This window comes from Rhinolophus sinicus, chromosome 12 (genome assembly GCF_057876585.1).
Source record: "Rhinolophus sinicus isolate RSI-liver-muscle chromosome 12, RSI-T2T, whole genome shotgun sequence".
Classification (NCBI taxonomy): Eukaryota; Metazoa; Chordata; class Mammalia; order Chiroptera; family Rhinolophidae; genus Rhinolophus; species Rhinolophus sinicus.
The window spans coordinates 1,411,766-1,555,944 of NC_142512.1; the positions used below are offsets into that span (position 1 = coordinate 1,411,766).

At 40.1% G+C, this 144,179-nt stretch overlaps 2 protein-coding genes across 2 annotated transcripts; both read left to right on the forward strand.

Annotated features, from left to right (window-relative positions):
- Positions 1-13,322: 13,322 nt before the first annotated feature.
- On the forward strand, positions 13,323-49,841 carry LOC148756416 (POTE ankyrin domain family member B-like). The gene is made up of 14 exons (XM_088788962.1): positions 13,323-13,617; positions 17,094-17,208; positions 17,371-17,544; positions 22,653-22,759; positions 24,047-24,184; positions 26,495-26,562; positions 28,897-28,947; positions 31,562-31,595; positions 34,130-34,202; positions 41,460-41,532; positions 44,554-44,624; positions 45,782-45,919; positions 47,370-48,302; positions 49,653-49,841. The coding sequence occupies exons 1-14, from the start codon at positions 13,367-13,369 to the stop codon at positions 49,839-49,841; spliced, it is 2,415 nt and encodes an 804-aa protein (XP_088645088.1). The 5' UTR covers positions 13,323-13,366.
- Positions 49,842-61,879: 12,038 nt separating this feature from the next.
- On the forward strand, positions 61,880-98,201 carry LOC141569853 (uncharacterized). The gene is made up of 8 exons (XM_088801853.1): positions 61,880-62,078; positions 64,731-64,904; positions 70,001-70,203; positions 71,407-71,632; positions 84,939-85,153; positions 86,369-86,597; positions 96,596-96,641; positions 97,977-98,201. Exons 1-8 carry the CDS (start codon positions 61,881-61,883, stop codon positions 98,093-98,095), a joined length of 1,410 nt encoding a protein of 469 aa, XP_088657979.1. The 5' UTR covers position 61,880; the 3' UTR covers positions 98,096-98,201.
- Positions 98,202-144,179: the final 45,978 nt, after the last annotated feature.

The window sequence follows — 144,179 nt, forward strand, 5'->3', positions numbered from 1 at the left end:
CTGACCACAGCATCTGCCACTGGAAGCTTCCCTTCTAAGGCCCCTCAATAGACACCACACATACCTGGGTGTGCACTGATGTAAAACGGACACTGGGTTTTAGCTGAACTTTTAGCCCACAAGTTGCTCTATTATGGGAATTTGTTTTCTCATTATGCACTTTTCTATAGTATTTAACAATATGGTCTCAAACTGTGCACATCAAAACTAAAATGCTGTATATACTTCTTTGCATCTCTATTATTGATATTTAGTTAAATTTCTTTAAAATTGTCAGTAAAGTGCTTTATAAGGGGAATTATGAGTGACGGGTCCTTGAGATTTTGTTCCTGGTGCTCACAAAGTCGGCCTGGGCAGTGGCCCCCAGGTAAGGTCCCACCCGCGAGGGAACCCAGCACAGCCCTGGGTGACAGGAGGGCTGAGCTCCACCTGGATGAGCCGGGCGGGTGAGCCCCTCTCCCAGGTCCCCCAGCCTCCTCCAGGCCCGCCCGTGGCCACTGGCCTCGCAGTCCTTCTCACCTCTTCTTCCTGTCTCTGTCATTCAATGTCTCTGGATGGAGCGAGAGAAGCCTCTGCACTTCTGATACGTCGCCCCTGTAGGCAGCTTTGTGGATTTCTTGGAGGTCTCTGCCTCGGATGCGGCACCTGGACTCCAAGGAGATGCCATCTCCAGTCTCAGGCTGCCGGCCAACATCACCGCTCTGTGGTCTCTTTCTGAAAACCGAGCGGGACCTGACCTTCGGAGGCCCGAAGCCAAAAAGCTTCTTCATGGCCAAGCCTAAGGGCTTCAGAACCTCCTCGGCACTTCTCACGCTTTTTTTCTCCCGAGCCCAACCAACACCAGACTCTAGAGCAACCAACTCCCTGTCGCCACAATATCCCAGCAGCAAGGTAGGCAGTTTGGAATCTCTCAGCCCAGAATGGCTGTAACCAAGCAACGGTGCACGGGTCAGAGGCTGACGTCATTGTGCATGCGCACAGAAGCCCGGTGGCCAAGGTCAGGGGCACCCAGAGCTCACGTGCAAGGCCCAGGCGTCGCAAGTTTCAGAGATTGCTCGTGGGCAGCGCTGAGTTCCATTCAGTCCTTGGTGGGCGTTGGCCCAGTCTTTTGCTGGGTCGTATGAGCAAAACGTAATAGGAAAATTCATTTCCTGAATTAAGAAAGCAGACATGTAACAGGCAGAGAACTTGGGGGAAGCAAAAAAAAGACAAAAAAAAAACTTTACCCTAAATCTGAAATCTATTAATTTCGATGTATAAAATAGAAAAGTATTTAAAAGCTTGATTCCCAGAGATAACTCTTTTGCATTTTGAAATGTTTTATTTTCAACCTCAGTATCTATCACCTTAGATCAAATAAGCTAGTTAAAAAATTGGAGTATACTTCGTACTTATCCGCTTTTTGAATAAGGCCTGTGAAACTAGAAATCTCTCTTTTCAGTATATATGTTAAGAGAGAAAGGATATTTGCTCCTTTTGCTTCAGGATTTCACTAGTTTCTTCAGTCTTGAATGGCCTGAAAAGATCCACCTTTCCAATCCTTTAGTGGGTACTATAGTCATTTGTCAATTTATGACAACTGGACCAGTATTATAGCCGATCTTTGATTTTCAATCACTTTTTTAAAAACCCACCTTAAATTTGTCACTTAAATCCTTCTATTGTCTTTCCAAAGGCGAGTTTGCATTAGGTTAATGTGTACAATGATTTTGCCAATATTTGAGTATTTAATCATCTTTTTGTCCTTATAAAACTGAGTGGGAAATATAAAAATGAATTTACCAATACCCAGAAGCATAGATCATACAGACATAATACAATTATTAAACTTAGACATGATTAGACATTCTAAGAAACATCCTTACGTCAAGTGAAACAAATTAAAGAAAATATGTAAATCATTAGAAATAAGTCATGGAAGATTATAGCTAAAAATTGAGGATAAACCAGTAATAGCTTTGACAACTTTCTTAGGATGAAAGCCTTACATTATAACACGTTAAGGCTACTATTAAGTTTTTGTGCTTTTAAGTTGCATATACATTTGAACCTAAAATGCTATGAACTAGTAATCACTTCTCCTTAATCACTACGTAAGTTTGACAGCTAGTGGAAAAATATCTACTATTTTTCTAATCTACCATTTCAGAAGGAAAGAGTCCAATTTTAGCTGTTGCATTTTTCTGAGTTTTCAGAAATAGATTCCAGCAGAGAAAGACTGTTTCTGATGCTCGGGAGAATATTTTGGCCCTTTGTCACAAGCACTGAGTGCAAGTTTTCGGTAGTGCTTCTATACATCATGTACCTCCTAAGTAGTGTACATAGCTGTTTCCAAGTGCAGACATTTTTCCATCTTTGAAATTTAGCAAGTTACGATTCTACATGACAAAATATTTCACTCTAGATGAAGAGTATTTTTCAGATTTTATACGTTATGCTTGAATGGAGTATTATTTTCCTTGTACTTCCAATGTGCATTATTATGCAAAAGCTCAACTTACATTTTCTTTCAATCTGGGGCTTTGCTGTGCATTCTTTTAGAGGTGTATTTTGATGAACTAAAGTTTGTAAAGTTTTGAAATCCCGTTTTTCTCCTCTTTCTCCTCCTTCTCCATCTTCTCCTCCTCTTCCCCTTCGTTCTCCATTTTTGGTTAGAGCTCTCTGTGTCTTCTCTAAGAAAATTTTGCCTTTTCCAAGATTACAAAAAAATTCATCCCTGTGCTGTTCTCTAAATAGATACCGTGTTTCCCTGAAAATAAGACCTAGCTGGACAATCAGTTGTAATGCGTCATTAGGAGCAAAAATTAATATAAGACCCAGTCTTATGTTACTGTAATGTAAGACAGGGTCTTATATAACATAATGTAATATACTATAATACCCAGTCTTATATCAATTTTTGCTCCAAAACATGCAATAGAGCTGGTTGTCCGGCTATGTCTAATTTTGGGTGAAACACGGTAGTTTTGTTTTTCCATTTGATCCATAAACTTGTGTTTGTCAGGAAGTATGCAAAGAGATTCATTTTCTTTCCATAATAGTTGTCTGGTTTTTCCAGCATCATTAGTAAAATGACTATCCTTTCCCTAATTAATTTGGATTAACTTGGCACCTCTGTCAAAGAATCAGTTGACAATTTATGTGTGGCTTTTTTCTGATCATTGATCTTATTATCTGTACTAAAGCCAATACCACACTGCCTTGATTATTAAAGCTGTACAGTAATTCTTGAAATTAGGTGGTGTAAGTTGTCCAACATTTTTCTTCTTTTTCAAATTGTTTTTGCTATTCTAGTTTCTTTAGATTTAAATATTCATTTTAGAATCACCTGTCAATTTATCCAAAAAAAGAGAGTGACAGAGAGAGAGAGAGAAAGACTTCTGGGATCATGACTAACTTATGGTGAATCTACAGATCAATTTGGAAAATAGATATTTTAGCAATATGGATTCTTCCATCTGTGAACAGAGTCTATGTGTGTATTGATTTATGTCCTTAATTGGTCTCAAGAACATCTTATAGATTTAGGCATATTTACGTCCAAGTATTGTTTATTTCATGGTGTTTTGAATAATACTAATTTTAGATTCGTTTTCCATGTTATTCTAGTACATAAAACACAATTGATTTTGGTAAACTTACCTTATATAGTGTAACTTGATTACGTTCATTTATTAGTTCTTGCAGATTTTAGTAATATATCTATACACCTAGGGGAAGTGCACATAAAAGCCATTTTATTTCTTCTGATATAATCTTTATTTCTTACTTGTCGTATTATATTGGTTTAAAACATCCAGAAAAACGCGGGAAAACATACTAAGTGCAGGATCACTGCCTTGTTCCCAACTCTGTGGGAAACATCAAGTATAATAATTACCTGGAGGCATTTCATAGCGGTTTCTATCAGGTTGTGAAAGATCCTCTCTACTCTGAGTAAGCCGAGATGCTCTATCGTGAATAGATACTGAATTGTGTCATACAATGTTCATCCATCTTTTAAGATTATCATGCCATTTCTTACTTTAGTATAAGTCTCTTTATGTTGAATGACTTCTTAACATGACACCAACGTTGCATTCCTAGGCTGACTCACATTTGATCATGTCTTATGATTATTTTCAATATTGCTCTGTTCTGTGACTATTTTGTCAATATTTGTTCCAGTGATCATGGGAGATATGGGTCTGCACTTCCATTTACTTGTAACATCTTTCTCAAGTTTTCATATCAGGGTTCTGTTGCCTTCAGGAAATGAGCTGGTCAATAATCCTCCTATTTTCTGAAATTTATGACGTATAACTAATATCATTTCTTCATTTTTCCCTTCAATATTTGCAGAATTCACCAGTGAAGTCATGGGGCCTTCGGTTTTTCTGGGAAGGCTTTGTATTTCGAATTCATTTTCTTTAACAAATGTAAGACCATTCAGATGTCGTGTTTCTTACTGGGTCACTTTAGCTATGTCTCATCTTACAAGGAATTTACCCATATTCATAAGTGGCCATTAATTATTTCCGTAGCATCATTTTAAAGCTCCCAGTGATGTCTCCTGTGCAATTCTTGATATTGATCATGTGTATCACATCCTTTTATGTCTTGCTCAAGGGATTACTGATGACATCATATTTTTCCAAGAACCAAATTTTGGCTTTCTGAATTTTCTTTATGCTTTCTCCATTCACTAATTCATTGATTTCTTCTCTTTATTGCTTTTTGTTTTCTACTTGGACTTTAATTTTCTTTCCATTTTCAAGCTTTTTAATGTGGTAGTTCAAGCCATGGATTTAAACATTTATTCTTTTCTCTGAAAGCCTTTAATGTTATACATTTTGTTTTTTGTTTTTTTCTTGTTTTTTTTTTTAATTTTATTTTATTAAATTTATTGGGGTGACAATTGTTAGTAAAATTACATAGATTACAGGTGTACAATTCTGTATTACATCATCTATAAATCCCATTGTGTGTTCATCACCCAGAGTCAGTTCTCCTTCCATCACCATATATTCGATCCCCCTTACCCTCATCTCCCACCCCCCACCCCCCGCCTCTCTTACCCTCTGGCAACCACTAAACTATTGTCTGTGTCTATGAGTTTCTGTTTCTCATTTGTTTGTCTTGTTCATTTGTTGTTTTTGGTTTATATACCACATATCAGTGAAATCACATGGTTCTCTGCTTTTTCTGTCTGACTTATTTCGCTCAGCATTATACTCTCAAGGTCCATCCATGTTGTCACAAATGTTCCTATATCATCTTTTCTTACCGCCGAATAGTATTCCATTGCGCACATATACCACAACTTCTTTATCCATTCATCTATCGGAGGGCATTTTGGTTGTTTCCATGTCTTGGCCACTGTAAACAAAGCTGCAATGAACATTGGAACACACGTGTCTTTATGTATAAATGTTTTCAGATTTTGGGGGTAGAAACCCAGGAGAGGGATTGCTGGGTCATATGGTAATTCTATTCGTAATTTTCTGTGAAACCTCCACACCACCTCCCATAACGGCTGCACCAGTCTGCATTCCCACCAACAGTATATGAGGGTTCCTTTTTCTCCACAGCCTCTCCAACACTTGTTACTATTTGTCTTGTTGATGATAGCCATTCTGACTGGGGTGAGGTGATATCTCATTGTGGTTTTTATTTGCATTTCTCTGATGATCAGTGATGTTGAGCATTTTTTCATATGTCTCTTTGCCATTGTATGTCCTCTTTGGAGAAATGTCTCTTCAGTTCCTCTGCCCATTTTTCAACTGGGTTGTTTGTTTTTTTGTTGTTGAGTTTCATGAGTTCCTTGTATATTTTGGATATTAGCCCCTTATCGGAGGCACTGTTTGCAAAAATCTTCTCCCATTCAGTTGGTCGACTCTTTATTTTGTTGATGGTTTCTTCTGCTGTGCAGAAGCTTTTAAGTTTCATATAGTCCCATTCATTTATTTTAGCTTTTACTTCCACTGCCTTTGGAGTCAAATACATACAATGCTCTTTGAACCCAAGGTCCATAAGTTTAGTACCTATGTTTTCTTCCATGCAGTTTATTTTATTAGGTCTTATGCTTAAGTCTTTGATCCATTTTGAATTAATTTTGGTACATGGTGACAGATAGCAGTCCAGTTTCATTCTTTTGCATGAGGCTTTCCAACTCTGCCAGCACCATTTATTGAAGAGGCCACATTTTATCCATTGTATGTTTTTTGCTTCTTTGTCAAAAATTATCTCTCCATATTTATGTGGTTTTATTTCTGGGTTCTCAATTCTATTCCATTGGTCTATGTGTCTGTTTTTCTGCCAATACCATGCTGTTTTGATTATTGTAGCCCTGTAGCACAAGCCAAAGTCAGGAAGTGTGACACCTCCATTATAGTTCTTTTTCCTTAAGATTGCTTTGGCTGTTCGGGGTCTTTTGTGGTTCCAAACAAATCTGATGATTTTTTGTTCTATTTCTTTAAAATATGCCATTGGGATTTTGATGGGGATTGCATTGAATCTGTTTATTGCTTTGGGTAATATGGCCATTTTAACTATGTTGATTCTTCCAATCCATGAGCATGGAATGTCTTTCCATTTCTTTGTGTATTCTTCAATTTCTTTCAAAAATGTCTTATAGTTTTCAGCATATAGGTCTTTCACATCCTTGGTTAAGTTTATTCCTAGGTATTTTATTCTTTTTGCTGCAATTGCAAAAGGAATTGTTTTTTGTATTTCTTTTTCTGAGATTTCATTGTTAGTATATAGGAAGGCAATGGACTTTTGTGCGTTGATTTTATAGCCGGCAACTTGACTGTATTCGTTGATTGTTTCTAATAGCTTTTTGGTGGAGTCTTTAGGGTTTTCTATATATAGCATCATGTCATCTGCAAAGAGTGATAATTTAACTTCTTCATTCCCAATTTGGATGCCTTTTATTTCTTGCTCTTGCCTGATTGCTCTGGCAAGGACTTCCAACACTATGTTGAAAAGCAGAGTGATAGGGGACATCCCTGTCGTGTTCCTGAACGTAGAGCAAAGGGCTTCAGTTTTTCTCCATTAATTATGAGATTAGCCGAGGGCTTGTCATATATGGCCTTTATTATGTTAAGTTATTTTCCTTCTATACTCATTTTATTAAGTGTTTTAATCATCATAAATGGATGTTGTATCTTGTCAAATGCTTTTCTGCATCAATTTATATGATCATATGATTTTTGTCCTTTATTTTGTTAATGTGATGTATCACATTGATGGATTTGCATGTGTTGAACCATCCTTGTGCCCCGGGGATGAACCCCACTTGGTCGTGATGAATAATCTTTTTAATACATTGTTGTATTCGATTTGCTAGAATTTTATTTAGGATTTTTGCATCGGTATTCATCAGAGATATTGGTCTGTAGTTTTCTTTTTTTGTGCTGTCCTTACCAGGTTTTGGTATCAGGGTAATGTTGGCCTCATAGAATGAGTTAGGGAGTATTGTCTCTTCTTCAATTTTTTGGAAGAGTTTGTGCAAGATTGGTATTAGATCCTCTTTGAAGGTTTGGTAGAATTCACTAGTGAAGCCATCTGGTCCCAGACTTTTGCTTTTGGGAAGGTTTTGGATGACTGATTCCATTTCGTTACTGGTGATCGGTCTGTTTAGATTTTCCAGTTCTTCATGATTCACCCTTGGAAGGCTGTATGTTTCTAAGAACTTGTCCATTTATTCTAGGTTGTTGAATTTGGTGGCATATAGTCCTTCATAGTATTCTTGGATGATCCTTTGTATTTCTGTGGTGTCCGTGATAACTTCCCCTTTTACGTTTCTGATTTTGTTAATCAGGGCTACAATAATCAAAACAGCATGGTATTGGCAGAAAAACAGACACATAGAGCAATAGAATAGAATTGAGAACCCAGAAATAAAACCACATAAATATGGACAGATAATTTTTGACAAAGAAGCTAAAAATATACAATGGAGCAAAGACAGCCTCTTCAATAAATGGTGCTGGGAGAATTGGATAGCCACGTGCAAAAGAATGAAACTGGACTGCTATCTGTCACCTTGTACCAAAGTTAATTCAAAATGGATCAAAGACTTAAGCATAAGACCTGACACAATAAACTGCATAGAAGAAAACATAGGTACTAAACTTATGGACCTTGGGTTCAAAGAGCATTTTATGAACTTGACTCCAAAGGCAATGGAAGTAAAAGCTAAAAGAAACGAATGGGACTATGTGAAACTTAAAAGCTTCTGCACAGCAAAAGAAACCATTGACAAAATAAAGAGGCCACCAACGGAATGGGAGAAGATTTTTGCAAACAGTGCCTCCGATAAGGGGCTAGTATCCAGAATATACAAGGAACTCATGCAACTCAACAACAACAAAAAAAAAAACAACCCAATTGAAAAATGGGCAGAGGACTTGAAGAGACATTTCTCCAAAGAGGACATACAAATGGCAAATAGACATATGAAAAAATGCTCAACATCACTAATCATCAGAGAAATGCAAATCAAAACCACAATGAGATATCACCTCACCCCAGTCAGAATGGCTATCATCAATAAGACAAATAGTAACAAGTGTTGGAGAGGCTGTGGAGAAAAAGGAACCCTCATACACTGTTGGTGGGAATGCAGACTGGTGCAGCCGTTATGGGAGGTGGTGTGGAGGTTCCTCAAAAAATTACGAATAGAATTACCATATGACCCAGCAATCCCTCTCCTGGGTATCTTCCCCAAAAATCTGAAAACATTTAGAGATAAAGACACGTATGGTCCAATGTTCATTGCAGCTTTGTTTACGGTGGCCAAGACATGGAAACAACCGAAATGTCCTTCGATAGATGAATGGGTAAAGAAGTTGTGGTATATATACACAATGGAATACTATTCTGCAGTAAGAAAAGATGATATAGGAACATTTGTGACAACATGGATGGATCTTGAGAGTATAATGCTGAGCGAAACAAGTCAGACAGAAAAAGCAGAGAACCATGTGATTTCACTGATATGTGGTATATAAACCAAAAACAACAAATGAACAAGACAAACAAATGAGAAACAGAAACTCATAGACACAGACAATAGTTTAGTGGTTGCCAGAGGGTAAGAGAGGCGGGGGGTGGGGGGTGGGAGATGAGGGTAAGGGGGATCGAATATATGGTGATGGAAGGAGAACTGACTCTGGGTGATGAACACACAATGGGATTTATAGATGATGTGATACAGAATTGCACACCTGTAATCTATGTAATTTTACTAACAATTGTCACCCCAATAAATTTAATAAAATAAAATTAAAAAAAAAAAAAACAAGAAAAAAACAAAAACAAAATGTATAACATTAAAGGCTTTCAGAGAAAAGAATAAATGTTTAAATCCATGGCTTGAACTACCACATTAAAAAGCTTGAAAATGGAAAGAAAATTAAAGTCCAAGTAGAAAACAAAAAGCAATAAAGAGAAGAAATCAATGAATTAGTGAATGGAGAAAGCATAAAGAAAATTCAGAAAGCAAAAATTTGGTTCTTGGAAAAATATGATGTCATCAGTAATCCCTTGAGCAAGACATAAAAGGATGTGATACACATGATCAATATCAAGAATTGCACAGGAGACATCACTGGGAGCTTTAAAATGATGCTAAGGAAATAATTAATGGCCACTTACGAATATGGGTAAATTCCTTGTAAGATAAGACATAGCTAAAGTGACCCAGTAAGAAACACGACATCTGAATGGTCTTACATTTGTTAAAGAAAATGAATTCGAAATACAAAGCCTTCCCAGAAAAACCGAAGGCCCCATGACTTCACTGGTGAATTCTGCAAATATTGAAGGGAAAAATGAAGAAATGATATTAGTTATACGTCATAAATTTCAGAAAATAGGAGGATTATTGACCAGCTCATTTCCTGAAGGCAACAGAACCCTGATATGAAAACTTGAGAAAATGTTACAAGTAAATGGAAGTGCAGACCCATATCTCCCATAATCACTGGAACAAATATTGACAAAATAGTCACAGAACAGAGCAATATTGAAAATAATCATAAGACATGATCAAATGTGAGTCAGCCTAGGAATGCAACATTGGTGTCATGTTAAGAAGTCATTCAACATAAAGAGACTTATATTAAAGTAAGAAATGGCATGATAATCTTAAAAGATGGATGAACATTGTATGACACAATTCAGTATCTATTCACGATAGAGCATCTCGGCTTACTCAGAGTAGAGAGGATCTTTCACAACCTGATAGAAACCGCTATGAAATGCCTCCAGGTAATTATTATACTTGATGTTTCCCACAGAGTTGGGAACAAGGCAGTGACCCTGCACTTAGTATGTTTTCCCACGTTTTTCTGGATGTTTTAAACCAATATAATACGACAAGTAAGAAATAAAGATTATATCAGAAGAAATAAAATGGCTTTTACGTGCACTTCCCCTAGGTGTATAGATATATTACTAAAATCTGCAAGAACTAATAAATGAACGTAATCAAGTTACACTATATAAGGTAAGTTTACCAAAATCAATTGTGTTTTATGTACTAGAATAACATGGAAAACGAATCTAAAATTAGTATTATTCAAAACACCATAAAATAAACAATACTTTTACGTAAATATGCCTAAATCTATAAGATGTTCTTGAGACCAATTAAGGACATAAATCAATACACACATAGACTCTGTTCACAGATGGAAGAATCCATATTGCTAAAATATCTATTTTCCAAATTGATCTGTAGATTCACCATAAGTTAGTCATGATCCCAGAAGTCTTTCTCTCTCTCTCTCTGTCACTCTCTTTTTTTGGATAAATTGACAGGTGATTCTAAAATGAATATTTAAATCTAAAGAAACTAGAATAGCAAAAACAATTTGAAAAAGAAGAAAAATGTTGGACAACTTACACCACCTAATTTCAAGAATTACTGTACAGCTTTAATAATCAAGGCAGTGTGGTATTGGCTTTAGTACAGATAATAAGATCAATGATCAGAAAAAAGCCACACATAAATTGTCAACTGATTCTTTGACAGAGGTGCCAAGTTAATCCAAATTAATTAGGGAAAGGATAGTCATTTTACTAATGATGCTGGAAAAACCAGACAACTATTATGGAAAGAAAATGAATCTCTTTGCATACTTCCTGACAAACACAAGTTTATGGATCAAATGGAAAAACAAAACTACCGTGTTTCACCCAAAATTAGACCTAGCCGGACAACCAGCTCTATTGCATGTTTTGGAGCAAAAATTGATATAAGACTGGGTATTATAGTATATTACATTATGTTATATAAGACCCTGTCTTACATTACAGTAACATAAGACTGGGTCTTATATTAATTTTTGCTCCTAATGACGCATTACAACTGATTGTCCAGCTAGGTCTTATTTTCAGGGAAACACGGTATCTATTTAGAGAACAGCACAGGGATGAATTTTTTTGTAATCTTGGAAAAGGCAAAATTTTCTTAGAGAAGACACAGAGAGCTCTAACCAAAAATGGAGAACGAAGGGGAAGAGGAGGAGAGATGGAGAAGGAGGAGAAAGAGGAGAAAAACGGGATTTCAAAACTTTACAAACTTTAGTTCATCAAAATACACCTCTAAAAGAATGCACAGCAAAGCCCCAGATTGAAAGAAAATGTAAGTTGAGCTTTTGCATAATAATGCACATTGGAAGTACAAGGAAAATAATACTCCATTCAAGCATAACGTATAAAATCTGAAAAATACTCTTCATCTAGAGTGAAATATTTTGTCATGTAGAATCGTAACTTGCTAAATTTCAAAGATGGAAAAATGTCTGCACTTGGAAACAGCTATGTACACTACTTAGGAGGCACATGATGTATAGAAGCACTACCGAAAACTTGCACTCAGTGCTTGTGACAAAGGGCCAAAATATTCTCCCGAGCATCAGAAACAGTCTTTCTCTGCTGGAATCTATTTCTGAAAACTCAGAAAAATGCAACAGCTAAAATTGGACTCTTTCCTTCTGAAATGGTAGATTAGAAAAATAGTAGATATTTTTCCACTAGCTGTCAAACTTACGTAGTGATTAAGGAGAAGTGATTACTAGTTCATAGCATTTTAGGTTCAAATGTATATGCAACTTAAAAGCACAAAAACTTAATAGTAGCCTTAACGTGTTATAATGTAAGGCTTTCATCCTAAGAAAGTTGTCAAAGCTATTACTGGTTTATCCTCAATTTTTAGCTATAATCTTCCATGACTTATTTCTAATGATTTACATATTTTCTTTAATTTGTTTCACTTGACGTAAGGATGTTTCTTAGAATGTCTAATCATGTCTAAGTTTAATAATTGTATTATGTCTGTATGATCTATGCTTCTGGGTATTGGTAAATTCATTTTTATATTTCCCACTCAGTTTTATAAGGACAAAAAGATGATTAAATACTCAAATATTGGCAAAATCATTGTACACATTAACCTAATGCAAACTCGCCTTTGGAAAGACAATAGAAGGATTTAAGTGACAAATTTAAGGTGGGTTTTTAAAAAAGTGATTGAAAATCAAAGATCGGCTATAATACTGGTCCAGTTGTCATAAATTGACAAATGACTATAGTACCCACTAAAGGATTGGAAAGGTGGATCTTTTCAGGCCATTCAAGACTGAAGAAACTGGTGAAATCCTGAAGCAAAAGGAGCAAATATCCTTTCTCTCTTAACATATATACTGAAAAGAGAGATTTCTAGTTTCACAGGCCTTATTCAAAAAGCGGATAAGTACGAAGTATACTCCAATTTTTTAACTAGCTTATTTGATCTAAGGTGATAGATACTGAGGTTGAAAATAAAACATTTCAAAATGCAAAAGAGTTATCTCTGGGAATCAAGCTTTTAAATACTTTTCTATTTTATACATCGAAATTAATAGATTTCAGATTTAGGGTAAAGTTTTTTTTTTGTCTTTTTTTTGCTTCCCCCAAGTTCTCTGCCTGTTACATGTCTGCTTTCTTAATTCAGGAAATGAATTTTCCTATTACGTTTTGCTCATACGACCCAGCAAAAGACTGGGCCAACGCCCACCAAGGACTGAATGGAACTCAGCGCTGCCCACGAGCAATCTCTGAAACTTGCGACGCCTGGGCCTTGCACGTGAGCTCTGGGTGCCCCTGACCTTGGCCACCGGGCTTCTGTGCGCATGCACAATGACGTCAGCCTCTGACCCGTGCACCGTTGCTTGGTTACAGCCATTCTGGGCTGAGAGATTCCAAACTGCCTACCTTGCTGCTGGGATATTGTGGCGACAGGGAGTTGGTTGCTCTAGAGTCTGGTGTTGGTTGGGCTCGGGAGAAAAAAAGCGTGAGAAGTGCCGAGGAGGTTCTGAAGCCCTTAGGCTTGGCCATGAAGAAGCTTTTTGGCTTCGGGCCTCCGAAGGTCAGGTCCCGCTCGGTTTTCAGAAAGAGACCACAGAGCGGTGATGTTGGCCGGCAGCCTGAGACTGGAGATGGCATCTCCTTGGAGTCCAGGTGCCGCATCCGAGGCAGAGACCTCCAAGAAATCCACAAAGCTGCCTACAGGGGCGACGTATCAGAAGTGCAGAGGCTTCTCTCGCTCCATCCAGAGACATTGAATGACAGAGACAGGAAGAAGAGGTGAGAAGGACTGCGAGGCCAGTGGCCACGGGCGGGCCTGGAGGAGGCTGGGGGGACCTGGGAGAGGGGCTCACCCGCCCGGCTCATCCAGGTGGAGCTCAGCCCTCCTGTCACCCAGGGCTGTGCTGGGTTCCCTCGCGGGTGGGACCTTACCTGGGGGCCAGTGCCCAGGCCGACTTTGTGAGCACCAGGAACAAAATCTCAAGGACCCGTCACTCATAATTCCCCTTATAAAGCACTTTACTGACAATTTTAAAGAAATTTAACTAAATATCAATAATAGAGATGCAAAGAAGTATATACAGCATTTTAGTTTTGATGTGCACAGTTTGAGACCATATTGTTAAATACTATAGAAAAGTGCATAATGAGAAAACAAATTCCCATAATAGAGCAACTTGTGGGCTAAAAGTTCAGCTAAAACCCAGTGTCCGTTTTACATCAGTGCACACCCAGGTATGTGTGGTGTCTATTGAGGGGCCTTAGAAGGGAAGCTTCCAGTGGCAGATGCTGTGGTCAGTCTAGGAACACTTGTTTTCTCACCGTGTGTGCTCTGCCTCTAGTTATGTTTTACATAAGCCGACTAAACTCGCAGGGTTTTAAAAGTTTTGGGCTGCACATGTAGTCTCTTTGATTGGAGTGATAAAATTAAGGATCATTTTGTATAGTAGACAAAGATTTGCCCTTCTAGGTGTCAACAGGTGCTCTATTGCCACAATTTCCTTACTAAGAGCTGAAAAGAGAGATAAGTGATTGGAATATAGCAGAAAATGCCCAAACACCCTAATATATGTTGGATGCTAGAGCTGGATAGTGGTGACATTTCACGTTAGTAGAAAAGATGAATTCCTCGTGAATGATGGAGAAATACCTGTTAATTATTTTGGGGAAATTCGTTAGATTTTCATATCACAAAAATAAGTTCCAGATGTACTATAGATTAAAAATTATAAATATACGAAATGAGGAAAGTACCAGAAGAAAACAGAAATGCCTATTTATAGACTTTTTATGTTGGCAAAGACTTCAAAAGCAAGAGTTCAGAAGGTTGGTTGAGCAATATAAGAAATCAAAAGTCTCTGTATATCAGAAAATAACAAAATAAAAGAAAATGTACTTCCAAATTATGTACGGCATACGTATATCAGAGAAAAAGTGTATCTTTGTTTTATAGCGAAGTCTCTGAAAACAACAAAAAAAAAGCACTCGAATTTTGAATTGGACCAAGTTCTTTCTGTGTATCTTTCAGTGACCAATATTTAGTGTCCCAGGTAAAATAAAGGAATTAAAGTTGAAAGAAAAATGAAAAACCTTTTCCATCCTCAAAGGGTGAGAAAACGAAGAGCCATGGTATTTGTACTGCTGCTTCAAATTTAAGTTGCTTCTGACTTTTCAAACAGGCAGTTTGGTGATAAGTACCACATTTAAAAATGTATATTCCCTTTACCCATCAATTCCAAGTACTAAAATATCTTTATGAAATAATTAGATAAATCACATACAATTTGTTTTTCTCAGCACTGCTTACAATATCAATGTATTGTGAAGAACTCACATCAACGGATTTCGTAAATAAATTGCAGTGCATCCCTAGGATGGAATTACCTGAGACAGTTGAAGGTGGTATGGAAAATACGTACATGTGTACGTGCAAAGATGTACTTTGGTAGATCGGAAAAGGAGAAAAGCATTCCTTTGATTATACACACACACAGACTGTGATGTTATTTTAGCCAAAAATATGTGCAAACTTGATATCTGAGTATTTGTACTGTGACATTTTCCTTTTTAAAAAATCTGATGTCTACACTGAACATATACAGAAATTCTAGTAACAGTTTATTATTAATAAAGTAATCCCAGGTAATATTTCATTATTCCCAGAAATAATCTTGTAAACAACTAAAATAGATTAAAACAATTTCTGTTTTCTACATTTTATTTTTATTTTTTAACGATTGGTATTTTCTGGCAACTTTTAGCCTCTTCAGAAGTAAAGGCAGTCTTTTTATCTGTGCCTGTAGAAGTTCATATATGTATATTTCTAAATACAATTACTTTTTTTTTTATTATATAGAGCTTCATTACCTATAATATTAAATAATTTTTGATTAATCATTTTGGTTCTGTCTTTATGGAAATCAACAATAGCACATATAAGTGATCATTACTATTGCAGAAGTACCGCTTTACTATAAAAATTGTGTTTAAAAATATTGAACTCTCCAGCTCTAGTTATCCATTCTTCCAATCCATTCATTCATCAAATATACCCTGAATAACTGTTACGCAGCAGACACAGTCTACTCAGGACTCTCAGAATCTGTCTCTCAGGCCCTTTTCATCCTTAAAAACTTTATCTTGCCTAGAAGGAGCAAAATAAAAAATTGTAAATGGAAGTATTAGTACCTAATCTCAATTGAAGCTTTTCCTCCCTCATTTCAAACAAAAGGATTTCTACAGTTAGGACATTGTGAACAGTGACTAAACTTGCTGTTTAGCTAGTGTACAATAGTATTAAATATGAATATTGATCATTGGAAATCATCCGGTTTTCATATAATCTATGAATCTAAACAGTCAATGAAATGAGCCATCCCTAGTCACTTGAATCCTGAGTCTCCTTTGGCTTCAAGTTTCTTGAAAATCAAAACAAGAATTACTTTGTGATTTTAGTCCTCTTTCCCCATGAGGTTCTTAAGAATGAACATTTACTTAGATGCCAACTTATGACGAGAACTGCGGAAGGTCTGGTGTGTTTCCATTATTTCACTTCACGTCGGGCACCACGGGAGGTAGGATGCCCGTTCTCGTAAGTACCAGTAAGAAATTATTTAAATGCTGCCAACTATACTTTCAAGGCGTTCTGAACTATACATTACCTTCCAGGGTGAGAGGTGTTAAAATATGAAAAAAGAAGCATCTTAGAACCAGTGCAGTGCAGTGTTCTTTCTTACTCCTTAAAATATGGCTGCAAAGTGGGTAGAATGATATCATTTTACTTCATTGAAATGTTGTCTTGTAAAGTAGTAGTGATGGTAATAGTTCTGATAATATTACCAAACAGTTATTGAGCTGTGTGTTTTGTGCTAGGAAGCTAAGTAAACACTTTGCATAGATTCCCATTTAAGCCAACAACAGTGTCCTGTGATGTTAACTACTGTTTTTATGCCCCTTTTGTTGATGAGGAAATGGAGGCACACAAAGGCTAAGGGACAGCTAATAAGTGGTAGTTCAATTAGGAGCAAACCCGAGTTGAGCTGATTCCCCACGTCATGCTCTCTGTAGTCACACAGGCTGCTCTTTCATTAGTGTGGCGAGTAACAAGAGCTCGTGAATATTGTCCTTTGTGCAGAAGAAAACTCCATGTTGGGTTTGAAGGCATTGGAGTAGTGCGTCATGTTTACAATTGCGTGCAGAACTGCATGTTTGAGACAGTGCCCTGTAATGTCCTAAATGTCCTCTCACCCTTACAGGACTGCTCTCCATTTGGCCTGCGCCTTTGGCCATCCGGAAGTGGTGACTCTTCTAGCAGAGAAAAAATGCCAGATGAATTTCGGTGACAACAAAAACAGGACGGCTCTAATGAAGGTATGTGGTAGCCTGCTCTGTCAACAGGAGATGGATTTGATTTCAGTATTTAGAATAAGAATGAATGTATCTTAGTTAACTATAACTAATGGTGGAAACTTGTGGAATGCTTACTTTGAATTCCCCAAATTTACCGTTTATTTAATGACGTAATCCTGACAGGCCGTGGAGTGCCAGGAAGAGCAGTGTGCAACAATCCTACTAAAACATGGAGCGGACCCAAATATGAAGGACTTCCGTAGCAACACGGCTCTCCACTACGCGGCCATGGGGCACAACACTGCGATAGCTGAACAGCTGCTGCAATACCAGGCAGATATGGAAGCAACCAATGAGGTATAGATCCACAGACTGTATTTACACAATACTTGTAATACATGTGTTTCAGCCACAAGCATTTTATTTCTAGTCGATATATACTGCATGCTGTACATCGGGCCCTGTCGCCATAGAATCAAGTCCAAAGCCAAGTCAGGCAGGGGAAATGGGGTGCCCACAGAAAGGGCCCAGCTCTGTCCTGTAACAGTCCTGTTACTGCATAGGAGTGGGTGCCAGGCTCAGAGCCCACCAAGGACTGAAGGCCTGGGGGGAAGGGAAGTATGTGGGGGTGGCTGCTGCAGGGCAGGGCCTAGGAGATGGGTGCTCCTGGGGGTGGGTGGGTGGAGGAGTGGAACCTGGGTCCCGCTGGGGAGCTGGGGGTGTGCAGGTGGGGAGGGGAAGCAGCAGGACACAGGCCCTGAGCAGCCCAGGCCTCGGGGGTTCTGAAGATTGGGGCAAGAGGGCCAGTCACGTCTGGACATCCAGCAAGGGCATGCGCCTGTGCTCGTAGCCACTCTGCCAGCCACGGCCCCCTTGGGGTCTCCACCTCGGAGTGGGGCTCCTGCTCAGCCTCGTGGAGACGCTGGGCGGGTTGTAGGTGTACAGAGGGAGCAGGTGATGGGGACGCGTTCACCCCTTTTTGTTCCTGGACATACATCACGTCTGGCCACTGCCACCCGGCAGGAACGCCCTTGGTTGACACAGGAAGAGTCAATTTTACATCTTTGGAAGCTCAAGCGTTCCCTGAATGCAAACAGTTGGAACTTAATTTTCTGAAATTTCACTTTACATGATGATACCTCTAAAGTAGCAGTAGAGGGTGCAGCTCTCCTTTCTGCACTTACGACAAATTAGTTGTGAAAACACAACTGGTTACAGGCAACACTTCCTTTTTTAAGTGTTTTTTTCACGTTCGAGTTGTTTTCCAATTAAGGCAAAACAATGCAGGAAAGCAAAATTTGTCTTTGAAATCGGCATTACCTTAAAACTCCAACAAGCAAAGGCATTTTACAATGTCATAGAAATCTTCCTGCTGTTGACAAGTTGCTATTTATAAACAAGTGATTTATATAAAGCTATTTAGCTCTCATTGGCCAAAGCCTAAGAGGGAAAAAGGAAATAACTGTCCGAAATATGCAGGGCAATTTGGAAATTTGACTTTTGAGCGGAAATAACAAGAAGAGGTTTTTCAAAAACTCATGGACATAGACAACTGTACAATATTTACCGGAGGGTAAAGGGGGGAGGGGTCGGAAGAAGAGAGAAAAGGGGGTCAAATATATGGTGATGGAAGGAGAACTGACTCTGATAGTGAACACACAATACAATACACAGATGATGTATTATAGAAATGACACTTGCAACCAACATAATTTTACTAACCAATGTCACCCCAATTAATTTAATTAATAAAATGAGGTTGTTGTTTTTTATTTTAGTTTCCCTTCAGTTTATATGCTCAGTCAAGGTCCTCTTAAGTGTTGGGGGATAACAATCCTTACTTTGGGAGAGAGAGTCAGTGAGTTGTAAACTTCCCTGAGACCACAACAAGGAAGGCTCCGAATCCACCAGATTGCAGTGAACAGGTGGCAATTAAGTGGGAAACGAGGGAAGGACAGATAATTAAGTGACGTATCATCCTGTTCTGGCAGGAAGAGCCTCCTCGGTAAGAGTCTAAACTCTGCTGTGAAGTCTAGACGTCCCATGAGAAGTAAGGAGTTTAGCAATAAGGAAATCAAGTTGCATTTTGAGTTTATTAATCCCGTTGCCACTCCTACCCAGGAAATTAAGTGTGGTTTTCATAAGTGACATGCCTCTTCCACTTTTATTTGGCCTAATCCTCAATGTCAGAGGAAATTGGCGACATAGGCGAGAGAAGAGACCGAAGTGATCGTCTACTGGACGAGTTCTCGGCTAGACTTGTGCTGGCGAACCACACCCACCCTAGGAACTTTCAAAACATTTACAGCCACTTACAAGCTAGGCTCTTCCCTGAAGGTTTTGACTGAGTAAAGCTAATAAGGCCTGGACATGTGTCATTTAGAAAGACTTCCCTGAGATTCTGATACAACTCTTGGTTAAGAACTACTAGTGCAGCATATCAAATCGCAGATCTCAAATACTTAAGAAACCTCTGGAAGAGGTGGCGTATGAGAGGTGATTTTCCTTCGGCTCTCTCCTTCCCAACACTCTTCGCCTGACTTTTGAACTGTCTGTACCTCTGGGCTCGAGAAGTGGAAGGAAATATCAATGGCGGTATCTACTGGCTTAAAGAAGAACACCTTTTCCCTTTCAGCCATCAGTCATTCACTGGTGCTCAGGGACTCTTGAGAAATTTGCTGATGGGTGGTCCCCTGATGCGTTGAATCGGGCCCTTTAAGAATTTTGCATGTTTGTTTGTGCTCAGGTTGTGAGATCAACAAATGCTTACTGCAAGCAGGGTTTTCCTGCAGTAATAGGAAATAGTGAACCTACTTTTTTGCCTGTTGTTCTGTAAATCTCCAGTTTTCTTTGTTTTTTAATTAAATTTGTTGGGATGACAATGGTTATTGTATTTAAATAGGTTTCAAGTGTACATTTTTATAATGCGTCATCTATATGTCATATTATGTGTTCACCACCCAGAGTCAGTTCTCCTGCCTTCACCATGTGTTTGACACAACCCCCCCCCCCGAACCCTCCTCTACTATCCACTGTCCCACCTCACCCTCTGGTAACCACGAAACTGTTGTCTGTGTCTATGAGTTTTTGGTTCTTTGTCTTGTTCATCTGTTGCTTTCAGTTTCATATCTCACATATGAGTGAAATCATATGGTCCCGACTTTTTTTTGTCTCATTTATGTCACATAGAATAATAATCTCATGATCTATCTGATCTGTGTTGCCCCAAATGGCAGCATTTCATTTTTTCATGGTAGAGTAATATTCCATTGTGTATACATACTACATCTTCTTTATCCAATCATCTGTTGAAGGACAGTTCGGTTGTTTCCATTCCTTGGCCACCGTAAATGATGCTGCAATGATCCAAAGTGTGTGATAAACTCTCTCAGTATGTCTGTGACATTCATACAACCGTGGCATAATCAAGATGGTAGGTTTAAAGATCAAATCCCATGAAGTTAGTACTAATACAGATGGGAAGTGTTACTAATGTAGTGTCAGGAGTCCTATAGTGTAATTATCCATTGGATTAACAATCTATAAAAAGTAAATAAAAATAGATAGTGCTTTGAATAAGAGTTGGAAAAATTCTTGAAGTGGGTATAATGAGTCTCAGTGACACTTGTATTGCATGTTGGGGCCCAATTTTTTAATGAAGCATATGATACTAAAAACCGGAAAGATTTTACGTGCAAATATTCGCATTAGACACAAGCATTTGGAAACAGCAAATATGAAATGCCAAATGGGCTATAGACTAATTGTGGCTCCTAGATGTTTACTTTCCCTCCGTATGTTGAGTCAACATGGAAAGTTTTGGAGACTCATGAAGAAATAAGGATGTCAAGCTTCTCTTAAAGAATCCAGCCTGGTCCCCTTGACTCCCGACTACAGTTGAGTGTCCTGTGGCGAGGCTGCGCCTCTTTATGAGACATGTGTTCTCTAGTGTGCGACTGTCCCCACCGGGGTTCTTCACTTATTTGGGTCACCTTCTTTGCCTCCGGAAGCACTGGAGTGTGCGATTCGTCTTTTACAGAATATTTTGATAAACATTTCAAGATTTTCAAGACATTCTATATTGGTTTATTATATGTATTTTATATTAATCTCCTTAGAATGATAGTGAGTTTTTCAAGCTGGAATTCCTAAGTTGTTTTTCTTTAAAAAAATAAAAATAAATTAAAAAGACCGTCTTTTTCATTATACGTCCTATAAATAATCATACCCATTGAAATGTCTTTAAGTCTTATGGGTATAATTGTAGATGTTATGCATATTCCAGACAGCATTCCACCTTCCTCCTCAACATAGTTCCTTAAACATGCAAGTGGTTTAGTCGCTTTCGTTATGCTAAAAATAATCCATGTAGATCAGTATTAAAACGTTAACTGAGAAGCCATGATATTTTATTTCTGATTTATATTTTGTGTGAGTTATACAATAATTTTAAATAGAAATTAAACTAGAACCAAAATAAAAACAGATTTTTTGAAAAAGGAGGTAGGCATTGGGGTCCCAAGATTATCATTGTAACTGAAATGCAATTTCATATTGAGTTTATCAACAGCTAAGATAAAAGCTTATTGTCTCATAATTGGAGAAAACCCATGGACCATTTAGTGATAAGCAATCAAAGATCATTTGAAGCCTAACTCTTTTTAATTTAGAATCCATTTCCTTAGTGACCCTTTTGGAGCAGGAGAGCCTGAAGTTGACATTTGGGATACTGAGAACACTGATAGAAGAGAAGCAAGCAAGTTTGTATAAGCTGCAGAAAACCTTCTCCTCTGTTGGAAAACTCTCCAAATTGTATCCCTAATATTCTATGATGTTTCAGACGTTAACGTTTGCCACAGAAAAGTATTGTCAGATCGGGATTAAGCAGCCTGAAACACTTCTTTAGTAATGGGCATATAGAGCACAGTTTTATAATACTTCTCAAACACAGGTGATCTTTCTGGAATCTTCCTACTGGGGCACAGTAAATGATTTCTGGTAAAGTACATATTCTTTGGAATACAATGTAACAAACACTACCCCAGAAATAGTTATTTAGGTTATCAATTCAATAAAACGACTTAAAGCATTTGTGTCTATGTTTTCGAGCTTGGAGATACAGGGGTGAAGAATAGCCCCTGCCCTCAGAAAGCTCCGGGTTCAGATGGGGAACGATAAAATAACTGCAGTCTAGTGTGATAGAGACTGTGATAGGAGCACAGATTCTTGGAACCAGGACTGTCAGTGTTTGAAGGGAGCTCTGGAGAGTGAGGTGAAGTTCATCTGTTGGAGAGGAAGGAGGAGGGTATTTTAAAGGGAAGAGCCGCAGATGACAGCACAGAGGGCTACTTTGTATTTACTTTCTCTAGTGTATGTTCAAGTTTAGAGGATCTTTTATGAGTTTTCAAATTCAATTTAGAACTATGTAGTTCTTTAAACTATAAATTGTTTTCTCTGTTTTACAGTTTGATTTTACACCACTTTTAGTTGCTGTGCATAAGAACAGCCAGAAAATGGTGGAATTTTTACTCGAGAGACATGCAAACATACATGCAGTTGATAAGTGGAAAAGGTACATTTGTTTGTTCTTTTTTAAAAAAAAACTTAGTATTGTTTTAGAGTGGTAACAGTCACTCAAGTCACAAAGATTAAATTAATAAGAAGACAATTATTCTATAATTACAAAGCTATAAATATCAGCACGTCATCATTTAGGAAGAAAAGTAATTATTCTGACTGGTGAACAGAAGAAGCATATCCTGCAGGATTCATATTCGTTTATGATATTGACTGATGTCATTTGTCATTGTAGTTTTTGGTCACATGGTATTATATTAGCTAAAGGGTTTTCACAGTAATGTTACTAGTTTTCTATAGTATGGACTCTAACTTAGTTTCTGATGCAATATTAGATTTAGTCTCTCTGACATTTTTTTTTAACCTCTACTGTGTATTCAGTTTTCATTAAAAGATACACATTAAATGTAAATAGGAGTTGATTTGTTGTTCGGATGTCTCTGCTTTACATTGTTTTCTTCAAGGAATAGTGATGTTGTAGGGTTTTCCCTAGGCAACTGTGAATTACTACTACCAGACAGTCCTCAGTTTTTATCCTTCTTCATTTCTAGTCTATTTTGATGTTGTTTGTTTTCTATTTTTAATTGGTATTTAACCGAATAAACTTTTTCTTTAATGAAGACAAGCCACGGATGGGTGATAAGAAAAGAGATGGGCTTTCAGTTCATTCAGGACTGGGTTCAATGCTCAGCTTTCCTACGTGTCACGTGTGTGACCATAGGAACGTTACTGTCATCACCACACATGTTTCCCGATGTGGAAACGAGGGAAATAATATCTCCTTCAAGGATGGTCGTGGGTCATGACCTGGCATGTGATTCAGTGCCCGGCACATGCTATGAGCACCATTAACTGAACGATGACAAAATTACTAGAATTATTACTAATATTATTGTTTTGAGCCTGCCAAGTAGCTTTAACTTACGTGACTTCTGGCTGACTTTGGATGCACCATATATAAGACTAGGAAGAAACAGGAATTCTTGATTGAAATCTTCACCTACTTCAGATAAGTGACCTCAGCAGAGTTACTTGTCTATTAAAGAACTTTAAATTAGCAACTTCTAGGTGGTACCTAAGTGGGGCAAGAGGCTTTTTTGTTTGTGTGTTCTTTTGTTCCTTGATTGTAGCCTTGGACATAATTTAAAAGATGAACACTTAAGCGTGTAAATGGTCGATTCTATACAGACAAGCAATATATTGAACTCGGTAAAGACTATCACTGGTGCTGTTTACATAACTTAAAGTTCCTAAGGGTGAAGTGATCTCTCTGTTATTTCAGAACGGCCCTCATACTTGCTGTAAAGTATGCATCCTCAAATACAGTCGTGCTTCTGCTTCAGGCAGGTGTTGATGTCTTTGCTCGAGATTGCATTGGATGGACTGCAGAAGACCATGGGATTATTAGAGGTTTTGAGGCGTAAGTGTTTACATTGAAATGCTAGTTATCACCAAACTGAGCTTCAAAACACTTTAACTGTTACTTCTTAGGTAACAGGTGAGACTTCATAACTGGGCTCAGGCAGTGGGGGAATGGCAGTGAGTTAGTAGACATCCTCAGCCAGAAACCAAACAACCGGTCAGACGTGTAAGACGTAGCAAAGGGACAGATTCCTTATCACACAACTTTGAAGACCTTTATCTTTAGGGATCCCAACGTTCTCCATTTCATCCCAAGCATAACCCCTGTGTGTCAGGTACCAATAATGTTTCTTCTCTGACTTTTCCAACTAGTTATTTGGGGGTGTAAGATGTACAGTGTAGCAGGAAATTCTCTACTTTATGGAGGCTATCGGCTGTGCTCCCCCCTTGAATTTTTCAAGAAGCCAAAGTGTTCCCTAAGGCCAAGGGGGACCATCCTCTTTCACAAGTCAGATGGAGAGGGAAGGAAGGTCATTCTGGTCATTCATTGGCTTCCATTGATTGTGTTGCTGCACGGTTGCTATAGAAACGGGTCCTGTGGTCATGACTACCTGTGCTCCCAGGTGCCCTTGCTGATCCCGAGTCCTCGGTGTTCATGGTTTCCCACACTTGGAATTCCAAGTGATGATATTTTTTACTCGACACACATGGGCTTGCTTACATTCTCAGCCCCTATTCCAGAGCACCAGCACCCTGTCGCGGGAGCTTGGACTTCTAGCTTTAGCCACACACACCCTTCCCCAACACTGAAAACCTATGCGGGGCCCACATCTCAGCCCAGACCTCGTGATGACTTACCCTCTTGAGTGTCTTGTTGTGTCCTCTGCTAGCACATGTTAGTTGGAACGTTCTGAGCTGTCAGAGAGGTGCCAGTAACGCTGCAGGAAAAGATCAGACTTTCCTTTCTCCTTTGTTACCAGATCTGTACCCCAAGGCCACTTGCTGTCCCATGGAGTATCTTTCCTTAGGTCCTGGAAGGTCCCATAACGCCTTTCCCAGAGTACTAGGCACTAACTTGCCTGTGATTCCTTAGTTAAGATGAGGCTCAGTGATCTGTTTTCCAAAATAATGAAAATCTCTCAAGTGACTTGACTCTGCCTCAGGTTTCAGAATATTTAAAGTTGTGCCTGACATGGAAGCCAGTACACAGAAAGCTCTGGATCTAAAGGAGGTTACTTGGTGTTAGAATAGCTGCACCCCTTCCATGCCTCATGAGTGTGCATGTGTTATATCTTCCAAGTCAACTGCGGATGCCTAGGAAGGTTGGAAAGTTCTGATAGTTCAGAGTTTCAGGAGGTAAACATGAGACAGAAGTAGTCCAAGCCAGATCTAGGCTTCTATAAGTTTTCTGCCACTGGTGTGATTAGCTACGATAATAGGGGGCAATTATGTTATCTGACTTATTGAGGGAAAATATTTCTAAATGCATTTAATTACAAATTATATAATAGCTGAGATGTACTGAATTACAAACCACAAAGAAAGAGTAGCTAATAACCAAAATTGAAAACATTTTCTGTAAACTGCAACATTTGAATATTAGCTAGAACGTATGAAAAGCACACATTAGGTTTATTTGGAATTGCAAAATAATGTCAAATCTAAAGCTCAAAAAAACTTATTCCATTGGCTTACCATTTTGCTGTATTATCTGTTTGATCCTCTGACAACCTGTACAATAAGGCAGTGAGATGCTTGGTTTGTAGAGAGAACTCTGAGCCAAACAGCAGTGACGTCTCCGAAAATGGATCTTGTGGACTATGGAACTAGGATTTCTGAGTTCACGACACTTGCCCCTGCTAACTCTAACTAACTGACTGAGCTATACTGCCCTCAACATGACTGGTTCACCTTGCTTTTTTGTCTTCTTTAATCACATGCTTAAGAAAAATTTTGTACAACTTACCATGTTTTTTGTTTTTTTTAACTTAAATTTGTAGGGGTCACAATGATTAGCAAAATTACATAGGTTTCAAATGTACAATTCTTTAATGTATTTTCTATACATCACATTGTGTTTTGACCGCCCAGAGTCAGTTCTCCTTCTGTCACCATGTATTTGACCCCCTTTACCCTTTTCTACTATCCTCTCTTCCCCTGACTCTCACAACCACTGAACTGTTGTCTATGTCTATGAGTTTTTGTTTATTTGTTTGCCTTTAGAACTTACAAAAGTGAAGCGTATGGGATAATTCAAGTTTTTATATTAACTCAGACATTACCTGAAAAACTCTGAGAAATCCATGTTTTGATAAATGTTTTCGTGTCAGTATAAAGACAGTAATATTATCACCTCTTTTATACATAGCAACGCCAAACTAATTTCTGATTTTAAAAGAGAAACATGCAAAAAGTCTTCTGACAAGAACAGTCGAGGTAAGACTCCTAATGGTGAAGTATTCTTTGTGGTCCTACCAGACATACAGTAAGACTAAGAAAGTTTTGCTATTGAAAGAGCTGTTAAAAAATGTGTATATTGCATGTATATTGTTTCTTTCTTAGTTAATGTTTTTCTTAATAGTCTAGCATTCAGAATTATTATAAAAGTTAATTGTAGGTAATTTAAAATCTGAGAGAGTATTGTGTGAAAAGAAACTCATTGATCTAGTCATGACCTCTACAATTCCATATGATATTTGTGTCAATAAGAAAAACGATTTTTAAGTTACTATGTTGTATGTTTCTTGTATCATGACCTTGCAACAAGTTGGACTTGTTGTAAACATGAAAATTTGTTTAAATTTTCCAGCAAATGGATTACATGTAGTGAATGAATTCTTGTCACTACATAGTGGTTTGTCTCACCGTAATGTAACTCACACTGGGAGCTCCACAATACCTTCCTAGTCCCATAAACAAATGGCAAACAATAAGAACTGGAAACTTAGCCAGTGTGAAGGAAGGGCAGTGAGACTGTTTTTGAAAGGTATCTCCTATTACAAGTCAGTAAAGCTGTGCCTTGTTGAGAAGCATGGTTATTTTCCATGTGGATATGCCACCAAGGTCTCACTATTATCACCTTTTTTCCTCATAAGTGAAACAGAGTGAGACGTGTTGACCTCATTAGAAGAAGATGTTTTCTTCCGTTAGTTGGATAGTTGCCATGACAGTGTAATTTCTCTAGAACAAGATGCTCCGTAGCCATTAGTCAAAAGATAATCATAATAAATGTTCCCATAGCCTAACTTAGGACTCTAACAATTATAATAAAAGTACAGAAAAGTTTCACAATGACAAAAACGCTATTTACTCACTGGATGTGGCACCTTGTGCATTGTGCAATCTGAAATGTCCGAGGACCCCTTTAACTTAGTGGACCTCTATCAAAGCGCTTGTGTCGGTGGTTTTGCAAGTTATAGGAAACACACAGATGAAACGGAATTTGTCCTTATTGTGCCCCTAATACTTTAGAGCTGTCCCTGGTTTATTTCTTAGTTACTTAATACAGAATTTTCAAGGGCAATGTTTTCATTCACTTATTTATTTGCCTCTGCAGCCGTTTGAGCAGACGAGGAACAAGATGAGGTGGCATTCGGACACTCTGGTTGTGGTATAAAGCGGGGACCAGCAAGCTTATTCTGTAAAGGGCCTGATTTGAGGCCATGTGGTCTCCGTCATACCTACTCAAATCTGCCATTATGGTGTGAAAGCAGTCGTGGGCCACGTGAATGGGCAAGACTGTGCTACAGTAAAGCTTTACTTACAGAAGCTGATGGCAGGTTGGAGTTTGCTGGCCCCTCGCATAGAGGATAGATTGAAGAAAAGCGCCTAAAAATAACTGGCAGACAAAGGAAGCTTTTACTTCCTTGGACTAGTATCAGTCCACTGTGATGTTTTCACCCATCCATTATGAATGGGGAAAAAAAAGTCAGGAAGGTTAATTTATTCAATTTAATATGTTGGTCTTTGCTGGGTTATGTCTTTCTCATTTGTTTTGCTGAAAAGAAATCCTGTTCATTTAGGAAGTAACAATAACAGGCGGTGGTGTTTCATTTTTATCCCCAGCAAAAGCCATCTGCTCAGAGCCCCTGTTTGACTAGGGCAGTGGCTGTGGCAAAAGAAAGTAGAGCCTGGAGAGTGTTATGGTTAATACGGATTAGTGATGATTGCATGTAAAAAGTTAGTGGGGAGTGAGAAACTCAGATCATTCCTAGGTTTCCAGATTGTGCACTAGCATTTCAATGGGACATGAGAAGAGTGACTAGGACATTATCAGATGGAGAGAGAAGAGCAGCAGGTCAACAGGGAAGACACTTTTTTCTCTGAACGTTGAGTTTCCTGGTATAACCATGGGTAACTCATCCTACATGTTGGATATCACTTTTTGTTTCATTTTTCACTTATTCTGTTAACCACAGCCTTTTCATACGAGAGCTGTGTTTTTAGTTTTATAAGAAATAAAGAAGCTTAGAAACCAAAGGAACTCTATAATCAGTGCACATTATTATACTACAAGTGATAGTTATATGTTTTTCTGTAATTATCCCAGTGACTTGACCGATTCATAACTATTATAAAAATAGTTTTCTGCCTAGTTGCAGAAAATTGACAATGAGATCTCTCCATTTTCTCTCTAGGAACTGACTCAAGATGTTGCCATTAGGATGTTCTATTTTCTATTCTGATTAAAATAGGACGGTTGCTTGTTTTACAGTATTTTCTGACATCATTTCGTTTATCCCCTTTACGCCTTTATTCAAATATGTCTAGCTCTACAGGAATCTGCAAAAGAAGAATCAAGGAAAACAAATTTATCGACAGGTAATCTGCAAAATCTCCTTCTGACCTTAATCATGTAGAAAACATCCACCCAAAGAATGAAAAATTCATATAATGCAATTTATTAGAGGTTCTTAACACCACAGTTAGGTTTGGTTATTCACTAGAGCACTTTACAGGCCTCATCCTGTAGTAGTGCTCACACCTGTGATTTATTACAGTGAAAGCAAAATCAGCAGAGAGAAAATGTGTATGTGACAGAGTCTGGAGGGAACCAGGTGCAAGTTTCCAAGACTCATGTCCTGTGGAGTTAGCAGGATGTGCTTAATTCCTCCACTGTGAAATTCTGGCACCACCCGTGAAACGCTGTCTAGTGGTACCACAGTCTCATGAGACTCAGTGCCTAATGCTTTCATGGCACGCCAGTCACATAGGCAGCGTCCCCCTAGCAAGTACCAACATTCCTGATTCCCAGAAGGAAAGCGAGTGTTCAGCACGCACCACCTTGTTTGTACAAGCAGTTCAGGCACCGTGAGCCACACTTAGTTAGGGAATGGCGGGAACCCTCCCCATAGGCAGGTTTCCAGACACCAGCCAAGGGCCAGCCGTTCAAGTAGGACTTTCAAAGGATAGCAGTCAGGCCTGCTGTGTGAAATCTTTTCTGCACAACAGTTATAGGCCTGACTTAATTTTGGGTGTTGCTTAAAATATTAAAAGCAAGTAATATGGTGACGCGCCTTGGTAATGGTTTCAGTTGTATCATCCATTAAAAATTGCAATGCTGGTTACTTTTTTGCCTTTTGGTGAGTATTTCACAGGTCTTTGTACATACATTACTCTGGCAATAACCATGGCAATTATAATCTTTTTGTGTGATTAATGTTTCAGTATAGATTTTCAATAAAATCAGCATAATGCTTTCTGATCTAAAATTAGAATAAAAGTTGTCCTTTAAGTGTAGGGATGATTCCATTTTGATTCACTTGGCACTACATCTATACACCATGATACAGCGAGATGTTCATTCACATTGATCAGTTACTTTCTTGTGTAAGTATTCCAAAAATGATTTGCTTTGTTTATGGAGTTTCATATGCTTCATTCAGTTGGGTGAATAATCATATTCTGATACTGGATCTTTATGTTCATTTTCAAGGTGACTATGTTTTGAAAATAGCATTAATGTGTTCATATCTGCTAATAGCAGGTTCAGTAGAAAACTTTTTCTTTTTCTTTAATTAGTAAGCCTTCGTTATTAGAGCAGGTTTAGGTTCAGGGCAAAATTGAGTGGAGAGTACAGAAAGTCCCCTCAAAGCCCGTGTCCCTGTACACACAGAGCCTCCCTCACTGTTGACACCCTGCACCCGAGTGGTACTTTTACGATGATCGATGAACTGCACTGACTCAACATTACCACTCACAGCCCACACTTTACATTAGAGTTCACTCTTGCTGTTGTACAATCTGTGGGGTTTGACAAACGTATAAGGACGTCTCCATCCTTCCAGTATCACACAGAATAGATTCACTCCTAGATACCCTCTGTGGCGTTTCCTCAGCCCTCTCCTCTCCCCAACCTCTGGAAACCTCTTGTCTTTTTACTGCCTCTCTAGTTTTGCTTTTTTCTGAATATCGTATAGTTGGAATCATACAGTGGCCAACTTTTCGAATGTTTAAAAAATTAAAACTCCAGGGTCATTGAATGTAGTTATTCAAGATAGCTTCTCTGTCTTTCGGGGGGTTTCTGTTTGGTTGCTCTTATTCACTGGCTGAGAATCTGGTGACATATGACTTACAAGCTAAAAAAACACGCTATCTATACACATTTGCCACTATGGGGAGGGTTGAGAAAAATGGCATCACACGCTGCTTGCTGCACAGCAATAACTCTTTGGACCTTCCTGCTCTATAAGGTAGGACAAGATAGACTCTCTAGCAATGGAGGGAACAATCTCAGGGGTTACACTTGATAAAACTGGAATCACAACGTCTTTCATACTTACCCTGCAATTGGAGAGATGGCGAGAAAGTGTCTGTTTCCTGTGTTTGCCGCTGCAAAGTAGACTGCCTCTTGACTAAGCTGCTAATGACGGGGTGTTTCATCCTAAACTGACCACCCTTGACTGAAGAGCGGCACAAGCGGTACTGTGTACGAGCAAAACAAGTCTTCTAAGTGCTCTTCATGACAGAAGTCCAGAAAAATCATGCTATTTAAATTTGCCCTTGTTAGTTTATGACAATAATTTTACTACTGATACCGTTTTCGTTCACTCTGATGGGCTTGGTTAGGATTACAATCATTGCAAGTAGCACTTGACTTGTAGCTATCCCATTTTTGCACATCCCGTTCATTTTTCTTTCATTTGATATAAATATATACTTCCATGCACACACATATGTATCTGTATATGTGTGTATATGTGTACGTATATATAAATACACACATACACACACACACACACACACACATATAGGAGAAGAAGTAGAAGTTCTTCATGTATTAATTTCCTACCAATCGTATCATTAATATTCACTTTACTATAGTCTTCAGGGGTTGTCCCAAAGAAATATTTTCCATAACTTCAGTCCGATAGTTTTAAAGTTCTGTGTTTTTCTATTGTGAATTTACAATGTATTTGAATTTTTTCTTTAATAGTGGATGAGTGTTCTGAAGGAGACCCTTCAAGCAGGTAGGTTTTTATGGATTTTTCAAACTCACATGTTAACTGAGAGTGCAGAGAGAAGCGAGTAACCTTTACTGAGTGTTCTGCTCTGGGCGAGACCCTATACTATGTGCCTAACGTTGGTTGTCTCAGGTCCTCGGCACAGTAGCTGTGCACAGTAGCTGTGCACAGTAGCTGTGCTGTTCGGCCTAGTTTTTATTCATTAGACGAGTGTGGTTCCGGGACGTGTATTAATTGACTCCTGGTTCCATAGTTACCAAGTGGCTGACCTGTGATGTGACCTTCAGTCTGCTTGGCTTCCAAGTCCGTTCTCTTGTCCCTCAGCCTGTACTGAGAAGTGCCTGGGCTGGCGTGGATTCAAGGTTCAGGTGCAAGTCAGGTGGACTCAGAGAGTCCCGTTTAGTGATGTGTTAACGCTGATTTAGAATTTTCCTACCAAGCCCAGTTAGCCCAAGCTCTTGTCTTAATGTACTTGACAATTTCAGCAGTCACGAGAGCCTTCTTTTTACCATCAGTGTTTAGGCCAGGTCTCAGTTAGCTGTGGCCACAGAACCACAGGCTGTACATAAGCAAGACCTAATCAGGCAAGTGTTTTCAGGTATAATGCGATGTACCTTCTTGGGACGAATCTTTGTTCTGTAAGTGAAGAACATCTACGTATAGACCATGTTGTGTTAATTCAGCACAAATTGAGAGGGTATTTCTAATTGATTTCTCTACTTACAGAATCCCCAGCCTTTGTTTCCCTTCTGGCTGATACCTTTCCCTTGTTCTAGGAAGTTTTTTTTTTCTTTTTTTCCTAAAGTCTTTCTTCCTTCTTCCATGAGTCTTCTTCATTTTATACTTTTTCTCTGCTGTTCTCAGGGGTTTTTGTTGTTGTTGATCTGTTGTTTTATTCCACTTCTGCTAGCTAAGTATTCTCCATTTTTCTAGACGGAATCAAAAGTACATAGAATTCCAGGGTTTTAACGAATGTTAGCAATTAATTATTCAAAACACCCAGCAGTTCTTCATTCTGCCATGAATGTTTTGGTCAAGTGGTTATTCACATGGAAAGTTTGAAACTCCAAGCGATTCTGTGACTTATTTGAGTACAGTGAGTGATGAAATGAGATTCAGTGTAGGTTTCTAAGCCCAGTACACGTCCTTCTTTATCATCCTTTAGGTGAGTGTTTTAATAATGGAAAGGTCTAGTGAATGCAGTGGAAGAGGATAAGACTGGAATTAGCAAGGGAATCCAAGTTTTAAAAGGACCAATACTGGTTGGGATAGGAATAAGGCTTTTAGAATAGAGATCAGATAAGGGAAAAGAGATGAGAATAGTAGGCTATGACAATTTAAAGAGATATTACAAGAAGGAAGGACAAAGGATGTTGGTAGTTTTCTGAAAAAGCAGATTAATAGAAGGTTTTCAAGGGCATTCTGTACAGGTTGCTGCTTTTCTGTTTCTTGAATTGGAGGAACCAGCCTAATTTAAGAATTTATGAAAACATATTAAAGTATCTGAGCCCCTGGAAACATTCTCTTTATAGCAAATAAGAATGTGGTATCATGCACCTGAACCCCAACTTAGGGAGGTGGGCTTATGTCCCCTCGAGTCCTGAGGCACTGGAGATTGCCGAACTACATAGATCTATGGCCCAAGGCAGGTGTCTCGTCACCTCCACCTCTTTTCCCAACGCGCTGATGTCCTTCCCATATATATGGAGTGTTGGGCAGAGGGAGGACTGATTGTGAAAACAGTAATGGACTTGGGTAGGTGGTAACATGCCTGTGTTGGGCGTGGATGACTGAGGCTCCATTTAGCTTATTTTCCAGGAACAGGGAAATAGAGAACTCCTACTGTGGGTCATTTGAGCCCATTCTTGTTTCAGGAGTCTATGCCTTCGTAGGCTAAAATTTTCAAGGTTGGAGATTGCCAGGACGCTGTGAGGACAAGTGATCTGGGAGTGGGAAGGCTAAAAACATACATATTTGTTCTTGAACTTTTGTACGTGTAACTTGCAAACATTATAAACACTTCGGGGAACTCACCGTAGTGTTTTTGAGTGAAAAGAAGGAATGGGGTAAGTTTAGTAACTGCTTTCTATGTTAAAGAACCAAGATTGCTATTTTAGACTGACACAGATTAGTCCTTGAACCAGGGACAGACAATGGAGAAGGGACAGTGTATCTTTCTACCTTGATTTAGGTCATCGGTTTTGTCCCAGTTCAGGTTCCAGTAATATCAGCTATTAATTGGGTTTTCAATTCAGCCTCAGGACTTGTGGTGAAAGCAAAGTAATCTCAGGCATTGACAATAAATTGGCTGTCATTCTTTGTTATGGAAACTTAGAGTGTATCTTCATTAAATATTGCATGAGTTGGGAGTGGTGGAGGCAGAAATAGATAACTAATAGCTTGTCTAAAACAGAGTCCATATTTTAATTAAATCAAGCAAGAAACTTCATTTAATATGGAAATAGCTGACCTTTTACTTTTTTTGTTGTTTTTGTAAAGAAATGAACTCACTTATTTTTTTGTGTATCTTCACCCTAAAGTCTTACCTGCAAACCTGGCACTAATGATTCAACGTCTATATCAACTGATGGACTCTTCAGTGTTGATACCGAGGTAAAATGCTCCTTTGTGGAATTAACTTTTTTGCTCTGAATTTAGTTTTGTGTAGCACTTACTTGTAAAATTTAGTAGTGGTCCACCTATCATTGTTTTATGTTTGTAATGGAAAATTGGTCAGCGTGAACCATTTTATAACATGTGAGCATTTGAGGCTTTTTTTTTTTTTAACTTTAGGAAGTATTGAACATGGGAGCTGTAAAAAAGAAGGGGCTGGGAAATATATAGTGATAGGACAATTATATTGGGAGGTATCCCACAGTGATGGAGATATGCAATTTGGTTAAGGATTAGGATTCTTAATATATCTTTTACATTATTCCAACATGACTTTCATAATACTCGTGCCTAAATGAAATCTTTGATGGATTCAATTACATATTGTCATAGTCATGTAATCTTCCTGGTACCTTTCAGTTTTAAAACTATATAGCATATAACATACACTTCTTTTTTTGTTACACTTTGTATTTTGGTATCATATAGTTGTTAGGAGCCAGTGTTTCTCTATTTTGTTTTCTTGTGCTTTTTAGTTATATTCAGTTGAAATTGAATAATATTTTGTATAAGTTTCAGGTATACTGGGTTCATAATTTAGGCTAAAATAATAGTAGAAATTGTGACAATTTAGAATTCAAGTTCTCTTTCTTAAACCCCATATTGTAAAGGGATTCCACTATGTTCTAAATCATTGCATTATGACTATATTTAAATGTCTTCATCTAATTGAGGAGTACATGTTTTGCATAAAATAATAACCAATTTTAGAAGCAGACATTCTTAAGAACCATATAGTAATATACCAAATTTCAGAAATTTTTTTGTTTTTTAAATGTAAAGTTTTTCATTTATGTTAGAGTTGACATTGAAGATTATGTCAGCTTCAGGTGTACAGCATAGTGGTTAGGCATTCATATAATGTATAAACTGGTACCCCGATTAGTCTGGTATCCCTGACAGCATACTTAGTTGTTACAATCTTATTTACTATATTCCTTGTACTGTAACTGACATGTTCATAACTATTTTATAACTGTCAATTTGTACTCCTTAATCCTTTTACCTTTTCAAGCGTTCCCCCAACAATCCTCGAACTGGGCAACGATCAGTTAGTTCTCTGCACTTATGAGTTTGTTTCTCTTTTCTATGTCAACTTTTTTTTTTTAGATATCACAAATAAGTGAAATAATGTGATATTTGTCTTTCTCTGTCTGACTTATTTCACTTTGAATGATACCCTCTAGGTCCACGCACGTTGTCACAGCTTGTAAGATTTTATTCTTTGTTACAGCCAAGTAGTATGTTGTTGTATCTATGTACCACTTCTTCTTTATCCAAGACGATGGATACTTCGGTTGCTTCTTTATCTGGACTATTGAAAATAATGTGCCAAGGACCATACCGATGCACAGATGTTTTCAAATCAGTGTTTTGGATTTCTGTGGAGAAAAACCCAGAAGTGGGGCTGCTGTGCCACGTGGTAGTTCTATTTTCAAATTTTTGAGGAACTTCCATATTGTTTTCCATTGCGGCTGGCCGAGTTTGCAGTCTCACCAACAGTGCGCGGGGCTTCCCTTCACATCCTCACCAACAGTTGTTGTTTGTTGATTTATTGATGATGGCGATTCTGTCAGTTGTGAGGTGATAACTCTTTGTGTTTTTAATTTGCATTGCTCTAATGATTAGTGGCACTGAGCATGTTTTTGTATGTCTCTTGGCTGTCTGTGTGACCTTTTTGGAGAAAAGTCTATTCAGGTACTTTTCTGATTTTTTAATTGCATTGTTTGTCTATTAAAGGTGTTGCGTTTTATGAGTTCCTTACATGTTTTGGATGTCAACCCTTTATCAAATATATCGTTGGCAAATCTCTTCTCCATTCATCTGGTCGTGTTTTCATTTTGTGATGGTTTCCCTTGCTGTGCAAAAAAAATTTAAGTTTGATGTCATATTTATGGGTCTTGTAGTTCTATCCATTCAGCCACCTTATGTCTTGACTGGAACATTTAACCTATTTACATTTAAATAATTATTTATAGGCATGTGATTATTGCCATTTTATTATTCATATTTCTTCTCCTCCTCTTCGTCCTCATCCTCCTCCTTCTCCTCCTCTTTCTGTTCTTCTTCTTCTTCTTCTTCTTCTTCTTCTTCTTCTTCTTCTTCTTCTTCTTCTTCTTCTTCTTCTTCTTCTTCTTCTTCCCCTTCCCCTTCCCTTTCTCGTCTCCTTCTCCTTCTCCTTCTACTTCTTCATCCCTCCTCCTCCTCCTCCTCCTCCTCCTCCTCCTCCTCCTCCTCCTCCTTTTCCTCCTCCTCCTTCTTCGTGTCACATTTCTTGTAATACTGGTTTGTTAGTGTTGAACTCCATCATCTTTTTCTCTGGAAAGTCTTTACCTCTCCATTGATTCTAAATGAGAGCCTAGCTGGATACAGTACTCTTAGTCGAAGATCATTGCTTTTCATCACTTTCAATATTTGCCAATCCCTTCTGGCCTGCAAATTTTCTGTTGAGAGATCAGCTGACAGTCTTATGGGAGCTCCATTGTACATGACTAACTACTTTTCTCTTGATGGTTTTAATATCTTCTCTGTGTCCTTACCCTTTGGCATTTTAATTATAATATGTTTTCGTGTGGGCCTGTTTGGGTTCATTTTGTTTGGAACTCTTTGTGTTTCCTGCGCTTGTGTGTCTATTTCCTTCTCCAGGTCAGGAAAGTTTTCCATCATTGTGTAATCCAAAAGGTTTTCAATTCCTCTCTCTCTCTCTCTCTCTCTCTCTCTCTCTCTCTCTCTCTCTCTCTCTCTCTTCTCCTTTTGATAGTCTTACGAATGTTGTTATACTTGATATTGTCCCAGAGGTCCCTTAAAGTGTTCTCTGTCTTTATTTATCTTTTACTTATATTCATTTTTTTTTTCTGTTCTGATTGGGTGTTTTCTGCTACCTTGTCTACCGAATCACTATTTGAACCTCTGCTTCACCAAATGTGGTGCTGATTCCATCTATAAATTATTCATTTCAGATACTGTATTCTTCATTGCAGACAGTTTTTAATGATTTCTATGTCCTTTCTATGTTTCCTGTCTCTTTGTTGAAATTGTACTGAGTTTATCTATTCTTCTAATTTCATCGAGCATCCTTATAACTAGTATTTTGAACTCTGTTTCTGGTAGATTGCTTGTCTCCATTTGGTTTACTTCTTCTTCTAGTTTTATCCCATTCTTTCATTAGAGAAATGTTTCTTTCTCTCTTCTTTTTTCACTGCCTCTCTGTGTTTGTTTCTATGTATTATGTAGATCTGCTAATTCGCCTCCTCTTGGCAGCATTGGCTCATATAACAGGTGTTGTGTGGGGACCAGTGGTACAGTCTGGTCACCTTAGCCAGGTGCTCCAGAAGCTTGTGTGGGTGGTGTGTGACCCCTGTTGTACTTGAGCCTTGATTGCTCTTGGCACATCAGTGTGTGGAATCGACCCTCAGGACGACTGGCTGTGACTACAGTACATGAGCTGATGTATGTGGGCTGACCTCGCAGAGTGAGATCGGCTATAGCAGGGCTCTGGTGTCTGCTCAGTCCATTGCTTGGGCGTGTCATTTATGGAGCTAATTGGGTGTTGTTCTGGTGTTGCTGAAGCTGATCACCAGGTGTGTTGGATTTGGGGCCTCTTGGGAGGGGCTGTGGGGCAGGCCCAGGTCAGCTGCTGCTAGTGCCCAACCCAGAGCCACCTAATAGAAGCAACAAAGTGACCTAGTCTTGGTAGCTGCCTTTGTGGGTTTGGAGGCACCGAGAAGAACCTACGCTGTGACGCAAGACAGGATGATGGATAGGATACCAGAAAGAATCGGAGGTCCTCAATATCATAACGTGCAGCCTGAGTGACTGTCTTAAAACAGAATTGTGACGATGCAACACCTCTGCTTACTGAGTGACTCCCCACTACGTGAGGGTAAAATTCATAGGCTAGCATGACACGTGCCTTCTTTGATTTGGTTCTGAAACTGCAGTGGTAGCTCCATCCCACTCTCAGTGTCCCAGGCTTACCCCATTCCTTTGCGCCCTCACTGGCAATATGTTCTTTCATCCTCAGGCTTTTGCTCGCGCTGCCCTTCTGGAATCCCCGTCACGCCTTCCCTCAGCACCTTGCATAACTGTCAAGATGCAGCCCTATCTTTGCCGCTTCTGCTGAGCTTCTCTGGTGCAACTGACTGTTGTCTCTTGTGCCCTTACGATACTTGACTCATGTGGGCTGTTGAAGTGGAGAGCGGTACTTTTCTGCTCTTATTGTTTCATGTGTTATATTATCTCTACTCGTACTAGCGTGTAGGACAGAATGTCTCATTTATATTTCCAGCTTCCCCTGGGGCTGTGCCTATGATTTGATGGCTACAGTAGAGTTTTTTGTCTTATCGACGGATGGACTGAGTGAGTGAGTGAACGAGTAAACGAATATGGTGTTTTCTGAAGTTGGGTTGTTTTTTCTTTTTCCTTCATTTTTTTCTAATAGAAAGAAGCAACCAAACCAGCAACTGGAAAAGGAGAAAATGGTGTGGATCTTATTGAAAGTGCTCCACAAGAGCAAACAAGCAATGGTAATTTGACTTGTGCTGATGGAGCACAGCAGAGTAATATGAGTGGTAATTTAGTGACTGTCTATGAATTCTTTCTAGCGTAAGTGCTGCTATAAACAAATCTAACCTGTGTAGGTCCAAATGTGATATTTATTTCTTTTAAGCATTTTTTTTCTATCTTTTTTTCAAAAGTGTCCCCACTACTAACAACTGCTTCTTCTTGCAAATGCTTCAACCCCCTGAAATTCTTTCCTGCTATTACTTTTATGGAAATATTCATGACTGAATGTGTATTCAAAATGCATAGTAATATATGTTCACATTAATGTACCTGTGACTACATTTTATAGTTAGAAAGTCATCATTAGGATTAGGACAAGAGGAAGATGAAGAATCACCTTGGCATTCTGAGGTACTATCTTTCACTATTCTTATTATTATCGTTATTATTTGAAATATCACCATTCTGTGATGTGAAAACGAAAAAGGTATGCTTTGACTTTACTTTCTCACCGCTACATTTCCCCATACACACCAATTTGTATGGTTTCGCCTGTAATTATTAAACTGGCTATGTGTAATATAATGAGACAGCGTAGTACAATTCTGCTAACTTGCAAGTTTCTCTTCAGGCAGTCAGTGTAGTATAGTATAAAACACAAAGGTTTCCAAGTCATAAGGAATCAGTTTGGGTTCTGAAGTTAAGTTTCCCTAAAAGCTAAAGAATTATTCCAGCTCGAACTATGCCCAAATGCATGATCTTGTGGGTTTTGTGGATGTGTAAATGTCCTAATGAATTTCAGAAAGAAAGAATTTGGATCGCAGGGTTTGTTTATAACTTGGAACTTGAAAAGATAATGCCTGGGACATCAAAGTATTATTAATTAGTATTGTCAAAGAGATCTGCAAGGAACTTTTGCTGGGAAGGAAGAGCATGGTGAATACTAATAATACGTTGGATTATACTAACAACAATTCGGCTGAGCGCTGCTTTAATACTAACAACTGTCTTGTTCACTTAAAGTATCATGCATTGAGTAACTTGATGGCAACCGTCCTTGTAGTAATAGAAGTACAATGTAATGATGAGCTAATGTGAGGTGACAGCTGTGGAAAGATATAAGAAAAGTGTGATCTTCTGATATAGGCAACTGCTGCCTACTGGTTCAGACACTGTGTTTGACGATAAGAACAGACTAGAATTCTGGATGGGTCACTTACTAGCTATGGGATCTTGGGGAAACTTCTTTTGAACCTGTCGGATGTCAGTGACCTCATTCGTCATAATGGTACTAATGACTACCTTTCAGGTATGTGGAATGCACAAATGTGGTAACGAATGTGAAAACACTTTTAAAACTGTAAAGGGAGCTATAGAATGTAAAACACAATGATCACAGTGGGATGTACTGACTTACTAGATATCGGGGACACTTTTTGTAAACATGTAGGACAATCAAATGGCGGTAGTGTCAAGAGCAGAGTGGAAAAGTTAGAAGGGGCATGTGGATTTCTAATCTGGGGGATGTTAAGTTTCAGGAGACTGTGATTGGCGGTACCCTGTAGATGTGTAGTGTTTCGGTTCTTGAGGCTTTGTTGGTGCGAGCTCAACGTTTTCACCTTGAGTTAATTTCTAGTTGGACACCAGCTGTGTGCTGGGCAGTTAGACACTGAATGGAGAAGTTCAGGGGTTCAGCTGTAGTTGTAGGTGCAGAAAAACAAGTGAACAACAGTCCATCATAAGGCACTATAAGTGCTTCATTTAAAGAGGATGGAGAATGCTGGGTTAGAGAATATTGTCGTGGGGGGGCATGGTTGTAGTTGGAATGGGAGTGGGAGTGGATTTTCGGGGGTCAGGAAAGATCTTTCTGAGTGTGACAAAAACTGCCAAGTGAAGCATGAGAAGGAGCCAGTCGTGTGAAGATCTAGAAGCAAAACCTGCTGGACAGAGATAACAATGGATCACATCTGTTCATATTTTATTCTAATGTCTTGGAATGGCCAGGAAGCAGGAAGTGGGGTAACCATCATCAAACCATTTTTGTATTTGTTGTTTTGTGTGGGAAAGAAATAAAATGTGCATAGTAAGTGTCTGGTACATTTTAGATGGTTATAATAAATAAATGTTCTTATTTTTCCCCGATTAGAAATTATTATACTTTTTTGAAAAGTTGCATAACTATATATAACATTTTCCCTATTATTTATTGAAACATAATCTAATCAAAAGTTTTTCTTATCACTTTGCCACTTTGTTCAATCATTTTTTCTATCAAAATTTTTGTCAAACAAGAGTTCGGTTTTTCCAAGCTCTTCTTGATTTAGATGAAGTAGGTTCTAAAATGTTCTGTTTAGACTCAACTGGACATACACCAAGGTTTCTTACCATTTCAAGCAAGTATCTTGTTTTAACACTAAAAATCAAATCTGTCATTAGAAATATTTAGCAGTTATATCAAGTACACTTATCAAAGTATTAGGTCACTACAAACGTAATTGCAGTTTAAAAGCTTACAAAAATTGCAAAACTGCAATTACATTTGCACGAACCTAATGTTTGCTTAAATACATATTTTTCAAAAAGTCCTTTTCTTGGTGGTGATAACACTAATATTTTTATCCTGAATTATTAACTAGAAATTGTATGAAGTGTCCATTAGTTACTAATCGTCCTGTTTCCTAACCCTTTCAGACGAGAATTGAAGTGGAAAATCCTGGTCCTCACGAAGGTGTAGGAATGGACGATGTGCAACCCTTCAGACCAGGTGCACTTTGCAATACCAGTTTAATTTTGGGAAGGAGTATGCAAGGACATTTGGCATGCTCGCAGTCTTCTATTCAGAATTCCTTTCTTTTGTTACAATTTAATGGAAGGATTTCACATAAGCAACATGATGTCACTGTTGGTATTGATGTTTGAAAAAAAAGACATCGACAGGAATAAGAAAACAAGATTTTAAAAATGTGACTTTAATTCAGATGTTTCTCCTCTTGGTTCGATATCCTAAATGTCCCAGTTTGGAACCCCTGTACTTAATAGGGGTTCTCAGAGGTTAATTATCACACTGGAAGATATTTCCAGGGTTTGAAAATGGTTCTTTGAATTTTGACCTTTACCCAGAGTAAGCCTCAGTTGCTACCATGTCAATTGTGTTTTAAATTTACTTCCTCTTAGTGTTGTAACACTGATGGTCTTAAGACAACCAGATGTTCTGCTGAGCAGACACCGGGTGTGTGTGTACGCGCGCTTATGGTGTCTTTGATTATTAAAAATGGGAGAAGTAATTAATCGTAATGAATATTTGGTAGACACAATCTTTGAAAACAGGAATTCTGAAGCTTTTGTGCCTTGGGATGCTTTTATGCTATTAAAAATTATTGAGAATTCCAAAGAATATTTTTAAGTCGGTAGTCTCCGTAGATAGTTACAGTATTAGAAATAAAAACTGAACAATGTAAAATACGAGCTCACACAGGCATGCATTCCATGAACCATTAGAGCTAAGACCCAGTCACCATCAGACCTATGATGTTACCATCAGAGCTGTGATATCACGGCCGTGGAGAACTCTACTGCACACTTAGAAGAGAATGAGAGTGACAATGGCAAATGACATTTAGTCTTTCTGTGAAAATAGTTGTGACCTTTTCGGGCCCCACGACTTACAGATCTTGGGACTTCAGGGATTCTTACATGACATTGGAAACCACCGTTTGAAATGATGTACGGGCTTCCTGGACGTGAAATGATAAAACAGGCTTTAAAGCTTCACTTCTACAATTGTGTTTTTCTTTCACTTGTCTTAAAAAGTTTTAAGCTGAGAATATTGTTTAAAAAACAAAAGGAAAATAGTTTTGTCATATATTCGTTTTCTGTCTCATGGTGCCCTGTACTCCTTGGAGCTCATGTGGACCTAGTTTGATCCTATTTTTCCTTGGAAACAATAAAGTCACCCAAGACTGTAATTTGTCACATGAATATCTGTTTATCTAAGGCTTAATAAAATGAATTCTGAAGATATTGGAGCATTTAGAAAATACCATTTTCTTATAATAAGTAGTTTCTTATTTGAAGTCGTACCATTCATTAAAAGTTTTTGTAAACCCACGTTTGTCATGCATATTTAAACTAAAGATAAGTGGTTACACGTAACTTTGGATCATAACAAAAAAAAATCATACCCTGCACCATCTATTAAGTAGGTAATTTTTAATTGGAAACACATTATATAATAGAAATTGCTGCCTGATGATAGTTAATTAAACTTACCTGTGTCAATGGCAAGTATAGGACACCTAAAATAAAATGTACTCTGAAGGAATAGTGTATTGGGGGAAAAGGAGGACGTGTGACTGTTTCTCTGAAAAAAGAAGTTTTACAACATAGTCAACTTTGTGTTATTTTTACATCCTAATAAATGAAAAGTTAATCCCAGAATTCAGACGGGGATTCTACTTCTTTGACCTCTAATCATGGAACTTGTCAAAGATCCGGGGATTAGAAAGTTGGTGATAAAAGGCCATTTGCCACACACTCAATGAGCAAACCTATGTCAGCATCCACAGAGTTTGGACAGATGACCGTAATAGACAAACTAGACTCAGATTGTAGGTGTGTTTCTGTTAGGTAATAATAGGCTCCATGACTTGTGTGAATCACCGCTACCAGAAAACAGAGAAAGCAAAGAAGGAAATAAAGGAACAGAAAGTGTTCAACCCCAGCCCACCTCTATGTAGCTTCATCATAGTTCTGACTTTCCAACAGTCACTTTGTGGCAAAACCTACTTTATGTTTACTCTGTTTATGCAACTTACAACAAAGCAAAATGACTTTTAGCAAGACATTGGCGTTCTTCCTGAACCACAGCAACATATGGGAATAAGAAAAAGAATGAGGTGAAAGCGTGGTTTCCTTTAGACTAGTATTTACCGTACACTGGGGAGTGGGCAGCAGGATTATATGTACCACATTGGGACCAGATGGGAAAACTTCATAAAGATCTAAAGATTGCCTAGTGAAACAAAACATAGTTTCTTAGCTTTAGTTTTATATTCTGAATTCACAGGTATCAGTTAAAACTATTTATTGTAAATGAAAAAGCACCTTCCGAAACCAACAATCAAATATTTCTTGGATTTTCTATGGCTTTATATATTTTAGAATTGACTTTCCCAGCAGTGATGGGAATCGTCGAGAATTAAATCTATAGCACTTCCTTCTCAGCTGTGTCCGCAGTCTGTCTCCTCTTCTCTCTCTTCTTCCTTAAACCCCAGTGCTGAATCCTCAAAGGTGAAAAGAAATTTTCAGAATAGGAGAGGAAAACATTTCAGCTATAAGGAAGGGTGTACACTGATAAATGCATCAGAAGTAACAGTCATTTTGGAAACAATGAATGACGTTGCAGTTGAATCTTAGGGTGTTGTTCAAAAGATACCATTACCAGGTAGAGAGCAGAGTATAGAGTGCAACTCGATATGTTTGTCCTGCATTTCTAAACTGTCTTTTGTTTCTGATTGTTCTTCCATCGATGTTCAATGAATGAATTTGTGGATGAATTTTTGACATGTTTGTATGCCTTTCAGTTTGTGACATCTCATATTTCCCAAATGGTTTGTTGAAGTGTTAGCTAATTAGAAGTATTTCTTAAGTAAATATTCAGGAAAAGATTACGCTTAATTTGAACTCTCAATTGATAAGATGTTATTTTCTGTATTTATAAAGATTATAGCTTTTATCAAACTGTTCTAAGTAGTTCGTTTTAACTAATACGTAGATTTGTCAGCAGGACAACACCTAGGAATGACATCGGAGGAAGGGCAAGCGAGGCTTGATGGAAATGAAAAGACCTACACGCATGTATGTGAAATTTACTTTGAAATTTCTAGTATAGTATGGTTTTCTGTGCTTTTATAATATAATACAGTCCAGTTGAAATTACCTTACATGCTAGCCTTTTAGAGTCAAAAGGTCATAACTGAATGATATTTATAACATTTGAACTAGTTACAAAACTTAAAATATTGTTAGAATCTATAGATATTCATAGCTCAAGTTTATCTTTGGATTGAGGCAAAAAAAATAATAAAGTCCTGAATATTGTCTGCGCCTTTAATTTTTATAACTCCCTTACGTAATAAAGAAAGTAACATCAAATATTGAGTCACATGATGAGACAGTTGAAATTATGAACCATGTAAAAATGATGGCCACTGATTCGGGCTCACGCGAAAGGAGTCAGGATTCTCAGGGGTTCAAAATGTGCAGTTCCATATGGCTGGTCACTAAGGTCAAGGTTAGAGATGGATTCTTCCTTGTGACCTCTGTGTAACGGACTCTGAGTCTACATTCAGGGAGAGAATGGGGTCATGCATTCAACTCAACTGCTTTTTAAGAGAATCACACCTTCCAGGATGGGACCTTTGGTTGTTAGGGCACAAACAATAACTTTCTAATTTCTTTCAGTTCAGTGTAGGAAATCAGTAAATATGATTTAATGTTTTATCTGCTCTTATTAGTGGGTAGTGAGTCAGTTATAATTGGATGCAACAGATAACTATGTCAATGTGTAACACTGTCATAGTGTATAATTGGAATTAATATTTAGGAATTTGCTTCTCTTACTGATTGATGTTAATCATATGGGCTCCTAATTAAAGTTTGCCTATTCTCCAGTTATTAATCTTGAAAAAATAATCTTAAATTCACTATGGGGTCTCACTATTTAAGATATGGTGGGGTGAACTATTTTAAGTGAGGAAGCCTCTGTGACATTAAAAATCATCTACTATCTCATTTTTTGGGTGGATTTAACATATAAGCGATTGTTCAGTGCAAACGGTGACAAAATTAGTTTTGCGGGTTCATGTTTTTCTTCTAATTTAGACTAAGGCAACTTATTTTTCACTTTCTAGTTACAGTCCAATAATTTGGGAGTAAGTAAATGTAGATTAAGATTCTTAACAGTTAAATTTAGTTATATTCTAATTTTTCTCCGTTCATATTCTATTCTCCAGGTTATACAAGAGGAAAACGACACTCAGAGGCCACTTTCCCGAGAACAGGACAAGAGAATATTACATGATGCAGTTCTGACCAATTGCCTTCAACAACAAAAGGAGACAGAAATAAACCTTCAGAAAATGAATTCTGAGGTATTTTCTTTAGTCCTTTTCAAACATGTGTGTGTGTATTCGTGTATGTACATATTTTAAAAACCAATGTTGTACGTATGGGAATTGTAGAGGATTTTGAGAGAGAGAGAGAGAGAGAGAGAGAGAGAGAGAGAGAGAGAGAGAGAGAGAGAGAGTGTGTGTGTGTGTGTGTGTGTGTGTATTTTAGGGGGAGTGACATTTTTGGTCCATTGCAATAAATGATATTCTTGACTGAAGTCCTTTTATGTCCAACAGTCAAGTAGTGACGTTCCCAATGTCTCATCTAAAGGGGAGGCTTTCAATGCTTTTTACAGGGATCGATGAGCTTTCTACAATCTCAAAACTATTGCTACTGATAACGGAAGTTTCAGTGTGAGGCAGTGATTTCATCCCCTTGCTGTATTAGCAGAGAGGTTAGTTTTCACTTCCACTGATTGTAAGGAGTAGAGGCATAGCCAGGTCAGGGACCGTCTTTTAGATCCCGTTCTCCTACTTTTGAGAAAGTAACAACTTGCTCCCAGTAGAGTCCTACTTCAGACTAGGAACTTTTGAAGAAATTGGATGCCGTGATACATACTTAGTGATAATTTATTGGTGAGGATTTTATTCAGAGAAGTCAGTGTATTTGCCCCTGTTTCACATTTATTTCTCCTTTAAACATTATGAAAAGGAAATAACACTTATGCAGCAGCAAATGATCTCACTACTTTCTAAGAAGAGCTCTATAATTTTGAGCTTATTTTCCCTGAGTTTTTTGAAATCTAAGGCTTCGTTGGAATTTACATATTTCCACTAGAAGAGCAGCAAGCACACTATTGCGGAGCCCAAAGTCCTGCGGAAAATCCTGACCTTGCTCATCTTTTTAATCACTCTGTTCAAGATTGTGATAACGAAACGAGTTCATTGATGTATAAAGAAGTGCTTAGCGCAATGCCTAGATGTATCAGTGATTAGTAGACTTAATCTTATAAGTGACTCTGAAAGTATTAGAAATGTAGAATATCTTTTCAGTATTCTTGGGAATAAAGTTGTAGGAAATGTAATCAGTCCAAATGTATGCAGAGTGAATACTCTTACTGTGGGAAAGGTGTATATTCAGACGATAACCTCTATTTTAAAGTGTAGTCAGACTTCTTAATCTTTTATTTCATGCCTTCTGGGTTTGCTGCCTTTCCAGTTCTGAGATGCTTAAAGTTCTCTTATGATTTTAAAATTCTCTTTTTCCATTTCATGGATTCAGCATCTTATATTAATTTTGTTTTTAACTTTTTGGAATTTATTCTTGTATAAAGTTGGAGGTTTGGATTCATCGTTGTATTTTTCCAATGGGATATCCACTTACTGCAACCTTTTCATTATATAAACATTTAGGTTCTTCTTTAATTTCAGAGGATATCATGATATGTCATTTCATTGAATGCTAGCTACAAGTCTCCTTTGTTTTACTTAGGTTTCTGAGAGTTATGAAAAAGAAAAAGACCTGTTGCCTAAAAATCAGATGTTGGGGGATGAAATCGCCATAGGAAGACTGCAAAGGGACACACTGAAAACTCAGAATCAGGAAATGGAAAAAAAGTACTTTGAGGACACTGCAAACGTAAAAGAAAAGAATGACTGTCTTCAAAAGACGAGAAAACTGAATGACGAAACACTAACAAAAACAGTATTTGAATGTAACAGACAGCTTAATGTCCCAACAGCTGAGAATACAATGCTGAACTCTCAGCTGGAGAATGAAAGACAAAGCAAAGAAAGACTGAAAACAGAAGCGGAATCCACCCATCATTATAAGCTTAGTAAGCAATTAATAAGACACCTACAAAATGCTTTCCAGGGATTAAGAGATGAATGCTTGCCCTTATTGGACAAAAGCGGGTTTGCTATGTGTAACCGAAAAGAAAAGAAGGCGATTCTTTCTCAACAACTTGCTAAAGCTGGAAGTAAATTCAATAGCTTAGACACTGAGCTCCCTCACACAAGATATGCTGTCAGAGACAGGACATTGATTTTTGAACCTGTACTGAAAGACCTAAACCAAACTCAGTGTCAAGAGGAGGAAATTGAACCCGTGTATCAGAGGGAACACGGAAACGTGAACACATATATTGGAAAGTCGGAATCCCTAAAGGAGAAAGGTTCTGACCTACAAAGTGGAAATATGCTTCTTCGACGGCAACTGGATGATGCGTTCAACAAAAGTGACAATAATGAAAACTCAGGAATGAGTGTTGAAGAGCAGCTTCAGGAGGGCAGAAAAGTGCTTCAAGCTGAATGTGAAAAACAAGATCCTATTGCGAAAGAGAGACATAAGGAGTTAGTCGACACATTGATTCACTTGGAAGGAAGAATATGCCAGTATGAAAACGATGAATCAGAAAGAGAAGTAAGTATCCAGAAAAATAGTTTTCAAATTTCCCGAAAGAAAATTCAATGTTCAAATATTTGATGATGGCTAAGTGTTGAATCTATCTGAATATTAAAAATATATAGATTACAAATGCATTTGTGCTAACAGCTTAAAAGCATACATTGTATCCAGCCAATAAAACTTAGACCTGTGAGGTGCTTTACTTTGAGTCAAGACATTGTGTTGACTATGAAATTTTAAGGTATAAATTGTTATTAGATACATATTGATATGAATGATTTAGTCCTATACTGCTGCAATAATAATTTTCATCTTTGTTACCACATTGTAATACCATTGTGAAGCAGATAAATGGAAATGCTCCTATGCAAACAGAATTTTTAGAGATAAAGGTTCAATTAAGTGGATTACGTAGAGTTAATTCTAGATTTCCCACATGAACTGAAGTGTAGATGGTGTCCCTTTCCCTCAGTAGTTTCTTCCACATTTTAGTTGGTATAATTTTGATTTTATTCATGTCAATTTGATATAAATTGGAACTATTTCAGTCCCAAATAATGTATTCTTATGACCTGTGACCTCTTTAAAGACAGCTAATTTTTCATTAAATCATGATTTTGGACAAATGTGAGGAGTTTTATCAAAACTCTACTTGATTTGATCTTCCCACTGCTATGTATAATTGTCCTTGAATATTTTTACAAATTCGTATTTCTCATTGCAAGGCCCATTTACTATCATTTGGACATAAGTTTGTCCATTTCAAAGAGAATTGTAGCGGTCTGTGATTTATTAATTTGGCATTGAGTCCCCATTTTCAGACGAGTGAGGGGAGGCAGGATTCATGTGTAGCAGGAAGGAGGTCCAGGCCACGTTACCTGGGGCCCTGAAGACCACTGGAATGAGTTCGCTTTTCTTCTAAGATACAGGCATCTGTTGGAAGGTTGTGAGCAGTGGACTGTGTACGTGAGGACCTGTGAAGTCAATTTAAGCCTGTGATAAAAAAAGGGGGAAAACATTCCACAATGTAGAATTGACTACCACTAGTCCCACCGACATACCAATTTCCCCTTGAGATGTCAGTGGATTGTTAAGCTTTGCAGCTTCATCAGGGGAAATGGGGAGTGGGGCTGAATCTGTTGTTCAAGTAACCTACGTAATAGTGAGTGGGCAGCGGGATAACACCTTCTGTGTCTTACCCAGATTCAGTAGACAGACTTGTGCCCAAAAGAGGAAAAGAAGGTGAAATGATGCCTGGGGTGATCTTTTTCAAGTTATAGATTATATTAATGTGTTAGAGTTAGCGATTATTAACATAATTTAATAGATGTGATTATAAAATCACTAACAGCATCATCTTCCTAGGTGGTTGGGAGACAACTTCAACAAGAGCTACCTGACACCACAAGAAAACTGCCTCTGTCAGAGGCTTCACGGGAGGTTAGATCACGTTACCGTATGAATTCAGAAGCTGAGACACAGGATTTCAAGACGTTAGAGCAACTCAGACGTCAGGTATGTGTGAAATGTAACCTGTCAACAGTTCATCTATAGTTGATTAATATAAAGTGTTTTAGGATCCTGATTTTCAAGGGCAGCTTTCTTTTGTGTTTTTGTTGTAATTAATTTATTATAATTTTATTATCTTTATAATGCACTTCTTCCTTAAACTCTGGCTTGCATCCTGCTATTCGCATTGCATGTTTTTTCTTAGAGTCTATACCCTTGGTAACGTTGAGAAATAGGCAGCGTTCCTCATAGAAATGGAGAGACTTTTTCCTACTAAACAGTATTTTGTAGTGATTGCTCCATGACCACGATGAGCAGCCATTTAAGATCAGAAGATGATGTTTACCAGAACAATTCAGGCATTTGTCTTATTTCTTATCATCACTTTTGTCAATGGTTACAGCACTGGCATATATTTCATGGACTTCAGACTGACTCGTACAGAAAGTTCATTATACAAACCAATTGAAGTAGACATTTCCCTCATTTTGTTTTCATTTTAGAAATATTGTAAAAGTATAGAAATATGTAGATCATTATAGTATGCACACCCACAATAGAGAATTAAGAAAATAATCGAGATTCACTATTGTTCTTTTTAATCTTCATTGGGATGCAATTCCCATATCATATTTCACCCATTTAAAACATACAATTCAATATCTCTCGTTACATTCAGAGAGTTGTGGAACTATCACCACAATCATAGAACATTTCCGTCACCCCCAAAAGAAACCCCACATCACTTAGCTGTCACCCGTCTTCCTGTCTCTCCCAGCCTTAGGCAGCCACCAATCTACTTTCTGTCTCCATAGATTTGCCTATTTTGGATGTTTCATGTGAATGGAATCACAGGAAGTGAGGTCCTTTGTGACTCGCTTCTTTCCCGTAACGTCACGTTTCCAGGGTTCAACCGTGTTGTAGCACATATCAATTGTTAGCTATTTCTTCCTATGGCCCAACATTACTTCACTTTGTGGACAGAATACTTACCCATTCATCAGTTGATGGAACTTTGTGTTGTTTCCACTTTTTGGCTGATAATAATTCTGCTGTGAACACGAGTTTACAAGTTATGGTGGGAGCCAATGTTTTGATTTCCCTGCCCTCGGATTTCAGCTCCCAACCTCGCCTCTCCGTGACGTTTTCTCTGACTGTCATTGAACTCATGTTCCTCAGCACTTGTCAGATAGTCTGTGCAGAGCAATCAAGCCCTAAATTTGACATAGTTTTAATTTTTCATGAGCGAGAATTCTGTCTTTCTAAGTATAAGTTTGTCTAAGGGGAAATAGTATTTGATATGATGGCACCTATCCTGGCATAAATTAAAAATGTTTTCTTTAACAGTTGTTAGGATAAAATTAAATACTTTATACCAAACCAATACTTCCCCTTGGAGACATTGATATAACTAAATTTTTATTCTGAAGTATTTCTCACAATTATATATAAAATCGAAAGCACGAATCTAACAGAAAATTGTCCAAAGAAATGCTCATTTTCCCCCTCTCCATGAAAACAAAAAAATAAAATTAAAGGGAACCAGCCCTTCCTCTCTGCAGCCAGACAGGGTGTACAGATTGGTAGCACGTTCTAACTGTACAGGTCTGAGGATGGCTTTTCTGATCTGCCAGAGCGTGTTGCTTTCCTCTGCTCTTCTGAGTGCTTGCTAACACATCCCAACATAATCAGTTCCCGGGAATGAATTGGTTTGGGAAGTTGGGTTTAGCACTAGAGTCCGTTATTCCCACGTCAGTGGCTTTACCCTGCCTCTCATGGTCATAGAAATTGTATGGTCAATCGGGAGGTGGCATTTGCATTATAGTCCAACTGCAAACCCTTTGATTTTACTGTGCGCCATGTCCTTTTCTATTACATATGTTCCTTAATTTAATCTTCCCAATATCCCAGTGACGTAGATGCCACTATTGTCTCATTTTATACATGAAGAAACTGAGACCCAAAAAGTTTAAGTATTTTGCTCAAGCTAATAACTGGTGGACTTGGGATAAAAACCCTGGCATTTTGGCTCTTATTTAGTTACTGCCCCTCAAACTATTCCATGAACTATCTGACTGCCCCCAAGAGTAACATGTCAACTGGACTAGCCTGGTAATTCACATATGTCAATATTTAAAATTAGAGCTGATGGGATGCTTGGAATACTGTATGTTTGACTTCTCGGGTCATTTGTACTACAAGATATGATAATTAAGTGTGAGAACTCATTCTAGAAAAAGTGCTACATACCTCGTTTCTGAATATCACTTCGGTCACAAAGCTCCCTTTGGGAAGCTATGCACCAATGCCACCGCCTAGTTCACAGTCCAAAGCAATTTTGGAACTCTTTTTCTGGAATGGCCATCATTGCTGTCATCATATTACCTTTGATGTCCTGAATGTCATCAAAGAGTCTTCCTTTCCATATTTTCTTTATCTTTGGATAATGACATATTTAGTCATTGGGGGCCAGATCAGGTGAGTAGGGAGGGTGTTGCAATAAAGTTATTTGTTTACAGGCTAAAAACTCCCTCACAGACAGTGCCCTGTGAGCTGGTGCATTGTCGTGATACAAGAGCAATGAGTCGTTGGCTAAAAATTCAGGTCCTCTTAACTTTTTCACACAACCTTTTCAGCACTTCCAAAGAGTAAACTTGGTTAACTGTTTGTCCAGTTGGTAGAAATTCATAATGAACAATCCCTCATATAAATAAAAAAAGGGGAGCAACATCATTGCAACAAGTTTGCGAACTTAGTTGTCAGATGTCATAGATCATCAGTAGTTCAACATCACTTTTTCTTTATTTTAGCAGCAAGAATCAAGAGCTCGACATACAGAGGATGCGAGATGTACTGAGAAGATTCAAGATCACGTACAAAAGTATAAGTTAAAGCAGCACAGAAAATAACCTGAGTATCTATAAAGCAGATGTGTAGTGTAGTATGACAGTTAGATCAGTTATAACAATAAACACATGAGTGTGAAGCTGGGTCAAAGTGTCAGCTTTGCGCTACCTTGAAAAGAATAATTTGTGTACATTGTCTCTGATTTTGCACATTATCCACAATTCACAACTAGAAAAATGGCACAATTGCCAAATCATGCGCTTTTCAAATTGTAAGATTTTATGTAGTTGCTCCTTCAGATATTTGTTCAGAGATTATGTGGTATGCTTTAAAGTCAATGTGTGAGAATAATTATGTCAAAATATTCACTTTAGGCTTGACACTGAAAGCACTGACCTAACAACGACAACTAAAAAGCTAGTGGGCCTAATCGAACAGCTTCACAGGAACCTGTCAGGTACAAGCTTGGTGAGTCAATCTCTTCATTTGTGTCATACTGCAAAGGAATGTGTATGTCTGTCATAGTAGCTTATAATACTATTTTAGACAATAAGAACAGTCTCATTAATAAAAGTACTGTATTCATGTTGATACTACTTGCTGGGAGTAATGTAATTCCTCTCTACAGAGAAAGAAATCTCAGTTCATAAAATTAATGATTTTTGCAGTCAGATTTTTATACAAAAAGATTGTGATAGTCGAAAGGCAATATTTGATATATACCACATTTCATTTACCTTTCGTTTGTCCAACGAGTTATCTACCACCCACACACCCAACATTCTGCCGGACTGCTGAAGTTTCCCCTGCAGAAAAGGAAAGTGGAAGGCACGTTAGTCCATAGCGATTCTGAAATACAGCCTGACGTGTGCTGTCTGTTCTTGGATTAGGACTTAGTCCTACCCATGCCAGTGCTTCTCCATGGCCCTTTGCTGTCCCCTGTGAGTCTTTGTCCTGTCCTTTTCATAAGAAATGACCTGTGCTTCCAGCTCTTTCCTCAGCATCATTCCTCCACCCAAATGTCTAAGACCCACAGGCCTCCTCTTATTTTCCACTGTTTTGGTTTTTACTAGGAGACTCTCCCCAGCGGGCACGATGCCGAGGACACAGTAACCCAGAGAGAGGCGGGAGCTCAGGCAACGGGTGAGCCAGGGCCGGGGGGCCGTTCGGGGTTGGGCGAGGTGGTGACTTCTTCTCTATCTACCCTGGAAGCTGTTCCCGCAGACCCCTTCCCTGCCATCCTGAGCCAATCGGGGAGTGGGTGGCCAGGGGTTGGGGAGTCCCCTTTTGTGGGAGGGTTTCCAGTTCCCAGCGGATCCTGACCTGGTGGGAAAGGGCCACGAGGGCAGCCATCCCTAAGCGCCCTTCCCCCTTCACCGGCCTGGCCAGCCGCAGGTGACTTCCTGTGAAGGTCACGAAGGTGGCGTAAGGTGATACCATCCTGCGGGTTGGGAATCACTCTACAGCTAGTGCCTCATTATAAGGGAAGTGGTTAAGGGTACACCTTTGGGAGACGTAAAAAACTGAAAACTACTCTAGCTTTAGGAAACGGCCCAGGAACGCTGAAGAACAAATGACTTCTCTCAGGTGGTGGGATACTGAAGAGCTGGCCCAAAGGAATCTTCATAAACTCTTGTGTCTAGAACATGTGTGGGTGTCTGTGTGTGGATATGTGTACATACATACTTATATACATGTATTTAGACAGAGAGAGAGACTATGAATATTTGATGAGGGTGAGGACTTGCTTTTACTGTTGGAGATGTGTAAGCTGGAGGCAGTAAACATCGAGGAGAGAAAATGAAACCAGGTTCCTCTGCCTCCTTCACCAGGAAAACTGTTGCACAGAAATGTGTGCCACAGAGTTATTTAAGGAAGACCAAAGCTGTAGGACCCTAAGGTGGTGGTAGGACATGCAAAGCCTGAGATCTGGTTCAGCAAGTGGCGCTGTGAACAGGAACCCCCCCTTGCTCTTTGTCGAGGGGCCAGGCTAACCCTCAGGCCCTGCCCAGTCTGTAGTCAGCTGGGAGGCCCTGACAGGAGGCCAGGGCCAGGGACCGCCCTGGAATGGACTACCCTGGAGACAGAAGACAATGATTAGAGTCTTTGGGATGAACGATCCATTTTTCTACTGGGACAGTTTCAGTAGTTCTTTAGATATTGTGAACAGCATTATAAAAGTAGCGTCTTTTTGTAATTGACCTCAGGTTGCATCTCACGCTATAGAATCCAAATAAACCCTCCAAAAACCAAAACAAACTTATTCTTGAAAGGAATTGGTCACTGTGTCTATTACCTTACCGTGGAAGCCCCCCTTTACGTAGATCTCCGAGCCCTGCTTCTTGTGAATTTTATAGATACTTGAACTGTGTGGTATGTTCTTTGGAATCTGTGGAACAGTTAATACAAAGCAAAACGAAACAAGTAAACTTTGTTGTTGGTTTTTAAAATAACATCTATTTCATGCAGAAAAAATATACGTATCACAAGTTCTCATTGTTTTCACTTTGATGTGCATGAGGATTGAATAACAGAATATATGTTATGAAATGATGTTCAGATATCTTTCCATTAAGTTTGTGCAAAAGTAATTGTGGTTTTTAAAGGTTAAAAATGAATGCAAACACCTCAATTACTCTTTTTTTTTTTTCACCATGAACAAAAATATATTGCTCCTTTATTTCTACATTTTAAGAAAAAGCTTTCCAGAATTTTAGGCAATTATCAGAAACAAAAAAGCAAACAGCATAGTTTTTCAGACAAATTGAGGTTACGGATTTTGGGTTTTATAACTAACTAAATTTCTATCAGGTATAGAACATACTTGTATCACTCAACATGTTTAAAACCAAATGTATATTCACTCTGCTCGGTTCGCTTTAAAGTTAACATCTGCTACCTCAGGGAAAATTTTAAGTCCTTACTCTTTACATGGGCCTTAATTCCTCCTACTTCTTTCTCTAACACGAAGTAGCTTTATGTGCTTTGTTCCCTTGTTCAGCCATTCACAATGTACTGTCCCTTCCTTGCTACACATTGACCTGGTTTGTTAGCATTTTGGCAATCGACGCATGTCTTATTATCAGTAATTTTAATTAGCGGGGTCATCTGTGGGATGACCCAGGATGAAGTTGTTGCAAACACCTGTCATTGTAATTTCCTCTGGTTGCTCACGTTACCACCGCTATGTCGGTGGGCGTAATCTTTTAACACTCACCCTGCTGTATTTGAAAGCATCCTCACTTACTGAAAACAACAGGTTGTCCCAGACCATCCTGATTTATCTTTGCTGAAAGTCACTTATCTGCTATTATGTGTGCTCCCAGATTGCCTTCTAAGTAGAATTTGATGTGAGACTATCCACTGGGCTTTAGGGGTGAAAATGTGTCGGTGGTGAGGGGCTGCCACCACTGGGGCCCTTGAGTGACTAAGGTGGAAAGGTTATTTCCGAAACTAAAACCTCAATTACTCTTGCAGCAACCTAATAGTAACATGAAAAACAGTACTGATTTTCAAGGTAAGTTTTAAATGTTGAATTTAAGAATCTGGAAGTGAATGCCATAGAACTGTAGAGAAACTCATGTGGATTTGTCACCTACGCAGCAGGAAGTGTTTTACTAGTGTTAGACTTTAAAATACCTTGGTAAACTACATTTTCATTTCATTTCAACAAACATTTCCTGAGGGCCTGCTGTGTGACAACATCTAGGAAGAATGAAATACAGACCTGGGTCTAAGTTTGACAGGAAGATGGACGGGCATGGGGTGATTACTTTGCAGAAAAGGGCCAGGGAGGTGAAACACAGGAGGAACGCGCTATCGGGTACGCAGAGGAAAGAACGGGACATCTACTTGACCTGGACATTGAACTGTCCAGTGGCTGTTTGTCAGGGCAAAAGGCGGCCATTCATTTCAAGCACAGGGCAGAACACAGATGCAAGGGCATAGAAGCAAGAGTGCAGGGAACTGTGAGCTCTGTAGTGTCCTCTGGGTATGAGTGGCATGGCGACAGGAGATATTGGTGGTTAAGTGGCAGCCAGATCCTGTAAGGCCCTATTTGTCTCACTCAGGAAGGAGCTGGACCTCTGTCTTGTATGGGAAGGGTTTTAAGCGGGCACATGAGCTCATGTTGGGGAAGAAACCATGGAGGTAGTGGGGCTGAGAGGGAGATCTGAGAGTCAGACTGTGTAGGAGGCTATGAAATTTCATTCAGCAAGTATTTGTTGGACCCCCAACTATGTCAGGTAATGTCCTAGGTGCTGTGGACAAAATAGGCCTGTACTCTGTGGAGTGCGACGTTGATATCTGTAGTCCAGACGAGACAAGGAGGGCCTGACCTAAGCTGGTGAGGATGGCGAGGGGGCGGAAGTGACACCCTTTGGTGACCCATTAGTGACCCATTAGACTTGGAGGAAGAGGAAATGGGAAGACTCAAACACAGCTCCCAGGTTTCTGCCCGGGGCGATGAGGTGAAGTCTATTTCCATTTTCCGTATATTAGCAAGTTACAAAATCAGGATAGCATTTCTGGCATAAAAGATGAGAGTTGTTTTTATCCCGCTAGAAGGATGCATACTTTGAGTTCTTTTCCCAGGATGGGGATGGATTTAGTTGATGCAGTCTTGGAATCTTACTCAGCTTCCTTGTGAACCCAAACCAGACTTTGCCAATAGCCAGCTATTGTCTCCAATCACCAAATAGGTTTTCACTGTTTGAAATTTCTTCATCCACATGGGGATTGAACCTATGAAAACTTAATCAGCAGATTTGGAGAATCAACCACACCAGGGTAGGGTTAGACTTATTCTGTATTATTGTGTTTCCCCGAAAATAAGACCTAGCTGGACAATTAGCTCTAAAGGGTCTTGTGGAGCAAAAATTAATATAAGACCCGGTATCATTTTATGTTAGATAAGACCGGGTCTTATATTATAGTAAAATAAGACCAGGACTTATATTAATTTTTGCCCCAAAAGATGCGTTAGAGCTGATTGTCCGGCCAGGTCTTATTTACGGGCAAACACGGTATTTACACTGGTCCAATGTCCAGTGGGGGGAAGTCAGTATAAGGCAGATTATGTTCAATACAAAATGACTTTCTGGCAATCAGAACCATCCTGTAATACAATGGGCAGTTGCCTGCTAAGATCATTGCTCATATTTCCTGCCATTGAAGACATTTACGCCTGGTCTATATGACCATCTGCCACAAAGCCAGACGAGACATTTTGGTTGTTGTTGTTCAAGACCAGGGTTAAATTTCTAATCTGCCATCTTGGGCCGCCAGAGCCAGAATAGAGAGTTGGACTGGATCATTTTAAAGCCCAACTCAGGGATGAGATTTAAGTTCATGCCTACAAAGTCAAGTCATTGCTAGAACTACGTGACCTCTGGAATTAAGAATGATAAAAAAATATAATCAGGAATTCAAATAGTGGGTCTGGGAATAAGATCCTGGAGATTTTGCTTTTGATCGTTTTCCTTTCTAGGCAGCTCTCCTTTTTCCTCTTCAGGGAAATCTTGACAAATCCTGTGTTAAATTAATTCAGCCTTCTGTAGTTAAATATCACCTCTGTAAATGACACGTTTCAGATCCACATTAGTTGGCCTTTTATGAAAAAAATCTGTTATCGGGTAGAACTTGGAATAAATGGCTTAGTTCCAATTTCCATAACCTTTGAAGATGCGTGCAAGGATATATAATACATCTCTGTGTTTGTTTCATTGAAAGCAGCTCAAGGTGTTGTTAAAAACAGAGGACTCAACTCCCTCTAACTGGCATTCTACCAACAGACCTTTCACATATGCACTGTACTGTGATAATTCATAATGAGGCCCCTTGAAATATTCTAAAATCATAAAGTTCTCTTTGAGTCACCACAAGTCAGTTAAATTGCTTTTAGTAAAATTTTGGTACTAATTTACATGCTTATAATTTTGGTATTTACATACTTATATTCAGCATGCAGGCTGACTTTATTTACTGTGACATCTGCATTACCAAATAATTTTCCCTAACAATGCTGAATACCGAAGGCTTTCCTATAGCTAGGATAGGCATGTGTATTATTAGTGTGAGACGGTGGCATGGCCCTGGGCTGTTAGGGTGCATGTGTTGAATGGTATGGGTTGGACTGTGACCTTATTAGAAGCTTAAGAACACTTTTTGAGCTGAAAACTACTGTAATGATCATTTGCTGGATAAGACACATTTGCTGACCATCACAAGAGGTCAGGTGACATCTGGAGGTCACACATCTGTTTGTGGCACCCAGTGTTTATTCTACCATCTCCGTTAGTATAACCCTGTTGTTGTTTTTTCCTGGTGTCCTTATAAAATCTGGGCAACCTGGAAAAGTGAGAAGCACCAATGTAATAACTAGAAGCTGTTTAACTCCTTTATGGTGTGTCTGAAGACTTGGTAGAGGTATAAAGGATAGTCAAAGAGGAAAAATATCCGGGTGGTTTTCTATCCTCCCTCTCCCCTCTCCTCTCCTTTCCTCCTCTTTCCCCTCTCTTGGAAAAACTATTAAGGAGAAATGTGTGCGTATAATGAAATGGAACCAAACACATTTGTAGATACCTGCTTAGGTACTTTTTAAAAATCTGTTAAATATGTCCATTTACTTTTTCGAAGTGTCATGTACTCATCGAATACAATGAGGAAATTTAATGTGCACGAGTAAATGATACACGTTACAAGGATTTTATCTTTAGGTCTATCACCTAGAACTTTAGTATTCCCCTGCAAAATAGATGGGAACACTGATATAAAGTAAAAACCCATTTTTATGAAATGTTAGCACCAATATCATTCTGTACAAAACTGAATTTATGGAAAGCCAGAAAATGGCTTTACCGAATTATTTTTATCCAGATTATTGTATTTGGAAAACAAAAGCAGCTCGTTCTCGTCCCCTGATACTATCAGAGAGCACACGTCAGCAGTATCCTCTTTGCTAAATGAATTGGGATATGGGACACATCGGTGCCTTCAACGGCTCACACTTGAATATCGTGCTTTATCAGTGTTTTTACTTCCTGACATTGCCATCTTCATTAAAGAATCTCATGAGAATGCCTTTCCTTGTGCTAGCTGCCTGGGGAGAAGTCACACAGGTGACACTGTTGGGGGCCTGCTGTCCCATCAGTAGTAGCTCCATCTCTGATTTCCTACAAGGACCTTTAGATTAAAGGCAGGTCGCCAGCCTCTTGGTGCCAGGGGACCCCCAGAGAGCCCGGGTGCCGCCTCCTGTTGGATCAGGAGGAAGTACTGTCCTGCACTAGTGTGTTGGTTGCCTTTCTTATATGGGCACTGGGAGACCACTCAGTTGTGATGATACAGTGAGATATCAGAGTGTACTTCTCTCTCCTCGTCTTCACTGACCGCAGGGTTTCATGAAAAGGCTTATCATCTTCTTCATGAAGTGTGTAAAAGAAAATGTTTGCCTGTAGCATGCAGCCAGTCATGAGAGGAGAGTTCTGTTTGCCCAGGTGATAGGCCCTACAGAAGTGGAGTTGGGATGCACTTGTGTCTTATTGACGTCGGCTTTGCCCCCTCTACAGGTTACGTGGTATGCTTAAAACAGTCTCAGAACATGCAATAACTAGGCGACATTTCTTAGTCTTTTTAGTGTGCTTTGCAAAATGATCCAATATTGAAGCCTAAATATTCAGTCATCACTTTATGGTCCTATATACCTGGGTTTGGAGTCATCCTTAATACTTGTTTGTGCCTCTTCTTAAGTGACTTTGGATGAGCTGTAAAACCTCAGTGAACTCAGCTCTGTCAGCTGTAAACTAAATATAATGGAGTTTCAATGAGGATTAGGAGCTGATGTGTCTGATGCAGTGATTCGGGACATAGTGAGCATCCAAAATATGTTAGTTCTCCCTTTCTTCTTAGCCAAGAATACAAGAAATAAAATATGGAGATTATTAACAGCTTACTGAAATATACTTAACATACCACACAATTCTCCCACAGTATGGAGACTTGAATGGAATGATTTGCATGGGAAAATCAGCTCAATGATACTTTGCCCAAATCTACAAATATGTACATATGGAAATCCTCCTGAATGAGTCTTGCTGAGATTCCCGATCATCATGATGCCGTGCCCTTTATTTCCTCCTCCATTTCCCAGCTCCTCACTGTACCCCTCTGCACACCCATATGCACAGGCATACACATGCACACACATACACACTGAGCTAGGATATGCCTTTGTTTAAAAGAGTCAAAAATATTCAAAATATAATGGGAGGGAAAGTAGGCAACTTTTGGAATACATATTAGCAATTGCTAATGGATTTGGTGGGATTCAGGGGGAACCCTTGCAGAGGACGGACAGCTATATTTTCTGTTTGTAACTTTTCCATAGGATCTGTTGCCATGTCCCACCAACCACTTAACTGCCTAACTGAAAAGGGGGACAGCCCCGACGAAACCACAGGAAATGGACCCCCCAATCTGGCTCCCCCAAACCGGCTCCCCCAAACCTGGACACATTCACCCCAGAGGAGCTGCTGCTTCAAATGAAGGAGCTCCTGATGGAGAACCATCTGCTGAAAGGCAAGCAGCACCTGGCCCCCGTTTTTCTCCATTCACCCTGGACCTTCCTGAACATAATACCCTTTGTAATAAGGCTTGTTGTGAACTCCCTGCTCTCTGTCTGGTTCCCTGGGGACAGAAAGAGTACAGAATTAAGCTTTCAGTAAGGCTACAGCTGCTTTCATTGTTTACTTTTGGTGAAGGTAAGTATAAAAAGTATTTTATGTGTCTCTGGGAAATAGCATATTGACATTTAGTCCATTTAAAAGGAAAAAGAAAGAAGGCTGCTACTATTGCAGAGTTAGTCCTACATATTATTACCTCGTTAAGAGGAAGCATTCTACTATCTCAAGCCATGGCTTTTGGCAGGACCTGTGTTTGAATCGGGTTAGTCTCTGTAGTTATACACAGGTACTTGTGCTATCTGGAGGTACCTGAACCAATTTTATTTTCTTGAGACTTATGAGGACTAGAAATGCCATTAGACCCGCTGGTCCTGTCTGAAAACAAAAGCCCCTCATCTTGCTACAGTCTTCTTCTGGCTGATCCTTGGGCCCAGGCCCAACGTGGCATCTTTAGATCCAGAGCCTCCCGGTGAAGGGGTCTGAGGGGCAGTGTGATTCATGAAATCAGGTTCAGTCCCCTGGTGTGTGACGCCCTCACTGTGAACCCCATACAGAAGCCATGAAGCTAAATGAACGAGGTCTGAAAGGACGATTTGAGGAGTTTTCAGCCTGGACAGAGAAACAGAAAGAAGAACGCCCTTTTTTTGGGATCCAGAGCAAAGAAGCCAAAGAACGCCTAATGGCTTTGAATCATGAATTTGAAAATTTGAAGGAGGAACTTGGAAAACTAAAAGGGAAATCAGAAAGGTCATTCCAGGTGAGCAGACTGATAAGCTGTGATTTTTTTTTTTTGATTTTTTTTTGACTAATATTTGTAGTATCTTATTTGTAGAACCTTATTTGTGTTGACTTCTAGACCAAAACCTTTCATGGTTCAAGTTAGACAGGTGTTTTGCATTACCTTGAAAAAAGTGTTCTTGCTGAGAAGGTTGGTTGCAGGTTTAAGGGTCATGAAAAATTACTGTTGGGGGAAAGACATTTGTAAAGCTTTGACCATATTGATTATAGTCAAAAGAATGTTGCAGTTATAAACTAATGTTTTGTATTCATTATAGACAGTGCAGAAGGACCTCTGCCTAGAACCATCCAAGTGTTAGTTTTCAGTGTGTCTGTGATATAAGATTACATTTTAAGAAATCTGTTACTCAGAAGCTTTACTTACTGACCTTGTCCTTCCTCTCTGTCTAAGATAGATTCATCACTTTCCATTGTACATTTACTTCTGAAAGATGGTTTAACAAATGTATATTGTGATAGAAGATTATATAGGGTTGCCGTGCTTTCATTGACCCAAAGAACCTGGGAAATATGCTCACAACGCAGAGTGGGTATCAAAGATGTTAGTGAAAAACAAAGCAGAGCACATGTGCAGCGTCTGCCTGGTTGCTAACGCTCACTGGGTATTATTTGTTTACATGGACGCATCTGCTGTTCATTTTCTTCCAAACCTGGATCTTAACTCTTTGGAGGACAGAGCACTGGGTTGATTCAGGGAGGACATAACTCCAGATATCAGTGATCTTTCTTGAGACTTTACCTTGAACTTTGATGATCGCTAATTTCTTGAATGGGTAAAGAATGCGAACAGAGGACTAACATGGAAAGAAAGTAATGCAAAGGGGATGATGTAGAATAATCCAAAGGATGAAAAGTTGTTTAGAAAAGTGTCAGTTTGTATCAGTGATCTATTCATCAACTGGTGCTCATGAGACAATGAAAACATTGAGCTTTAGTGCATTTATATTAGTGTTGGAAATGTTTCACTGTGGATAAGGCTTACCACATCTGATGCTTCAACGTGTCTTCCAGTTGGAAGAGGTTACGTCACTTTTGGGGGGAAATCGCTCATTGTCTGAATGTTTTTGAGGTATAATACTCTGAAGAAATGATTACACCTGGGATATATGAGTCATTTTGTATTCTCTGGAAGAAGACGTCTTGTATGGTTTTCCTCCCTTGGCTTTTGGGATGTGAGCTGACAGTTGGCTTCAGCCAAACACATTGAAGCCAAAAAGGAAGCTTCCAGAAGCAGTTTGAGATTGTCTGCCTGTAGGTTTTCTTACCGATCCCAGCATTGGAAGAAGCTGAGATCAGAAGTTGAAACTCTGGACCGCTTGTTTCAGGGCAGGTGATCTATCGAAGTGAGCTACAAGCAGGACTCAGAAACGAGTCCTTGGGACAAAGGACTTGGTGTTGGAACAATGAGATACTTGGGGCTCTTTAATACCCTTGGTCATCAGCCTTCTCCCCCCCAGACTGTGCCTCCCAGGCTGACCCTTCCCTCCCTTGAGGTGGTTTTTAGGTTTAGGCGGTCATCTTCCTCACTTAGTAAAGCTCTCAAGGCCTGGGACTTGTCTCACTCATGCTGGCCCATCTTTGCCGCTGTTTCCACAGGGGGGAATCCGCCCTCAGCATCAGGGCTTCTCAAGCGTATTTCTGGTGGTGGTGGCCATGCCCTCAAGAGTAGTGAAGGTTTCCTGAGGAGGAAATCAGAGAGGCCGAGAAGGTCAGAGCTGGAAGGGACCAGAGACCCTGTGTGCCATGTCTTTCTTTCTAACTCAAGTAAACTGAGGCCAAGACATTAAGTGAATCTGCTCAAGGCAGCACATACACTGATTAGCTGAGTGTGGAGTCGAGTCTCTTCTCCCTGCTCCCAAGTAAAAGGCTGCATCTAAACAGGGTCTGTCTTGTGACTTTGTCATATGCAGTAATTGCATCTGGCTGAACACAACATGTACTTGATGTATTGCTGAACTATCCATGTTTACAGAGGCTGAAATTTAATTTTTTGAGCTTTCATACCATCCTCTGAACTTTCAGTCGGCTTATTTCTCACCAGACTTAAGCTTAGCATCTTAAAGCACCAACCCAGAGTATTATAGTATCCAGACGATATACCTGGGAGAATTTTGGACCTTTCATTGTGTTTTGCTGTCACTGTGCCAAGTGATGTCCTTGATGCTTGGGCTTCTAAGTGGACATGACAGTTATGGGGAGCGAGGGGGTGGGTGTGCATTTGTAGAGGAAAATAAAATGCAAGAGGTTGAATTGTGGCAGCATTTGTCCTTATTTTCCGATATTCTGGACTAAAACTTGCAAGTCTACCATTGCCAAGGTCTGGTTGGTTATTTTCATACTATCAGATTATTCCAGCATGCTGAGGAAGCCTTTCTTTCATGAGGTTATTTTAATTTGCTATTATTTCAATACAATAAAATGATATGAAAATGTTCGTTTTCAATGTTATGTCAAAAAAAAATTGCCAAGGACAAGCTAGAATATTCTATTGTAAAGCACAGGGGACAAAGATGTTGAGAAACTGCCTTCCCAGTGGGTGTGGAGCACTGGAGTTTGACGGCCAGATTCTTGGATTGATTAGTTAATTCGCTTTGTTCCTTGTCATTTCCAGGACCCACCTGGGGACCCCAAAGCAGTAGCAGAACAGGAAATGGAACAGCTAAAGACCCAGGCGGCGCGCCTTCAAGCTAAAATGGCAGATCTGCTGGGCATGGTGTCTGAATTACAGCTCAAGCTGAACTCAAGCGGCCACTCAGAAGACTCCTTTGTTGAAGTTAGGATGGCTGTAAGTGTTCTGGCTTTGGTTTTGTGTTAAGCAAATTACAAAACCGCACCCGGACAGTTGCTACAAATACCACTATTTCTTTTCAACACAGAGGAGCCAAGTAGTGGGAAAATTTCAGTGTAGCAAAGATAAATTGGCTCTTATTTCTTAAGTATAACATAATGCTTGTAAGGGTTATCATTGCTGAAATGGAAAAATATTGATTACCTTTTATGACAAAAGAGATCGTCCTTCTTTTTTCCAGTCTGTCCTGACTAACCACCTTCTCAGTCTTTAACAACCCGCAAGTCGGTGATTAGTTGCCAAGACTAATGTTTTCTATGTGGGTATCAGGTTGATGAGTTCCTCCTAACTAAGGCAGGGCTGGAACCTAGAAATAAAATCCCTGACACCTGAACATCCTGGCTTGATGTACACGCTGTATAAAATATGATGAAAACACATCCCAAGTTCAGCATGTGTTTTTCTCAAATAAATAAGTTAATCTTCATTTTCATTAATCACAAGAAATAGGGGTTTAGAGAGTGTGAAATTTATTCTGAAACATTTTAGGTGGTTTGTCTTTCTTTTGTTGTTTGTCAAGTTTAATATGTCACGTAATTTGTGTTTTCTTAACAAACTTAAACTGACAGCCAGTAAGGAGAGGGGAAGTGTGTAAGAAGTGTGACCCAGGAAAATTGAGAAGTAGCAAGGAAATTCAACCCAGATTGGAAAATTCGCCCTAGAAAATGAAAACAAGCTGTAATTCAAATGTAGGTCAAAACACTGTGGATGTGTGAGTGGTATGATAAAGGCTCTCCTTCAACCCTGCACCAAATGGCTCCTAACCCACTTACTTGCTGAGCCAGGAACTGAGCCTGTGCAACAGTTAGGTTTGGCAATTTGCAAGATAGCAATATTGCTTGTTTTACTTTTTATCACCACTAAGTTCTTTTTTAAAAATCAGTTTTGCATTCACACGGTTTAAGAATCGGTTGTTCCACAAGCTTTGTATAGAAAAACAGCAGGTCCTTGGCTACACCCCCACCTGCTTTTCCTGCTTCCCCAGATAACCACTTTCAACATACTTAGCTGGTCCTTTCCATATTCACCTCCACATAACAGGCTTACATAGCTACTTAAAATTCCCCCCCCCTATTGTAAACATAGTTTATTGATCTCCCACTATGAAGGATGACTGTTTAACTGTCTTTCATCCCCATCGTCGTCATCACACACATGCTAGGCTCACTAAGATAAAAAGAGAGAAGACACTGATTAACAAAATCAGAATGAAAAAGGGGAATTTATCACGATGCAAATACAAAGGATCATCCAAGAATACTATGAAGGACTATATGCCACCAAATTCAATAACCTAGAAGAAATGGACAAGTTCTTAGAAACATACAGCCTTCCTAGGCTGAACCATGAAGAACTGGAAAATCTAAACAGACCGATCACCAGTAAGGAAATTGAATCAGTCATCCAAAACCTTCCCAAAAGCAAAAGTCCCGGACCAGATGGCTTCACTAGTGAATTCTACCAAACCTTCAAAGACGATCTAATACCAATCCTGCATAAACTCTTCCAAAAAATTGAAGACGAGACAGTACTCCCCAACTCATTTTATGTGTCCTACTTTACCCTGATACCAAAACCTGGTAAGGACAACACAAAAAAACTGTAGACCAATATCTCTGATGAATACAGATGCAAAAATCCTAATCAAAATTCTAGCAAATCGAATACAACAATGCATTAAAAAGATTATTCGTCACAACCAAGCGGAGTTCATCCCAGGAGCACAACGATGGTTCAACATCTGCAAATCCATCAATGTGATACATCACATAAACAAAATAAAGGACAAAAATCATACGATTATATCAATTGATGCAGAAAAGCATTTGACAAGATACAACATCCATTTATGATTAAAACACTTAATAAAAATAGGTATAGAAGGGAAATACCTTAACATAATAAAGGCCATATATGACAAGCCCTCAGCTAATCTCATAAATTAATGGTGAAAAATTTGCTGTACATTCAGAAACACGACAGGGCTGTCCCCTATCACCTCTGCTTTTCAACATAGTGTTGGAAGTCCTTGCCAGAGCAATCAGGCAAGAGAAAGAAATAAAGGGCATCCAAATTGCGAATGAAGAAGTTAAATTATCACTCTTTGCAGATGACATGATGCTATATATAGAAAACCCTAAAGACTCCACCAAAAAGCTATTAGAAATAATCAACGAATACAGTAAAGTTGCTGGCTACAAAATCAACGCACAAAAGTCCATTGCCTTCCTATATACTAACAATGAAATATCAGAAAAAGAAATACAAAAAACAATTCCTTTTGCAATTGCAGCAAAAAGAATAAAATACCTAGGAATAAACTTAACCAAGGATGTGAAAGACCTATATGCTGGAAACTATAAGACATTTTTGAAAGAAATTGAAGAAGACACAAAGAAATAGAAAGACATTCCGTGCTCATGGATTGGAAGAATCAACATAGTTCAAATGGCCATATTACCCAAAGCAATACACAGATTCAATGCAATCCCCATCAAATCCAAATGGCATATTTTAACGAAATAGAACAAAAAACCATCAGATTTGTTTGGAACCACAAAAGACCCTGAATAGCCAAAGCAATCTTAAGAACAAAGAACAATACTGGAGGTATCACACTCCCTGACTTTAGCTTGTACTACAGGCCTATAATCATCAAAACAGCATGGTATTGGCAGAAAAACAGACACATAGACCAATGGAATAGAATTGATAACCCAGAAATAAAACCACATAAATATGGACAGATAATTTTTGACAAAGAAGCAAAAAACATACAATGGATAAAATGTGGCCTCTTCAATAAATGGTGCTGGCAGAATTGGAAAGCCACAGGCAAAAGAATGAAACTGGACTGCTATCTGTCACCATGTACCAAACTTAATTCAAAATGGATCAAAGACTTAAGCATAAGACCTAACACAATAAACTGCATAGAAGAAAACATAGGTACTAAACTTATGGACTTTGGGTTCAAAGAGCATTTTATGGATTTGACTCCAAAGGCAATGGAAGTAAAAGCTAAAATAAATGAATGGGAATATATGAAACTTAAAAGCTTCTGCACAGCAAAAGAAACCATCGACAAAATAAAGAGGCAACCAACTGAATGGGAGATTTTTGCAAACAGTGCCTCCGATAAGGGGCTAATATCCAAAATATACAAGGAAGTCATGCAAATCAACAACAAAAAAATAAAAAAACAAAAAGAGAGGATTACAAGACAGCATTATCAAATTCAGACTTTTTGTGTTGTTGAAAAAAAATGTAGCAATCATCTCGCTAAACATTCATAGTGTGAGATGTGATTTCTCCTTGACCTTGGGAATCATTTCTTCTTGGAAAGCAATTCAAATTACCATGAAACATTTGTAGCTGACAGAGGCCGAAGTAACTCAAGATGGGTTACTTGTAACTCCCTACAACTTCTTAAGAAATAATGGGGAACAGGTGAGAGACTATAAACTCAGAGGTGACTTATAGTCATTTTATAGAAGAAAGACATGAAACAATCATTCAAGAAATGGTAGAAAATTAAGTGCAGATGTTGTGTGGCAAAGTCGATGACAATAAAGGATGCATTTTTGAGACTCCTGGTGCTTATGTCTTTGTTCCTCATTCTGAGTAATTCAAGGTTCCACATTCTAAGACTCTGCTGCAGTATCGATGACATTTTATTGCAATTGAATTTATTTCAAAAGTTGATCCTGGTTTGTGGTTAGACTATTCTCAGTCAACTTCCTTTGTAACCAAATTATACTATCTTACTCATTCAGAACGAGGATCTCACAGCAAAACTGGAAACTGCATTTTCAGAATGTCTACATCTGTGGGGTGGCCACTTTGTTCAATGGTTAGAGCATTGTGCTCATAACACCAAGGTGGCTGGTTCGATTCCCACATGGACCAGTTAGCTACACCCCCCACAGCTGGATTGAAAACAATGGCTAGTTCTTGGAGCTGAGCCCCCAGTGGGCGGCCAGCCCATTGGCTCAGTGGTTAGAGTGCAGTGCTCATAACACCAAGGTTGGCGGTTCGATTCCCGCATGGGTCTGTGAGCTGTACCCTCCATAACTAGTAGATTGAAGAGAACGATTTGACTTGGAGCCGAGCTGTGCATCCCACAATTAGATTGCAAACAATTACTTGACATGGAGCTGATGGGTCCTGGAAAAAACACTGGTCCCCAATTTAAAAAATAAATTTTGTTTTAAAAACTTTTTTTAAAAAAGATGTGTACATCTTGTGGAAGAAAATCAATCTTAAACAGGAGGTATTATCTATGAAAGGAGTACAAAAGTCATGTGAAAAACTAGAGAATAAAAAGTGGAGACAAAAATTATTAAACCTCAAAATTCATATAGTGACGAATGTGGTAGAAAAGAGTGAAGCAGAACACTATAAATTCTGGGATATTGAAGACTGAGCAAGATGGGATGTAGTAGAAAAAAATTTTTAAATCTATTTTTACAGATTAGTTCATTGATTTTTAACATGCCTTATGCATTTCACTGCAAATTATGTTTTAGATATACATATTGTATGTGATTCCTCTACTCCCCTTAAAAGCAGTTATTATTATTATTTTTTTGATTTCTAGAACTAAGGTGGGATTTGCTTCTCCTTTTTAATATTTCAGTTCCCATCATTGTTATCACTCAGTTGATCTTTGAGAATCATTCTTTCTGGAAAATCATTTTATTTTTAAGACCACTTGATATAAAACGAGACTATTAGGAAATAAAGAAAAAGGGTGATTTAAAAATTGCACCATACTCTTAGATTATTAGGTCATATTCAATTTTTAAAATTTAAAATTGATTCCCTTATTGGAATAGTCAGATGAGGTGATTCAAAATATTTTCATGATTCAGATTTATTTCATTCCATATTGATGATCAATATGTTAGACTTCAGCTTTTTTTACATTTAAATTTCCCTCCAAATTATTACTTAAAACTAAAGAATACAAATAGACTGTAATTATTCAGTTTATAATTATTTTTAAAATGTATCCTTTCCGTTGGCTTTAGGAACAAGCAACATCTCAAGAAAACGTAGACCCGTTAAATGACTATGATGGTGCTTCCATAAGTGACCTGGAACTCAGAGTGAAACGTCTGGAATCTGAACTCTGCAAAGTGCAAACTTCTTCTAAAATAGAATTGGAAGAATGTAAGCACCTCTACCTAGAGGAATTAAAACTTAGAACATCATTGGAAAAAGAACTAAACAAGTAAGTCCAAACAAAGTCAGAGAAAACCAATCGAGCTCATTAATTTGCCTCTAAAGTATAATTTTTATCCAGGCAGATTCCCGAGATTAACAGGAAGTGAAAGCTTACTAAATAGTATCATTTTGGAAAATGATGTTAGTGAATAAATTACTTTTAAAATGTTAGTTCAGGATGCATCTCTCCCCATTTTTGGTTTTACGTGACTGTATTTTTCCTTCTCGCGGTTTTCATAGAGTTAATCTGATCTACCAGTCTTTAAGCAAAGTGTTTTTGAAGCTTTATGATTTAGACAGCGCTGTTTATTATATAATTTCTTGTCAGAATTCCCTAAATAGTTTTTAATGAGGTAACTATTTATTATAAGATAACCACTTAAACCCAAAGGCTTAAGTACTCTGCATATTCTGGCACTTGGTAAATGTACCCTCTCTTATTGTGCTCTTATTGTGTTATTATCTCTAGAGGTCGCTTTCAGACAAGCTGTTTTTTCTAGTTCTTCTGATGTACACAAAGGCATACACGTGACATATAGGAGAAGGTTAACATAGGGGTGAAGGGTAGTGTAACCTACGAAGTGGCTAAAAAAATGAGGTGGTCAGCCTAAGGGGGTGTGTGGAAGACAGAAAGGGCAGATCGCACCTCCAGTGCCTTGGTAACAGTGTTATAAGCTACACGCCTCCGGAGCTGTTTCAGTTCAGTATGATCACCAACCAGGCTCTCTTGTTCTCCCCCAGAGGCCATTGTTCTAAATGACACCTCAGTGCCAAATGGTTAATTTCTTCAGGGTGATGAGGGGATTAGCCAAGGGCGGTGAAAGCAAATGCTTGAAAATATCTTGGTGGGATTTAAAAAAAAAATTTCTAAACTCGTTTACTATGTATGTCTCATGGCAATCCTCAAGAATCTTATTGGTTCAGCCATTCCAGAAGGCAGCAAGTATTATCTGTGAAGCCGTGGACATCAGTGATAGCCCTTTTCCTCCCCTCCCTACTTTGAATTACTTCTTAGTCTGGCTTCCCCATAGAAACATATGTGCTTACTTAGAACGATTTGAAACCTATCCCTGCACATGGTAGGTCTGCCCTGACATATGTTCAGTGTTCGTTTCATGGGCAATTCCACTTACTATTATGGCAACATTAAAAAATGCAAATCATTAAGGAAAAATAAAGTACTAAGTCTTTGCTCTTACAATCTTCACAGGACTGATGACACACTGGCAGAGATGAGAACCCTCCTTCTCACGAAGGCACCACAGAACCCTTCACTCAGCACCGCTCCTAGGAGGCCAGACCTGCTGCCACCTTGTATTGGAAGGCTACATGATCGGTTCTTACCTCCAGGAAACCCTGCTCCAAGAGAACAGTTGGTGATTCTTACGTCAACCCCACAGACTTCTAATGATGGCACGTTGAGCAACTTGAGGAAGGTGAGTTATATTATCTTCTTTCCTTTGGGTTTCAGATTTCCGAGATAATTCTTGTTCTTAACTTAGTGAGATTCTTAGTTGTTTCATTGACTAATGCACACAACGGAAAAGGCATAATTATGTGTGCTAATGTTGAAAGGAGACAGAAATTTTACAATCTTTTGTAAGTCCCTGCATCTCCCATGTTTTAAGAGCTACCTGTCATTAACTGCATTCAATAAATGTAATTAACTGACACAGTTTAAATTTCTGGAAAAGCGCTGTCAATTAGATTTTTTTTTTTTTTAATTAAATTTATTGAGGTGACAGTTGTTAGTAAAATTACATAGATTTCAGGTGTACAATTCTGTATTACATCATCTATAAATCCCGTTGTGTGTTCATCACCCAGAGTCAGTTCTCTTTCCATCACCATATATTCGATCCCCCTTACCCTCATCTCCCACCCCCCACCCCCCACCCCCTTTACCCTCTGGCAACCACCAAACCATTGTCTGTGTCTATGAGTTTCTGTTTCTCATTTGTTTGTCTTGTTCTTTTGTTGTTTTGGTTTATATACCACATATCAGTGAAATCACATGGTTCTCTGCTTTTTCTGTCTGACTTATTTCGCTCAGCATTACACTCTGCTTTGAGATGCTTTGGCTTACTTCTGCATTGTCTTTAATTTGGTGATGGTTTATAACAAATTTAGTTTTCCTACAGCCCAGTTTTGCCACCTCTAAGCGTAAGTGAATGCTTGACATTCACTAACTACATGTGGATATTTCTTATTTCAGTGAAACCGAGGTAGATCCTTTTTATGAATTCAGCAAACTTGTAACACTGAACAGATTAATTTGTCTCTTTAAGTTAAAAGTTGTCATCTTTTTACATGACAGTACATCCTTAATTTCTATTTTACTTATAGCATTTTTTATTTCGATGATTTAAAATGTCTTGCTTAAAAAGTAATAATAAAATAAAATATCTTGCTAAGCAACAGTACGTTTTCTAAAGAGGTAAATTGAGCAAATATTTGAATATTCAAGGTGAAGTTCACTTATATCTGTACATCTTGGCATCACTTGAATTATTGATGACTGAGGTGGCAATGATATGGCGTCTTTAATACCAACTTGTTTTCTTTGTGTCATACTGTTATTAAAATGTCCATTTTTTATCTCATTTCTTGAGTTCTTCATTCAGCTCCAGGATTTCTGTTTGGACCTTTTTTATAGTTTTCATATCATTGATAAAGTACTCCTGTTCATTAATTTTACTCCTGAACTCATTGAACTGCCTTGTGAGTTTTCTTGTATCTCATTGTGATTCTTCATGGCTGCTATTTTGAAATCTCTATCACGTAGATCACAATTGTCCGTGACTTTGACTTGGTTTCTGGAGAAGTGTCATTGTCTCAGTGTTACCGTGTCACCTTGGGTGTTCATGCTGCTGGATGGCTTGTTCTTCTGCAGGCTCATTTGAAGTAGTGAACACTGTCTTATTCATGTACATTTTTTAAAATTTTTTCAATTTATTGGGGTGACATTTGTTAGTAAAATTACATAGATTCCAGGTGTAAAATTTGATTCAAGCAATTCAGCAGGTAGATAACTAGACGTCTTTGTTTTGTTTTTCAGTAGCTGATTCAATAGCACAGGTTCTGTTTCCTCTCACTGGTGCTACTTGAGCCTGGGGTGTCCACGTGTGGGGGCTTAGCTGTGAGTGTGGTTATGCTGGCCTGGGTGACCAGGCTGATGGGTGTTGCCTTGTATCCAGACCACCAGGGTCTCTGGGCACCAGCACCGTGGGAGGGAACAGGGGAAGGGGCTGGTTGAGGCGAGTCTGTCTTGAGCCCACTGAGCCCACCTGGTTCCCTGTGGCCCTGGTAGCACCGTGCTGTGGGTGGAGGCTGGAGAAGTATTTCTGCTGCTGCTACTGGTCCCTGGTGGTGCCAGCACTGCTGCATCTGGAGAGGGGTGGGGATTCTTGGGGAGGTGGGGGGATGCTGCTGCTGCCCCGCTTAGCCTCCCCTGGGCTGTGATGTGGGAGCTGCACCCCGTCCCCTCCATCGCTACTGCCTTTGCGGGGGCTTCAGGCTCAGCCTTGTCCACCTGGAACTGCGGCTGTGGGCCTGTCCCTGTCCTTGCCTCCATCCTGCCTCCCTTTCACATCCAGTGCACCCTCCTTCCCTTATACAGATTTGTGGTATTTTAAGGAATTGTAGTGTGTTGAGCAGAAGAACCTTTCTTGGGCGATAGATGCCCGATGAGTTGTAGATATCGGTGGAGATAGAAAGGGGTTGTCTCTCTTGACATGATGTCTACATCATTCCAAAGAATATTCATTACAATCAATGCAAGGTGGTTTGTGTGTTTGATGGTGTTTTGTGGCCTTCTTAACGCAGAGAAAAATAGCACAGGCCTGTGCTAAATGGGGCTCCAACCTTGTGTTTTCATTCAGCTTCCCCTTAAAACATCATAGGAGAGCAAAGCCAAGGGCTTTCGGACAGCCCTTCGGCTAAATGGAGTCCACGTCCTTCAGAGTGGTGAACCTGGAGGAAGGACTAGGTACCAAAAGAAAGTGAATGTCCAATGCTTCTGTAAATTGTTAAGCGTGATGCACAATTAAAATGTTCTCAGTAGTTTCACCACAGAAATCAGAAGATGAAAGAGTGTAAAGGCATAAGCAATGCAAGAGAATATGCTTGTGGACATTTTTCCTTTAATTATTTTTTGGTAGGAAAGAGGTGTTTAGTTTTCAGTATTTCCTCATAAATAGAAAAACCGTTTTTGTTAAAGTCAATGTCCTCATTCCAAGGCCAACGCTGTTCCCTTGTGAGGCACTGGGTTGCCCAATCATGCAAGGCTGAATAAGAGATGAAAAAGCACCAACTCTGTCAGGATCCAGAGATAAGTGTCCCAACTCACTACAGAACCCTGGAAAGACATGATATGGTTGTGACGATGTGAGATTGGACAGAAGTGCACTAGATGGTAAAGAGAAATCTGTTTTGTGTTTTCAATTTCACTATAGTTAACCCCAACATGAATAATACCTGTGTTGGTTTATATTGGTCAGCCAAGTTTGATTCTGAGGAAAAGAAAAGTCATTTTAAGGAAGAATTTCCTCAACTTGAGTTTGCTTTCTTTAACTCATGATTTTCTCTTTCAAGTTCCCTGTTCTGTGTTTAGAAGTGTTTATGCTTTATAAACTGACTGTGTTGACTTCTGTTAATAGGAGTTGTGATATTAATCTGTGTCTTTGTTTTTATTCATGACTTTAAAGCTTATACTTGAGGTAGAAAGCTACTATTTTGTTTCTCATGCATCAACATTATTGAGCTCCATGACAAAGTTTTACGTATTCATTTTCTTTGAGTTGTACTTGGAGATTGATGGAATTTTCCTGAATAGGAGGTAGCAGCTGGCATAGCACTCTAGCCTCAATAGGAAGACTTATCCGATTCGTGGCCCGCAGCTCATTGGTTTGGTGACCTCAGGTGACCTATAATCTCTGTGAGCCTTGGTTGCCTCTTATGTAAAATTAGGGACTTTCACTAAATCTGTGACTTTCAGACTTGAAAAATATTCTTTTTTTCAAAGAATAGTACCGTTCTTTGAGAAAATTTTTTTGTTTAAAAAACTATTACTGTGTTTCCCCAAAAATAAGACCTAGCTGGACAATCAGCTCTAATATGTCTTTTGGAACAAAAATTAATATAGGATCCGGTATTATATTGTATCATGTCATGTCAGATCATATCATATATCGTATCATAAGCTGTCTTACATTATAGTAAAATAAGACCAGGTCTTAATTAATTTTTGCTCCAAAATTCATTAGAGCTGATTGTCCAGCTAGGTCTTATTTTCAGGGAAATACGGTATGTAAAACCAGGGACCACGGGCGGCCAGATGCCTCAGTTGGTTAGAGTGCAAGCTCTTAACGACAAGGTTGCCGGTTCGATTCCCACATGAGCCAGTGAACTGCGCCCTCCACCGCTAGATTGAAAACAACGGCTTGAGCTTCGAGATGAATCATGGTGGGCAGCCGGTTGGCTCAGTGGTTGGAGCACGGTGCTCATAACCCCAAGGTTTCCAGTTCGATTACCACATAGACCCGTGAGAAGCAACGGCTTAAGCTTGGAATTGGGCTGCTGGTGGGGAGCCTGTTGCCTCAGTGGTTGGAGCGAGGTGCCCATAACACCAAGGTAACCGGTTCGAGTCCCACATTGGCCAGTGAGATGCACCATCCACAACTAGATTGAAAAAAAACGGCTTGACATCCTGGAAAAGCAAACTGTTCCTCGATAGTCCCCAATTAAAACAAAACAAAGCAAAGCAGAGACCGTAGCACTACCTGGCTAAGGAGGGATGCAGGCTCCTAAGCTGTGCTAATCCGTGGGTGTCCCCATGGAACCTGAGCTTTCTCCGAGACGTAGTGTAGTGAGAACTGCCAGTTGTGAGAAAATCCTTCTAGCTAAAATCCTTTGGATTAAAGTTTGCTGACACATTCTTTTGTGTATAGTTTTCTCACCTTTCTATATATTTGATGAATGGAAAAGTATAAATGAGACTGCAGACGTGTTCTCCTTATTAATGTTGGACTTCAAGCTACTTCCACCATCTGAACACACTCCTCACCTAGAAATAAACATGCCGTGTTTCCCCGAAAATAAGACGTCGCTGGACCGTCAGCTCTAAAGTGTCTCTTGGAGCAAACATTAGTATAAGACCCAGTCTGATATTATTTTATATTATATAAGACCCGGTCTTATGTTAAAATAAGACCGGGTCTTATATTAATGTTTGCTCCAAAAGTCGCATTAGAGCTGATGGTCCAGCTACATCTTACTTTTGGGGAAACACGGTAGGAGGTGCTGAAGTAAATATTTAGGAAAAGAGCTGTTTTGGGGGAAAATAATAATAACGCTACATTGGTAGTTCCTTAATTCAAGTCGTGTAAAAATGTGATTTACATTTTATATTGTTGATTAACAGTAACTTAAAACTGTTTCATGAAAGTCCTCTCCCTTTATATGGTATTTAGTTATTGATTTTACACGGTCTGTCTAGTGATGTTGTTGTCACATTATTCATGTTATAAGCCCTGTCTATCAAGCCATTCACAAAAAAAGTGTTATGCAAATATTGGGCAACATGATGGCCAACAAATTTGTCTTCACCCCTAAATTTGTACAGGGATTGGGTGTCACATTGTTGTCACCACAGTATCTATTAGATTCTGGATATTATTTTAAGCACTCCTTTGGACATTTAGTGAGAGGATAGCTTTCAGAAGAAAGGTTTATGTAAGAACAGTCTAGACTGGGACACTTGTAATATAGTTTGAAATATTCCCACACATTTCATATTTAAACAGACTATCATTACAACTACTTGAGAGTTTCGACCTAGCTCAGTGCTCCGAGCTCGCTGCATCCCGGAGCTACTGCAGCTGCAGGAGAGGGAAGAACTCGGACTGCTAGGGCTCCGTTTATGACCCACTGGGCTGAGGGGACAGCATATAACATGGCTGAACCCAACGCTCACGGCAGAGACCTCGGAAAAAAGACTGAGGGAAGAAGGCTAAAAATGGTGGTTTAAGCCCTCACTGCCAAGCAGAGAACGGAGCCTTGGGCACTGAGACTAGCCGCCCCCTCCCAGAGCTCGCCCTGCCCCCACCTGTCCAAGGCTAGAAGCGGAACAGTAGCAGAAGAAAGGAAATAATAAAAATCAGAGCAGAACTCAATGAAATAGAGAACAAAAAGACAATAGAAAAAACTAATGTGACAAAGAGCTGGTTCTTTGACAAGATTAACAAAATTGACAAGCCACAGCTAGGCTACTGAGATAAAAAGAGAGAAGACTAATAAACAAAATCAGAAATGAAAAAGGGGAAGTTATCATGGATGCCACAGAAATACAAAGGATCATCCAAGAATACTATGAAGGACTATATGCCACCAAATTCAATAACCTAGAAGAAACGGACAACTTCTTAGAAACATATAGCCTTCCTAGGCTGATCCATGAAGAACTGGAAAAGCTAAACAGACCGATCACCAGTAACGAAATTGAATCAGTCATCCAAAACCTTCCCAAAAGCAAAAGTCTGGGACCAGATGGCTTCACTAGTGAATTCTACCATACCTTTAAAGAGGATCTAATACCAATCCTGCTCAAACTCTTCCAAAAAATTGAAGAAGAGACAGTACTCCCTAACTCATTTTATGAGGCCAAAATTACCCTGATACCAAAACTTGGCAAGGACAACACAAAAAAAGAGAACTACAGACCAATATCTATGATGAATACAGATGCAAAAATCGTAAACAAAGTTCTAGCAAATCGAATGCAACAATACATTAAAAAGATTATTCATCACGACCAACTGGGGTTCATCCCAGAGGCACAAGGATGATTCAAAATATGCAAATCCATCAATGTGATATGTCACATAAACAAAATAAACGACAAAAGTCATAGGATTATATCAATGATGCAGAAAAAGCATTTGACAAGATACAACATCCATTTATGATTAAAACACTTCCTGTATGTTCAGGAACTCGACAGGCTGTCCCCTATCACCTCTGCTTTTCAACATAGTGTTGGAAGTCCTTGCCAGAGCAATAAGGCAAGAGAAAGAAATAAAAGGCATCCAAATTGGGAATGAAGATGTTAAATTATCACTCTGCAGATGACATGATGCTATATATAGGAAAGCCTGAAGACTCCACCAAAAAGTATTAGAAACAATCAACAAATACGGTAAAGTTGTTGGCTACAAAATCAACACACAAAAGTCCATTGCTTTCCTATATACTAACAATGAAATCTCAGAAAAAGAAATACAAAAAACAATTCCTTTTGCAATTGCAGCAAAAAGAATAAAATACCTAGGAATAAACTTAACCTATGATGTGAAAGACCTATATGCTGAAAACTACAAGGCATTTTTAAAAGAAATTGAAGAAGACACAAAGAAATGGAAAGACATTCCGTGCTCATGGACTGGAAGAGTCAACATAGTTAAAATGGCCATATTACCCAAAGCAATATAGAGATTTAATGCAATCCCCATCAAAATCCCAATGCTATTTTTTAAAGAAATAGAATAAAAAATCATCAGATTTGTTTGGAACCACAAAAGACCCCAAATAGCTAAAGCAATCCTAAGAAAAAAGAACAATACTGGAGGTATCACACTCCCTGACTTTAGCTTGTACTACAGGGCTACAATAACCAAAACAGCATGGTATTGGCAGAAAAACAGACACATAGACCAATGCAATAAAATTGAGAACCCAGAAATAAAACCACATAAATATGAACAGACAATTTTTGACAAAGAAGCAAAAAACATACAATGGAGGAAAGACAGCCTCTTCAATAAATGGTGCTGGGAGAATTGGATAGCCACGTGCAAAAGAATGAAACTGAACTGCTATCTGTCACCATGTACCAAAGTTAATTCAAAATGGATCAAAGACTTAAGCATAAGACCTAACACAATAAACTGCATAGAAGAAAACATAGGTACTAAACTTATGGACCTTGGGTTCAAAGAGCATTTTATGAATTTGACTCCAAAGGCAATGGAAGTAAAAGCTAAAATAAACGAATGGGACTGTATGAAACGTAAAAGCTTCTGCACAGCAGAAGAAACCATTGACAAAATAAAGAGGCCACCAACTGAATGGGAGAAGATTTTTGCAAACAGTGCCTCCGATAAGGGACTAGTATCCAGAATATACAAGGAACTCATGCAACTCAACAACAAAAAAACAAACAACCCAATTGAAAAATGGGCAGAGGACTTGAAGAGACATTTCTCCAAAGAGGACATACAAATAGCAAATAGACATATGAAAAAATGCTCAGCATCACTAATCATCAGAGAAATGCAAATCAAAACCACAATGAGATATCACCTCACCCCAGTCAGAATGGCTATCATCAACAAGACAAATAGTTACAAGTGTTGGAGAGGCTGTGGAGACAAAGGTACCCTCATACATTGTTTGTGGGAATGCAGACTGGTGCAGCCGTTATGGAAGACAGTGTGGAGGTTCCTCAAAAAAATACAAATAGAATTGCCATATGACCCAGCAATCCCTCTCCTGGGTATCTACCCAATAAATCTGAAAACATTTAGAGATAAAGACACGTGTGCTCCAATGTTCATTGCAGCTTTGTTTACGGTGGCCAAGACATGGAAACAACCAAAATGTCCTTCGATAGATGAATGGATGAAGAAGTTGTGGTATATGTACACAATGGAATACTATTCGGCGGTAAGAAAAGATGGTATAGGAACATTTGTGACAACATGGATGGATCTTGAGAGTGTAATGCTGAGCGAAATAAGTCAGACAGAAAAAGCAGAGAACCATGCGATTTCACTGATATGTGGTATATAAACCAAAAACAACAAAAGAACAAGAAAAAACAAATGAGAAACAGAAACTCATAGACACAGACAATAGTTTAGTGGTTACCAGAGGGTAAGGGGGTTAGAGGGTGGGAGATGAGGGTAAGGGGGATCAAATATATGGTGATGGAAGGAGAACTGACTCTGGCTGGTGAACACGCAATGGGATTTATAGATGATGTAATACAGAATGGTACACCTGAAATCTATGTAATTTTACTAACAAGTGTCATCCCAATAAATTTAAAAACCAAATTAGAAAAAAAAAAAAGAAAGCCCATATCACTTAGCTGTCACCCCCATCTTCCCGTCTCCTCCAGCCCCAGGGAACCACCAGTGTTCTTACTGTCTCTATAGATTTGCCTATTCTGGATATTTTATGTAAATGGAATCACACAATATGAGTTCCTCTGACTCGCTTCTTTCACTTAACATCACGTTTCCAGGGCACAACCGTGTTATACCACATGTCAGCATATTAGTTATTTCTGCTTATTGCCCAACATTACTTCACTTTGTGGGTAAAATACTTATCCATTCATCAATGATGGATCTTTGTGTTGTTTCCACTTTTTGGGGATTAATAATTCTGCTATGAACATTTGTGTACAAGTTATGGTGGGAGCCTACGGTTTTATTTCCCTGCCCTGGACGTCTGGCTTTCAAGCTCTCCTCCCGTGACGCTTCCTGTGACTGTTCCAACTCTCACTGAGCTCATTCTCCTCAGCAATTGTCAGCAGGACAATCTAGCCCTGAATTTGACAGGGCTAGAATTTGACAGGGCTAACAATGAATTTTACATTGTTCAAATTTTCTTCATGAGTGATGTCTTGTCTTTCTAAGTATCAATTTGTCAAAGGAGAAATGGTATTCCATATGATGGCACCTCTCCTTGTACAAATTGAAAATATTTTGCTGAACAGTTGTTTGGATAACATTAAATATTCTATACCACACCAATACTTTCTTCTTGGAGACATGGATATAATAAAGCTTTTATTGTAAAAGAATTTTACAAATTAAATACAAAATTGAAATCACTTAATGTAATAGAGAATTGTTCAGTCAAATGCTCAGTTTTCCCCCTCTGTAAGAAACAAAAAACATAAACAAACAAATAAAAAAAGGAAACCAGCCTCCCTTCACTCCTCCGCCACAGTGGGAATGTGCAGAGATTGGCAGCACGTGAGTAACTGTGAAGATCTGGGGACGGCTTCTCTGGTCCGCCAGAGCATGTTGCTTTCATCTGCTTCTCAGAGGACTTGGGAATGCAGCCCAGCATAAACATTTGCTGCGAATGAAGCGATCTGGGAGGTGGATTTAGCACTAGAGTCCATTCTTTCCATGTCAGTGGCTTTACCCTGCCTCTCATGGTCATGTGCACTGTATGCTCAGTCTGGGAGGTGGTTTCTGCGTTACACTCCATGGTCTTTGCCCGCTGAGTAGTACAGAACGAAGTGTATTGGCGTAGAATTAGCCCGTGGTCGGTGGCAGAATGAAAAAGTATTCACAAGACTCTACAGAGTGAGAAAGGATGTATTGAAAGTCAGGCAGAGAGTTTTCTGCTGGAACTGGCAAGAGGAATTTTACCAAGGCAGTGTGACAGAGAGAACTGTGGAGACAGGGGGTAAGGGAAATACTGACCAAAGGGGTTTTGCCAGGGTAGAGTCTGATGGAGACAGATGCACAGATGAGAAGTGCTGGGGTTTTATATTTTTCCATGTCGGGTGTAGGGTGCTTGTCAGCTTCAGAGGGGCTGCCGTTACAATTGTCTTCTCCTGGGAACTGCCCCGTTCCCACCGTTGACGGATGTCAGCTTCCATGGGGTTGCTCTTGTGACTGAGAACTGTTCTTCTCCCACCCGTGATGGATGTAAGGTGCTTGTCAGCTTGCAGGTGCCGTGCTAGCCAGGGGGCTCAGAACAGGCAGTTAATGTTTAAGCTCGTTCCTGCAGCTTCAAGTTTGCTCCTGTTCATCTTTGCCTGACCCATCCTGCCAGCTCAAAAGCCCACTCCTGTTAGCTGTTTACTTGTCTCAGCACAAAATTACTTATAAATTCTTACAAGCGGACAAAAAGTACTGCTTTTAGGAAAAGTGTGTCTGTCTCTGTTCCCCTCACCTTCAGTTGGGGCAGCTGGACGCTGGTGGCTGGAATCGTTTGAAAGTTTGTTCACCAGCATGTGCGGTTGTTGACGCCCACCGTCGGTGGGAACTTTCGCTGGGGCCCAAACACCTCCGCTGGAACACCCAGGCTCGCATTGTGGCCCGAGCCTCCTCACAACATGGGGGCTGGGCTCCAAGGGTAACGTCCTCAGAGACACAGCCAGCAGCAGCTGTGTTGCTTTTTCTGAACCAGCCTTGGAATTCACACGGAATCTCTTTCAACATACTCTGTTTAGTAGGAGCAAGTCACTGAACAGTATTCTGTTTTTATGGCATGAATATTTCAAAACTTAGGGATACATTTAAAAACCTGCTTAATCTACCCACGGGCCACTATTTTATATCTTCCTCCCACATGGAAAATACACTCATCCCTACACAATACCCTCACAAGTCACAATTGTTACGGCGTCAGGCTCAGGCTCAAGTCCAACATTGTACCATCTTAGACTGGTGCCAATGATGATGAGATGCCTGGATCGTGGTTTCTGGAGTAAGCCCATCGAAGACAATTCCTTTCAATACGAAGACCTTAGAAGAAGCAAAGAGATGAGTTCGCTACCAGCCACACACCCAACATTCTGCAGAACTGCTAAAGTTTCCCACGCAGAAATGGAAATCGGGAGGCGTGCTGGTCCGCAGTGATTCTGAAACACCGCCTGATGCGTGCTGCCCATTCTTTGATTAGGACTTACTCCTGACCACGGGAAGGCTTCTCCATGCCCCTGTGCTCTACCCTCTGACCTCTCTGTTCTGTACTTTTCATGAAAAATGACCTGTGCGTGCAGCTCTTAGCCTGACTCCTCCCCTCAAAATGTGTAAGATCCACAGGCCTCCCCTTATTTTGTGCTGTCTTGGTTTTCATTAGGCAAAGCTAGCAAGCTCGTTTTTTGCTACTAGGATTCTCTTTAAAACTTTGAACTGCGTGTGAGTTTTATGGGTGTTCGTGCGTTTTGAGAAGCCACCCTCACAAAGCGTTTTGAGGTGAGCTTTTCACCTTGGGTTTCCTGTAACTGTTGTAGGACCAGGCCTTTAATATTCTTATACTCTTAAGATCCTTACAGGAATTGGAGGCCGCACCTTACTCTTTCCAAGTGACAGGCTTCCACTTGGCAAAGTGGAACAAGACTCTTTTACAGTCTTGTCTTCGTCCCTAGACCATGTCTTCCTGGAAGCACTCTGTATTAGATCTTCACCCACAAGCCATTTCTTCATTTTAGCGTGATTTGACAAGTGGACATGTGGGAGAGGCTATATTCAGGAAACAGATATTTGAAATCTGGAAATCATTTCTTCTTGGAATGCTATTCAAATTACCATAAAATATTGGTTGTTCAGTAAAAGGCTGATGGCATTATAATTTATTCTTATCAGATGCATTAATTACAGGCTTATTTTCGAAGTCTTATTTGGGAAGGCATTTATTGACTGAGACCTAAATAACGCAACATGATATCCCTAAACCTTCTTTAAAAATTATGGGGTGTTAAGTGAGGGAATTAAGAGACTTCTAAGAGGTGACTGCTGGTCATTTTGTGCAGTAAAGACATGAAGCAGTATAAAATCAAGTGCAGATGTTGTGTGGCAAACGCGATGACAGTAAGGAGTGTATTTTTGAGACTCCTGATGATTTTATCTTTGTTCTTGATTCTGAGTCATTCAAGGCTCCACATTCTGAGACTCTACTACAGTACAGATGACATTTATGGCAACTGAATTTAGTTCAGAGTTGATACTGCTTTTGGGCAGGACTGTTCTCAGTCAACTTCCTTCATAACCAAACTATATTATCTTATTCATGGAGATTGATGATGTCACAGCCAAACTGGAAACTGTGTCTTCAGAATGTCTACATCTGCTTGGAAAACATCAATCTCTTCAACAGGAGTTATTATCTATGAAAGGAATACAAAAGAAATGTGAAAAATTACAGAATAAAAATAAGGAGTTGAGAATTATTAAACCTCATATGTCATATGGCCATGAATACAGTACAAAAGAGTGAAGTAGAACGGTATAAACGGGAAATTTTGAAGAACAAGCAAGACAGGATGTCGTAAAAAAAATTGGAAGAAGTCGATCTATTTTTACAGATTCACTTATTGATCTTTAATGTGCCTTAATTCATTTCACTGCAAACTACATTTTGAATATATACATTGTATGTGATTCGCCTACTTCCCTTAATAGCTGCTGCTGCTGTTGTTTTCGGGGTTTTTTGTTGTTGTTGTTGTTTTGTTTTTGAGATTTGTGGAAGGAAGGTGGCATTTGTTTCTCCCTTTAGATATTTCAGTGTCCATCATTATTATCACTAAAATGATCTTTGAGAATCATTCTTACTAGAGAATCATTTTATTTTTAAGAGCAGTTGATATGAAACGAGACTATTAGGAAGTTAAGAAAAAAGGTGATTTAAAAATTGCACCATACTCTTGGATTATTAAATTATATTGTTTGATTTTTAAAATTTGAAATTGATTGTATTATTTGAATAATCAGATGACATGAATACAATAGAAGAAGGAGTCAACTCTATTTTCATATTTCAGATTTAATTCCATTGATATGGATGATAAATACATTAAACGTCAGCTTTTTTTTTTTTTTTCACATTTAAAGTTACTTTCCAAATCATTGAAAGGAAAGTGACTTTACTTTCAATGTATTCAAGTAAAAATGTTCTATAATTATTTTTAAAGTGTATCCTGTTGATTGGCTTTAGGCACAAGCAGCTGCTCCAGAAAATTTGGACCCGTTAAATGAGTATAACAATATTTCTATCAGAAGTCAAATGGAACTCGGAAGTAAAGGTCTGGAGTCTGAACTCTCCAAAGTGAAAACTTCTCAAGATTCTTGTGCAGTAGAATTGGAAAAATATAAGCAGGCCTACCTGGAAGAACGAAAACGTAGAATATCACTGGTAAATAAACTAACCAAGTAAGTCAAAACACATAGAGAAGATCAGTTAAGCTCATTAATTTGCCTCTAACGTATAATTTTGATCCAGCCAGGTTCATGCGATTAGAAGGAAGTGAAAGCGAAGTAAATAGTAGAATTTGGGGACATGATGCTAGTAAATGAACTTAACCTTTACAGTGTTAGTCCAGGACATTTGCTTCTCTCCCCCATTTTTGGTTCACATGACTGTGTTTTTCCCACTGAATGCTTTCATAAAGTCAGCCTGATCTACTAGTCTTTAAGCAAAGTGTTTTGGAAACACTATAAATTAGACAGTGCTATTATTATAAAATTTCTTGTCAGAATTCCCCTAAATCGTTTCTAACGAGTTTAACTATTTGGGGGAAGATAACACTAAACCCAAATGGTTAAGTACTCTGCACATCTGGCTCTTGGTAAATGCACTTTCTTGATTGTGATCTGTGTTATTACCACTACAGGTGGTTTTGAGAAAAACTATTTTTTTCTAGTCTTTCAACTCTACACAAAGGTATACATGTTAAATAGGGAAAGATTAACGGAGGTGTAAAAGTCAGCATAATTGACAAGGTGGCTAAAAATAATAAGGTGGTCTGCCTGCCTGAGGGGCTGTGTGGAAGACAGAAAGGGCAGGTCCCGCCTTCAAAGCCTTGGTGACAATGTTATAAGCTAAAGCCTCTGGAGCTGTTTTAATTGTTTTGATAACCAACCAGGCTGTCTTGTTCCCCACTAGAGGCTGTTGCTCTAAATGATGCCTCAGTGCCAAATGGTTACTAATTTCTCCAGGGTAATGAGAGTATTTTCCAAGGGCGGTGACAGCAAATGCTTGAAAATATCTTTGTGGGATTTTTAAAAATCTCTAACCTGGTTTACTAAGTATGTCTCAGTGCAGTGCTCCAGAATCATACTACGAGTTCAGCCATTGCAGAAGGCAGCAAGTATTACCTGTGAAGCCGTCACATCTCTGAGAGCCCTTTCTCTCCCTCCCTGCTTTGAATTTCTTCTTAGTCTGGCATCCCCATAGAAATATGCGTGTTTGTTTAGAATAATTTTAAACCTATACTTGTGCATGGTAGGTGTGCCCCGACACATTTTCAGTGTTAAAATGCTGTTTAATGGGAAATGCCTTTTACTATTTATTACGGCAAATTGAAAAAAATGCAAGTCATTCAGGAAAAATAAAATTCAAAGCTTTGTGTTTTACAATCTTCACAGTGCTGATGAAAGGCCGGCAGAGGCCAGAACCAATCTCCTCGCAAAGGAACAGCGGAACCAGTTTCTCAGCACTGCTCTGAGGAGGCCAGTCCTGGAGCCACCTTGCGTTGGAAGTTTGAATACTAAGCTACTCCGCAGTGGAAATCCTGCTCCAAGAGAAAACTTGGTGATTCCGAAGTCAACCGCACAGGCTTCAATTGATGATAGCCTGGAGGCTTACTGTACCGAGGTTAGTTATATTAGCTTCTTTCCCTTGGGTTTCAGATTTCTTTCTTTTGTATTTCTTTGATAGAATTCTTGTTTTGTTTTGTCTTATATATTCATTGGGGTGATATTGGTTGGTGAAATCATATAGGTTTCAAGTGTACATTTCCATAATACATCTTCTGTATATTTCACTATGTGTTCACCCCCCCCCGTCAGTTCTCCTTCCATCGCCGTATATTTGACCCCCTTTTCCCTCTTCTAACTCTCTCTCTTTCCCCTCACCCACTAAGTGTTGTTTGTGTCTGTGAGTTGTTGTTTCTTTCTTTCTTTGTCTTTGGTGAAATTTTGAGTTGTTTCATTGACTAATGTACACGAGGTAAAAGTCATAATTATGTGTGTTAATATACATACACAGGAGACAGAAATTTTACAATCTTTTTTTAAATCCCTAGATCTCTCCTGTGTTAAGAATGATTTATTATTTTTTAATAAATGTAATTAAAGTGATGCATTAAAAATTCTTGAAAATTTGCCTTTAAATTTTATTTTAGGTGTTAAATATCATTGCCTAATAACCAATGGTATGCTTTGAGATGCTTTGGCTTACTTCTTAATTGGTTTTAGTTGGAGATGATTCATAACAATTTTAAAGTTTTGTGCATCCCAGTGTTTCCTCCCCTAAGCGTAAGTGAATGATGGACGTCCAAACACTTAACCACAAATGGATGTTTATTATTAAATGAAACGGATATGATTCTTTTTATCAATTCGGCAAACTTGTAATACTGGAAAAGATTCATCTCTGTTTTTATGTTTAAAGTTATCTTCTAACAAGACAGTATATCCTTAATTTTTATTTTATTCATAGCATTATCTATTTCAGTGTTTTAAAATGAGATGCTTCGCAATTGTACATATTCTAAATAGGGACATTAAGCAAATATTTGAATTTTTAAAGTGAAGTTCACTTATGTCTATATGTCTTGACAGCATTTGAGTAATTGATGAGTAGGATGGCAATGCTAGGGAATCTTTAATCACAACTTGTTTTCTTCGTGTGACGTGGTTATTAAAAATACTCATTCTTGAGTTCTTGACCAGCAGGATTTCTGTTTGGCTCTTTTTCATAGTGTCCATCTCTTTGATAAAGTACTCCTTCTGGTCATTCATTTTACTCCTGAACTCATTGAACTGCCTTGTGAGTGTTGTTATATCTGTGAGATTCTTCATGACTGCTGTTTCTTTGTTTTGTTTTGTTTTACCCTCCAAAATGTTTATTACATTTAAGCAACATGGAGAATACAGGAAGGAAAGCAACAAATCATCTGCTCGGAACAATTGGTCTGATTTACATGCAGCATACAATATAGAAAATTAGTTTAAACGGTTAGTAGAGGTCAAATTGAGGAGGGCTTTAAGTGAGTTTGAATTTTATTCTCTAGGCAGCAGTAGGCATAAAAAGGATAATGAAATAATAATTCTTTCATGGGGGAGTATATAATATGTGGCAGAGAGTCTGTTACCTCCTTTGTCTTTGAAAAATTAAGTGAAGTATAATGTATGTCGTTAGTTTCAGGTGAATAAGTTTTTCCTGGTTCGTGCTGATCTTTGGCCCTAGAAGTAACTACTGTATGTCTTTTGACTATTGACAAATAGTATTTTACATAATATAGTATATAATATACTCAGCTTCTTGCTGGGGCTACAGTTGAAAATCGCTCAGCCCTGTTTCTCTTCAGCCATGAATAGACTGTATTGAACTGGGTTATTTTAAGCTGAGGGCCAGATTGCTGATTGACAGGTGTTATATACATGCCTGAAAGTCATCGAGAAATGCTACTTTTTGTTCTACTGTGCAGAAACTAGTTCTGGGTGGTTTTTGTTTTGTTTTTTCAGTTAATGAGTTTTATTTATTTATTTTTCAGCTTTTTTTATTATTAGTTTCAGGTGTACAAAACAATGTAATAGGTAAACATTTATGATTTGTATCCCTCACATAATGATGACCCTCTCCCCTCATCAACGACCCCTCTGACATCGCACACAGCCATTATATTTCCACTACCTCTATCCCTAATGCTGTGCTCCACTTCTTGTAACCATATATATATACATACATGTACATGTGTGTGTGTGTATAAACAACTGTAGTTAACATTAACATTCCTTATTGTTCAGCTTCAGCTTCAGGTGTACAGTGCAGTGGTCAGGCATCTACATCATCCCTGAGGTGGTCTCCCTAATGAGACAAGTGTCCATCGCATACCCTTCAAAATCTTTACATTATTGATTACGTTCACCAAATTGACTTTCGTATCCCTGTGACAATCTTGTAGTTACCGATTGTGCTTTCTAATCCCCTCACCTTCCCCCTTATCCCCACCCCCCCTCCCATCTAGCAACCTTCAGTTTTTCCTCTATGTCTCTGAGACTGTTTCTGATTAGTTCACTCATGTATTCTTTTCTTTAGATTCCATATATAAGTGAGATCATAAGGTATTTATCTTCCTCTGTCTGACTTATTTCACTTAGCATAATGTTCTCTAGTTCCATCCATATTGTTGCAAATGGTAAGATTTCCTTCTTCTTTATGGCTCGTAATACTCCATTGTATAAATGTACCACAGTTTCTTAATCCAGTCATCTACTGATGGGCATTTCGGTTGTTTCCATGTCTTGGCTATTGTAAATAGTGCTGCAATAAACATAGGAGTGCATAAAGATTTTTGAGTTGGAGATTTGGATTTCTCTGGATAGATACCTAGGAGTGGGATTGCTGGATCATTAGGTAGTTCCGTTTTCAGATTTTTGAGATACCTCCATACTGTTTTCCATAGTGGCTGCAGCAATCTGCATTCCCACCAATAGTGCACAAGGGTTCCCTTTTCTCCACATCCTCGCCAGCACTTGTTGTTTGTTGATTTATTGATGCTAGCCATTTTGACTGGGGTGAGGTGATATCTTATTGTGGTTTTTATTTGTATTTCTCTAATGATTAGTGAGGTTGAGCATTTTTTCATGTCTGTATGTCCTCTTTAGAAAAATGTCTCCTCATGTCCTCTGCCTATTTTTTAATTGGGTTGTTTGGTTTTTTTGGAGTTGAGTTGAGTGAGTTTTTTAATAAAGTTTGGATATATCATTGGCAAATAGCTTCTCCCATTCAGTAGGATCCTTTTGTGTTTTAATGATGGTTTCCTTTGCTGTGAAAAAACTTCTTAGTTTGATGTAATCCCACATGTTTATTTTTTCTCTTTCTTCCCTTGCCCAAGGGGATATATCAGTGAAAATCTTACTCCGGGCAATATATACATATATACATAAGTTTCTTCCTATATTTTCTTCCTATATTTTCTTATGGTTTCAGATCTTACATTTAACTCTTTAACCCATTTTGAGTTTATTCTTGTATATGGTATAAGGAGCTGGTCCAGCTTCATTTTTTTGCATGTGTTTGTCCAGGTTTCCAAGCAACATTTATTGATTAGACTGTCTTTACCCCACCGTAAATTCTTGATTCCATTGTCATAGATTAAATGACCATATAGGCATGGATTTATTTTTGTTCTGCTTGGGTGACCTCTGCTAACTTGTCTTCTAAATCGCTGATTCGATTCTCTGCCTCATCTAACCCGCTGGTAATTCCTTCAAGTGTGTTCTTTATTTCAGTTATTGTGTTCTTTAGTTCTAACTGGTTGTTCATTATGATTTCTCTATCCTTCTTTGTGTCATCACTAAGCTCTTTAAACATTCTTGTCATCAGTGTTCTGAACTCTGTCTCTAATAGGTTGGTTTCCTCTATTTCATTTTGTTCCAATTCTGGAGATGTCTTCTGTTCTTTTATTTGGGACATGTCTCTTTGTGTCCCCATTCCTGCTGACTCTCTGTGTTTGCTTCAATGTGTTAGGTAGATCCCCTCGGGTTCTTGGTTTTGCTTGGTTGTCTTATGTAGTGCGTGTCCTTTATATTTGACCTGCACCACTTCCATATTCTCCTATGCGTGTGCTCCAAAGGTGACCCTTGTGTTGTGTATATTGTCTTGTTAAAGTTGAACTTTAATTGCTTTTGGCTTGTCAGTAGGTGGGATTGATCCTAGGCTGACCAGTTGTGAGACTTGGCTCTGCCCACGGTGGATGATCTGCTGCGTGAGTGTTGACCATTCAAATGAGGCTTGGCCCCTATGGGCTCTTGAGCCAGAGAATTCCCTCTGGGTGTGTCACTTGTAGGTCAAACCCGATAATACTCTGGTTTGGTCTGGAGTTGGAGTCTGGGTATGTTGAATATTGTGACTCTTGGACTGGGCCCTGGTGTAGGGCAATTTCAGAACAAAGCACATCACCAAGCACAACAACAACAACAAAGAAAAAACCAAATACACTCACGTGTAAAAACAACCAATAACCCACACTGAACACAGGCAAAAATATCAAAGATACGAAAACAAAACAAAACAAAAAAAGCAGCGCCAGTCTTGGCTTAAGCCCACCAAGTAATCTCCAGGCCGTCCTCTGCTGTACCAGAGAGTCCTCTACGTATTGTTCAGGCGGAGCCGGTCACCTGGTGCCCAGAGTGACCCTGGGACTGCAGTCCTGGATGAGTGGGGCTATGGGGGCTGGATGGTAGTTTCTACAAAGTCAGTGCAGTTTCTGTTCTTGCCTGCACATATGCACACTGAGAGTAACACAGCCAGCCCTGTGTCCAGGTCTCCTGAGTCTTAGGGCACTTCTTCCGTGTGTGTGAGTGTGTGTGTGTGTGTGTGTGTGTGTGTGTGTGTGGAGGGTGGGAGGTTTCTGAGCTGCTGAATGCCCAGAGCTGCCACTGTTGCCTACTGCTGACCCCTGGGGATGTCTCTGCAGTTGTAATTGCCCTGCCCTAGGCAGGTCAGAAAAGGTGGCGGCTGGGGATGGAGGAGTCTTCTCTCTCCCCGCCCAGCAGTGTCACACTCTTCCCAGCTTCTTCCCTGGGTCACAGCAGCTGCAAACCTGGTCCTCCCAGATTCTGAGCACTAGGGCTCCTCTGTAATCTGACACTACTCCTCAGTTCAGGGGCCACTTTGAGTCTCTGGAAGGGCAGGGGTAGGATTGGGAGAGTCAGGGGAGGGGCCCAGGTATGGTGTTTCCTTCCTTTGTCTGACCTAGGGCCCAGCTGGAGGTCTCAGCTGAGGTTACTGCATCAAATGCTGGATATGCTGCTCTCTGGGCAGCGGAGATCAGCTGTGGGACACAGGGAAAGGCCCACCTCCTGGCTCTTGTGGTCTCTGTTCTGTTCTGGCACCACCAGCACCTCCACAGCCATGGATGCGGGCCCAGTCTCCCTTCCCACTTCCCCTGCTCGCCCAGTTTGCCAACCTTCAAGTAACCTTCCTACAAGCCTCTTAGCTGTTCTGTGTGACGAGCAGAGAGCATGACTGCTGTTTTGAAATCTCGGTCATGTAGATCACAGTCTTCCGTGACTTTGACTTGGTTTCTGGAGAAGTGTCATCGTCTCTCAGTGTTACCGTGTCACCTTGCTTGTTCATGCTGCTGAATGCCTTGTTCCTCTACAGGCACATTTGAAGTAGTGAACACTTTCTTATGTAGGTACATTTCGATTTGAACAATTAAACAGGTATATAATTAGAGGTCTTTCTTTTGTTTTCAGTAGATGGTACAATAGTGTAGTTTCTGCTTTCTCCCACAGGTGCTCCTTGAGTATGGGAGGTCCAGGGGTGGGGGGCTTAGCTGTGGGTGTGGGAGTCCAGGCCTGGGTGACCAGGGAGGTGGGTGTCGCAACTGTATCCAGATCTCCAGGGTCTCTGGTCACCACCACCACTCAGGTGGGGGAAGTGGGTGCTTGAGGGGAGCCTGTTCTTGAGCCCGCTGAGCTTCTACCTGGTTCCCTGTGTATCCTGGTAGCACTGTGTGTGGTCTTGAGAATGGAGAATTGTTTCTGCTGCTGCTACTGGTCCCTGGTGGTGCCAGCACTGCTGCATCTGGAGAGGGGTGGGGATTCTTGGGGAGGTGGGGGGATGCTGCTGCTGCCCTGCTTAGCCTCCCCTGGGCTGTGATGTGGGAGCTGCACCCCGTCCCCTCCAACGCTACTGCCTTTGCTGGGGCTTCAGGCTCAGCCTTGTCCACCTGGAACTGCGGCTGTGGGTCTGTCCCTGTCCTTGCCTCCATCCTGCCTCCCTTTCACATCCAGTGCACCCTCCTTCCCTTATACAGATGTGTGATCTTTTAAGGAATTGTAGTGTGTTGAGCAGAAGAACCTTTCTTGGGCGATAGATGCCCGATGAGTTGTAGATATCGGTGGAGATAGAAAGGGGTTGTCTCTCTTGACATGATGTTTACATCATTCCAAAGAATATTCCTTTCAATCAATGCATGGTGGTTTGTGGTTTTGATGGTGTTTTGTGGCCTTCTTAACGCAGAGAAAAATAGCACAGGCCTGTGCTAAACGGGGCTCCAACCTGTGTTTTCATTCAGCTTCCCCTTAAAACATCATAGGAGAGCAAAGCCAAGGGCTTTCGGACAGCCCTTCGGCTAAATGGAGTCCACGTCCTTCAGAGTGGTGAACCTGGAGGAAGGACTAGGTACCAAAAGAAAGTGAATGTCCAATGCTTCTGTAAATTGTTAAGCGTATTGCACAGTTAAAATGTTCTCAGTAGTTTTACCACAGAAATCAGAAGATGAAAGAGTGTAAAGGCATAAGCAATGCAAGAGAATATGCTTGTGGACATTTTTCCTTTAATTATTTTTTGGTAGGAAAGAGGTGTTTAGTTTTCAGTATTTCCTCATAAATTGAAAAACCGTTTTTGTTAAAGTCAATGTCCTCATTCCAAGGACAACGCTGTTCCCTTGTGAGGCGCTGGGTTGCCCAATCATGCAAGGCTGAATAAGAGATGAAAAAGCACCAACTCTGTCAGGATCCAGAGATAAGTGTCCCAACTCACTACAGAACCCTGGAAAGACTTATGATATGGTTGTGATGATGTGAGATTGGACAGAAGTGCACTAGATGGTGAAGGGAAATCTGTTTTGTGTTTTCAATTCCGCTATAGTTAACCCTCAACATGAATAATACCTGTGTTGGTTTATATTGGTCAGCCAAGTTTGATTCTGAGGAAAAGAAAAGTCATTTTAAGGAAGAATTTCCTCAACTTGAGTTTCCTTTCTTTAACTGATGATTTTCCCTTTCAAGTTCCGTGTTCTGTGTTTAGAAGTGTTTATGCTTTATAAACTGAGTGTGTTGACTTCTGTTAGCAGAAGTTGTGATATTAATCTGTGTCTTTATTTTTATTCCTTACTTTAAAGCTTATACTTGAGTTAGAAAGCTACTGTTTTGTTTCTCATGCCTTAACATTATTGAGCTCCATGTCAAAGTATTACGTATTCATTTTCTTTGAGTTGTACTTAGAAATTGATGGAATTTTCCTTAATACGAGGTAGCTGCTGGCATAGCACTCTAGCCTCAAAAGGAAGGCTTATCCCATTCCTGGCCCGCAGCTCATTGGTTTGGTGACCTCAGGTGACCTATAATCTCTGTGAGCCTTGGTTGCCACTTATGTAAAATTAGGGACTTTCACTAAATCAGTGACTTTCAGATTTGAAAAATATTATTTTCCTCAAAGAATAGTACTGTTCTTTGAGAAATTTTTTTTTTTGTTTAAAACTCTATTACTGTGTTTCCCCAAAAATAAGACCTAGCCGGACAATCAGCTCTAATATGTCTTTTGGAACAAAAATTAATATAAGATCTGGTATTATATTGTATCATGTCATGTCATGTCATGTCATACCACGTCATGTCATGTCATGTCATATCATATCATATATCATGTCATACGCTGTCTTATAGTAAAATTAGACCAGGTCTTAATTTGTTTTTGTTCCAAAATGCATTAGAGCTGATTGTCCAGTTAGGTCTTATTTTCAGGGAAACACGGTATGTAACAACAGAGACCAAGGGCGGCCAGATGCCTCAGTTGGTTAGAGTGCAAGCTCTTAACAAAAAGGTTGCCGGTTCGATTCCCACATGAGCCAGTGAACTGCGCCCTCCACCGCTAGATTGAAAACAACGGCTTGAGCTTGTAGGTGAACCATGGTGGGCAGCCGGTTGGCTCAGTGGTTGGAGCACGGTGCTCATAACGCCAAGGTTGCCAGTTCGATTCCCACATAGACCCGTGAGAAGCAACGGCTTGAGCTTGGAATTGGGCTGCTGGTGGGGAGCCTGTTGCCTCAGTGGTTGGAGCGAGGTGCCCATAACACCAAGGTAACCGGTTCGAGTCCCACATTGGCCAGTGAGATGCACCATCCACAACTAGATTGAAAAAAAACGGCTTGACATCCTGGAAAAGCAAACTGTTCCTCGATAGTCCCCAATTAAAACAAAACAAAGCAAAGCAGAGACCCGTAGAGCTACCTGGCTAAGGAGGGATGCAGGCTCCTAAGCTGTGCTAATCCGTGGGTGTCCCCATGGAACCTGAGCTTTCTCCGAGACGTAGTGTAGTGAGAACTGCCAGTTGTGAGAAAATCCTTCTAGCTACAATCCTTTGGATTAAAGTTTGCTGACACATTCTTTTGTGTATAGTTTTCTCACCTTTCTATATATTTGATGAATGGAAAAGTATAAATGAGACTGCAGACGTGTTCTCCTTATTAATGTTGGACTTCAAGCTACTTCCACCATCTGAACACACTCCTCACCTAGAAATAAACATGCCGTGTTTCCTCGAAAATAAGACGTACCTGGACCATCAGCTCTAAAGTGTCTTTTGGCATTGGTAGTTCCTTAATTCAAGTCATGTAAAAATGTGATTTACATTTTATATTGTTGATTAACAGTAACTTAAAACTGTTTCATGAAAGTCCTCTCCCTTTATATGGTATTTAGTTATTGATTTTACACGGTCTGTCTAGTGATGTTGTTGTCACATTATTCATGTTATAAGCCCTGTCTATCAAGCCATTCACAAAAAAAGTGTTATGCAAATATTGGGCAACATGATGGCCAACAAATTTGTCTTCACCCCTAATTTGTACAGGGATTGGGTGTCACATTGCTGTCACCACAGTGTCTATTAGGTTCTGGATATTATTTTAAGCACTCCTTTAGACACTTAGTTAGAGGATAGCTTTCAGAAGAAAGGTTTAAGTAAGAACACTCTAGAGTGGGACACTTGTAATGTGAAATATTCCCATGCATTTCATTATTAAATAGACTATAACTAGGGCTACTTGAGTGTTTTGGAAATTGGGCCTGATTTCTAAGGAACAAAGTTACATTTAAAGAATTATATATTATTTTTTGTTTCATATATTATTTTTTGTTTCTAACACTACAAAGTCATGAATAAGAAAGTAAATTTGAAAACTGGCTCTCGTTCATGCTTTATTCAAGCAGCATTTCGGAAATCTTTCTGTCCATATGAATACAGTAATGTTTCAGTCATAGATGGCAAAATCATTTTGGTTATTGTTTCTGTCAGTAGACTTTTCACATGACATCACAGTACCACTTTCATCATTTTATGTCTTTAAGGTTCTATGCTGAAAAATGAATAGCCTAGAATACACCTTAAGATTACTTTTCTAGAAGTGCAAGAACGGAAAGCTCATTTTGAGGAAAAGTCCATTAAAGTAAAAACAAAAAACAAGAAACATTTATAAAGGACAATTTTTCTAAGAATTGCAAAGTACTGCATTCACTGTAAAATATGACTTGACCTGTTTAAACTTCTTTGTACCAATCAAATCAAACGTCACCCTTTGAAATTATGTATTTTCGGTAGACCAATATCAATTGCACTGTTGGTCAGATTAATCTAAACAGCATCTCATATAGATGGTCTCTATTATGTAAAATCAAAACAGGCAGTAATTTGTTTTACTCATTTTATTAATTTTTTGGATTTATATAATCTGTACGTTAAATCTAGTCTCTAAAGGTATTATTTATAGGGCACATTTCATAACATATATGTCATTTCTACAATAAAGTCTTTTGTTTACCTTAAATGCTATAATAAGATTTGATTTATTTCAGTTGTGGCAGAAGTTCGAGAAAGAACTAGCTAGAGGTCGACAGAAAGGTATGTTGCCAAAATGTATTAATTCAAGTTAGATATCATTGATTTCTGGAATAAAATGTAAATAGTAAATGGCATCCCTTTCCATGTTCTGATAATAGATACTACATTACGTATTTTCTTCATAGCAAATAAAAAAGGTGAAAGCATAAACATTTATAGTGAGACAAGGTCGTATCAGTATTTATGACATTGTATATCTTTTTAAATATCTCAAGAGTCTATGTATCTCTTTTTGTTTTTGGTCTGTCCCCTTCCTTTCCTCTGCCATCCCTATGGAACTGTCCACCTGCACATTGAAAACTGGGCGTCATCAACTTCTTATGTTTTTGCCAGTGATATGAGGCCCAATACCCAGACTTATCTAGTGATATTTAGGCAATTACAGTTCATATATGGCATTTCCCCAAACACAAGACCTAACCGGAAAATAAGCCCCAATGTGTCTTTTGGAGCAAAAATTAATGAGTCCCGGTCTTATTTTCGGGGAAATACGGTACCTCCTGGGAGGGCCAAGCTACCATATTTCCCCGAAAATAAGACCAGGTCTTACATTAATTATAGCTCCAAAAGACGCATTAGGGCTCAATTTCCGGTTAGTCTTATTTTGGGGGAAACACTGTAGCTGTCACCTCATGGGTGACATTTAAATCTGCAGTCGTTGACTGTGTCATTAGTTTGCCATGTACCCTCAGGAGAAACTCCGAATTCCTTTGCATGGAATGAAAACACCCACATCAATTTAGTTCTCACCAAATATTCCAGCCTTGTGTCTTGCTACCAAGCCTCGTTTGTTTGCGCCTTTGCTCTAGCATCTACCTAAACTAGACCACTTCTCATTCCGTAAGTGTTCTCCCCCACTCTAGTTTGCATCTGCTTCTTCCCTCTAGCTGGCCTCCTCTGTCCTTGTCCTTCAGGCATCAACTTCCGTATGACCTCCACCAGAGAACAGACAATCAATACTGGGGTGTCCCTTCCGTGTGCCCCACTCACGTCCTGTTGTGCATTTGTGTGGTATAGGGGACTCTGCATGGAAATCGCCTGTTCATCTGTTCCTTCAGTTTATAGTAGATGATGGGTCAGGGGTGGACCGTGTCTTCTTCACCTTGTAACTTCAGTGCTTGTCGTACGACCTTGTCAATAAAGGGATGAAGAACAACACAACCAGAAGCTCTGGTACTTAACAATAGCAGTTAAGTCAGTGTGCAGCCGTGGGCAAATTATATTGAATATGATCTCCTATTGTGCACTGTTGCCTCATATATAGGTTTTTCATTCTTCTTAACGCTTATACTTAGTTGTATTTTAAAGAATATAATTCTTTCTTTTTCTTTCCAGATGCTGCTGAATTTGAATCTAAATACAATCGAACATTTCCTCCATTATCTATTGATGATCAACTTAAGAAGGCAAAACAAGAATATGTCCAAATTTTGAAAGAAAAGTATATGATCTAAAATATAAGTCATACAAGTGTATTTACTGGGCTGTTTAAATAACATTTTAATTGCATCCCAAAGCATATGACATGCGAAATCCTTATTAAAGGAAAATACTTTTGTATCACATGTGTATAGGAAAATTTATTTCGTATCATATGTGTATAGGTGCAAAAGTAATTGAGGGGTTTTCAGTTGTTTGTAAACCTTTAAATCGCAATTACGTTAGCACAAACCTAATAGTATTTTAAACTATTTTCTTGGCATCTAACTAACTTTGCAATGAAATGAAAACAAGAAGTATTGCATTTTACGTACTCAAACTATCCAAATACCAGTGTTTAATAACACCGAAACAACAAAGTTGTCATTAATACTTCGATGGTGTTAACTGATAGCCTTTTTTTGTATTTTTCAGTTTTTATCACCATATATGAAAGTAAAGCTTTAGGCAGGCATCATTTTGATATCTGCTGCTATTGCTATGAGCAATGTTTGGATGTATTACAATGGTTATAGTGCCATAACACTTGGATATAATTTTAAACACTGATTCATAGATTCTGTCCTCATAGAGAAATAAGATTTGTCTAAGGATTTTCACCTTTTTTATTTATTGAGTGTATTCATTTATTGGAAGCAGTTTAAAATTAGGGAAAAGTTCCAAGTTTTAACACAAAGAACTTTTTTTGCCTGATTCATTTGATAGCAAATTGCTGACATTATGCCATCATCCCTGATTTATTTATTTCCTACAAGACGGTACATTCCACTGACCTGTCCTAGCGCCTTCACAATCAGGAAATTAACACTACTGCATTCTATCCTTTAATCCTCATATTCTTTTTATAGCACAAAGATCATGTTCAGATCCATAGATTGTATTTAATTGTCATGTCTCTTCATGCCCTAGAGTCTGGAACAGTTCCCTAGTCTTTCAGTGACTTTCATGACCTTGACTCTTTCGAAGAGTAAGTTCCAGTAATGTAGACTGTCCTTCAATGTGGGTTTTTCTGATGTTTCTCTGTAGTAAGATTCAGATCAAATGTTTTTCACAAGAGCATCACAGAAGTGGTCCTGTGCTCTTCTCTTTGCATCTCGTGATGTGACTACAATTTTGATTTGTGCCATTTTTTGGTGCTGTTAACGTTGATCAGTGATGGTAGTATCTGCCGGTTTTCTCTTCTATGATGTTGTCTTTTCACTTTACAATTCATTGGTGCTTTACGGGGGAGACCTTTCAGACTATGTCAAGGTCCCTGTTCCTCATCTTTTTTTTTTTTCTCCATTCATTCATCAGTATGGATTCACAGTTTATTGTATCCAATGGGTCCTAATTTGTTAACTTTATTTTTTAAGGTTATTTTTTAAATAACAGAAATGTCAGTGAATTCGAGGGGATGGTCAGTCTCTGTCAAATTAACTTTATGATATCCCACAACATACCACAGCAATTAAAAAAATAAATCATTGTAGATGCACTTACACTGCACCTCAGATGACTCTGAGCTTTTGAAAAATCAATTTTCTAGGATCACTGGGTGGTGTATAAATTACGCGTATCAAGTTCTTCTGTTTCTCTAGTTCAAGGACCCACGTCTTGCTTCCCAGGCATCGGCCACAGTTTGTTGGGCTGGAATCTGCCCTAACTCGCTCTGCAGACATAGATTATGGCTCTAATGGACTCATCAATTCCCGGCTGGGAAGGAAATGAAAAGCTAGTGAAAACTTATCATTTTCAATCTTTTACATGGTATTTAGGTTTATGCTAATACATCTTGCATCCAAAGTTCATAATTTTTGGTTCAAGCACATAATTCTTATTTTGTTTACAATCTCAAGAGTCTTAACATAAAATGCTACTTTCTTCATTGTACAGCCAAAAGAAAAATACCTGCCAGTTTGAATTCAAGGTAGTTTCCTTTTTTTCAATATTGTGAGAAAAACCTTGTTGCTTGGAAGCACTGGACCTAGACCTGTTGTTCAGGTATTTAAAATATGTACACAGGAGGGTAAAAACAAACTATAGAATTATATGTTTAAACTATTTCCTACTCTAATTCTATGTTAGTGTGTGAATAACATGTTTGTTATAAATTACACTACAGATACACATCATAGAAAACGTACAGGAAGGTAGAGGGTGCAGTGACTAGTACAACACACAACATTCAGATAATTCTAGACTCATTTCTGTTCCTTTTTGGCTGTGTGACCTTCACTGAGTCATTCAGTCTCTGAGTTTTACATTTCTTCTCTGTGAGTGTGGATAGTAATATTTGTTTCCCACACCCTACTGACTGACTTATACCCGGCATGTTTCTAAAAGTAGTATGCAGGAACCCCATGGCATTACTTACATCAATACCTCATTTGGGTCAGGAAATGATTTACAGTGACCAGTGAAAGGTATTTTAGTTATAGTTGAAAATATCACCAGTTGAATATCCATGATGAGAGCAGGGATACATCATCTATGTATCCCATTGTGTGCTCACCACCCACAGTCAGTTCTCCTCCATCACCTTATCTTGCACCCCTCGAAATGCAGGAACTTAGTTCTTAAGACGTGACTGGTATCTTTGGATAGGTCTTCCTTCCTTCCTCCCTTTACAGAAAATCTTCCTTTATATTGACTAAAATCTTGTCACTTGCTTTGGTTCTCCCATGGACAACGTCCAGAATTAAGGTAACCCTTCCCCCACACAAATGGTGTTCTGTACGTTTAAAGACAGTAACCCTGATCGCTCATCTTTATTTTCTGAGATTCCTGCTGGCTTTTGAGTATCATCATTCTGGCAACTTTCCTCTGAATAGTTCCGCTTTACACACACTCTCTCAAGTATGTTGCTCAGAACTGAACATAGTACTACCACAGCTGTGCTGGGGCTACAGAAAGAACAAACAAGCCTGTGTTCTCTCTTGTTCTATTGTCTGTCCATTTCTATTACTGCAATCTAAGCTTTTATTGGCTTTTTCTATACACAACATAGTTGTAACATATACCTGACTCACTCATTCAAACAACATTCATTGAATGTCTACTGGAATCTCTTCTAGGCAAATAAAACAGTGAACCAACCAAACAGAAATACATGTTAGAGAAGTATATTTAATGAAAATCTTCATTCTTTTGCATGATATCTGTCATTAAACCATTCTCTCCACCTTGAAATATTTTAATTCTTATTTATATGTAAGAAGGCCTTTGCACTTTTCTATTTAAGTTTCATCTGAAATACATAGTACATTATTTTAACCTTCTGAGATTTCTGTGGAATTTTGATGCCATTATCCAATGCATTTACAATGACGTGGCTGTGTGAGTAAAAGTGATAAAATGTGCATCTTTTTTTTCACATTAGGGAGTAAAATGTTGAATGGGAAATGGCTGAAAACAGAGCCATGTGGCATTGACTACAGAACTCAAGACAGATGCATAACAGTACATTGTTCTCTACCCTTTTGGTGTGAACAATTAACTATATATTTGTCCTATTGATTGAACCTTCATCCAACTTATGTTCTTGCTGTGTGTGTGTGTGTGTGTGTGTGTGTGTGTGTGTGTGTGTGTGTGTATGAGAGAGAGAGACAGAGAGAGAAGAGAGGATATCAGAAAAGATTTTGCCAAATGCCTTGCTGAAGACTTGTTAGTCAAATTTTGAAATAACTTTATGGTGAGGCATGATGTTCTCTGTTTGTCACGGCACAGAGCAGATGGATCAAGAGGATAAAGGACTTGAGGAAGCACTTCTGTTCCTCATTTTGAGGGCTAAACATAAGCTAATCTAACTACAGTTGTTGTCTCCTGAAAGGAGAAAGACCGGTCAGCCTGTTGTCCAAGGGGGACTAATCAGTTCAGCTTTAATGAAGCTACAGCTGGCATCTAACATTAAACCAGGTCGGTGAAGCACAGGGAGTGAGATGACACCCAAGCAGAGGTCAGTTCTTGGCAGTCACGGACATGGGCTGAGGCCACTTTGGTTTTCTATAGAGTTCTGTAACCTGGAAGGAGGAATGGTATGAGTGAAAATGTAAGTGGACTTGTTTCCTAGGTTCATGTTTAGGGCAGGGATATGGTCTTATAGGGGTGCACAGAAGGTCACCAGTCCAAACTAAGAAGCTATGCCATAGGGAGAAGCACTATAGTGTAGCCTGGCTCAACACAGATGCAAAGAGGGAAGAAAGATGAAGTGGAGCGTTGCTCCTCAGTGAGGTGGAAAGGGCTGGAAAAAGGACACTTGGGAAACAATGTGACTTTGGTTTTAGGATCCAAAGTCTTAGCGTTTCGGTCTAAGGATTTCAGTTTGATATAGTAATTATTACGATCAAGAAAAATGTGCCCTAGCTCCATCCTAGGTGCAGTAGGGAAGACTTAAAGGTAAATATGTTATTATAGCATGATAAAAGTGTCACAAATATCATGTAGGGAGCACCTAATACTGTCACAATGAGATGAGATCAGGAAAGAGGTGACACTGGGATTGGAAGGTGATGATCATAATTGTTGTTTTTGGTAGATGGGGACAACATTTGGAGGGATCAAGATGGAGTATTTTTGGGGAAGCAAACAGAATTTATTGAGGACCAGCCATATATCAGGCACTGTATTGGGCACTGAAATTTACAGTAAGGAATGACACTATGTACCTTTACTCAGGGAATTTATAATCAAGCAAAAAAGTAACCTGGGACTGTTCTCCTTCGGGTGAATGACGCATGGGGAAAGGGCTAGAGTCAGGGAAAACTGGACCTGGCACGGAGTCTGAGTTTTAACCTGCAGACAACAGAGACCTATGAAAAGATTATTTAGTAGGAGTGGAATAGGGCAAAACTTCTACTGTAGAAACATAATTTCTGATACTGTGGAAGGTAAACTAAAGGAAAAAAGGGTCTGAAGGAATTTTTTCTTATGTCTTAAATGCTCATGCTGAAGCGGGGCCTGCCATCCACAAGCCCCTTCTCCACAGATCGAGCTTGCAAGAAATATTTTCATTTCTTTATTCTTAAATGTGTACAATCACATATTTAAATATAAGTGAAAGAATATGCGTGAGCCTGAAAATAATGAGATGAGACATGAGAACTAGGGAACAAATCACAGGGAAATGAAATCTGCATCCTTTCGCATGGTTTTTTCTCCATGAACCCTGGGAGGCACTCACAGAAGAGCTGGAGAATCCTAAGAAATGCCTCTCCTGGTAAAAAAAAAAAAAAAAAAAAAACACTGATGGGAAAGAGTGCCGCTTTGGAAGGAGCATTGAACTCCACTGGAACACTTTCCCTCTATCTCCTCTTTGGAACAGGAGCCTTGATCTGTGGGGCAGGGGAACCAAACACTTGCTCTTAGAACACTAGTGAGAAGAGATCGCAGCTGGAGAAGAGAACACGGCAATCTATCCTTAGTTGAGGGGCAGGGAAGTGCTTGAATTACTAAGAGGATCAGCATCCTGCCTTGATGGATATGATACCTGGATAAGATTTAACAAAAAAATCAGCAGGCCAAAAATTGAAGGAAAAATAGTATCTTTCAGTCTTAAAGTATCTCCATTAAATATTATTTATCAAGGGAGATAAAGGAACTTCTCAATGAAAACACATGGTGGACATTACGTTAACAAAATGACCAAGTTCAACATAACCAGTAATAATACATATTTACATCGTGTACTCCCTGAAATTGTGCAGTGAGAAGGGCATGTCACCTCTCTGATATTCATCTCAGAAACCCATGACTTTATTGTACTTATGAGGATATATCAGACAAAATCAACATTGAGGAGCTTCCTATAAAATAGCTGAGAATTACACTTAACGTGTGTCAAAGTCATGAAAGTGAAGGAAAATCTGAGGAACTATTACAGATTAGAGGAGAACTATGGCAATCAAAGATTGGATTGGACTGGCTCTTGGAACAGAAAGACAACACTGTAGGGAAAACTGGTGAAATCCAAATAAAGTCTTGAGTTTAGACCACAGTATTGTACCAATGTTTAGTTCTTTTTAATTGAAGTTTGTTTGGGTGACAATTGTTAGTAAAGTTACATAGATTTCAGGTGTACAATTCTGTATTACATCATCTATAAATTCCATTGTGTGTTCACCTTCCATCACCACATATTTGATCCCTTTTACCCTAATCTACCACTCCCCTCCCCCCTTAACCTCTGGTAAAATGTTTATTTCTTAATTTTGATCATGCCAACATTAGGAGATTCTAGCTAATGGAAATAAGGGCACTGGGTACTATTTTTCTAGTTCTTCTCTAAATCTAAAATATTAAAATATTAGACGCTAATTACATGTATAAATGTATGTCAAATGTAAGAATTTGAGAAGGACACTATGGAATCCAGGAAATCCTGAAATGAGTTAGTATAAGTACCAAGAAAACCAGTAGAATATCAGATTTTTGGAAAATGTGGTCCAGAGATAAAAATCACATTCTTTAGAATATATAATTATAGAGCTTAGAAAAATATTCCAGATGTGCTAAAGTCATAAAAAACAGACAATTGATTTAAATTTCATGAGAAAACTTCCTTTTTCTGGGGCACAGGGGTCACAGCAATGGACCTACAGAGTAAGGAATGGAATTTTAGCACCCTTCTTGGGTAGGGAGAGAACTCATGTACCTACTGACCATCAGCCTCCTCCTGAGCCGTACAGGTGTCCTCATGTTAACGAAATGTGAAGTCAAGAGACATTGGCTCTGGTATGTGGGATAAGAAGTGCAAGTGTACATATCTTGTTTGAATTTGCATAGTTGACAAATCAGAGTAGTGACTAAATAAATTAGCAAAAGGAGTAGATCACAATGTAAGGGAGATCATCCTTATCTATCATATTAGGAAGGCAATAGTTAAAATTTAACATCAATTGCACAATAACATTTAGATACAGAAGCAGTATTTGGAGAATAAACATTACCCACCCAAGGAACTGAAAAAGAAAAACTGATGGAGGCTATGGGTTGGACTTGTACAGGAAGGGCAAGATTGAGACAGACACATATAGTTAGTGCTTCATTGTAAACCTATGATCTTTTACCACATATTTGGAGGTATTTTATATATATTTATATATAGCAAGTAATCTGTTAGAAACATAAAACTATGGCCTAGACAAATAAGTGTGGTTATGTTTTTATTTACATTCTTTTGCGTGTTTCTGAGTATATACACGTGTATGTGTGGATATCTATTTATATGTCCGATACACACACATAGATACATACATACATACATACATACACACATACATACACACACACATACATACATATAGACATGAAAGAGAATCATATACATTCCATATTATAGGTTATCAAATGTAATGCTAAATCCAAGAATGATTTTTGGCAATAGAGTCAGACAGTGAAATAGCCAATTGCATAAGCTATTATATAGGCAAAGACATATTTTCTAAACTGAAGGCAAAAATTTGGTGGCATATTCCTTTACATTGAAAAAAAACTCAGCTCTTAAGTCTAGCGCTTATTTCAACCAAACTTTCCAAACCAATGTTATTACAACATTATTTATATAGAAGTCACTTGAGAATCACTTGTATTGTTTGATAGGTTGGCCGGAAATGGAATGCACACGGTCAGGCAAGTTAAGAAAGCTTTATTGCAAGAGAGCAACAGTATATGGGCTCTGCAAAAGATGGCTACAACCCGGACTGCATGTCTAAAGGAGACTTCCAGTCCTGAGGAGGGGTTGAGGAGGTTTTTATAGGGGCTGTGCAGACAGGATAGCATTGTTTGAACATGAAATGTTGAATGACAGCAAGCCAGTAGCTCTTTTGTGGTGTTTTTTCTTGTCACAAGCTTGGCTCTGCTGCAGGTGTAGGCCAGTCGACATGGCTCTGTCTGTAAGTCGAGGTCTCTGAGACCTAACATTCAGGGACCTAACATTAAATCAAGGTCTCTGACATTCAGAGACCTACCCTTCCAGCCTTGTTTGTTATTAAAAAGTAGAGGGGCCGTCGTGTCTCTATTCTGTAGTTTCTTCAGGCTGAATGAAGGTGGCGAGAGGAGGGAGACATTGTGGAAGGGGCTGGTAATGTTGTTGTAGGTGAAGCATTTTATGGACAGCTCCATTTGTCACAACTGGAGTCGGCTCTGCAGGAATTGTGTGAAAAGATGGAAGAGGCAAAGACCAAAGGTTAGGACCAGGAAAGATAATAGTTAAAGGCCCTACGAGGGGGACAAATCAAGAGCCACTCTTAGCTATAAACTCGGATCGCCACTGGTTCCTGAGGCAGCCTCTGATTCTGGGCCTGGGTGGGATCCTGTGGCAGGATTTGAAATTCATGTAAGGAGGCTCCTAGCCCTGCTGTTCCTTTCGTTACTCCCAGAGATGTTCAGTGACACTAGAAGTGGATAAGGAGACTGACCTTTTTTGGTGCATGAGAGTATATGTGGGGAGAGGTAGACATTGACTATTGGGGGTGATCTCAATATCTGGAGAAAGGAAACCTAGGGAGTAAGTGCCTGTACACTTGGTGGGGAGGCAAGCGTGTGTGGAAGATGAAGAATTAGCTTGTGAGTCAGGTAGAGATAAGGGGTAATGGTATGCAAAGTGTTATGAGAGGGAATAGTAATATAATAAAGACAGTAATGGGACTCAAGTCTTCTTGGGTTGAAAATCAGGTGATGGAATCAAAGAAAAGGAGCTCTAAAATGGACGAGTAGAGATAAGGGGAAAGGAAGACATAACCGAGAGGGTTTGGAGGGGGAGAGAAGGCGCTGGAGTGAAGTTGGAGTTGTGTGGTTCACGCAATGAGGAAAAGGGGAGGGGAGGGATCACAGTTCGTTAGTCTCCTGGTTTTTCCTGCGGGATGTTTTAAAGTCAAAACGAGGTGGGGCTCAGAAATGAGGTGCCATTATCATGGGGCCTGGGCGATCATGTGGAGTCGCAGGACAGGCGGGTCAGCTATTTTTGCAGCTGAGACAAATGAAAGCAGGAGGGGTGACCCAGCAATTGCTGCTTGGATGTGGTGACAAGATGGTGGCAAGGCTCTTTCCCAGTTTGTCGTAAGTCTCACAGGTTCAGGTGTTTGAGATGGACCCAGTCCCCTGGGGCTTAGGGAATGTAGAGAAACCGAGGAAGTGTCTTGGGGTCGGGGAAGATGCGGTGTGCGTACTCCCAATGGATCTGCTGAATGAGGATGATGGCTAGGAGGCAGTCGGTCATTGGTGAGCTATTAGCTGGGAGGCTGTCTGGAAGGAAGGATCTGACATACGTGAGCTCGAAAGGACTGAGGAAGGGGGAGGCCCAAGGTGCGGTATAGAGTTAAATTTGGATATACCGTTAGCCATGATAGCCATGTCGGTGGAGGTGAGAGGGACATCCAAGTAGACAATAGAGGAAGTAGAGATTCGTGCCTTGCTTGAAGATAGCAGGTAGCCCGTGTTAGCGATGGACACAAGACGGGTAGAGATATGGCAGAGAGAGAGTGAGACTGACTGCACAAAAGGAGATTATCCACGTAGTGTAGGGGCGTGTTCAGGGCGAGGTGGAGAGAGGCTAGACAGGAGCTAGGCCTGGGCGAAAACGAAGGCTCAACCAAAAACCTTTGAAAGACTGCTGTCTTTGAGGTCTGGCACAGTGAAGCGAGCGGGTTCAGGAAAGGGATGGGGACGTGAGAAAGAGGGTATAGGAGTTGGTTTGGAAACGAGAATAGATCACAGAGCTAGATCTCGACAGGACTGTCGTGTGTAATCATAGAAGGTCTCCCAAAGAACTGGATCCACAAGGGACGGCTGTAAGGGCATCTCTATCGGAGTGTCAGAGCGGGAGAGCAAGGAGAAAGATGGGACCATGGTTGGGCAGACGAAAATGGAAGGAGACTGTATTTGGAGTGTGGGCCTCCGGGGGAGTATAAGAAATGAGTGGTAATAGCCGAGTTATGAAGTGAGCCTGTTAGGGCTGGTATAGTTCAACATTGTGCGATAAAGCCATCAATCCCACCAATGGAGACAAAGCAGGGATGAGTAGCCCCTAAAAATTCGGGGAGGGCACAGAAAAGGGCCCCCACATCTGTGACGGGCCAGCCGCCACGAGTTGATCAGTACCTGAATGGGGGAGTGGGAATGAAATAAAAGACACACACAAATGCTAATGCGGCCGGTCTTCAGTCATGCTGAAGCCCTGAGTTTATTATCTCTAACCAATATATACAATTTGAGTACGTGCAGTTAAACGAAGAAGATATGCATTATCTCAGTGAAAGTAAATCTTTCCAGCTTCAGCCTTACTTTGACATAGAAGATACAAGGTCACTGAAACTCACAAAAGTAAATATTTCAAGGAGACAGAATCTACTAATTGTCTAGAAAGCCCTTAGTTTTCTGTGTCTGGGAACTGGCCGTTTTCACCACATTCCTCAGCAGCCGTTAGGCGCTTTTCAGATAAGGCAGAGACAATGTTATGGGGGCAGAAACCGAGCCAGTCTGCAAGGTTCAGGGTTGCAAGAAACCATGGCTCCCCACACACATCTATTAAGAAAGAGATGGGCTTCCTTGCCATGTGAGGTTTCTCCCTGGGTTCCTCCATTGTGATGCGGGAGCCTGGGTCCTGCCCTCTGTGTGAAAGCAAGGGTGACAAGTAAGTTTAAGTTCAGTTGCTTTCGAGAAATGGGCGATAGTGGAACGCCTGGGTCCCAAAAACTTGAGAGTCCTCGTCTATGGACTGAATTAAGTGGCGATGAACTGGAACTTAATTTCTGACCCAAGAGGAGAAAGTGGTTATAGAGTCCGTCACGGGGATGGGCTGGAAGCCTTGCACAAGAGTCATCTGTAGTGTTAATAGACTCGATTTTGGAAGAGAGAAACTGGACAAGAATGTTAACACGTCAAGATCCAAACAGGGTTAGTCCAAGGATAATGAGAAGTGGGACGAGTAAAGGTGAGAGAAGGGACTAAACTAGGGCCCCTAACAGTGAGAAGGGCATCCCAGGTGGTTGTCAGTAAAGAGGAAACCTGGAGCTCTTACGATAAAGGTATTAAGAGGAGCTGCAGGAGTCTGGGGTTACTTATGAGTAGTTATCAGTCCTGGTGTGATACATCTGTCTGCTTCAAAAGGAGCTTAAGGTCTGCGATCGACTCACAGGAACAGAAGCATTAGTGGTTTTTCGTCTGTTTTTTGGGGGGAGAGATGTGGAGACTTTTAATCAAACAGGGAGGGTTGAGCTCAAAGTATAAAGAAGGCCTGGACATAGGGAATTTATGACCATTTTCCCCTGTGGTGACAGAAGTTAGATAGGGGTCAGGCAGTGTTGTAGTAAAAGGTGAGTCACGTGGTTCGGATCTCCTGTAAGTTGAGCCTGAGGGTGTGTAAGTTGTGGAGGAGACAACCGAGGGATGTAGATTTCACATGGACTGAATGTGAGGTCCCCATGGTCCCAACAGATGGAGTGAGAAAGGTGAGGAGGGAGCCTCCTATTAAGGGGAGAATAAGAGGTTGAGGGGTCCCAAATCCCGATGTCCAACCCCGCGAACACAAGTACGTGAGATCCCTCTCAGACTGGGTGTCCCCAAGACTGGGAGGATCTGGGACCCTGGGGCAAGGGGAACCTTCTGGCCTAGTGGTGGGATCTTCATGGAAACCTAGAACAATGAGGGAGAGACAGAAGGTCTGAGACACGAATAGTAGGTTTCACTCACCCGGCGAGAATTTGGCCTGCTGTTGTCTGGGATGTCAGCAAGGGAAGGGAGAAAGTCCTGAGTGCGTCCTTATGGCAGGTCCGGGAGGGAAGCCAGAGAGCGGATCAAGCCTGGGGAGAGGGAGAAGAGAAAGAGAAGGGGACATCTTGCGTTCTCTGGCCTAAACCTTCTCCAGGTTTCAGCACCAATGATAGGTTGGCCCGTAAAGGAACACACAAGGTCTCTCCAGTTAAGAAATTTTTGTTCTAAGATAACAAGCATTTATCGGGATGAGTAAAGATGACTTGATCCAAGGCGGCATGTCTAAAGGATAGATGCAGGCCCAGAGGGATGCAGGAGGGAGAGAAGAGGGTTTTATAGGGGCTGTGCTGGCAGAGTAGCCAAGTTTGACAAAAACATTGACTGACTTCAAGCCAGTAGCTGCTTTGTGGCATTTTGTGATATCGCAAGTTTGGTTCTCTCTGCAAGTGCAGGGCAGCGGACATGGCTTTGTCTTTAAGTCAACTTATCTGAGACCTAACATTCAGAGACCACACATGAAGTCAAGGTCTGTAACATTAGGAGACCTACCATTCCTGCCTTGTTTGTTATGAAAAATGAGAGGGGCCAGCGTTTCTCTCTTCCTTACCTGCTTCAAGCAGAACGGGGCATCCGAGATGGGGGGCATTACGGGATGTACTGGTAATGTTGTAGGTGAAACATTTTATGGACAGCTGCATTTGTGAACACCTGGAGTGGTCTCTGGAGGAATTGGCAGAAAAGGTGGAGGAGGCGGGGACCAAATCTAGGACCCACAGTGATAATGATTAGAGGCCCTGCAGGGGCGGGAACATGGGCCTCAGTTTCTTATCCACTAGGAGCTCCACTGGTTCTTGTGGCGGTCTCTGTGTTCCTCGGCCTGGGCGAGGTCCTGTGACAGGGTTTGAAGCGGTGTAAGGAGACTCTTAGCCTGCTCTTCCTGTCGCTGTCCCCACAGAGATGTTCAGTGACACTAAGAGCGGAATAAGGGAGACGGCGCTTTGTTGGAGTTTGAGAGTGTATGTGGTGCGGTAGAGATTGATTATTGGGGGTGATCTGAATATCTGGAGAAAGTAAAAACGAGGGTGTGTGTGCCTGTCCTTTTGGTGGGGAGGCAGGCGTACGTGGAAGATGATGATGAGGTAGAGTGTCTGGAGGAGATGAGGGGTCATTCTATGGAAAATTTCACGAGAGGGAGGAGTAATACTATGAAGAAAACCATGAGGGCTTATGTCTTCTCTGGGGACATTCATAAACACACAAAGTAGAATAATGGTCGCCAGGGCTAGGGGAAGGAATGGAGTTACTGTGAATGGCGACAGGGTTTCACTTTGGAGTGGTGACAATGTTCTGGAATCTCACAGTGGTGATATTTGCACAACTGTGTGAATCCCGGGATCCCCTTGATCCGTGTTTTCTCACTTTCCATGGTCAACTTTGGTCCAAAATTATTACATGGAAAACTCCACTAAATAAATTGTAAGTTTTAAAATGCACGATGTTCTGAGAAGCATGAAGAAATCCTGTGACATTACTTACTGTTTCACCCAGGACGTAAATCATGCCTTTCTCCAACGTACACACACTATATATTTTCCCTGCATATTAGTCACCTGGGTTATCAGGTAGACTTCAGCGGTACTGCAGTGGTTTTGTTCATGTGCCCCTCATTTTACTTAATTATGGCTCCAAAGTACAAGAATAGTGATGCTGGCAATTCTGACACACCAAAGAAAAACCATAAAGTTCTTCCTTTAAGTGAATATATAGGTATGGTTCAGTACTATCTGAGGTTTCAGGCATCCATTGGGGGTCTTGGAATGTGTCATCCATAATTAAATGGGAACGATTATGCTGAAAGTGACACAATGATACACTTTAAAATGATGAATTTTATGGAATATATACATTATACCTCAATAAGGCTCCTACAAAAAGAGCGATTTTCATCAGAGAAATGCAAATAAAAACCACAATGAGATATCACCTCACCCCAGTCAGAATGGCTATCATCAACAAGACAAATAGTAACAAGTGTTGGAGAGGCTGTGGAGACAAAGGAACCCTCATACACTGTTGGTGGGAATGCAGACTGGTGCAGCCGTTATGGAAGGCAGTGTGGAGGTTCCTCAAAGAATTACGAATAGAATTGCCATATGACCCAGCAATCCCTCTCCTGGGTATCTACCCAAATATCTGAAAACATTTAGAGATAAAGACACGTGTGCTCCAATGTTCATTGCAGCTTTGTTTACTGTGGCCAAGACATGGAAACAACCAAAATGTCCTTCGATAGATGAATGGATAAAGAAGTTGTGGTATATGTACACAATGGAATACTATTCGGCGGTAAGAAAAGATGATATAGGAACATTTGTGACAACATGGATGGATCTTGAGAGAGTAATGCTGAGCGAAACAAGTCAGACAGAAAAAGCAGAGAACCATGTGATTTCACTGATATGTGGTATATAAACTAAAAAAACAAAAGAACAAGACAAACAAATGAGAAACAGAAACTCATAGACACAGACAATAGTTTAGTGGTTGCCAGAGGGTAAGGGGGGCGGGGGGTGGGGGGTGGGAGATGAGGGTAAGGGGGATCGAATATATGGTGATGAAAGGAGAACTGACTCTGGGTGGTAAACACACAATGGGATTTCTAGATGATGTAATACAGAATTGTACACCTGAAATCTATGTAATTTTACTAACAATTTAAGTAAAATTTAAGTAAATTTAAGTAAAAAAAAAAAAAAAAAACAAAAAAAAACAAAGAAAAGAAAAACACAAAGTGGATACCCTTCACGGTGTGAAACGCTATTGTCCAAATCATTGCTGCTTCAGGGCTAATTTCTAGAACTAAAAAATGAAATGGGTGGCAACGGGTCACTAATGAGGTATAAAACCTGCATTAATATACACGGTGCCATAGTTTTTCTAGGGATTACCCAATTGAGCAGAGGTGGGAAGAAAGTCATACGCTGTCGTTCTAAAGGGAGAATTTTAATGGTCTCTGCCTGCAAACAAAGTGTGCGTGTGTGTATGTGCACACACAGACAGAAACTGCAGCGGGTAAACGGAGACTTGGGCTTACTGATGACGGGGCGTATGCTCCTGGAATTATTGGGCTTTCGAGACAGAAAAGTGCGTTGGTCATCTAGCGGGAAAAAAGCCAGTGACCTGTAAGGAAATAAAATTAGAATCTCATCCACCTTCTGGTACTAATTGGTACAAGAAGACAATGGAACATTATAGTTAGTGATGACCAGTGAGCCACGATCTTGACAGCCACGCCAGCATGAACGACCCCAGGTAATATTATTGTTCGCAGGAACTCCCTTCCAGGGGAATGAAAAACGTCAGAAAATTCCTAGACAGATACTGCCATAAGGACATGTGGTAAGTACTAAATTTGAGGTTACTTTTTTGAAGGATTACTAAGTATTCCTCCCAAAACTCATCTTTGAAGTTATATCCTCCAGGACCAGAATGTGGAATTTTTTGGAGAAAGGGTCTTTACAGAGGCCATCAAGTTAAAGTGAGGTCATTAGAGAGATCACCAATCCACATCGCTGTGGTCCTTATTTTTTCTTTACAGGGGGACTGTGGACACAGACACACATAAAGATGATGTGAAGACACAGATGGAAGACAGGCATATGAGTCAGGAGACAGGCCTGTGACACATCCTTCGCTCACAGCCTCAGAAGGAACCAATGGTACCAGTACGTTGATTTTGGGCGTGTAGCTTCTACAACTGTGAGACAATACATTTGTTTTTCAAGCCCACACTTAAAGTGTAAACACACTGTAGTTGTTACAGCCGGTTTAAGAAACTAAGACTCTGCTCTGTTTAAACTGGGAGCTACTCCATTGGCACTGCCAATCCCCTTAATGTTGTTATTTTTATTTTTTCCATAGTACTTGTCACCTTTACAAAAATCAGTATCTATGTCGTTTATTATGTGTTCCACTGACTCAGTGAATTCATCACGAGGAATCTCAGTTACAGATTATTCTCTGTGCCTAATAATCGTGGCTGGCTCATATCTGGCATTCGATAACTATTTCTCAAGTATCGAAGAAATCGATGAAGAAATCAACATTCATCCAGTGAATACGTCACGGCGAGGTGTCATAAATTTACGGATAAGCAACAAGTAAACACAGTGATCTTTCAGCAAAAAGGAAGGTGAGACGGTAGTTACTGGACAACAAAGACACATTTCTTGGCACATGGGCGATGGTGGGTGTGATATTTTGTGCCATTGTGGTGGGTGGGACATATTTCCAGCCGGTGCGGCCAGTGGGACTTATTTCTCCCCTGGGTGCTGGGTGGGACTCATTTCGTGCCCGGGTGCTGCAGATTTTCCTCAATAAAATGACCAAGATTCTACCCAACGCTGCAAGGACTGTTTGGATCACTCTGTTTGTCCAGAACCACATGTGTGCAAGCTTACTGGCCCATGTTGGCCCATTTGGGCCTCGGTTCTGGGCTCAGAACTGTGTTAGTTAGAATCAGTCTTCATTTTAACTATCTGTGAAATGGAGTTAGTAATGGTCTCTGCCACCTCTGGAAAACGGGAGCAGTGGGTGAGATGAGGCCTGTGAAGGGCCTGGAAATATTTCTCAGTGAGCTTCGTCCCAGGGGCCCGGATACTCACAATGAGCAAGGAAACGCTCTTTTCTGCTGCCATGTTGTGTGAGTTTTAAGAATAATACCTGTTTGCCTGTCACCTGGAAAATGTATTGTCTGCTGCCATCTTGTGTCCATCTAGGGAATAACACCGGAGTGGAGGTCAGGAAAGGCTCTTCATTTCAGTCTTCTGAGCCAAGGTGTCAGACCCGGGGCTGTGCCCCAGGTGCAGTCATCTGTGCCCTGGCAGCTGCCTGCAGGAATGTAGAGTCCTAGAGGTGAAACCTGGCACTGGGCTTTGCATACCTGAATTAACTGCCTTCCCTTACCTGGCTCTTACCTATGTTGCCTTATGCCACCCTCCTCTCTGGCTCCTGACCTTCCCCAGAGCCGTTTTTTAACTCCCAGTGTGCTTAGAGGCCTCTGTAAGTCACCACAAGTGGGGGTAGTGGGGTGCAAACCAAAGATTTATTTTCATGTAAGAGAGGCAGCCCAGGAGGACCACTCAGAAGGAACCCAGGTCTGAGACCCGAAAGCCTGGGTATGGAAAGGCCACAGGGAAGCCTGCAGGGACAAGACTGTAGCCCCCAGGGAGAGCTGGGGACGCAGGCTGTGGTGGGATCCCAGGCTCTGGCCTGGGCGCTGGGGCTGAAGGGGCTTTGGGGCCTCCACTCCAGGTGCAGCATTGGCAGCGGGAGCTGAACACCAGGCTCCTGGGGCAGCTTTGCTGGAAGAGCCTCCCCCCAGCACAGCTGTGGTAGCTGGACCTGTCCTTTTCCTCTCTTGTACGTGTGGACTGTCAGGAAAAAATGTTTGTGAAGCTAGCTTCTCGGGAGTAGCGACTCACAGGTTTTCTTTATTTAATCTTTCCTCCCAGAGGCGGTCATTTTTTTGGTGTCTATGTCTCTTGTATCATTTGTCCTGACAAGGAAATACCACAGAGACAGAAAGAAAGCCTTTGGCTTCCTTGGTTAAGCTGTAAAAAGGCTTTTTGGTTTGAGTAGCTATTAAAATCTTACCGTCAGTGGCCAGACTATGGATCCATAGAATTCGAAAAACTTCAAAACCTGAAAGTGTGTTGGAGAATGTTCATGAGAAACAGCTGTTTTATTGGACCCTAGAGAAAGACCACATGTTTAATGCAAAGGGATACAAGGAAATTCAACTATTCTTAAGCTTTTGATTTAGTTATTCAGCTTCCTGGGTCTTACAGAAGCTAATATCAATATTAGGTTTGAAAAAGGCAGAAGGGAAAATCAAGAGAAGTGCAATATTAAAAAATTTGGATATCTAAGATTATGAGAATTGGTATGTTGAAACCAGCTTTAAAGGATTTAATAACCTATCAGAAACTTGAGAAAAATGGAAGCTGATTTTTCAGTCTGATAGGAGTGAGAAAGTCTCACCATCACCCCCGGGCCCTCTGCCAGTAGATCTGAAATGTAAACACAGCCCACAACTGCCCCAGGCCCGCTGAGCTAAACAACATAAAACTTTCAAAAGGGGCATATCGTGCGGGAGACCCTGCTTGCTGCGCCATTTGTCGTGTGGGGCGGCCTGAGGGGTCTCTGGTCCCGCTCCCCACATAAGAACGCAGGATATGGTGAGGCCAAAAAGGAACACCCACGGAGCCATCGGAGGGGAGTCATACCACTATGGTCTCAATGAGCCCACCGGACGTGCAACCTGCCGTCAGCCTTTCCGCCAACCGACCGACGACTCTCCTCCACTCCTTCCTGGACTCTCCTCGGCTCTCCTCGGCAGTCCTCGGCTCTCCTCCGTAGCCGCAGCTGTTATACTAGCAGCCAATTGGCCAACAGGCCACAGCCGACGGCCAACCAGCCCCAGCCGAGGGCCATCCACTACCCGAGCCAGCACCCCTCCACGTGAGGCCGAGAGCCTGTAAACTACTTTCTGGGGCTCTGTCCCCACAGGGCACTTTTAACCATACAAGCCTCCCTCGTCCTGCCCGGCTCCCCTTTTCCTGCCTCCTTAAAGGCTGTGAAGCACAAATAAAACCCCGAGTACAATCCCCTTAGCTGTAGACAGGAAGACTCCATGCAGGAGCCTCACAAAACTTTACCTGCCATGTGTGTTTAGCTTTTCCTGAATTACCTGTATATCTCCCATTCTTCATCTAAAATCTAAGAGCCCCCTCCCACCCTTGTCTAAAATGGCATATTTACCTGATTGCTTCTCACTGTCTTTGGAAACGTCATGCTTATGTGAATCCTACGTGCACGTGTATTACAATTCCTGGTCTCTGTCTGCAGTTGGGTAGAAGTTAGAACAGGTGTGAGGCCTTGTCACCTTTCTGCATTTACATACAGAAAAATATTAGTGACGCTAACTTCTTGCACCTAGAGAATCTAGAGTCTTCTTTATTCTTTCCTCCCAGAGATGATCCTTTTTTCCTGTGTGTGTATTTTGTGTGTCCTTTGCCCTCAGAAGGAACTCCCACGGGGACAGAACACAGGCACAGGCTCCCGTAAGCCTGTCTTTGGAGCCAGCCCCACAGGCTGGGATTTAAGCGGTTCTCTCCAGACTGGCGTCTGAGGAGACAAACTTTGCTGTGGGTCCCTCTGTAAAAATCTCTTTAGGTTTTTCTTTCCTTCTCATCTGTGTCCCAGGAGCTTGTCTTTGTGACCGAGGAAGCTAATCCTCTCTGGTCCCCACCATTGGCCAGGTACACTTACTCCATTGGGCCTGGTGGCCATTGGGAGAAGCTGGGGTTCCCAGTGCGCCTCTGCCTGGCTGTGCCAGCTCCCAGGGGAGTGTGTCCTGAGGGGCCTCTGCCCATAAGGGGCGTCTGTCCCCCCAGCCTTCCTTACCCTTCAGTGCTGGACAGGTCCCGGTCCAGTAACATTTGCTGGGGCCACAGATCAGTGGGTTTGGGGCTGGAGGTGCCTCCCATTTTGTGGGAGACCTGAGACACCCTGTCCACCCCACCATCCCTACTGCCTGTGTGACGAAGGTCTGTGCTTTCTCTGACTGTCCTTGGGGGTGACCCTTCGGCTGTGGGAGGGCTGCTTCCTCTGCACTCGGTGTGGAGGGGCCTCTGGCTTCCTGGCCTGAGCTGTAAAGAGGCTGGTTGGTGTCTCACTATTTAGACCTCAGTGTCCATGGGCAGACGATGGGTCCTTGGAATGGGGAAAACTTATAAATTTACATTGTGTTATACAGCTCTTGTGACAACAAGCTGTTTTTTGGTAAAACGTCTTGTGTGTTCTCTATAGTTACTACTAATTCTGTCAATTTGTGATCTCTGGGTGAAACCAGTTTGTGTTGGTGTGTGGTAAGATGTTTTGTATCTGTGGAGGGTGTTACCAGTTTTTTTTTCTTTTCTTTTTTTTAATTTATTTTTTAAATTTATTGGGGTGACAATTGTTAGTAAAATTACAGAGATTTCAGGTGTACAATTCTGTATTACATCATCTATAAATCCCACTGTGTGTTCACCACCCAGAGTCAGTTCTCCTTCCATCACCATATATTCGATCCCCCTTACCCTCAGCTCCCACCCCCTACCCCCCTTACCCTCTGGTAACCACTAAACTATTGTCTGTGTCTACGAGTTTTTGTTTCTCATTTATTTGTCTTGTTCTTTTGTTGTTTTTGGTTTATATACCACATATCAGTGAGATCACATGGTTCTCTGCTTTTTCTGTCTGACTTATTTCGCTCAGCATGAAACTCTCAAGATCCATCCATGGCCCACCCAAAATCTCAAGATCCCACCCAGGCCCAGAATCAGAGGCCGCCTCAGGAACGAGTGGCTATCCGAGTTTATAGCTAAGAGTGGCTCTTGATTTGTCCCCCTCATAGGGCCTTTAACTATTAGCTTTCCTGGTCCTAGCCTTTGGTTTTTGCCTCTTCCATCTTTTCACCCTATTTCTGCAGAGCCGACTCCAGGTGTGCACAAACGGAGCTGTCCATAAAATGCTTCACCTACAACAACATTACCAGCCCCTTCCACAATGTCTCCCTCCTCTCGCCACCTTCATTCAGCCTGAAGAAACTACAGAATAGAGACACGACGGCCCCTCTACTTTTTAATAACAAACAAGGCTGGAAGGGTAGGTCTCTGAATGTCAGAGACCTTGATTTAATGTTAGGTCCCTGAATGTTAGGTCTCAGAGACCTCGACTTACAGACAGAGCCATGTCGACTGGCCTACACCTGCAGCAGAGCCAAGCTTGTGACAACAAAAAACACCACAAAAGAGCTACTGGCTTGCTGTCGTTCAACATTTCATGTTCAAACAATGCTATCCTGTCTGCACAGCCCCTATAAAAACCTCCTCACCCCCTCCTCAGGACTGGAAGTCTCCTTTAGACATGCAGTCCGGGTTGTAGCCATCTTTTGCAGAGCCCATATACTGTTGCTCTCTTGCAATAAAGCTTTCTTAACTTGCCTGACCATGTGCATTCCATTTCCGGCCAACCTATCAAACAATACAAGTGATTCTCAAGTGACTTCTATATAAATAATGTTGTAATAACATTGGTTTGGAAAGTTTGGTTGAAATAAGCACTAGACTTAAGAGCTGAGTTTTTTTTCAATGTAAAGGAATATGCCACCCAATTTTTGCCTTCAGTTTAGAAAATATGTCTTTGCCTATATAATAGCTTATGCAATTGGCTATTTCACTGTCTGACTCTATTGCCAAAAATCATTCTTGGATTTAGCATTACATTTGATAACCTATAATATGGAATGTATATGATTCTCTTTCATGTCTATATGTATGTATGTATGTATGTGTGTATGTATGTATGTATGTATCTATGTGTGTGTATCGGACATATAAATAGATATCCACACATACACGTGTATATACTCAGAAACACGCAAAAGAATGTAAATAAAACCATAACCACACTTATTTGTCTTGGCCATAGTTTTATGGTTCTAACAGATTACTTGCTATATATAAATATATATAAAATGCCTCCAAATATGTGGTAAAAGATCATAGGTTTACAATGAAGCACTAACTATATGTGTCTGTCTCAATCTTGCCCTTCCTGTACAAGTCCAACCCATGCCCTCCATCAGTTTTTCTTTTTTAGTTCCTTGGGTGGGTAATGTTTACTCTCCAAATACTGCTTCTGTATCTAAATGTTATTGTGCAATTGATGTTATATTTTAACTATTGCCTTCCTAATATGATAGATAGGATGATCTCCCTTACATCTGTGATCTACTCCTTTTGCTAATTTATTTAGTCACTACTCTGATTTGTCAACTATGCAAATTCAAACAAGATATGTACACTTGCACTTCTTATCCCACATACCAGAGCCATTGTCTCTTGACTTCACATTTCGTTAACATGAGGACACCTGTACGGCTCAGGAGGAGGCTGATGGTCAGTAAGTACATGAGTTCTCTCCCTACCCAAGAAGGGTGCTAAAATTCCATTCCCTACTCTGTAGGTCCATTGCTGTGACCCCTGTGCCCCAGAAAAAGGAAGTTTTCTCATGAAATTTAAATCAATTGTCTGTTTTTTATGACTTTAGCACATCTGGAATATTTTTCTAAGCTCTATAATTATATATTCTAAAGAATGTGATTTTTATCTCTGGACCACATTTTCCAAAAATCTGATATTCTACTGGTTTTCTTGGTACTTATACTAACTCATTTCAGGATTTCCTGGATTCCATAGTGTCCTTCTCAAATTCTTACATTTGACATACATTTATACGTGTAATTAGCTTCTAATATTTTAATATTTTAGATTTAGAGAAGAACTAGAAAAATAGTACCCAGTGCCCTTATTTCCATTAGCTAGAATCTCCTAATGTTGGCATGATCAAAATTAAGAAATAAACATTTTACCAGAGGTTAAGGGGCGAGGGGAGTGGTAGATTAGGGTAAAAGGGATCAAATATGTGGTGATGGAAGGTGAACACACAATGGGATTTATAGATGATGTAATACAGAATTGTACACCTGAAATCTATGTAACTTGACTAACAATTGTCACCCAAACAAACTTCAATTAAAAAGAACTAAACATTGGTACAATACTATGGTCTAAACTCAAGACTTTATTTGGATTTCACCAGTTTTCCCTACAGTGTTGTCTTTCTGTTCCAAGAGCCAGTCCAATCCAATCTTTGATTGCCATAGTTCTCCTCTAATCTGTAATAGTTCCTCAGATTTTCCTTGACTTTCATGACTTTGACACGTTAAGTGTAATTCTCAGCTATTTTATAGGAAGCTCCTCAATGTTGATTTTGTCTGATATATCCTCATAAGTACAATAAAGTCATGGGTTTCTGAGATGAATATCAGAGGTGACATGCCCTTCTCACTGCACAATTTCAGGGAGTACACGATGTAAATATGTATTATTACTGGTTATGTTAAACTTGATCATTTTGTTAACGTAATGTCCACCATGTGTTTTCATTGAGAAGTTCCTTTATCTCCCTTGATAAATAATATTTAATGGAGATAATTTAAGACTGAAAGATATTATTTTTCCTTCAATTTTTGGCCTGCTGATTTTTTTGTTAAATCTTATCCAGGTATCATATCCGTCAAGGCAGGATGCTGATCCTCTTAGTAATTCAAGCACTTCCCTGCCCCTCAACTAAGGATAGATTGCCGTGTTCTCTTCTCCAGCTGCGATCTCTTCTCACTAGTGTTCTAAGAGCAAGTGTTTGGTTCCCCTGCCCCACAGATCAAGGCTCCTGTTCCAAAGAGGAGATAGAGGGAAAGTGTTCCAGTGGAGTTCAATGCTCCTTCCAAAGCGGCACTCTTTCTCATCAGTGTTTTGTTTTGTTTTGTCTTTTTCCAGGAGAGGCATTTCTTAGGATTCTCTAGCTCTTCTGTGAGTGCCTCCCAGGGTTCATGGAGAAAAAACCATGTGAAAGGATGCAGATTTCATTTCCCTGTGGTTTGTTCCCTCGTTCTGATGTCTCTTCTCATTATTTTCAGACTCACTCATATTCTTTCACTTATATTTAAATATCTGATTGTACACATTTAAGAATAAAGAAATGAAAATATTTCTTGCAAGCTCGATCTGTGGAGAAGGGGCTTGTGGATGGCAGGCCCCGCTTCAGCATGAGCATTTAAGACATAAGAAAAAATTCCTTCAGACCCTTTTTTCCTTTAGCTTACCTTCCACAGTATCAGAAATTATGTTTTTACAGTAGAAGTTTTGCCCTATTCCACTCCTACTAAATAATCTTTTCATAGGTCTCTGTTGTCTGCAGGTTAAAACTCAGACTCCGTGCCAGGTCCAGTTTTCCCTGACTCTAGACCTTTCCCCATGCGTCATTCACCCGAAGGAGAACAGTCCCAGGTTACTTTTTTGCTTGATTATAAATTCCCTGAGTAAAGGTACATAGTGTCATTCCTTACTGTAATTTTCATGCCCAATACAGTGCCTGATGTATGGCTGGTCCTCAATAAATTCTGTTTGCTTCCCCAAAAATACTCCATCTTGATCCGTCCAAATATTGTCCCCATCTACCAAAAACAACAATTATGATCATCACCTTCCAATCCCAGTGTCACCTCTTTCCTGATCTCATCTCATTGTGACAGTATTAGGTGCTCCCTACATGATATTTGTGACACTTTTATCATGCTATAATAATGTGCTTACCTTTAAGTCTTCCCTACTGCACCTAGGATGGAGCTAGGGCACATTTTTCTTGATCGTAATAATTACTATATCAAACTGAAATCCTTAGACCGAAACGCTAAGACTTTGGATCCTAAAACCAAAGTCACATTGTGTCCCAAGTGTCCTTTTTCCAGCCCTTTCCACCTCACTGAGGAGCAACGCTCCACTTCATCTTTCTTCCCTCTTTGGTTCTGAGCTGAGCCAGGCTACACTATAGTGCTTCTCCCTATGGCATAGCTTCTTACTTTGGACTGGTGACCTTCTGTGCACCCCTATAAGACCATATCCCTGCCCTAAACATGAACATAGGAAACAAGTCCACTTACATTGTCACTCATACCATCCCTCCTTCCAGGTTACAGAACTCTATAGAGAACCAAAGTGGCCTCAGTCCACGGCCCTGACTCCCGAGAACTGACCTCTGCTTGGGTGTCATCTCACTCCCGGTGCTTCACCGACCTGGTTTAATGTTAGATGCTGTAGCTGCATTAAAGCTGAGCTGCTTAGTCCCTTACGATAGGCTGTCCTGTCTTGCTCCTTTCAGGAGTCAGCAACTGTAGTTAGATTAGCTTATGTTTAGCCTAGAGACGAGGAACAGAAGAGCTTCCTCATGTCCTTTATCCTCTTGACCCATCTGCTCTGAGCGGAGACAAGCACAGAACATCGTGACTCACGTGAATTTATTTCAAAACTTGACTAACAAGTCTTCAGCAAGGCATTTAGCAAACTCTTTTCTGATATCCACTCCCCACCCCGAAACACACACACACACACACACACACACACACACACACAAACAACAAGAACATAAGTTGCATGAAGGTTCAATCAAGAGGCCAAATATGTAGTTAATTGTTCACTCCAAAAGGGTAGAGAACAATGTGCTGTTCTGCATCTGTCTTGAGTTCTGTAGTCAATGCCACACGGCTCTGTCTTCAGCCTTTTCCCGTTCAACATTTTAATCCCTAATGTGAAAAAAGATATCACCTCATCCCAGTCAGAATGGCTATCATCAACAAGACAAATAGTAACAAGTGTTGGAGAGGCTGTGGAGAAAAAGGAGCCCTCATACATTGTTGGTGGGAATGCAGACTGGTGCAGCCATTATGGAAGGTGGTGTGGAGGTTCCTCAAAAACTTATGAATAGAGTTACCATATGACCCAGCAATCCCTCTCCTGGGTAGCTACCCAAAAAATCTAAAAACATTTATACATAAAGACACATGTGCTCCAATGTTCACTGCAGCTTTGTTTACGGTGGCGAAGACATGGAAACAACCGAAATGTCCTTCGATAGATGAATGGATAAAGAAGTTGTGGTATATGTACACAATGGAATACTATTTGGCGGTAAGAAAAGATGATATAGGAATATTTGTTACAAATGGATGGATCTTGACAGTGTAATGCTAAGCGAAATAAGTCAGACAGAAAAAACAGAGAACCATGTGATTTCACTGATATGTGGTATATAAAATAAAAACAACAAAAGAACGAGACAGACAAATGAGAAACAGAAACTCATAGACACAGACAATAGTTTAGTGGTTGCCAGAGGGTACGGGGGGTGAGGGGTGGGGGGTGGGAGATGAGGGTAAGGGGGATCGAATATATGGTGATGGAAGGAGAACTGACTCTGGGTGGTGAGCACACAATGGGATACATAGATGATGTATCCCTTCTCTCATCATGGATATTCAACTGGTGATATTTTCAACTATAACTAAAATACCTTTCACTGGTCACTATAAATCATTTCCTGATCCAAATGAGGTATTGATGTAAGTAATGCCAGGGGGTTCCTGCATACTACTTTTAGAAACATGCAGGGTATAAATCAGTCAGTAGGGTGTGGGAGACAAATATTAGTATCCACACTCACAGAGAAAAAATGTAAAACTCAGAGACTGAATGACTCAGTGAAGGTCACACAGCCAAAAAGGAACCGAAATGAGTCTAGAATTATCTGAATGTTGTGTGTTGTACTAGTCACTGCACCCTCTACCTTCCTGTACGTTTTCTATGATGTGTATCTGTAGTGTAATTTATAACAAACATGTTATTCACACACTAACATAGAATTAGAGTAGGAAATAGTTTAAACATATAATTCTATAGTTTGTTTTTACCCTCCTGTGTACATATTTTAAATACCTGAACAACAGGTCTAGGGCTTCTCCAGTGCTTCCAAGCAACAAGATTTTTCTTGAAATATTGAAAAACAGAAACAACCTTTAATTCAAACTGGCAGGTATTTTTCTTTTGAGTCTATAATGAAGACAGTAGCATTTTATTCTAAGACTCTTGAGATTGTAAACAAAATAAGAATTATGTGCTTGAATCAAAAATTATGAACTTTGGATGCAAGATGTATTAGCATAAACCTAAATACCATGTAAAAGATTGAAAATGATAAGTTTTCACTAGCTTTTCATTTCCTTCCCAGCAGAGAATTGATGAGTCCACTAGAGCCATGATCTATGTCTGCACAGCGAGTTAGGGCAGATTCCAGCCCAACAAACTGTGGCCGATGCCTGGGAGGCAAGACGTGGGTCCTTGAACTAGAGAAACAGAAGAACTTGATACGCGTAATTTATACACCACCCAGTGATCCTAGAAAATCGATGTTTCATAAGCTCAGAGTCATCTGAGGTGCATGGTAAGTGCATCTACAATGATTTATTTTTTTTAATTGCTGTGGTATGTTTTGGGATATCACAAAGTTAATGTGACAGAGACCGACCATCCCCTCAAATTCACTGACATTTCTGTACCAGGTTCCCATGCAGCTTTAGGGAAAAAGAGGTCAAAATCTCTCTTTTCCTCCTACTAATTATCTCTCAAATTTGGGGGCACTATAGTCACTTATGTCAGGGTGACCATCATTGTCACAGGGGGCAGCCTGCGGGATCTCTGCTCCCGCTCCCCACATAATAATGCAGGATGTGGCCAGGCCTAAAAGGAACACCCACAGAGCCATAGGCAGGGGAGTCATACCACTATGGTCTCACTGGAGGCTGGATTCACACGACGTGCGACCTGCTGTCCGCTTTTTCTGCCAACCGACCGACGACTCTCCTCGACTCCACTCCCCAGCGCAGCCGGGGTAGTTATATTAGTGGCCAATGGTTCAAGGGTTACAGCTGACGGCCATCTACTACCCGAGCCAGCACCTTTCCACGTGAGGCCGAGAGCCTGGAAACTGCTCTTTTGGGCTCTGTCCCCACACTCTACCCCTACAGGGTCTCGCCTCAACATCTACGTGGCAAGCGTCTTCCGCGAGGGTCCCTGTGCCATCTTAGCCTATTGGCACTTTATTTAACTCCCTATAGTCCACAGTCATTCGCCAGGTCCCATCTGGGTTCTTATTTTTTTTTCTTAATTTTATTAAATTTATTGGGGTGACAATTGTTAGTAAAATTACATAGATTTCAGGTGTACAATTCTGTATTACATCATCTATAAATCCCATTGTGTGTTCATCACCCAGAGTCAGTTCTCCTTCCATCACCATATATTCGATCCCCCTTACCCTCATCTCCCACCCCCCACCCCCCGCCCCCCTTACCCTCTGGCTTCTTGACAGGCCATACTGGGGAGTTAAAGGGACTGTGCGTTGGCCTCACAATATGTGCCTTCCCCAATTCCAATATTGTACGACCAATCTCCTCCTGCCCTCCTGGCAGGCGGTACTGTCGTACTGTAACCACGCGCCAGGGCTGTGGCAACGCTTGAGGAGGGTGGTGAGCATGCCCGCGTGTCACTGCTTTCACCACCCGGATCCGGAGACGGAACTCTCCTACCGACGTCTGTAAGCTGAGGCCATGTAGCACGTCCACCCCTAGAATATACTCCGGGACGGGGGAGACATAAACCTTGTAGGTACGAGGGGGAAGCCTTCCTATAACTTGTGGTAAGGAAACGGCTTTCACAGTCACAGTGTTTCCCCCGTAGCCATCAATGCAGATTGCTGGTCCGGGGAACAGTTCTGGGTTCCTATAAACGAGACTGCAGTCGGCGCCAGTGTCAACTAGGGCCAAAACCTTCTGCACATTAGAAAGGGACCAATGTATGGACAGTTCCACGTGTGGCCTCCGGTCCCTGCTCATCTCCTCTGACCGGGTACCTTGGCCCCACCCCTAATCAAGCTGCAAGGAGTCGGCCTCAAGCGGCTGCATGAAGTCCTGGAGGGACACGGGTCGCACGTTCCCAGACTCCTCCTTTATGCTTCTCCAGAAATACTGTTCCGGATGCAACTGTTTCCAAAGTTCCAGCAGGAGTGTATTGGGTTGTCGGTCTATTTTCTTCCGATCAACCCCTGCTGCCACGAGATCACGCCACATCTGTGCGCGTGTTACTCTCTGAGGCCCGCGACCTCGCCCCTTTACTTTTGATTTGGGCTTCCAGGTCTCAACTGTGCAGACCTCCTAACTTCCTTCTCCTCCGGCGTTCAACATCCCCTAGGATGGCCATGGCAGTTGTAACTTCATGGATGTGTCATCCTACATAGGGTGTAAGAATGGCATCCAAGGATCCAAAAGCACTCACAGGTGCAGTATACAAAACCACATCTCTCATGCTGGCTGTAAAAAGCTCGTCATCCGGCTCCCGCATATTAGGGTTGAAAATAGCATGTCTCATACCCATTTCACGGATGACTTGAGTAAATTCCGTATGTGACTGCCATTGACTCACAGTGTCTGGCAGCTTGGCCTGTCCCCATACTGTGCGTACCGCAGCAGTGAGCCACTCCATTAGAGAGTGGTTGCCCTTGTCTTGGGCCAACCTATGGCAGTTCTGTAACCTTTCTCGCAGGAACGGTTACACTGTCACGAAGGCTAGCTTTTCCAACTCGCCTGGGGAGCAGAGAATGTTGTCTGCTCCCTCATCCCATAAACGTAACAGCCAAGCCGACACTGATTCTCCAGGGCGCTGTCTGTACTGCCTCCCCAGCTCCTGCAACTCAGTGGGAGTGTAAGGAGTGTAGGTCATGAACTCAGTCACAGCTGGGTTGCCGGCAGCAACGCCCCTGGGGCCCACAGGTTGCTCACATTTTTCCGTTTGCTTCAAGATTGGCTGGACTTGGGGATTGGGAGCTACATTGTCTGCACTCGCTTCCTCCGCCTCTGCCTCAGAGTCTCCAGTGTGGGGCCCCTCTTCTAACAGGCGGCCCCAGGCTTCCAGCGCCTCCATCGGGACACGTGGTCCGGCACCTGGGCCATTTCATTCAGCGCATTTTCTGTGTTGAGACTCAAGGCCATGAGGAACATCCAGCCCACACAGCCGGCCGTAGCCTTCTCCTCCTCTGGCAACCGCTCAGCCTGAGCCTGCAGGGCCCTCTCCACGCTGGCCAGAGAGCCGTCCTTGTCCTCCCACCCCTCCTTGGGGGTCCAACTCTTGAGAACAGTGGCCACCCGACACCATACACTGTGTGGGGGCCACACGTCCTCCTGCCCAGAGTCAGACTCCATTCCTAGCTGGTCGGAATCCTGCTTGCCGTGCCAGGTGTCTGAGTGGGTGGTGGCCTCGGTGTATAATGTCCACAATCCTCAGAGCCTATAGCAGAAGCAGATCAACAAAAGGAGGACAACGCCTTCCATGGCCAAGAGGGAGGTGTGCCATCTGGAGGCTCGAGTTTTCCAGGCAGACCGTGCCTCCCACTCTCGGCGTTGCTCCTCATGGGCCTCCCGAAGCTGAACTTTTGTACGCATAAACTGCTCCACCATCTTTCGGTGAGTTTTGGCTGTCACCATAACCTGCTCACTGTGCCATTTGTCATGCGGGGTGTCATGCGGGGTTTCAGCTCCCACACCCCACACAAGAACACAGGATATGGTGAGGCCAAAAAGGACCACCCACAGAGCCATATGTAGAGGACTCATACCACTATAGTCTCACTGGAGGTTGGATTCACACGACATGTGACCTGCTGCCTGCTTTTCTGCCAACCGACCGACGACTCTCTCCACCACAGCCGCGGCAGTTATATCAGTGGCCAATTGGTTAACCGGCTACAGCTGATGGCCAACTAGCCATAGCCGACAGCCATCTACTACCCGAGCCAGCAACTTTCCATGTGAGGCCAAGTGCCTGGAAACTGCTCTCTGGGGCTCTATCTCCACAGGGTGGTTTTAAGGTGCTATGATGGTGGTGATCTGTTATACAGCAGTGTGAAACTAATGCATTAATAAAGCACCCAGCTGAACCATGCCCATACTCCTGACCCATCAAACTTTGAAATAATAAGTGTGGCTGGTTTTAAGGTGCTACATTGGTGGTGATCTGTTATACAGCAGTGGAAAAATAATGCATTAATAAAGGATAACTCTTTTGTAAAATGCCACTATTGACATAATTACTGAAAGATAGCCTGTTTCTCCTTTACTGTTTCAACAAGACCTATATACCCAGTATCCCCACTTCTAGTCAACAACATGCTTGCAATAAGAAAGAGAAATAAATGAAATCTCTAGGAATTGGAAATAAATTTCTCAGGATTTATAGATTATATGTCTGTACATGTAGAAATCCAAAAGGATCTGCAAATAAAACAATCAAGAAAACTATGACATCATGCCGGGTGTCATGCGGGGTCTCCGGTCCCGCCCCCCGCATAAGAATGTGAGGCCAAAAAGGAACACCCACGGAGCCACAGATAGGGGAGTCGTACCACTATATTCTCGCTGATGGCTGGGTTGGAGACACAGGAAGCAGGAGCCACACTATCCGCAACCTGCCGTCCACTTTTCTCTGCCAACCAACCTCACTTGCTAGCTACAATCCGCCATGCTAACTGCAAGCTGCTCTTGCTAGCTCAGCCACCATCTCTTGCTAGCCCCCATTTTCTGCTATCGTAGTCACGGCAGCTATATTAGTGGCCAATGACTCACTGGTTACAGCTGATGGCCAACTAGCCACAGCCGATGGCCATCCAATCACAGTTGATGGCCATTTACTACCTGAGCCAGCACCTTTCCATGTGAGGCCGAGAGCCTGGAAACTGCACTCCTGGCTCTGTCCCCATATATGAGAATTCAGCATCATAGCTGGACCGAAGGCCAATATGCAAAATGTCCATTTTATTTGTATAAGTTAGCAATAAACAGGGTATAAACTTGAGTTTTAAAATATTTATAATTAAATGTATCAATACACTGGGAATAAATGTAAAATACATATGCTAGATCACTACTGGAAATATTTTAAAACTTGAGAGTCAATCAGATTATTAAAACATTAATAGTTTGGAAAACTCCATAATATGAATGTCTTTCCTCCATGGTTTGTTCATAGAGTCAATCAATGCATTTTGAATCAAATCCTTGCTTTCTATTTGCAGAGCTTGAGAAGTGGATTATAAAAGGTACATGGAGCCCTTCCCCCTTTCTTCTTTCTGTTCCCCAACAGTTCACAAGTATGGGGACAAAAACAGGGAGTTGTGGGGCCCAGACTGAGGTGTGGGAACCTGGATGGAAGAGGAAGGCATAGGTGGGGGAGGGCCCCCTGCACAGGGCTGGAGCTCAAGGCCCAGTGTCCCTGAGGCGAGGGGCAGGATGGGAGCAGAGATGGGGCTGGGTCAGGAGGCCTCACACAGGAGTACAGGGACAGCCCAGACGGGATCTCAGGGTCTGACGGGGGCCACCTACAGAAGGGGGGCCCGGCCCAGGGGATCTGAGAGGATGTGGTGAAGAGGGCACATACAGGGAGGGACAGCAGCGGGGTCAACAGCAGAGACGACCCAATGTGGGGCGTTGGAATCCAAGGGACAGTGAGGAGGACGTGTATGTGGGGACAGGTACATCAGAGCCTGGATCCATAGAAGGAGACTGGACAGGTAACGAAGATACTGATGATGGGAGCCAGTGTCCTGACAGACAGGGAGGTCACAAATAGAAGGGAAACCTAGAATGATCCATGTGCAGTTTGATTGGAATCGGAAGAATTGCTGAGAATTCATGGTTTTCAATACACTTGGTAGAGAACCATTGACCAATAGTTCTATAGATCCACAGGCTGTAGTCCTAGAGTCTCTAGAACCACAGACTCATGACATGACCACACACATAATCCCGGCTCCTCCCCGAGAAGCCCGTGAGCAGTGACAACCCCATGGCAATATGCACACCGAGCATAACTAATGCCCAGACCTTGGTTTCCCAAAATCACTCTACCCTAAGAGGATTCAGGGCTACTATGAAAAATGGCTACTTCCAGGGCTGGGGCAGAAAACCACAAGGTGAGCTTGTCCAGAGAGTAAGGAAGTGCTCAAAGACTAATGGGGACAGGTCAAAAGACATGAAGGGAGCTTGGAATGGCTACCACGGGCCAAATCTGGGGCGATTTAAGCACCAAAATAATAAGCTTTCTCTTCTCCCTCACGGTTTGCTTGTTTCCTTAGGTTTGATGTATTGATCAATGCAGGAGGGATGATAGAATAAGAATATCACCATTTGGCAACCACTGTAATAATTGATCCAAGCAAGAGTCATCAATGGATGCTCCATCTAGTCGGTGAGGTTTTGAGCCTATTTACAGAGGCTCAGAGTATCTCCACACAAGATATTTGGGAATTTCAAAGGGTAAATAGAAATTTTCCTGTGGACAAACCCGGCAGACTCTTCTTAACCTCATAATCAAAGTCAACGTTGCCAGTAACGGAACCAAGCACGTGCCTCCAGATGTGCTGCACTGGGAAGAAGTCAGCATCATTTGGGTGACATTTCTGCCCAGATGGCATAACCTGAAGCTACTAATGAGGAAGCAGCATACAATTCTAAACTGAGAGAGTGTCTGCAACATGACTGACCTATACTCTCCAAAATGTAAATGTCATGAAGAGCAGAGGGAGACTCAAAAACTGTCCCAGAGGAAAGCAGACTGAAGAAACATGACAGTTGGACACCATGTTGCATCTGGGATTTTCTTTGCCTCTAAGGGGTATTGTTGAGACAATTGGAAAAATAGGAACAAAGTCCATGGGTTAAATATTAATCCTGAACCAATTTTCACTTCCTGATTTTGATAATTATGCTACAGTTATGTAAGATAATCCCTTTTCTTTAGGAAATACACACTTAAGTATTTAGGAGTAAAGAGACAACTTACAAATGGTTGTTATATTATATACTTACATTGATATTTATCTAAAAAGAGAGGAGAAGGGAGAGAGCATAAAGCAAATATAGTAAAATGTTAACATTTGGGGTAAAGTACCCTGGAATTCTTTGTACGATTCTTGCAACCTTTCTGTAAGGCTGAAATTACCAATACAAAATATTTTTAAAAGAAAAATGACTTTAAAAAATAAAGTTAGGACTTCAAGAAAAATGGCAGCGTGAGGTGAGCCTCTGTAAAGCTCCCCTGGAATTTACAAAGAATCGAACAACAAAAACTCCACAAAGGACTCCCTGCACAGCAGACAGGCAAGACGAAGAGGCCCACTACTGACTGAAATCACCTACAGGTGGGAGATTCGCGCGAGTGGAGGGAGGAGGAAAGTGAGAAGTGCGCGGAGACGGAGCCGCGCGGGCGCAGGACGCAGACCCAGCTCAGTGCTCCGAGCTCGCTGCTTCCCGAAACTACTGCAGCTGCGGGAGAGGGAAGAACTCGGACTGCTAGGGCTCCGCCAGGGCTCCACAGGGCTGAGGGGACAGCATATACCACGGCTGAACCCAACGCTCACGGCAGAGACCTCGGAGAAAAGACTGAGGGAAGAAGGCTGAAAACGGTGGTTTAAGCCCTCACTGCCGAGCAGAGAACGGAGCCTTAGGCACTGAGACTAGCCACCCCCTCCCCCCCTCACAGAGCTCACACCGCCCCCACCTGCCCGGTGCTGGAAGCGAAACAGTAGCAGTGTCAGATCAAAACAACAGAATATTTGCTATTTTGAGAACTGTGGACCGCAGACACAAATTCACAGCCCAACTAGTTCCCGCAAAGGGGAGGGAGCTGTGGAAGCAGGACCGGCTGTGGTGGTGGTCGCCGCCATTGCTCTGGGCCACCTCTCACAGCTCACCCCGCCCCTGGCCCCACCTATCTGGGCGGATCCCTGCAGGAGTAAACAGAACTGCTGAAACATACGGGCTCTGAATCAGGAGCTGGATGAGCTTTGGAACATCAAAAGCTCTCCGCATACCCACCGGGACACTGCGCCCTGTGACCTAGACGAACTATTAACAGAGGAGAAGCCCGTATCTCGGGGAATCCCCCCATTGTGTGAGAAGTTGGAATAGTGCAGAGAAAACATAGCACTACCGTGTGGGAGAAGAAAAGTAAGCTGCAGTTGGAGAAAAAAGAAAACATTCTACCAACAAGTACTGGAAAACAAAAGAAAGACCGCTTCCTATCAACCTGTTGCAGAAGTCACTCCTGTAGATGTCTAGGAAGAGAAATAGTAAACCAGTAATCGCCATGAATAACCAAGGCAACAAGATAGCTCAGCAAGAAAGTGAAAAATCTCCAGAAAAGGCACTTAAAGATACAGAAATATGTGACTTAAATGAGAGAGAATTCAAGATTGCAGTTCTGAAAAAACTCAACGAGATACAAGAAAACACAGATAGGCAGTTAAATGAACTCAGAAACTCAATCAATTAACAGCATGAGCATTTTATGAAAGAGATTGAAATTTTAAAAAAGAATCAAATAGAATTTCTGGAGATTAAGAACTCAATAGAAGAAATTAAGAATGAAATAACCAGCTTAGGTAGTAGAGTTGACCAGATGGAAGAAAGAATCAGTGACATTGAAGATAGAAACCTGGAAATGACACAGATGGAAGAAGAGAGACTTGAGAATTATAAGAAATGAAAGAACTCTGCAAGAACTTTCTGACTCCATCAGAAAGAGCAATATAAGAATAATGGGCATACCAGAAGGAGAAGAAAGAGAGAAGGGAACAGAGAATATATTCAAACAAATTGTCGATGAGAACTTCCCAAACTTGTGGACAGAACTGGACCCTCAAATCCAAGAAGCAAATAGAACACCTAATTACCTCACCCCCAACAGGCCTTCTCCAAGGCACATTGTACTGAAGCTGTCTAAAATCAACAACAAAGAAAGAATCCTTAAGCAGCCAGGGAAAAGAGGACGGTAACTTACAAAGGAAAGCCCATTAGATTATCATCAGATTTTTTTTTTTCAATTTTATTTTATTAAATTTATTGGGGTGACAATTGTTAGTAAAATTACATAGATTTCAGGTGTACAATTCTGTATTACATCATCTATAAATCCCATTGTGTGTTCATCACCCAGAGTCAGTTCTCCTTCCATCACCATATATTCGATCCCCCTTACCCTCATCTCCCACCCCCCACCCCCCGCCCCCCCTTACCCTCTGGCAACCACTAAACTATTGTCTGTGTCTATGAGTTTCTGTTTCTCATTTGTTTGTCTTGTTCTTTTGTTGTTTTTGGTTTATATACCACATATCAGTGAAATCACATGGTTCTCTGCTTTTTCTGTCTGACTTGTTTCGCTCAGCATTACTCTCTCAAGATCCATCCATGTTGTCACAAATGTTCCTATATCATCTTTTCTTACCAATGAACAGTATTCCATTGTGTATATATACCACAACTTCTTTATCCATTCATCTATCGAAGGACATTTTGGTTGTTTCCATGTCTTGGCCACCGTAAACAAAGCTGCAATGAACATTGGAGCACACGTGTCTTTATCTCTAAATGTTTTCAGATTTTTTTGGTAGATACCAAGGAAAGGGATTGCTGGGTCATATGGCAATTCTATTCATAATTCTTTGAGGAACCTCCACACTGCCTTCCATAACGGCTGCACCAGTCTGCATTCCCACCAACAGTGTATGAGGGTTCCTTTTTCTCCACAGCCTCTCCAACACTTGTTACTATTTGTCTTGTTGATGATAGCCATTCTGACTGGGGTGAGGTGATATCTCATTGTGGTTTTGATTTGCATTTCTCTGATGATTAGTGATGTTGAGCATTTTTTCATATGTCTATTTGCCATTTGTATGTCCTCTTTGGAGAAATGTCTCTTCAAGTCCTCTGCCCATTTTTCAATTGGGTTGTTTTTTTGTTGTTGAGTTGCATGAGTTCCTTGTATATTCTGGATACTAGCCCCTTATCAGAGGCACTGTTTGCAAAAATCTTCTCCCATTCAGTTGGTGGCCTCTTTATTTTGTCAATGGTTTCTTTTGCTGTGCAGAGCTTTTAAGTTTCATATAGTCCCATTTGTTTCTTTTAGCTTTTACTTCCATTGCCTTTGGAGTCAAGTTCATAAAATGCTCTTTGAACCCAAGGTCCATAAGTTTAGTACCTATGTTTTCTTCTATGCAGTTTATTGTGTCAGGTCTTATGCTTAAGTCTTTGATCCATTTTGAATTAACTTTGGTACATGGTGACAAATAGCAGTCCAGTTTCATTCTTTTGCACGTGGCTATCCAATTCTCCCAGCACCATTTATTGAAGAGGCTGTCTTTGCTCCATTGTATGTTTTTAGCTTGTTTGTCAAAAATTACCTGTCCATATTTATGTGGTTTTATTTCTGGGTTCTCAATTCTATTCCATTGGTCTATGTGTCTGTTTTTCTGCCAATACCATGCTGTTTTGATTATTGTAGCCCTATAGTACAAGCCAAAGTCAGGAAGTGTGATACCTCCATTATTGTTCTTTTTTCTTAAGATTGCTTTGGCTATTCGGGGTCTTTTGTGGTTCCAAACAAATCTGATGATTTTTTGTTCTATTTCTTTAAAATATGCCATTGGGATTTTGATGGGGATTGCATGGAATCTGTATATTGCTTTGGGTAATATGGCCATTTTAACTATGTTGATTCTTCCAATCCATGAGCACGGAATGTCTTTCCATTTCTTTGTGCCTTCTTCAATTTCCTTCAAAAATGTCTTATAGTTTTCAGCATATAGGTCTTTCACATCCTTGGTTAAGTTTATTCCTAGGTATTTTATTCTTTTTGCTGCAATTGCAAAAGGAATTGTTTTTTGTATTTCTTTTTCTGAGATTTCATTGTTAGTATATAGGAAGGCAATGGACTTTTGTGCATTGATTTTGTAGCCGGCAATTTTACTGTATTTGTTGATTGTTTCTAATAGCTTTTTGGTGGAGTCTTTAGGGTTTTCTATATATAGCATCATGTCATCTGCAAAGAGTGATAATTTAACTTCTTCATTCCCAATTTGGATGCCTTTTATTTCTTTTTTTTTTTTTAATTAAATTTATTGGGGTGACAATTGTTAGTAAAATTACATAGATTTCAGGTGTACAATTCTGTATTACATCATCTGTAAATCCCATTGTGTGTTCATCACCCAGAATCAGTTCTCCTTCCATCACCATATATTCGATCCCCCTTACCCTCATCTCCCACCCCCCACCCCCCACCCCCCTTACCCTCTGGCAACCACTAAACTATTGTCTGTGTCTATGAGTTTCTGTTTCTCATTTGTTTGTCTTGTTCTTTTGTTGTTTTTGGTTTATATACCACATATCAGTGAAATCACATGGTTCTCTGCTTTTTCTGTCTGACTTGTTTCGCTCAGCATTACTCTCTCAAGATCCATCCATGTTGTCACAAATGTTCCTATATCATCTTTTCTTACTGCCGAATAGTATTCCATTGTGTATATATACCACAACTTCTTTATCCGTTCATCTATCGAAGGACATTTTGGTTGTTTCCATGTCTTGGCCACCATAAACAAAGATGCAATGAAATAATAACAAATGTTGGAGAGGCTGTGGAGAAAAAGGAACCCTCATACACTGTTGGTGGGAATGCAGACTGGTGCAGCCGTTATGGAAGGCAGTGTGGAGGTTCCTCAAGGAATTACGAATAGAATTGCCATATGACCCAGCAATCCCTCTCCTGGGTATCTATCCAAAAAATCTGAAAACATTTAGAGATAAAGACACGTGTGCCTTTTATTTCTTTCTCTTGCCTGATTGCTCTGGCAAGGACTTCCAACACTCTGTTGAAAAGCAGAGGTGATAGGGGACATCCCTGTCGTGTTCCTGAACGTAGAGCAAAGGGCTTCAGTTTTTCTCCATTAATTATGAGATTAGCAGAGGGCTTGTCATATATGGCCTTTATTATGTTAAGGTATTTTCCTTCTATACCCATTTTATTAAGTGTTTTAATCATAAATGGATGTTGTATCTTGTCAAATGCTTTTTCTGCATCAATTGATATAATCATATGATTTTTGTCCTTTATTTTGTTTATGTGATGTATCACATTGATGGATTTTCGTATGTTGAACCATCCTTGTGCCCCGGGGATGAACCCCACTTGGTCGTGATGAATAATCTTTTTAATGCATTGTTGTATTCGATTTGCTAGAATTTTATTTAGGATTTTTGCATCGGTATTTATTAGAGATATTGGTCTGTAGTTTTCTTTTTTTGTGCTGTCCTTACCAGGTTTTGGTATCAGGGTAAAGTTGGACACATAAAATGAGTTGGGGAGTACTGTCTCTTCTTCAATTTTTTGTTAGAGTTTGAGCAGGATTGGTCTTAGATCCTCTTTGAAGGTTTGGTAGAATTCACTAGTGAAGCCATCTGGTCCCAGACTTTTGCTTTTGGGAAGGTTTTGGATGACTGATTCCATTTCCTTACTGGTGATCGATCTGTTTAGATTTTCCAGTTCTTCATGGTTCAGCCTTGGAAGGCTATATGTTTCTAAGAACTTGTCCATTTCTTCTAGGTTGTTGAATTTGGTGGCATATAGTCCTTCATAGTATTCTTGGATGATCCTTTGTATTTCTGTGGTGTCTGTGATAACTTCCCCTTTTACGTTTCTGACTTTGGTAATCAGTGTCTTCTCTCTTTTTATCCTAGTAAGTCTAGCCAAAGGTTTGTCAATTTTGATAATCTTCTCAAAGAACCAGCTCTTTGTCACATTAATTTTTTCTATTGTCTTTTTGTTCTCTATTTCATTTAGTTCTGCTCTAATTTTTTTTTATTTCCTTTCTTCTGCTGACCTTGGGTTTTACTTGTTCTTCTTTTTCTAGTTCTTTAAGGTGTAACATGAGGTTATTTATTTGGGAGTTTTCTTGTTTCTTGAGATAGGCCTGTAATGAGATAAATTTCCCTCTTAAAACTGCTTTCGTTGCATCCCAAAAATTTTGGTAGGATGTATTTTCATTGTTATTTGTTTCTATGTATCTTTTGATCTCTCCTCTAATTTCTTCTTTGACCCAGTCCTTCTTTAAAGTATGTTGTTTAATCTCCATGTATTTGTGTTTTTTCCAGCTTTCTTTTTACAGTTGATATCCAATTTCTAAGCCTTGTGATCAGAGAATATGCATGGTATGATTTCAATCTTCTTAAATTTGTTGAGACTGATTTTATGTCCCAATATATGGTCTATCCTTGAGAATGTTCCGTGTACACTAGAAAAGAATGTATAGTCTGATGTTTTAGGATGAAGTGCTCTGTAAATGTCAATTATGTCCGTTTCATCTAATGTGTCATTTAGGGCTACTATTTCGTTATTTATTTTCTGTTTGGATGATCTATCCATAGATGTCAATGATGTATTTAAGTCCCCTAGTATAATTGTGTTTTGGTCAATTTCTCCCTTTAGTTCTGTTAGTAGTTGCTTGGTGTATTTCAGTGCTCCCTGATTGGGGGCATAAATATTGATGACTGTTATGTCTTCTTGTTGTACAGTCCCCTTCACCATTATGAAATGTCCATCTTTATCTCTTGTTATCTTTTTCACCTTGAAGTCTGTTTCATCTGATATCATTATGGCTACACCTGATTTTCTCTGGGTACCATTTGCTTGGAGTGTCAATTTCCACCCTTTCACTTTGAGTCTATGCTTGTCCTTGTAGCTGAGATGTGTCTCTTGGAGACAGCATATGGTTGGGTTTAGTTTTTTGATCCAATCTGCTACTCTGTGCCTTTTTATTGGTGAGTTCAGTCCATTTACATTTAGGGTGATTATTGATATGTGAGGATTTCCTGTCATTCTATCTTTAGTTTTCTGGTAAGGCTGTGTCTCCATTGTTTCTTTGCCTTTTTGTTGTTGTCTGTTATTTCTGTGTGGTGGTATTCTATGATGTTTCCCTCTGTTTCTTCTTTTATTTCAGTATATATTTCAATTCTGGATTTATTTTGAGTGGTTACCCTTAAGTTTATGCAAAAGAAAGTTTGATACTTAGAATATTCCATTTTCTTCAGCACGCTTACTTTCTCCATTCCCATATTCCGGTTCAGGCCTTTACTCTCCCCCTTTTTGAGTTTTGGTTGCCACAAATTGTCCCTGTTGATGGTGGTCAAATAACCTCCTTTAGTATTTCTTGTAGTGCAGGTCGTGTATTAGAAAATTCCCTCAGCTTCTGTATGTCTGGAAAGGTCTTTATTCCTCCTTCATATTTAAAGGATATCTTTGCTGGATATATTATTCTTGGCTCATGATTTCTCTCTTTCAATAGTTTGAATATTTGGTTCCACTCCCTCCTGGCTTGTAGAGTTTCTGCTGAAAAATCTGATGATAATCTAATGGGCTTTCCTTTGTAAGTTACCGTCTTCTTTTCCCTGGCTGCCTTGAGGATTCTTTCTTTGTCGTTGATTTTAGACAGTTTCAATACAATGTGCCTTGGAGAAGGCCTGTTGGGATTGAGGTAACTAGGTGTTCTATTTGCTTCTTGGATTCGAGGGTCCAGTTCTGTCCACAAATTTGGGAAGTTCTCATCGACAATTTGTTTGAATATATTCTCTGTTCCCTTCTCTCTTTCTTCTCCTTCTGATATGCCCATTATTCTTATATTGCTCTTTCTGATGGAGTCAGAAAGTTCTTGTAGAGTTCTTTCGTTTCTTTTAAGTCTCAAGTCTCTTTCTTCTTCTATCTGTGTCATTTCCAGGTTTTCTCTCTGAGGGCAGATCTATGAATCAGTGTTTAAAATTATATCCAAGTGTTATGGCACTATAACCATTGTAATAAATCCAAATATTGCTCATAACAATAGCAGCAGATATCAAAATGATGCCTGTCTAAAGCTTGAGGTTCATATATGGTGATAAAAAATGAAAAATAGAAAAATAAAGCTATCAGTTAACACCATCGAAGTATTAATGACAACTTTGTTGTTTGGGTGTTGTTAAACACTGGTATTTGGATAGTTTGAGTACATAAAATGCAATACATCTTGTTTTCATTTCATTGCAAAGTTAGTTAGATGCCAAGAAAATAGTTTAAAATACTATTAGGTTTGTGCAAACATAATTGTGATTTAAAGGGATAAAAACAACTGAAAACACCTCAATTAATTTTGCACCTATACACATATGATGCAAAATAAATTTTCCTATACACATGTGATACAAAAGTATTTTCCTTTAATAAGGACTTCGCATGTCATATGCTTTGGGATGCAATTAAAATGTTATTTAAACAGCCCAGTAAATACACTTGTATGACTTATATTTTAGATCATATACTTTTCGTTCAAAATTTGGACATATTATTGTTTTGCATTCTTAAGTTCATCATCAATAGATAATGGAGGAAATGTTCGATTGGATTCAGATTCAAATTCAGCAGCATCTGGAAAGAAAAAGAAAGAATTATGTTCTTTAAAATACAACTAAGTATAAGCGTTAAGAAGAATGAAAAACCTATATATGAGGCAACAGTGCACAATAGGAGATCATATTCAATATAATTTGCCCACGGCTGCACACTGACTTAACTGCTATTGTTAAGTACCAGAGCTTCTGGTTGTGTCGTTCTTCATCCCTTTATTGACAAGGTCGTACGACAAGCACTGAAGTTACAAGGTGAAGAAGACACGGTCCACCCCTGACCCATCATCTACTATAAACTGAAGGAACAGATGAACAGGCGATTTCCATGCAGAGTCCCCTATACCACACAAATGCACAACAGGACGCGAGTGGGGCACACGGAAGGGACACCCCAGTATTGATTGTCTGTTCTCTGGTGGAGGTCATACGGAAGTTGATGCCTGAAGGACAAGGACAGAGGAGGCCAGCTAGAGGGAAGAAGCAGATGCCAACTAGAGTGGGGGAGAACACTTACGGAATGAGAAGTGGTCTAGTTTAGGTAGATGCTAGAGCAAAGGCGCAAACAAACGAGGCTTGGTAGCAAGACACAAGGCTGGAATATTTGGTGAGAACTAAATTGATGTGGGTGTTTTCATTCCATGCAAAGGAATTCGGAGTTTCTCCTGAGGGTACATGGCAAACTAATGACACAGTCAACGACTGCAGATTTAAATGTCACCCATGAGGTGACAGCTACAGTGTTTCCCCCAAAATAAGACTAACCGGAAATTGAGCCCTAATGCGTCTTTTGGAGCTATAATTAATGTAAGACCTGGTCTTATTTTCGGGGAAATATGGTAGCTTGGCCCTCCCAGGAGGTACCGTATTTCCCCGAAAATAAGACCGGGACTCATTAATTTTTGCTCCAAAAGACACATTAGGGCTTATTTTCCGGTTAGGTCTTATTTTCGGGGAAATGCCATATGTGAACAGTAATTGCCTAAATATCACTAGATAAGTCTGGGTATTGGGCCTTATATCACTGGCAGAAACATGAGAAGTTGATGACGCCCAGTTTTCAATGTGCAGGCAGACAGTTCCATAGGGATGGCAGAAGAAAGGAAGGGGACAGACCAGAAATAAAAAGCGATACATAGACTCTTGAGATATTTAGAAAGATATACAATGTCGTAAATACTCATACGACCTTGTCTCACTATAAATGTTTATGCTTTCACCTTTTTTATTTGCTATGAAGAAAATATGTAATGTAGTATCTATTATCAGAACATGGAAAGGGATGCCATTTACTATTTACATTTTATTCCAGAAATCAATGATATCTAACTTGAATTAATACATTTTGGCAACATACCTTTCTGTCAACTTATACTTAGTTCTTTCTCCAACTCCTGCAACAACTGAAATAAATCAAATTTTATTATAGCATTTAAGGTAAACAATAGACTTTATTGTAGAAATGACATATATCTTATGAAATGTGCTCTTTAAATGATACCTTTAGAGACTAGACTTAACGTACAGATTGTATAAATACAAAAAAGTTAAAAAATGAGTAAAATAAATTACTGCCTATTTTGATTTTACACAATAGAGACCATCTATATGAGATGCTATTTAGATTAATCTGACCAACAGTGCAATTGATACTGGTCTACCGAAGATACATAATTTCCAAAGGGTGCCGTTTGATTTGATTGGTACAAAGAAGTTTAAACAGGTCAAGTCATATTTTACACTGAATGCAGTACTTTGCAATTCTTAGAAAAACTGTCCTTTATAAATGTTTCTTGTTTTCTGTTTTTACTTTAATGGACTTTTCCTCAAAATGAGCTTTCCATTCTTGCACTTCTAGAAAAGTAATCTTAAGGTGTATTCTAGGCTATTCATTTTTCAGCATAGAACCTTAAAGACATAAAATCATGAAAGTGGTACTGTGATGTCATGTGAAAATTCTACTGACAGAAACAATACCCAAAACGATTTTGCCACCTATGACTGAAACATTACTGTATTCGTATGGACAGAAAGATTTCCGAAAAGCTGCTTGAATAAAGTATGACCGAGAGCCAGTTTTCAAATTTACTTTCTTATTCATGACTTTGTAGAGTTAGAAACAAAAAACAATATATAATTCTTTAAATGTAACTTTATTCTTTAGAAATCAGGTCCAATTTTCAAAACACTCAAGTAGCTGTAGCTATAGTCTATTTAATAATAAAATGTGTGGGAATATTTCACATTACAAGTGTCCCACTCTAGAGTGTTCTTACTTAAACCTTTCTTCTGAAAGCTATCCTCTCACTAAGTGTCCAAAGGAGTGCTTAAAATAATATCCAGAATCTAATAGATATTGTGGTGACAGCAATGTGACACCCAATCCCTGTACAAATTAGGGGTGAAGACAAATTTGTTGGCCATCATGTTTTCCAATATTTGCATAACACTTTTTTCTGAATGGCTTGATAGACAGGACTTATAACATGAATAATGTGACAACAACATCACTAGACAGGCCGTGTAAAATCAATAACTAAATACCCTATGAAGGGAGAGGACTTTCATGAAACAGTTTTAAGTTACTGTTAATCAACAATATAAAATGTAAATCACATTTTTACACGACTTGAATTGAGGAACTACCAATGTAGCATTATTATTATTTTCCCCCAAAACAGCTCTTTTCCTAAATATTTACTTCAGCACCTTCTACCATGTTTCCCCAAAAGTAAGATGTAGCTGGACCATCAGTTGTAATGCGACTTTTGGAGCAAAAATTAATATAAGACCCAGTCTTATTTTAATATAATATGAGACGGGGTCTTATATAATATAAAATAATATCAGACCGGGTCTTATACTAATGTTTGCTCCAAAAGACACTTTAGAGCTGATGGTCCAGCTATGTCTTATTTTCGGGGAAACACGGCATGTTTATTTCTAGGTGAGGAGTGTGTTCAGATGGTGGAAGTAGCTTGAAGTCCAACATTAATAAGGAGAACACGTCTGCAGTCTCATTTATACTTTTCCATTCATCAAATATATAGAAAGGTGAGAAAACTATACACAAAAGAATGTACCAGCAAACTTTAATCCAAAGGATTGTAGCTAGAAGGATTTTCTCACAACTGGCAGTTCTCACTACACTACGTCTTGGAGAAAGCTCAGGTCCCATGGGGACACCCACGGATTAGCACAGCTTAGGAGCCTGCATCCCTCCTTAGCCAGGTAGTGCTACGGTCTCTGCTTTGTTTTGTTTTGTTTTAATTGGGGACTATCGAGGAACAGTTTGCTTTTCCAGGATGTCAAGCCGTTTTTTTTCAATCTAGTTGTGGATGGTGCATCTCACTGGCCAATGTGGGACTCGAACCGGTTACCTTGGTGTTATGAGCACCTCGCTCCAACCACTGAGCCAACCAGCTGCCCACCAGCAGCCCAATTCCAAGCTCAAGCCGTTGCTTCTCACGGGTCTATGTGGGAATCAAACTGGCAACCTTGGCGTTATGAGCACCGTGCTCCAACCATTGAGACAACCGGCTGCCCACCATGGTTCACCTACAAGTTCAAGCCGTTGTTTTCAATCTAGCGGTGGAGGGCACAGTTCACTGGCTCATGTGGGAATCGAACCGGCAACCTTGTCGTTAAGAGCTTGCAGTCTACCCAACTGAGGCATCAGGCCGCCCGTGGTCTCTGTTTTTACATACCGTGTTTCCCTGAAAATAAGACGTAACTGGACAATCAGCCCTAATGCATTTTGGAGCAAAAACAAATTAAGACCTGGTCTTATTTTACTGTAATATAAGACAGCGCATGATACGAGATATGATATGTTATGACATGGCATGACGTGACCTGACATGACATGATACAATATAATATCGGATCTTATATTAATTTTTGTTCCAAAAGACATATTAGAGCTGATTGTCCGGCTAGGTCTTATTTTTGGGGAAACACAGTAATAGAATTTTAAACAAAACAATTTTCTCAAAGAACAGTACTATTCTTTGAGAAAAAGCATATTTTTCAAGTCTGAAAGTCACTGATTTAGTGAAAGTCCCTAATTTTACATGAGAGGCAACCAAGGCTCACAGAGATTATAGGTCACCTGAGGTCACCAAACCAATGAGCTGCGGGCCAGGAATGGGATAAGTCTTCCTTTTGAGGCTAGAGTGCTATGCCAGCTGCTACCTCGTATTAAGGAAAATTCCATCGATTTCTAAGTACAACTCAAAGAAAATGAATACGTAAACCTTTGTCATGGAGCTCAATAATGTTGATGCATGAGAAACAAAACAGTAGCTTTCTAACTCAAGTATAAGCTTTAAAGTCAGGAATAAAAACAAAGACACAGATTAATATCACAACTCCTATTAACAGAAGTCAACATACTCAGTTTATAAAGCATAAACACTTCTAAACACAGAACACGGAACTTGAAGGAGAAAATCATGAGTTAAAGAAAGCAAACTCAAGTTGAGGAAATTCTTCCTTAAAATGACTTTTCTTTTCCTCAGAATCAAACTTGACTGACCTATATAAACCAGCACAGGTATTATTCATGTTGGGGGTTAACTATAGCAAAATTGGAA

Coding starts and splice junctions, on each gene's coding strand:
- LOC148756416 (XM_088788962.1), top strand. CDS start 13,367: ATGAAGAAGCTTTTTGGCTTCGGGCCTCCGAAGGTCAGGTCCCGCTCG. Junction 13,618..17,093: donor GACAGAGACAGGAAGAAGAG/GTGAGAAGGACT, acceptor TCACCCTTACAG/GACTGCTCTCCATTTGGCCT. Junction 22,760..24,046: donor GCAGTTGATAAGTGGAAAAG/GTACATTTGTTT, acceptor CTGTTATTTCAG/AACGGCCCTCATACTTGCTG.
- LOC141569853 (XM_088801853.1), top strand. CDS start 61,881: ATGAAGCTAAATGAACGAGGTCTGAAAGGACGATTTGAGGAGTTTTCA. Junction 85,154..86,368: donor CTGGTAAATAAACTAACCAA/GTAAGTCAAAAC, acceptor CAATCTTCACAG/TGCTGATGAAAGGCCGGCAG. Junction 86,598..96,595: donor TGGAGGCTTACTGTACCGAG/GTTAGTTATATT, acceptor GATTTATTTCAG/TTGTGGCAGAAGTTCGAGAA.